The 105,262-nt window shown below is 40.8% G+C and overlaps 4 protein-coding genes across 4 annotated transcripts; 2 read left to right on the forward strand and 2 right to left on the reverse strand.

Annotated features, from left to right (window-relative positions):
• Positions 1 to 5,373: 5,373 nt before the first annotated feature.
• On the reverse strand, positions 5,374 to 12,307 carry Tex52 (testis expressed 52). The gene is made up of 3 exons (XM_047550135.1): positions 12,200 to 12,307; positions 9,824 to 10,374; positions 5,374 to 5,668 (listed from the first exon to the last, which is right to left on the reverse strand). Exons 1-3 carry the CDS (start codon positions 12,272 to 12,274, stop codon positions 5,374 to 5,376), a joined length of 921 nt encoding a protein of 306 aa, XP_047406091.1. The 5' UTR covers positions 12,275 to 12,307.
• A 108-nt stretch (positions 12,308 to 12,415) lies between these two features.
• Positions 12,416 to 33,887, reverse strand: Foxm1 (forkhead box M1). Its single transcript, XM_047549688.1, is given in 18 exon segments — positions 12,416 to 14,060; positions 14,063 to 14,095; positions 14,098 to 14,631; positions 14,634 to 14,925; positions 18,797 to 18,972; positions 19,149 to 19,218; positions 19,840 to 19,884; positions 20,584 to 20,712; positions 24,599 to 24,663; positions 24,666 to 24,752; positions 24,755 to 24,788; positions 26,496 to 26,647; positions 27,370 to 27,480; positions 27,483 to 27,712; positions 27,714 to 27,777; positions 27,780 to 27,913; positions 30,679 to 31,195; positions 33,869 to 33,887. Coding segments are annotated over 18 exon segments (2,976 nt in total). The 3' UTR covers positions 12,416 to 13,776.
• Positions 33,888 to 35,948: 2,061 nt separating this feature from the next.
• Rhno1 (RAD9-HUS1-RAD1 interacting nuclear orphan 1) lies at positions 35,949 to 39,253 on the forward strand. Its single transcript, XM_047550372.1, is given in 4 exon segments — positions 35,949 to 35,975; positions 35,978 to 36,115; positions 37,722 to 37,958; positions 37,960 to 39,253. Coding segments are annotated over 4 exon segments (720 nt in total). The 3' UTR covers positions 38,278 to 39,253.
• Positions 39,254 to 40,408: 1,155 nt separating this feature from the next.
• On the forward strand, positions 40,409 to 94,552 carry Tulp3 (TUB like protein 3). The gene is made up of 11 exons (XM_047549012.1): positions 40,409 to 40,532; positions 69,363 to 69,414; positions 79,362 to 79,521; positions 80,397 to 80,573; positions 84,739 to 84,866; positions 85,275 to 85,472; positions 87,332 to 87,444; positions 87,760 to 87,874; positions 90,822 to 90,920; positions 91,332 to 91,503; positions 92,163 to 94,552. The coding sequence occupies exons 1-11, from the start codon at positions 40,492 to 40,494 to the stop codon at positions 92,294 to 92,296; spliced, it is 1,389 nt and encodes a 462-aa protein (XP_047404968.1). The 5' UTR covers positions 40,409 to 40,491; the 3' UTR covers positions 92,297 to 94,552.
• The last annotated feature ends 10,710 nt before the right edge of the window (positions 94,553 to 105,262 follow it).

The following is a 105,262-nucleotide window of genomic DNA, read 5'->3' on the forward strand; positions in this document are numbered from 1 at the left end:
TTTTAGATGGGATTTCACTATATTGCCCAGGTTGGAACTGAACACCTGGGCTCAAGTGATACTTCTGTCTCAGACTCCTAAGTAGCTGGGACTATAGATGTGTGCCTATAATCCCTGCTATGTTTCCCAATCTAGATTCTGCAAGTACCCTCAGAAAATATGGCAAAATTGCCCAAATCTTTCCAAATATTCTGGACTTCCAGGCTCTAGTAAAATTCCTGCCTCACCTTTCCTCTGGCTTCAGTGCTTCTCTTCCTCACTCTTCAGTTTATCTACTTTCTTTCCTACCTCCATTCCCCTTCATTTTTTCCTTCCTCCTTGCCTAAGCTTTGGGCCTTCCCTAGGCACCCATGGACATGACCACCTCCCTTTTCTAGTTATACCTGAGCTAAAGAAATCACTGTTTGCTGACCAGGAATTAAGCCATGATAGCTGATGTCAGTGCTAATGAACATTCAGTGAAAATGCTGGTGGTTTAAGGGAAACCATACATCCAAACCCCTACCTTGGAATTTGAACACTAGAAACATGCAGAACATGATGTAGGCATTTGTAAGGCTCTGTCCCAGGGCCTGAAGAGGAGGTGTTGGCTCAGGGACTGACGAAATGTGCAACTGTATGAATAGCCACAAAACCCACTACCTATCGTGATAAATAGGTGGCAGTAATTACTACTACTGTGTACTGAAAAGAGTAAACACATGTGGCTCCATGGAGAGCACAACTAAGGAGAGATCTCAGTGGGTCAAAGAGAAGAATGAAGACCAAGGGCTCTGAGCAAGGGAATCAGCTATGAGTAGAAATAGGCTAGAGGTTGCTGGGAACGTGGGAGCTGAGTTGGTGGCAGCTTAAAGGAGAGGATCCTAGTTCTGATCTATCATTTCAGGAAGCAGCTGGGTTCTTTGTTTGTTTGTTTGTTTGTATGTTTGTTTTGCAGTGCTGGAGCTCTAACCAGGGGCCTTGCACATGCTAGGCAAGTACTCTTAACACTGAGCTACATCCCTAGCCCTGCTTTGGGACTTTTTGAGGCAAGGCTCTTGGATGGGACAGCTCTGCCAGACAGTGTGATGAAAGACTGTCAACTTGGTTTGCCCTGAACGACTCCCTAGGGGCTCCCTGTTCTCATAGTTTTCAGCACTCACTGGCTCTGAGCATTCCTCAGATCCCCAACTACTCAGGAGCCTGAACTTGCCTCAGTAACCTAGCTTATAAGACCTCTAGCAGAGGTTTTGGAAGGAGAGGTGTTGACCCAGAAGTGACTCTGAAAGCTTCCTAGGCTGGGATTAATCAGAGACTGGGAAGCTGGTGGCATTCAGCAGGACACAGGGTGTTCCAGGGAGTTTCATGCCAGCAGTGTGCAGGGAGGCTAGTGTCCATCCCTCCAACCCTGCTTCCCTTCAGATCTACCTTCCAGGTGTGGTGACAGAGTAAGTTCTTAAGGCAGACCCAATTACAGGGACCACCTTCCCCACCCTGCCAGACTTCCAAGAACTCTATGTCCATTAGCGTGTAGAAGCAGGAGTTAGGGGTGTTCATGGTTGCTAACCAGGTAGGTGGCAGGCTGAGCTAGGGATTGCCTCATTAGAGTCACCAGGCCCAGGAGGATGGATGGTTGCTATTGTCCCCCAGAACTCCATGACCCATTGGAGCTTAGGAACTTCAGGAGTCTTGCTTCTGCATCCCTAGCTGACAATGGATGAGAAGGCCCCAGCAATGCTCTAGTCCTTGCACGAGCAGGGAAGAGGCTGCTCCAGATTGCAGAGTGGGAAGGTAGTGGGGTGGGTTGAAGTTCCAATTGAATCTAGAACCTCTGGAGTTTTTTGGGGTTTGCCAAGGTAAGGATCTAAAGCACTTCCTTTTTATTCTCCCCTAGCTTAAGGTCAGAGAGTGTCTTGCTCTAAAATATTCAAATGGCCTCCTTCTTCCTCCCACCCTGCCCCACCGAAATCTTCATGTTAGCCCTTTAAGTACCACAAGGGCCTCTCATGGAGAAGGTGGCAAGTAGCCTGAGGAGTAAGCAAGCACCCTTGGAGTCCTAGCTTCCAACAGGGCACCTCCTATTCTACCACCAAGGAGGGCTGGCACTGCCTGGCTTTGGGGTCTGGAGCAGGTTACTTCATGATGGGCTTGGGTTTGCCCATCTAAAAATCTGAGGGCATTAGGAGCTAGGGGTAGAACTCAGGGAAAGAGTACTTGCCTAGCATGTGTGAGGCCTTGAGTTCAATCCCCAATACTGCTTAATAAATAAATACATAAATAAATTAATTTACTTTTAAAATAAAAATAAAAGCTAAAGGCATTAGACTTGTTTCCAATGGTCTGCCCAGCTCTGACATTTTGAATCCTATGTAAAGGGAACTATTATTTCTAATCCAGAATAGGGAGGATGGGTCCATTCTCAGAGTCCTGGTACTCCCCTGGACTGCCCAGGAAATTCTTCACCTCTTGGTTCTGTACCCTGACCCCTGCACCACTGCCACTTCACACACACCATGGGGAGAAGTGACAAGGAGAAAGATTATATAATGGAATTATAGATTTGGAGCTAGAAGTGGGAAATTCTACACAAGTCATAATTATTTTAATTTAGATGAAATTTACACGACATAAAATTTATCATTTTAAATTATACAATTCAATAGTATTTAGTGCATCCACTGCCTCCATCTCATTTCAAAATATTTTCAATGCCCCACTCTTCCAGACCTGGTAACCACCAATTAACCTCCCAGCTTTGTGGATCTGCCTATTCTACATATTACACATAAATGCAATCTATAATGTATTAGTTTATTTTTCATTGCCTAATAAAATACCTGAGACTGGGTACTTATAAAGAAAAAAAAGGTTTATTAAGCTCACAGTTTTGGAAGTTAAAGAACACAGTGCTTATATCTGTTCTGTGCTGGTGAAGGCCCCCATGAACTGTGTCACACAGTAGATGGCATCATGGTGACAGCATATGTAAAAGGGAGAGATTATATGGCAAACAATGGAGAAGGGCAAGGGCAAGTCTTGCTCTTGTTTTGATACTGGGAATTGAACCCAGGGGCACTTAACCACTGAGTCACATCCCCAGCCCTTTTTTATTTTGTATTTTGAGACAAGGTCTCACTAAGTTGCTTAGGGCCTCACTGAGTTGCTGAGGCTGGCTTTGAACTTGCAATCCTCCTGTGTCAGCCTCCTGAGCCGCTGGGATTATAAGCATGTGCCACCGTGCCTGGCTAAGTCTTGGTCTTTTCTAACAACTTATTCTCTCAAGAACAACTGACCTATAATGTGAGACCAGCACTAATTCCTTCCCAGGGGCAGTGCCCCCAGTGACCTAACAACCTCTCATTAGGCCCCTCCTCTTAAAGTTTCCACCACGTCTCACAATGCCACATTGGGAACCAGGTTTCCAACAAATGAACCATATCTAAACCACGACATGCAATATGTGGCCTTCTGTGTCTGACTTCCTTCACTTAGCATATTTTCAAGATTTATCCATATTATGTCAGTACTTTATTACTTTTTCAAAATTTTGATTATGTTAAAATATACATATTATAAAATTTACCATCCTAACTATTCTTTGTGGTGCTGGGGATCAAACCCAGGGCCTTGCACATGCAAGGCAAGCAATCTACCGACTGAGCTATCTTCCCAGCCCCCATCCTAACTATTCTTGAGTGTACAAATCAGGGATTTAAGAAGATTCAAAATGTTTTGATGACATCACCACTATTTCCAGAACTTTTTCATCTTCATCTCCAACAGAAACTCTTTTCTCATTAAACAGTAATTCCCTGTCCTCTTACTCCAAGGCCCTGGTGGCCTCTTTTCTATTTTCTACCTCTATGAATTTGCCTAGTCTAAGGATTTCATAGATGGAATCATATAATATGTGGCCTTCTGTGTCTGGCTTCTTTCATTCATTTAGGCATTTTCAAGTTTCATCCACATCCATCAGTACTCCACTCTCTTTTTATGAGTGAATACTATTCTGCTTACTATTTTTATCATATGAACAATGAATCAATAGCTTCATTTATAGAAGGCTGATGATGTGCCACTTTTCAAGTACTTCACTTATATCACTTTATTCCACTTTCTTATAGTTCAGTGGCTCCCATTGTGCAGTTAAAAAAAATTTAAAAAAAAACCCTGGAATTCAGAGAGTAACAGTGACTTTCCCAAAGGTCACAGAGATGGTTAGTGGTCAAGTCACTGCTAGAACCCTATGATACCAGGCACCTGTGGGGCTTGAGAAAAGTGAAGACAGGGAGACCAGTGGACAGGAGGCAAAAAAAAGCCCAGCTGGGACAGACCACCCTTTTGGGGATGTAATGCTGGCAGGAGGAGATGAGATAGGGCCACCACATCTGACTTCTCCCCTTCCAGCCCTTGTACCCATCACCTTTTCCACCAGGCCCTTTACAGGTCCTCTGGCCACCTCTACCCTGACCAGAGCCAGCAACTTTCTGGCTCTTACCCTTTGCCTGCCTCCACTTCAGGCTTTCTTTTACTCCCCATAGCAGAAGCTGAGGCCTCTGGAGTTAGTAGCAGCACACACCTGAGGTCCTCTGGTGATGCTCTAGTTAACTGCTCTGACTTTCATCTTGACCCTCTACTTCATTCTACTCCTATTCTGCTGAGACCTGGCTAACCTTCCTTTGAACTGACTCTCTTGTCCTTCAGTATCAGCCTGGACCTGACCTCTGTTCCCCCAAATCCTACAGGGGGGACCTGCACCCAAGCACAGTGTGTATGGTCTTTGTCCAGATCTCATCAGATGGTCCAGGGAGGGGAGGGAGGGAGGTTATTTTTGCCTAAGGAAGTCTGTTCTCTGACCATTTCCAGCCTCATTCCAAGTGGGTTATGAGAGTTGATGTGACTTTTTACCCACATTTCTTTTTTTTTTTTTTTTTTTTTTTTTTTGCGGTACTGGGGATCGAACTCAGGGCCTTGTGCTTGTAAGGCAAGCACCCTACCAGCTGAGCTATCTCCCCAGCCCTTACCCACATTTCTTACAGACCCTCTTGCCCCAGTGTAACACACATACACAAACACACGTTCATCTTCTTTCTCCCCACTCCTTGTTCTGCTCCTCCCTGTTCTCACTGTTCTCCCCACCCTCCCCACCACAGTCCTCTCATCTGCTATGAGAGTCTCCAAGAAAGATGTTGAACAATTTAGTTTCTGTAGAGTCTCTAGGAGCCTGGAATACAGAGGGAGCTTGAGGTTGGGAGGATGGCGAAGAGGCTGTTCTACAGAAGCCCGAGTCCTTCAGTCAACCCAAATCTTCCTGCTGTGGGAGCACTGGTTTAGAAAACTGGAGTTTGGGAAGGCTTCCGACCCACCATGGTGCCCACCCATCTGGAGTCACTTCTAGATGTACCCAGGTCTTCTCTTCCTCTTCTTTCCTGAGGTTTTGCCAGGTTGTGCCTTGGACAGAAGGTGGAGGGGCAAGGCAATGCGGTCCTTTATCAGGGTTTGGTAATCCTTTATGAGGTCCTTGCTCAGGGGCATGCTGGGCAGCAAGGCCAGCTTTAGCACCTTCTCCTGGTAATGAGGCAGAGGGTTTGGGCAGGGCCAGCCTCTGGCGAGAGCAGTGGGAAGTGGGTTGGGCAGGAGCTGGAGGCCTCGAGGCTCAAGCCTCCCACCTGCAGATACATACCGGGCTCTGTTGAGAAAGGGGAGTGGAGACAACAGAGAGGTCAAGGGAGAGCTCCGGGCCTGGTGGGGAGGGTGACACTGCCTTCCACAAGCTATGTGGGGATCAGACTATAGGAATCCCTTCCATCTCTTCCTTGGATATTGCACTTTGCCAAATGGCTTGCACCCTAGGTGTGCATTTTTTCATTAAACTGGTGACATCATGTCTAACTAGTAAATCTTTCATCCTTATGACATAGCGTACATGATATTTTTATGCAGATTCTTTGAGGGGCAGTAACTGGGGATTGAACCCAGGGCATTCTACCACTGAGCATAATCCCCAGCCCTTTTTATTTATTTTAAAAAGGTTCTCACTATGTTATCCAAACTGGCCTTGAACTTCCTATCCTCCTGCATCCACCTCCCGAGTTACTGGTCATTATGCAGATTCTTATCTCAGTTCTGTCTTTCAAGTCTCACCTTCTCCACAAAGCAGTGTCTGTGGGGAGACCACTGAACTTTGCGCAAGTGGGTGGCTTCTCTTCTTTGTTGGCCTGTAGTATTAAATTGAACAGTAGGAAATTGACTTTAAAAAAAACACACACACACAGTTGAATAGTGGCATATTTTTGGTTTCAACTTGCTTTGCACTTAGTTCAGCAGATATTCCCCATTTGCTGTTGATGGTTTATTCAGGGGTCTCAGCCATGACTACACATTAGAATCACCCTGGGGAAATTTTAAACAAACCACAGGCCTACGAGTGTGGTTCAGTGGTAGAGCATTTTCTTAGCATGTATGAGGCCCTGGGTTGGATCCCTGGCCACTAAAATAATAATAAATTTTAATAAATGAATAAAAAGATAAGAAAAACACCATGCATAGGCTGTCATTTAAACAAGAATCTCTAGGATGAGGCTCAAACCTTGGCATTGTTTTTAAAGAGCCCCAGATCATTCTAATGTGCTGCCAGGGTTGAGAACTATTAGGTTCCTAAATAAATGTTCGATTTCCCCCAGAAGATCACCACATCTTAAAGCTTAGATCTTGTCTTAAATGTCTGATGTCTTCTGGATCCCTGATGTTCATAATGCTGTTGATGATTGATCTAATCCAGAGACATTTTTTTTTTTTTTTTTTTTTTTTTTTTTGGTGCTGGGGATCAAACTCAGGGCTTTGAGCATGGCTAAAGCATGAGCTCTACCATTGAGGTACACCCACCAGGACCCAGACTAATGTTTCTAAAAATATTTTTAGTTATAGATAGATACAATGCCTTTATTTATTTATTTATTTATTTTTATGTGGTGACAAGGATGGAACCCAGTGCCTCACATATGCTATACAAGTGCTCTATCACCAAGCCACAACCTCAGTTTGCAGACTAATTTTTAACAAAATTTTAAACCCTTCTCTTACAGAGCTGCTCAGAAGAGACAACCAGTCTCTCATTACTCTTTCTTGTTCCCACCTACTGAACTTGTTCAAATCCTTCAAGGTCTAGCTCAAATACTACCCTCTCTACAAACTATGAAATCTTATCTGAGAGGCTGGGAAGGTAATTCATTGGTAGAGCATGTGCTTAGCATGCAGAAGGTCCTGGATTCAATCTCTAACACTGCAAAAACAAAAACTTTGAGAACCATTCTTTCATTCTAGGCGACGGAGGCTGGGCCCACAGTAGTATCCTACTCTCAAGGAAATGCCAAACCAATAGTAATTCCACTTGTTGTGCCCCTTTTATAGGGCACTGTGCCATTTAATCCTCTAAAAACCCAGAAAAGTACCAGATACATCTCTGATAGATACCTGAAAAAAGTAAGGTTCAAAATGTTTAAGAAAGTTAAAAATCACCAGTCATGGTAGCACACATCTGAAATCCCAAAACTCAGGAGGCTGGTTTGAAACCAGCCTGGGCATCTTAGCCAGACCCTGTCTCAAAAATAAAAGAGGGAACTGGGGATATAGCTCAGTTGGTAGAGTGCTTGCCTTGCGAGCACAAGGCCTTGGGTTCAAATCCCCAGCACCACAAAATAAAAAATAAAATAAAAAAATAAAATAAAATATAAAATAAAATAGGGCTGGGGTGCAGCTCAGTGGTAGAGCATCCCTAGGCTAAATACCCAATCCTGAAAAAGATAAAGAAAAGAAAAAAGTTAAAACTGTATGTCAGGTTTGTGATCTGTGTGAACTTGAGCAAAAGACTTGACTTCTTCATCTAAGATGCCCATCTGTAAAATGGGGTTAATAATCCTGAGGGTCCCAGGGGATTGAGTATTACAGTTAAATGATTAAATTTGACAGTGAAATCTTTTTGAGGAGGGCACCAAATCTTATTCCCCTTTGGATGCCCAGTGTCAGCATACATTAGCAACAAGTACTCTAAAGGAGAGCAATCTTTGGTGTAATAATTTTTGTGATGCTGGGGTTGGATTCTAGGGCTTTGCACATGTAGGCAAGCACTCTACCACTGAGCCACAGCTCAGGAATTTTTTAAAATTATTTTTTAATTTTTACAGACTGCATTTTGATTCATCATACACAAATGGGGTACAACTTCTCATTTCTTTTTTTTTTTTTTTTTTTTTTTTTTTTGTGGTACTGGGGATCGAACTCAGGGCCTTGTGCTTGCGAGGCAAGCACTCTACCAGCTGAGCTATCTCCCCAGCCCACAACTTTTCATTTCTATGGTTGTACACAATGTAGATTCACAACATTCATTTAATCATATGTATACATAGGGTAATACTGTCTGTCTCATTCCACTATCTTTCCTTCCCCCATCCCCTCCTGCCCCATTTTCCTCTACACCATCCAAAGTTCCTTCACTCTTCTCTCTGCCCCCCCCCCCTCGTTATGTATCATCAAGGAGTTTTTTTTTTTTATACTGAGGATTGAACCCAGGGGCACTTAAGCACTGAGTTACATCCCCAGCCTTTTTATTTTTTTATTTTGAGACAAGGCCTCCCTAAGTTGCTGAGACCGACTTTGAACTTGTAATTCTCCTGCCTCAGCTTCCTGAGTAGCTAGTATAACAGGCCTGCACCACCATGCCTGGCCAGTTATGGGGTTCTTGAACAGTTTCTTTCAATTCCAGTCTCTGCTCAGACCACTCCACCAGGACTGGAGGAGTCCAGCCCCTCTTCTTTAACCTTCCGGAGGTTTTCCACCCTTCCAGGATTAGCCCTGGTTTAACCCTGGTTTCCTCTTTAAGTCTTTGGTGGTGGGGACTTCAGTTCACAGCAGTCCGTCCCTTTTCTGAATTTCTGTGATAACATCTCATTTTGGCTTCCTTCCTCCCTTCCTTCCTTCCTCTCTCCCTCCCACTCTTCCTCCTTCCCTTCCTTCCTTCCTTCTTTCCTTCCTGTTCTGGGGGTTAAGCCCAGGATGACCTTGCTAGGCAAGTGCTCAATCATTGACCTACATCCCCAGCCCCTGTGGTTCAGTTCTTTTACATATTAACTGGCCCATTTCATTCTGACTCAGTGACCCCCACTCTTTCAACAACAAAATTGAGTCTGGAGAAATTAAGTAACTTGCCAAAGTGATGCTCTCTGGACTCAGTTCCAAGCCTTCTGACCATGGCTTTCATTTCAGATCTTTTCATTAATAATGGACTTCCTGGAGCTGAATAGTCCCTCGCCTTAGGCATGTAATGAGTTTTGTGTGTTATTTTTCCTATTAAAAATGAATAATAATGAACTTCCTTTTAATACCTACTCTCTGTCTCACACTTTGGGCACTTCATAGGCTTGGCCTGGGTTTTCTTTTCTTTCTTTCTTTTTTTTTTTTTTACTTGTTTTTGGTAGCTATCTTTTCATAAGCTCCTTGAGGGCAGAATCTTGTCAGTGTTGCAGGTGTTAATCATAGCAGCACCCTCCAATTTTTAGTTAAATAATTAAGTGTCTCCAATGTTGTTCTTCCCTCTCTCCACCCTGTCCTTCCAGCTACATTCAGAAAACAGACTATGGCTGGGGGTGTAGCTCGGTGGTGGAGCGCTTGTCCAGCATGTGCTAAGGTCCCAGGTTCCATCCCCAGCACCACAAAAAAGGAAAAAAGAGATGACCATAGATGGGCAGGTTGGAGTACCAATTTAGATACCAGAAACAGGAATGGGAGAGAGGGAAGGGTCATCTGAACACAGGATGAGCAAGCTACATGAGGAAGGGGAGCATCTTACTTTTTGAAGTTTGCAGGAGGCATGATGTTGCCATGAGCATCCAGCGGAGGCGCTCTTACTTCACTCCTCAGCTTGAGTTTCTGCACCTCCTTCAGTTCCTTCACTGTCTTTGAAATCACCTGGCTCTTCCTATTCATGTCCAAGAAGATGGGGGTAGAGTGGATGAAGGCCAGGAAATTGTTTTTCCCAATCCAGGAGGGAGGAGGGATCGGGGGGTCTGCTGGGGGACAGAGGTGGGCATTGGAGTGGGTCAGCCAACGCCAGGCATTGCTGTCATAGGGCCTGTCAGGGCGTGAGGGAAAGGTGGCAGGCAAACGCCCCACATCCAGCCATGTGTGAAAGCCCCAGGTGTGCTGGGCTGTATCCTTCCAAGGGTGAATTAGCCGGTGGTGCACCTTGGACTTCATTTCTGAGCAGGGCGGCAATCTCAGGGCCAGCTGGTGGTAGGCTTGCCGGGTGAAGCCAGGCAAATCCCAGGACTCACTGGGGAGAAGGAACTCACGCTGAACCCACGTTTGGTGGGTCGGGAGGAATTCATTGGCATGGACCATCTAGGGAGAGACAAAAGGAAGCCTGGGACTGACTATGCAGGCAGAGGTGAAGGGATGGGGGGCAGCGCACTCTACTCTCATCCTCAGGCACAAAATGCCAACCTCCTGTAGCCCAGGACTCTCATCAGGACACAATGGCCAGGCAGGGAATCATCTCTTGGTTCCTGTCCTGCCCTTCAGAAGTTATTGTATTATTCTTTGTATTATTTTCATGGATTGCTCAAATTTTGGGTTTGATTTCCTACCTTCTCTTCATCAATGTTGCCCCCTCTCTCTTTTGATGCCCCTACTCCTGCCTAGGGACTGGTGCCCCTAAGAATGCACATCAGCTGAAGGGATTATGAGGGAAAATGGCCCATAGCAGTCATTCAGAAGCCCTTCTTCCCTTGATTCTGGTCCTGGTGACACTCCAGTCAACAGGTTCAGTTGGTTTTCCATTTCAGATTCATTTTACTATCTTTTCTCTGTTACTCATACTGTCCCCTCACTTATTAAAAATGCAAGTATAAAAATTATCTAGAATCTCAGTTCCTCCCCTTTTCTGTGCCCTGCCTCCCATAAGTATTTAAAAAAAAATTTTTAGTTGTAGATGGACACAATTCCTTTATTTTATTTATTTTTATGTGATGCTGAGGATCAAACCTAGTGCCTCACACATGCTAGGCAAGTGTGCTACCACTGAGCCGCAACTGCAGCCCACCAAATAAGTATTGACACTGTGCTCCATACTTAAGTACATCTCATTCAACCCTCACACTATGTGAGCAAGTATTGTTATTGTCTGCTATGGTTTGGAAGTGTCCCTCAAAAGTCCATGTGTTAAAGCCTTTGGCACCATTGGGAGATGGTGGAACCTTTAGGAGGTGAGGCTTAGTGGAAGGAGTTAGGTGTCTGGAGGTGTGCCCTTGAAGGGGATAGTGGGATCCCTGCCCCTTCTGCTCTCTTTGCTTCTGGACTGCCATGAGGTGACAACTCCACTGTGAGCTCTCACCATGATGTACTGTGCTGCCATAGGACCAAAGCAACAGGGCAAAGCAACCACAGACTAAAGCCTCTGAAACCATAAGCCAAAAATCAATCTTTCCTAAATAAAGTTGTCTTTACTAACACAGTTCCTATCTCAAAAGATGCAAAAAGCAAGACCAATGAGGTTAAGGAACTCATTCAAGATGCTGGGATTTGAGCTGTGTTAATCTTCAGCAAATTGTGCTGTGTGAAATGCCTACATAGCAAAGTGCCCAGTATGACCTGGTCAGGACGAAAAAATGTGTCTCTGTGAAAATGCTTCTCCCTTTTATCTACCCATAAGGCTTTTCTGATTCCTAAAATCTATCCTTTCTTGGGTCTGATTCTCTTAAGTCATTTCTATAAGACCACCAGTATGTGGGTCTAGGGGATACATATGGTACAGGTTGAGTGTCATTAATCCAAAAATCCAAAATCCTCAAAATCTGAATCTTTTGAGTATTGATATGTCACAATGGAGAATTCCATACCTGACTAAATGATCATTTGCAGTGAAAATGCAGGCATACTAAACATTGCATAAAATTACCTTTGGACTATTGTTAAAGTATATATTAAATGTGATTTTGGGTTTAGACTTGGGTCCTCTTCCCACAACATCTAGCATATATTCCCATATTAAAAAAAAATTTCAAATCTGAAACACTTCTGGTCCCAAGCATTAGATATGGGATACTCATCCTGTTCTAAGCTAAGTAGGCATCTTCTCTGTTCTGAACTCTGTTAAGAGCTCTGTGCCCACAGTGTCATAGGACTAAGGGGAACACAGGGGAACATTTGCCACAGCCCCTCCCGCTACCTTTAGGAAAGGCTCTCTGACGCGAGATGAATTGCTCATCCTTTCTCTGAGTGATCTTTGTGAGTTACTGGCCATTCTTCTAGGCTTCAGAGCCAGGAGGGGCAGCTTTGTGGGGAAGCCCTTTCTGGCACCATTGTTTGTTGCTGGGGTTGCTATGGTGATGTTTCCTAGCTGGTGACAGAGAGGAGGCTTTTACCTGTCACTGGAGGCTCTTCAGTCCCTGGGGCCCCTGCCTCCCTTTCAGGTGAGATAGGCAGTGAGCGGGAAGGACTCTCTTGACAGTTCTGGCTGCAAAAAACGGTGACAGGAACGGTTTCTGGAAGGGACTTGCTAGGAAGTTTCAGGTCTCAGGTCAGGATAAGGTGTTAAGAAGGCACTAGCAGTAGGGTCCATTTTAACCTAATGCTCTGGGGAGGGGTGCCTGCCATTCTTACTGAGAGCTGACAAAACCCTAAGTTAGCCAGTAGGCACAGAGGCCCAAAGAACAAGGTCTAAGATGACAGGGAAGAAGGAAAATTGGCAATCTCTGTGTCAGAAAGGATATATGCTCCAGCAGAGTGTGGCAGGGAGGGGATTCTGCAAAAGCCCCATGCATTCTCCCAGCACTCCCAGAGAACTGCAGGCCTTGCTTCTCCCCATTACCACTGCATCCATCATCACCCCCTTTCTTTTCCAACCCTTCCAGATACTGAGACCACAGAGACCAGCAGCTCCACCCTGGATTTTATTTGGTAGGTAGTTACAGTAGTGTTATTGAGCTGGCTCATGTACATGCAGTCAGCTGGGGCCCAGGGTGGCTCTCTGCAAAGCTGAGGTGCAAGCTAAGGAAGCCAGGCAGGTCAGGGGTCCTTTCTACCTTCTTAAGCCTCCGCCTGAGTTCTCATCAATGCTAGTCTCCCTGGCATGATTAGGGACATTATCAGAGAAATATCTAATGGGGCACATCTGGCACATTCTCTTTGCTTTAGACACATCTATCCACCCACCCCAAAATTCAACTCTTGACCAGATATGAGACCTTTGTAACTGGGATTTCTTGCAAGAAAGCTGACCTGGAAAAGTGGGGAGGTGGAAAGGAGCAATAAGAGGGACCCTGGCAAGCAGACTGGGTGCCTACAGTGAAGAACCCCAGAGCTAGGTACCTTGGGTCAGGAAGAAACCCGCACTGCAGTCCTGCCCTTCTCCAGGAACCAAAAGCAAGGAACAGAGGCAACAGCAACCCCTTGTCACCGTGCCCACCTTCTGGCAGTCTCTAGATAATGATCTAAGGTAATAAGCTTACATTTATAATTAGAGGATAATTTGGAGAATTTACACTATTTACAAGGGCCACCCTACAAGGAGCAGGGAAGGTGAGAGACTCCTGGGCACAGAATAGAAACAGTTTGGGGAAGTCCTAACTCCTTATCACCATTGCTTTTGTCATTCCCACCCTTCAGGTCCTTGTAGGGAGAGTAGAGGAATCAGATTCTCTCAAGGAGCATAAGGTGGCACAAAGACCAGTTACCCTACTGCTTGCAAAGGACCCAGCAGCAGTTAAGGTGTGACTACTGCCTTGCATAATCAGGCTGGGGGAGCTATGAGGAGCAGCATGGTCCCTGCCTGCTGTCCTCAGAGGGCTTGGGGTACACTGAGCCTTGGGACTGCCCAGCCACATGAATGCCTGGAATAGTGAACAGCTTGAACAGTAAGGCAAGGTCAAGTCCAGTCTCTACCGTTAGTTCAGGAATGAACTGAGACCAGTTGATGTTGTCAGGGCCCAGTGGGTCCTCCTCCAGGCCAGGAAAGCTGATATCCAGCAGGATCTTGCTTAGGCTGTCATTCATTGTATCCAGAACCAGACCTTCAGTCAGAGAACGGTGGCTGAAAGGCTGGGAACCTGTAGCTCTGGGGAACTGGCTTGGGAATTTCTGGATCAGAGGGGGAAGAGCTGTTAAAGGGGTCAGAGGCAAGGTCAAAGGGTTCTGAATGAGGAGCTCTCGGGGGTGAGTCAAAGAGGGGAATGCTTTTCAGTGGTGTGGTGCTCAGATCCATCAGCCCCAGGGAGTCAGGCAGGGAGCCGAAGGCGCCCTGGGGGGTTCGTACTGGGCTGAAATCAAGACCTTCTGCTTTGGCTGGGGGTGTGAGCCTCCAGGATTCAGGGGTTCTGGGGAGGATAGATTTGCTTGGGGTAGAGGAGATGGGCAGAGTCTCCTTAATGGGGGTCTTGAAAGGTCCTCCTTCCTGCTGGAGACAACCAAGGTGGGAGACAGGGTCTGTCAGGAGAGGGGCCTCAGTAGCTCGTTGGGATGTGCTGGGGCCCTCTGAGAAGACCAGCTCGGGCTCATCCAGACAGGGAGGCTGCAGGTGCTGTTTCCTTCGAGACCGGCTCATCTCTCTTTTCTCCCTTCGTTTAATCACGAGCATTTCTGAGACACATCGGGCTGGGGACTAAGCCCACTGTAGGACTTCTTGGGCCTTGGGGTGGGAGAGCAGGAAGAATCCTCCCAGGAGTGAGACAGTTCCTCTTTGAATGATGGGCATGGGGAGGGCCACTCTTCCAAGGGAGGGCTCTCCACTTTAATGGGTCTTGCTAAATGTGGCATGTCCTCTGTAGGTTGGATTTCCTCCTCCTTGATGGACTGAACTGGAAGCAAAGGCAACAGCCCTTCTGCAAGCAGGGGTTTCTCCTCCTTCACTGGTCCCGCAGTGGGAAGAGGGGCTATGCCCTCATCAGCTAGTAGCAGCTGAAAGGGAAGCAGAGGCAAGGTAAAAGGGGTCACATTCAACCCACTGCTACCAGGCTGGGATACAGAACCATAACCAAAGTAACATACTAGTGCCGATTACCTTGTCTTATTATTATTTTAAATTTTCTTTTCTTTTTTTTTTTTTTTTTCTTTTTCTTTCTGGTGCTGGGGATACAACCCAGGGCCTCATGCATGCTAGGAAAATGCTCTACCATTCAAGTATGCCATCAGCTCTCTTGTCTTTTTAAAATCTTAAAATCTTTTAAGTATGAGACTATAATATATGATGAAGGTAGTAGTTCAATTCTGGGGAAAAAATATGCATATATTGGGATTAGGGGTATAGCTTAGTGATAGAGCACATGCTCAGTAATAGAGGCCCTGAATTCAATTCCTAACACCAAACAGGGAAAAAAGAAAAAGAAATAAATAAATAAAGGTAAGACTAACTAAGGTGGTACTGGCAATAATTAGTATCCATTGCAGAGAAAATAAATTGAATACCTATCTTATACTGTGTACAAAGACTTTTTTGTGGTGTTGGGGATCAAACCCATTTATACAAAGATTTAAACATAAAAATTAAAATCTGAAAACCATACAAATCCTGAAAGAGAATCTAGGAGACTACATGCACAATCTGAGGGTGGGGTGACCTGCTTAACCAGACTGGAAGCCCAGAAGCTGTAAAAGAGAAGAGAAACATATTTGATTATGTACAAGCTTACAATTTAACTGTGGCCAGAGATACCATACACAAAACTAGGAACCAAGCAAGAGAAGCAGATAAATATCTTTAGTACCATAGGCAGATGTTAATATTTTAGTAACAGAGCTCTCACAAATAAGACCCCCCCAAAAATGGGCAATGTCCAAAAATAAACAATTCACTGAAGACAATTCCAAGTGACCAAACATAATGAGAAGGTGCTCAATCTTATGAATCAACAAGAAAATACAACATTACACTGGCCAATCTTGATAACTTTTGTATTTTTTTTTTTTGGTGGTGGTGGTGGTGGATCAAACCCAGGGCCTTGCTCATGCTAGGTAAGCACTCTACCACTGAGCTCTATGCCCAGCCCCTAGATTGGCAAATACTAAAAAAACTAATAAACCAGTGGCTGGCAACGATATAGCTCTTATCATATATTGAGGGTTGAAATATGAATTATCACAGTTTTTTGGAATGCAGTCAAGCAATATTTAGTAAAAATTTAAAATACCTTCTCACTCAGAAATTTCACATCTGGGACTTTATCCCATAGACATAAAAGCACTAGTAAGAAGGATTGCTGCAAAGATATTTATCACATTATTATTAATAGGGCAAAAACTCAGAAACGAAATGTTTCTGTAAAAATGGAACAATTCAAATATTTGTGAATATTATGTGGACATTAAAAAGCAATGAATTAGAACTATACCAGGTAACAGAGCTTCCAGTCTTTTTTTTTGTGTGGGATTGAACCCACACCCTTGTGCACAGTAGGCAAGTGCTTTATCACTGAGCCACATCCTCAGATCCCCATTTCCTTTTATCCTCTTGTATTTTGAGACAGTCTTGCTAAATTGCCCACAATAGCCTTGACCTTGCAATCCTCCTGCCTCAGCCTCCTCTGAGTACCTGGGATTATAAGCATGTACCACCATGTCTGCTACATCTGTCTTTTCAAATTTCTTTCTTCTTTTTTTTTTTTTTTTTGTTTTTTTTTAGTTGTTGATAGACCTTTATTTAATTTATTTATATGCTGAGGATTGAACGCAGTGCCTCACATATGCTAGGCAAACACTCTACTACTGAGCTACAACCCTGGCCCTATATCTGTCTTTTTTTTTTTTTTTTTTTTTTTTTTTTGGTGCTGGGGATCGAACCCAGGGCCTTGTGCTTGCAAGGCAAGCACTCTACCAACTGAGCTACCTCCCCAGCCCCTTACATCTGTCTTTTTCTAACCCAATAAGACCTCATGGAAGCCAGGCACAGTGGCACCTGTAATCCCAATTACTTGGGAGGCTGAGGCAGGAGGATTACAAGTTCAAGTCTAACCTTGTCAACTCAGCAGGACCTTATCTCAAAATAAGAAACAGAAAGGGTTGGGGATGTAGTTCAGTGATAGAGGGCCCCTGGACTTATATTCAGTCCCCAAGATGGGGGAAAAGACAGATGTAGAAAAATGTGTGTAACATGATCACATTTTCAATGTTCTGCAAGTTGTTAGTATATATATAAAATGGATAGCAGTGCAAACATATGTGTGTAGGGCTGGGAATGTAGCTTAGTGGTTGAGTGCTTGTCTGGCATTTGTGAGGCCCTGGGTACTAACCCCAGTACTGCAATGACATACTATGCCATACTAAGAGCATGGGTAAAATATGGAAGACCATGTACTAAACTGTGGGTCTTTTTTAATTTGGTTATTGTTTTTTGATACTGGGGATTGAACCTGTGCCCCAGGGATGCTTTGCTGCTGAGCTACATCTCTAGCTCTCTTTTATTTTGGGTTAGGGGTCTCACTAAGTTGGTTAGGGCCTCACTAAGTTGTGATTGTTCTACTTCACCCTCCCAAGTTGCTGATTATAGGCATGTGCCACCATGTCTGGCAGCCCTTTTTATTTTTTGAGACAGGGTCTCAATAAGTTGCCAAGGCTGGCCACAAACTTGTAATCCTGCTGCCTTGGTCTCATTGGGATAAGAGGTGTGCACCACCTGTATATATATTTTCATACTGTAGATAGAACCCAAGGGCATTCAATCACTGAGTCCTTTTTACATTCTATTTAGAGACATATCCCAGTCCTTTTTACATTCTATTTAGAGACAGGGTCTTGCTAAGTTGTTGAGATTGGCTTTGAACTCACAATCCTCCTGCCTCAGCCTCCTGAGCTGCTGAGATTAAAGGATTGTGCCACCATGCCTAGCTAAAAATATATTTAAATTAAAAAATGAGAGTAAACCCAAGTCTCTCTAAACTCCAGAGTCTATGCCATTTCCATCTCATTCAAGAGGGTTGAGGAAAGTCCCTTACTCTGGTTACATCAGTCGCCACTTACACAACTCTCTCCATGGAGTTAAATCCAGACTTGATGGTCCAGACTTGATGGTCTTACCTTACCCTTCTCACCTTCCCCCAAAGCTAGAACAGAGAAGCTGGATCAGGTGTGATCCCCTACACCCACCCAAGGGACACTGGACCATGTCCCTTTTTAATTTTCATGCCTGGGGTTGCTATTGACATCTAATGAGGAAAACAAAGGATGCATGTAGTGGTACCCTTTACCCCCTCAAGGAATTATGTAGCCCTAATTTTCCATACCTCAACAAACAGGTTGAGAAACCCTTGGTGAGGGTAACCCATTCACGCTACTACTACCATGTACAAACTGGCATTTCCTGCCTCCCAAGTAGCATAGTTTCTTCACACTGTTGGCTTACCCAGATCCACTTCTTTCTAAGATTTGCCTCCCTTCTGTATTTTTCCTTAACTGCCTCAGTCCATCTGTCATAATCACCTTTGTCTTCTTTTAAACTCATCAGGCAGCAAAGGTCTTTTGATATCACTCACCTCACAATCCAAATTCCTTGTTAGCTCTTATAATGTTATTCAGTTTTTCTGTGTTTTTATATGCCTTGACTACTCAACTAGATTTAGAATCTTGTTTTTTTTTTATTTTTTATTTTTTTTTTTTTTGCGGTGCTGGGGATCGAACTCAGGTCCTTGTGCTTGCAAGGCAAGCACTCTACCAACTGAGCTATCTCCCCAGCCCTAGATTTAGAATCTTAAGGAACACTTAGATCAAAGTGCTTCAAAAAGCTACTCATGTCTATGAGTGACGAGTCTCTCTTTACAGAAAAGCAGAGGGCACTCACCTTGGGGGCAATGCGGACTCGTTTGCTATGACGGGCAAGTTCTGAGCTCATGAGTGAAGCTGCCAGGGGCAATGGCACCTTCACTGAGGGCTGCAGCACCAGTGACTGGTTCACTGGGAACTGGATGGGCACCAGATATGAGCTGACCCGTGGTAGTAGAGGCTTCATCTTCCGCCCTAGGAGGAAACAGGAGTATTCAGGAAGAGGAGGGCAAGGGGTTCACCCCTTCTCAGTACCAGGAGTTTTGCTCTCCTTCTCTGGGTTCCTGTGAGATGGAAACAGAATCCTGGAGTCTGATTCCCTAAAGATATGCCCCTAGAACAAGGCTTCAGGCCCGCTCTCCCATACTCACGTGCACCCAGTGGGAGTTCAGTTTTGATGGTTACATTCCGGCGGAGCTCAGGATTGGGTCGCTTCTGCTGCTGCTTGTGGCAGATGGGGAAAGAAAGAAACCTGGGTTAATAAGGTAAAGGGGGACAGCAGAACCCCACCAGCTGTGCTGGTGCACTTGACCTGACCAACACTTGAGCTAACCGACAGCCCAGAAAGTAAAAGCCAATCTGAGGGAGGGATGCAGGTGAGCATAATCTCTGAAGCTTTGTTTAGGGCACAGGTGGATGGCATATGGACATACGACGGCAGAATGGACAGTCCTACCACGTCACCCATGGGTCCTCACCACCCCCAGAGGATACTAGAGAATGTAGCTATCTTAGTGGCAAAGAAGTCAGGCAGAGAGAACTGTCACTTGCAAGGCCTATACCAGGCACTTGTCTTTGCAGTGGCATGTTCTCCTGCTGTGTCCTGCTCTGCTCTGCTCAGTGCACCTTTTTGAAGCCCATGGGAGGGGAAGGAGGAATGGCCACAGCAGCTTCATGTTCCTCACTCCCAGAATCCTTTGGGTGCTAGGTGTTCAGGGCTGGCAGTCACACAGCCATAGAATCCCATCCCAATGTCACAGCTTGTTCTTTGCCCACTAAAGCCATGCTGAGCAGTGAAAGGAAAACAAGGCCAAGCCCCGAGCCAGAGGAAAAGAATCTTACTGATTCCAAGTGCTCGGGCGATTGTGGAGACCCTGGGTCCAGTGGCTGGTGGCGGCCAAGCATTGTGGGAGAGAAATGAGATGAAGTTACCACCAATGTGGTCAATCTGACCAGACTGGGGAAAAAAAAAACCCTATTCTTGATGGATGCCGAGGGACACCCTAAACAACTGTCCCTCCCAGAATGGTTATAGCTACCCAAGTCTTATGGGCAATCAGGTCCCCAAACATTAGTATTTTTCTGAAAAGATGTTCTGATGGCTCAGCTTCCAGTCTCTAATCTAAAGAAGGATGTTTTTAGAGCAAGGCTTCCCAGAATTTCTCTGTAAGAACTGCCTGAGATGCCTGTGAAATATACAAGTTTCTGGGTACATTCCAGATCCATTGAACTAGGAGCTCCAAGAAAGGCTCTGAATTTTTCAACAATGCGGCCCAGAGAGCTGTACTATAACAAGTGTCCCAGGCAAATCTTATTCACAGGGGAATTAGGGAAGCATTGCTCTGGGAAGTCCTCTATTTTGGATCAGAACAGCTTCTCTATGTCCCAGTCTGGCACTAAAGTACATCATTTGGAATTTGTCAACTCTACTTATTTCAGCAAGTTTTATGGAAGTTGCTAATTGGCTAGTTGGTTCCTGACTCTCCCCTGACCAAATAAGAGCATCAGAAGGAGAGTTTGTCCCTATTGGGATGTCTACTATGATCTCCAATGCTGGCCCTATTTAGAAGAAACCAGGATACTCACCTTAAACACCTGGTCCAATGTCAAGTAGCGATTGGCACTGGGGTGAATGGTCCAAAAGGAGACCTTGCCATTGGCAGATGTCTCCCGAACAAACATGTCATGGAGGGAAAGATTGTGGCGAATAGAATTCTGAAATGAGAGGAAGGCAGCCAGTTATCAGCTAATTTATCTTCAAAAACATCACCTTTGAAGTCAATGGGAGTCTTTCCCAGTATGCTCAGCAAAGGTTTTGTCCAGGCTCCTTGTAACCTTGCCCGTTAACAACTCTCTTCCTGACACTGCACACTTAATGATCTCAGTCATATGTCCTTTTGTTCCATGGGGATAAAGACTGGTGCCACTCATTAGGATAGTGATAAAGAAAAGACCTGGCTTGCCTCCTGGCCCATAGCCTTGGGCCAGAAGCTTCCCCATCTCTTCCTGTTCTCTATCATGGCACAGAATCAGGGTGAAAAGGAGAACCCTTTGCAGGAACTTCACATCTACAAATTCTGCCACTATATCTGTGTGGGGAGAGGGAGACAGACTGAGCCAGGCAGCAAAAGTTTGTTTTTCAGAGCTAAATACAAAGTCAGATCCTTTGGTACTAGGAAAAGTGAGCAGACTGCCTTTCACACAGTCCATGGAAAAAGATTCAAAGATATTAGAGTATGAAAGAAAAAATAACTTTTCAAGCTGGTCATGGTGGTACATGCCTGTAATCCCAATGACTTGGAAGTCTTAGGCAGGAGAATTGCAAGTTCGAGGCCAGTCTCATTAACTTAGTGAGACCCTGTCTCAACATAAAAAATAAAAAGGACTGGGGATGTGGCTCAGTGGTTAAGCACCCCTTAGTTCAATCCCTAGTACCAAAACCAAGAAAAAACTTTTCAGATACTGGGAAACTGGTTTTGGGACTCAGGGACACATCAATATGGGGATCAAATATGATCTAACCTTTGTTGTCTATGGCCAGGGCTTCTTATGTGATGCTGTGTAGGCAAGGTTTCACAATTAGGACAGGCTACACTGGGGCCAAATGCAGAATCAGCAAACAGGCAGCCATCTACTGGTTCTAGTAGAAGTACCATAATCCTTTATGGCAAATCCTCCCCCCACCATTTTTTTTTAATTGTGGTACTGGGGATTGAACCCAGGGCCTGGTGCATGCTAGGTAAGTTCTCTACTTCTGAGTATATCCCCAACCCAACAAGTCCTATTTTTTTTTTTTTTTTTTTTTTTTTTGTGCTGGGGATCGAACCCAGGGCCCTGTGCTGTAAGGCAAGCACTTTACCAACTGAGCTATCTCCCCAGCCCAACAAACCATATTTCAACCCAAAAGACAGAAAAGTTTTCAGTGAAATATAAAAAAGGAGCTGGGCACAGTGGCACACTCCTGTAATCTCACTAACTTGGGAGGCTGAGGCAGGAGGACCGCCAAGTTTGAGGCCAGCCTCAGAAACTTAGTAAGATCCTGTCTCAAAATAAAAAATAAAAAGGTCTAGGAGTGGGACCGAGGTTGTGGCTCAGTGGTGGAGCACTTGCCTACCATATGTGAGGTACTGGGTTCAGCACCGCATATGAATAAATGAATAAATAAAGGTCTATCAACATCTAGAAAATATTAAAAAAAAAAAAAAAGGGCTGGGGGTATAGCTTAGTGGTAAAGTACCCTTGGGTTCAATGCGTACTACTAAATAAAGCACATTTTATATATATATATATATATATATATATATATATATACACTATACACACACGCACATGTATGTGTGTTTGTATGTGTATACAAAGAAAGACCTAGAGGAGCTAGGGTATAGTTCTGAGGAAGAGCACTTGCCTAGCATGTGTGAGGCCCTAGATTCAATCCTGAGCACTGAAAAAAAAAAAAAAAAAAAAATTGCTGGGCGTGGTGCAAGCCTGTAATCCCAGGGCCTTGAGAGGCTGAGGCAGGAGATTATGAATTCAAAGAAGGCCTTGGCAAAAGCGAGGTGCTAAGCAACTCAGTAAGACCCTGTCTCTAAATAAAATACAAAATAGGGCTGGGGATGTGGCTCAGGGGTCGAGTGCCCCTGAGTTCAATCCCCAGTACCACCCCTACCTCAAAAAACAAAAAGAAAAGAAAAAAAGTGACACTGTGAGGTCGCAATTAATAGCAAGGACAGGTAAGAAGGAGAAAGGAAGAAAATAGGAATTTAAGTTGATGTGAGAGTGTAAGAGTTCTGTGAGGGAAAATGAAACAAAACAGGCACAGACCATCCTTGTCTTAGAATTGAGTACCTCTCTAAAAATTCAATTTGTAACTCTGAACCCTCGAACTAGAAATGTGAGCCTTTCCATGCTACCCAGGGAGGGGTCCATATGGCGTTGTTCTTGATTCCTGTTGTTAACTTAAAGGGAAACTGTCACAATGTCCAAAGCCCTTGATGTCCTGCAAATGAAGGAAGAGGATGTCCTCAAATTCCTTGCAGCAGGAACCCACATAGATGGCACCACCTTGATTTCCAGATGGAACAATATATCTACAAAAGGAAAAGTGATGGCATATACATCATAAATCTGGAGAACCTAGGAGAAGCTTCTGCTGACAGCTCATGCCATTGTTGCCATCGAAAACCCTGCTGATGCCAGTGTCATATCCTCTAGGAATACTGGCCAGCGGGCTGTGCTGAAGCTTGCTGCTGTCACCGGAGTCACTCCTATTGCTGGTCGCTTCGCTCCTGGAACCTTCACTAACCAGATCCAGGCAGCCTTCCAGGAGCCGTGTCTTCTGGTGGTTACTGATCCCCGGGCTGACCACCAGCCTCTTACAGAAGCATCTTATGTCAATCTGCCCACCATTGCTCTGTGTAACACACACTCTCTTCTATACTATGTGGACATTGCCATGCCATTTCATGCAACAATAAGGCAGTTCATTCTGTGGGTCTGATGTGATGGATGCTGGCCCGAGAAGATCTGCGCACGCGTGGCACAATTTCCCGTGAACACCCGTGGAAGGTCATGCCTGATCTCTACTTCTACAGAGATCCTGAAGAGATTGAAAAGGAAGAGCAGGCTGCTGCTGAAAAAGCTGTGACCAAGGAGGAATTTCAGGGTGAATGGACTGCTCCAGCTCCTGAGTTCACTGCTACTTAACCTGAGGTTGCAGACTGGTCTGAAGGTGTGCAGGTGCCTCTGTGCCTATCCAGCAGTTCCCTGCTGAAGACTGCAGTGCCCAGCCGGCCACTGAAGACTGGTCTGCAGCTCCCACTGCTCACCCTACTGAGTGGGTAGGAACAACCACTGAGTGGTCTTGAGCTGTTCTGCAGACACTTATTAAGCAAAATGGAAATAAGTTACGGAAAATAAACACCAGTTTATAAAAAAAAAAAAAAAAGATGTGATATTACAGGATGTGAATCTTGGGGTCATGAGTCTCAGTTTTGTGATTTTCTTTTTCATTAAGATCTTTTCATAAAATGACTTAGCCACTCCAGCAGTAGGTACCTAGTAGTACTGTTCAGTGTGGCACAAAGATAGGCTTGGGTACTACACTGAAGTCTCTCTATAAACCTTATGTGGTAGGGCTGGGGTTGTGGCTCAGTGGTAGAACACTTGCCTAGCATGTGTGAGGCACTGGGTTTGATCCTCAGCATCACATAAAAATAAATAAAATAAAAGTCTGTAAACAACTAAAAAAAAAAAAAAAAAAAAAACCTTATGTGGAAACGGAGGAAGTGTTTACAGGATTCTTGTTGATAGCTTTTATTTTGAGACAGGGTCTCACTAAGCTGTTGAGGCTAGTCTTGAACTTGCAATCCTCTGGCCTCAACCTCCTGAGTTGCTGGGATTAAAGGCATGTATGTCTGTGCCTGGCATTGATGATTTTGCTTAGATTTAGTGGGATCCAGTTACAATCAAAAGACACATATGTTTGTAGTTCTAGCATCCTTTGTACTTAACCTCTGACCCAGAGGGCCAAATACAAGTGCAACACAACACCAGAAACAAACTGTCTGGTGACCTTGACTTTGGTGGTTATAGGATATGTTACCTTCCAGCCTGGCTTGGCAATGTGCTTAAAATAGGGGAAGTGGTCCTCGATCCACGTATAGATTCTTTCAAGGTCATGCGCTTCCTCTCAGTGCTGTTGATGGCGAATTGTATCATGGCCATGTAAGAGTACGGTGGCCGCTGAGACACAGATCCTGCCAGGATGTTGATGTTCCTGAGGGCTCCTCCATCTGAGATATGAGGAGTCAAAAGGAGAGAGAAGAGGGAATGACACAGAAGTTCATGAGATTACTCCAACTCAAGTCTCTTGAGAACATCCTCTAGAGGAACCTTTTTCCCATAGAAATATCCTAGAAACAAACTCATTTGAGAGTGCTGTTCCATAGTGGTATAAAATTTTAGGATTAGGAACTTAGATTACCTTAGGATATCCTAAGTTAGGATCTTAGATGACCTAGCCTAGATTGTAAAATAAGAAAGAACTCTCTGTCATTATTCATTTTGTTAAGATATTGTTCAATATTAAGAGGAAGTCCATTCCCTCCTAGTTGAAATTTTTAGAGCTGGGTTTATAGACTATGATTCTCAAAGCAATGATTTTTATTGTACTAATCCATGACCATTTTCAGACTTGTAGGTCAAGAAACCTAGAGCTTAGTCCCCTTACTGTTCTGATGTGCTGTGAATAAACCCATCTTGTTTCAATGTTTGTACGTGAAAAACATTCTCATGAGCATGGGACAGATAAATGTCTTAAAGCATACATTTGGCTAAACCTTAGGCAAAGATCTGATCGTTTGCATTTAAAATATTAAGATAGAACTTTATAAAGTGCAACTGAATATTTAAGTATATGATTCAATTAATATTTGCTAATGTATCTATTCATGTAAATTTTCACTTTTTTTTTGGGTGGGGGCAGGAGTTTACTGAGGATTGAACTCAGGGGCACTTGACCACTGAGCCACATCCCCAGTCCTATTTTGTATTTTATTTAGAGACAGGATCTCACTGAGTTGCTTAGCTCCTCACTTTTGCTGAGCCTGGCTTTGAATTTGTGATCCTCCTGTCTCAACTTCCTGAGCTACTGGGACTACAGGTGTACGCTACCTTGCCCGGCTCAAATTTTTACTTTTAATGAATGAATGAATGATTACAGGGTATATACTACAGAATCTAAATGTGTGATATTGGCAACTATGAACAAATAAAAACAACTCAGACTACAACGATTGACCAAATCAATTTTCACTGCTGGAAAAGTATTTAAAATTCACACCTAAAGCACTTTATTTTCTATTAATATTACAGAATATCTTCTAATAAAAACTATCTTGGTAAAGATGCCATATTCAAACCAGGCATGGTGGCACAGATAGTAATCTTGGTGACTCAAGAGGCTGAGGCTCCAGGAGAATGGCAAGCTTGAAGCCAACCTCAGCAACTTAGTGGACCCTTTCGGGGGTGGGGAGTGTGTGGGGGGGAGCAGGGATATAATTCAGTGGTAAACTGCCCCTGGGTGCAATCTCCAGTACAAAAAAAACAAAAAACAACACAAAAAACCACCAAAAAACAAAAAATGCCATATTCAATTATATAGTTGTGATGCCTCCTTAAAGTTCAAGTAGTTTCCCAAGGTAAGACCTATTAATCATTTCCTGCATACCTACTAAGCATCTACTAATGGCAGAATACTAAAACTCAGTGCTCAGAGGGAACATAGAGTGAGCCAAGGAGCCTGCCCTCAAGGAAATTTCACAGATGGGGGAGATCATCATCTCAGGAAGAAAAGTAGCTCAAAAGTTATACAGAATAGCACTGAGTGGTTATACCAGAACTTGGAAATTTTGCTCTAGCAAGACACTTGATCCTTTTCCCTTATAAGAAATTCCCTGCATTGGTTCTGACTTTCCTAATGAATGACAGAAAGGTTTTACCTTAACCTGACGCTGCTCCAGGTGACAATTCTCTTTTTCCTCCATCTCTTGCTTGATGCTACAGGAGCCCAGTCCATCAGAACTCATCTTTCCAAGCCACTGGATGTTGGTTAAGCTGTTGTCCAGAGTGCAGCCTGCTGTCTCACCACCAGCTAAAGGGGAAACAATCCAAGACCTCACTTAGCTGCCTAATCAGATACCCAATAAGCCCATCAATATTGGTAGTTAGGGATTGCCCCTCTAAGATTTCTACCCTTAGGACAAGGGAACACATGGTCAATCTACCATAGCTCTAAGTTACTGTACTCCCCCAAAATTCAGGAGCACAGTTCAAATTGCATTTCAATATGAGTCACACTAAACCTTCCTCAACTGTGGCAACCTTACAAATGAGTTACTTAATATCTACACAAAAAAGTCACTTTTTCTTCCTCAGGCATTAGTTTGCTCCTTTATTTTTTTTAATACATTTATTTTGTTTTATGTAGTTTTTTTTTTTTTTAATGTGGTCCCAGTGCCTCACATGTGCTAGGCAAGCACCCTGCCACTAAAGCCACAATCCTAATCCCAGTGTGCTTCTTTAAAATGAAGAAAGATTAATTCCTTACAGGCTCAATGGAAAGAATAAACCAAAATAATAAACAAATCCTCTTCCAAAATTGAGAAGGCAATAAAAGTGCTAAATTACAATTATAACTCTCTTGACAGTACCCAGAGAATCTGTACCAAGGTTTCAGGATGAAAAAATACAAGACTTTCCCTGGGTTCAGCCTAGATGCCTATCTGTTGAGGGCATCAACATGGCTGACTACAGAACTTGCCACCAGAGAGGATAGGCCAGGCTCCTCATTCCTTTGCCTTGCAGGCCACATACCACAGCTCTCCAGTCTCTGCCCCACAGTGGGTCCAGGTGGTCTGAGAACATTTGCATCCCTAGTTGCAGGCTTTGGTCCCAAAGTCTCTGTAATTACTTCTGTCCTCTGGAATCATTGCTGGTCTGGGACTGAAGCTGGGGTCCTAAAGGATGAGTTGAGGCTCCTCCACAGCTGATAAGGATGAATTTGTTGGGCCCACTGCTGCCACTCTCCTTTCCTTTGGCGGTCAACGCTGTGATGATGCTTTGGATATCAGCATTGTTGGGGATGGCCACCACTTGTGTGTTGGGCATGGTAGGGTGATTAATAATCTTGATCCCAGTTGGAAACTTGCAAGAGTGGACTCTGCACCTCTTTGGAGGCCTGTGCTTGACTAGGCTTCTCTTGGGCAGGAGGTCTCTTAGGTGCTCCTCTGGTGTTTCACGTGGGGCATCTTGAACAGGAAGGGGCAGCCTTCGTCTTTTGAGAATCAGTGGCCGCCGGGGCTGGTTTTCATTATGAATCTGTGCTTTCACCTCTCCATGAGAATCACAAGAATGGACCCTGCAAAGCATAAGGAACAGTAGAACATCAGAGATTGTTAGGCTGAAAAGGGGTTCTCTTACAGAAAGGTATTCCTCTGTGCATACTGGCCAAGAACATAAGCCTAAAGGCCCAGGTGACTACTTCCTGGGCCATTATAAAAACCTCAGACAATAAGGGAGTTAAACCCTAGAGGTCAAAGAAAGCTACAACTATAGCAAGCAATTCAAGGTGCCAGGGAGAGGGACTGAACTGGAGATAGTCAAAGGGCTCCTTCTGGAAGCTTAAGAATGACTACAAGAATGAGTGAGACAGCTATAAAACTATTATTGCAACTATAATACACACAGATTATGTGTAAGTGATTGTAGGGATGGGAATGGAAAATGCTGAAATAGGAAAACATGATAATTAGTAGCCCTCACACAACTCTGATCTAATAGTCCATTCTTAGATAAAGCCTTTGTACAAATGTGTGTATGTATGTATTTGTATGCATAGATACACACGAACACATATATATTTACTTATTTATTGTTCTAGAAATTTAACCCAGGAAAGCTCTATCCTGAGCGACATCCCCAGCCCTTTTTATTTTTCTTTTCAACAGAGTCTCACTAAGTAGCCTTGGCTGGCTTCAATCTTGTGGTCCTTCCACTTCAGACTCCTGAGTAGCTGGAATTATAGGCATACACTGCCCCCAGAAAATCCTTTATATATTTATGTCACTTTACTTTGTAAATGATAATAATCAGTGCCTACAGAATCAGGAGAGAATGGCAGATTGTACTATTGCACTATTGCTACACCACTGGAGAAATCATCACCCAGTACACAAAACCTCAAATAAAAGAGAAACTCTCTATGCAAGGCCCATGGTAAAGTACTATAGATTGTGCACTGCAAAACTCTTTGGGGTACAATTTACTTCACAGGATTCCTAGGTTAATATTTTGTTTTTTGTTTTTTTGGTAGTGATGGGGATGGAAACCCAAGGTCTCATATATGCTAAGCAAGTACTCTACCACTGATCCCCAACCCTCTTGCATTAATTAAAAAAAAAAAAAATTGGTACTGGGGATTGAATCCTGGGCACTTACCACTGAACCTTCTTATATTGAGACAAGGTCTCAGTAAGTTGCTTACAGCCTTGATAAATTGCTGAGACTGGCCTCAACTTGTGATCCTCTTGCCTCAGTCTCCTGTGTTGCTGGGATTACAGGCGTTTGCCACCATGCTCAGTTCTTGCATTAATTTTTTTTTTTTTTTGTACGAGCGATTGAACCAGGTGCACTTAACCATTGAGCCACATGCTGAGGCTGGCTTTGAACTTGCTATGCTCCTGCTTTAGCCTCCCAAGCCCCTGGGATTACAGGCATGCACCATTATTCCCAGCACTTGTGTTAATTTTATAAATACTGTTGTAGGTGGACACAATACCTTTATTTTTATGTGGTGCTGAGGATTGAACCAGGGCCTCACACATGCTAGGTGAGTGTGCTCAAACCACTGAGCCACAACCCCAGCCTATGCATTAATTTTTAAAAAGTGTATTTTTTCACAATTTGCAGACGACTTGTATAGTGACATTGCAGTACTTGCATATTCTTTTTTTCCCTCCCTCAGTAATGGGGATTGACCCCAGGGGCTCTTTACCACTGAACTACACCCCAGACCTTTTATTTTGAGACAGGGTCTAAATTGTCCAAGTTGAACTTGGAATCCTCCTGCCTTAGCCTCCTGAGTTGCTGGGATTACAGGTGTGTGCCACCATGCCCAGTGCTTATGCATATTTAACTTTATAAGCATGCTACTTTACTACTTAATTTCTCTTCCAGAAGCAAGACTATATCTCTTGACTTCCAGATTGTGCTATCACTAATATGGTTTTGAAATTAAAAAAAAAAAAACCTTATCTTAAAAAGTGGGGGTGTTCTGATTTTTATAGATGTGTGAAATATTCTACATCAAGTACAATCCTATCATTATATTTTTGAGGCCCTTTGAGAGACAGAGGAATTGGCTGTCTCTTTTTAGGGCACCTAACTCCCTAAGAATGCACTATTTTTGACATTTACCATCTGTTTCGAGTTCTCAGGCCTTCCCCCCACCCTGTCGTCTCCCTTCCCTCTACGTTTCAGTTTTCTCTACCTTCAAATCTCAATTTTAATTCTGTCTCATATCCCTCCAGGCTCACCTACCTCAAACAGTAGACACCGTTCCCTTTTTTCCACAGTCTTAATTTTCTCTGCAACTCCTTTAACTTGCCTCTTCCTAGTAATGCCAACACTTTCTAGGGTGACTCCTTTGATCCATTCCCCATCCTGAGCAGGAAACCTTGCTACACTCGCAAGAATCAAAAGGGTCCTGCAAAAGCAGAAGGTGGAGGCAGTGTTGCCTAATGGTGAGAATGCCCGGGAGCAGAGGAGATTGTGTGCGGGATGGCCTTTGACTCAATGCATAACTAGCTCAGTGTTCAACCCAGCTCCAATCCCCTACTTAGAGAGTAGACCACCCCAGCTCTCCTGGGGCCGTGGGTTGGGTGCAGAAGTCAAACTTTCAGGGAAACCCAAGGGGTGCTTGGAGAAAGAAGAGAGATGGCCAACGCCGGAAGTTGGATGCAGAAAAAAAAAAAATTTGCACTCTCGCCCAGACCTCCTTCCTGGGTGGCCCCAATCCCCCCTCGCGTCCCGCGTCCTGGGGTCCGACGCCATGAACTCGGCTCCCGAGCCCTTCTCCCCGCTCCGCCGGGACAGGGCCGGACTCCATGCCTGCGCCCCGCTTACCTCCAGATCCCAGCGCCGCCGCCTGTGGCTTCTCCAACCTGGGGCCGGGCCAGGGCCCGGACACGGACTCGCGCCAGGCCGGCCGGGTCCCCGGCGGTGCGGGAGGGGTGGGAGCCCCGGGGGAGCCCGGGAGGGGAGGGGGTCCCGGGCCGGGGCCGGGGGTGGGGTCCGGCACCGGAGCTTTCAGTTTGTTCCGCTGTTTGAAATTGGCGCCGGCGGAGCGTTGCGGTCACGTGACGGAGCGTCGCCAATCGGCGCCGGCGTGTCTCCGCGTTCCGGCTCGAACGCTGTGCGCTGTGAGGAGCGGCGGCCGTGGCCCCGCCGGGCGGGTAAGGCGGCTGGCGGCTCGTGGGGGTGGGCGACTGACGGGGCTGGCAGCCGGGGGTCCCCGCGGCCGGGGAGGGCGAGCCGAGGGCAGTGTGGGTATGCGGGGGCACGGTGGGACCCGGGTTTAGCGCCCTTCGCCTGCTCGGCGCCCCGCACGCGCGTTCGCCTGGTCCCGCCAGGCGACGCTGCCCTGGCTCCCCTCAGGCTTTCCTCACAGTCTTTAAAGGTCTGCGTTAGTCTATTTCCGTCCGGTGGAGATCTCACTCAGTTTACCTCAGTTAGATGGTCAGGTTCCGCCGACCGAGGGCGGCCTGATCTCGTTCAGGTGTCCATCTTAAACCCACGCGCGCGCACCTCGGAGCCTGGCTCAGCTCTGCGTCTTCGCGCCTTCTCCGCCTCTCTCTCTTTTCCCTCTCCAGAAGCCGAGCCTTTAGTTGGACTAGTGCTTTACCTATTCAAATTTCGTCGAGCGGCTACTGTGCGCTAGGCACTTCTAGACCCGGAAAATACAACCGCAGACTACGTTCTTTCCTTCCCCCGAGCTTCCTCATAGGGCAGACATTTTCCAAGAACCAAATAAACACATAATTACAGCTGTAAGTGACAAAGTAGAGGTCAGTGGTACTTCTGTTATTTTATTTCTCTTTTCCGTACTGGGGATTGAACCCGGGACCCTTTACCACTTGAGCAACATCCCCAGCCCTATTATTTTACTTTATTTTAAATTTTGAGACGGGTTCATGAAGTTGTTGAGGCTGGCCCCGAACTTGAATCTTTGGCCTCAGCCCCCGGAGTGGCTGGGATTACAGGCCATACTCTGACTCCACTCCCTTTTCTTTCCCCTTTTTTTTGGGGGGTGGGGGTGGGGGGTGGGGTGGGTAGGACGTGGGAGACCTGGTCTCCTATTTGTCCAGGCTGGTCTTGAACTCCTGGCCTCAAGTGATTGTCCTGCCTAATATTTATGATGAGATCTTGCCTTAGGACAGGGAAGGCTTTTCTAATGAACTGAAGCTTCCAGTAAAATCGAGTGCCTTCTACAAAGAAGAGAGGAAAAACCTCTATGTAATTGTGTGCACTAGCTGCCTGTCTGTAGGAGGTATGGTGAGTACAGGGATAAGTGAAGCTGAGGGGATTGAGCTAAAACACCTGAATGGGTGTGGTGTGAGTCAAGAGAAGGCAGAGCCTTAGCCATGCTGAGGTATTTTGTCCTTATTCAAGCATTAAAGGAAGCCAATCAAAATCTAAGCAGAAGTGACTCACAGATTTGCATTTTTTTAAAGTTCCTCTGCAGGGCGAGCCTGAAAGGATTAGGGAAGACTATTTAGGCTATTGCAGCACTCCTGGTGATAATTGTTGGAACATAAAGGATAATAGAGAGAAGCCCTTCACACCCTCCAGTGCTGAGGATCAACCCGTTCCTTCCATAGACTGAGCAAGCTCTCTGCCACTGTGCTACATCCCCAGCTTGAGAAAGGAGTATTATTGAAGACATGTTGAAGATGTAAAATTGCCAGGACTTGATGTAGGGTTGGGTGGGAGGGAGGGGAAGGAAAATGTCAAGGTTCTTGGTGGCATAACTAGATGATGTTATTCTCTTTCCAACCTAGGACCCTGGGAAATAATCACTTTGGCCACGGGTGCTGGGGAAATGATATGAGTTCAATTTTCTTTTTTTCTGTTTTCCATTCATTCATTCATTTTTTGCAGTGCTGGGGGTTGAAACCCAGGGCCTTAGCATGCTAGGCATGCATTCAGTTTTAAACATGTTGAGTTTAAGGTGTCAGAAATATTTAGTTGCTCTCTGGTAGACAGTGGGATATATGGGTCCTGAACTTAGAAAAGTCTAAGCTGAATATAAATATGGAAGTCAGGGGCTGGAATTGTAGCTCAGTGGTAGAGCGATTGACTAGCATGTATGAGGCACTGGGTTTGAATCTCAGCACACCATATAAACAAATAAAGATCCATTGACAACTAAAAAAAAATTTTTTTAAAAATGTGGAAGTCATCTACATCTAGGCAGTTATTGAAATGTAAGCAGAAGAGATTGCCAGCAAAGTATATAGAATGAAAACAGCTCCAAAGCACAACTAGAGGGGAAGGCCTTAGATAACAGTATGACCTCTTATTAGACCACAGACCACAAGGAAAGAGGACAGATGCAGACAGATGTTAAGTAGGTTTGTATGTTTGATTTCTGGAAAATGAAAGTACTTTTGAGGTGTTCTGTATTTTTTGTCCAGTAGGAAATAAGGTCATTTGTTGAGAGAAAAGGGTATTCTTAAATTTTAAGAAAGGGAAACATTTTAAAATAATCCTATGGAAAATGAGTTTATCAAAAAAACATAATAGGATTGCTGAGCAGTGTAGTATCCATTTGATGTTGTGGTGACTTTCAGCAAGTCATGAATTTTAACATTTCTTATTGAAGCCATTGCTACCATTGTCATCTCTCCATTGGACTCCTTCTAACTCAGTTTTTCCTTGCAAATTGCCTAGGGTTGTCTTTTCAAGTACAAATTAGAGTTGGGTACGGTGACATATGCTTATAATCCAAGTGAGTTGAGAGGCTGAAGTAGGAGGATTGCATGTTCAAGGCCAGCCTCAACAACTTGGTGAGACCATCTCAAAACAAAAATGAAAAGGATTGGGGATTAGCCCAGTGGTAGAACATCCCCAGTACTGGGGTTGGGAGGTAGAGGGGCAGGGAGTGTAAATCAGATTGTGTCACTTCTTGATCCAGAACCTCTTAGTGACCTCCCATCACACCAAGAATAGTTTAAGTGCAGAGTCCTTAACCTTGTGTGTAAAGCTCTGTGTCATGTGAACTGTTTTCTGCCTTTCTAACCATCTCATCTCCTACCATTATGTAGTTCAGCCATGCTGACCTAGTTTCTTGAACATGTTAGAGTCCTACCTTGGGATCTTTGTACTGACTCTTCTCTCAACCTGGAATTTTGCTCCTATCTTTCCTTTGCCTGTTATTCTCCTTTCTTCACTCAGGTCAGGCAGGCCTTCCCTGACAAACCTGTCTACAAAAGCAGTCATTGAAACCCCTTGTGTTTGATTTTTCTTCATACCTTTGATCACTTCTCAACTAGAATGTAAGTGCTTTGAGATCCTTTTTGTTGTGGTGGTGGGCTGGGGATTGAAACCAGGGCCTTGTGCTTGCAAGGTAAGCACTCTACCAACTGAGCTATATCCCAGCTCATACTTTTTTTCTCTTCACATCTATCTCCCACTGCCTTGTCACTTAAGTCACAGTGTGTTATTTTTTGTTGTTGATCAAATGAATGAATCACACTGTATAGTAGAACCATTCTGCCCTATCGTATGGCTTTCCCAGCATGCTTAGCTGCAACTCCCATTCCATTCACTACCTACTGTATCACACTTGTCTCTCCTCCATTCCACAGGAGAAACTCTTAGTAAAGTCATCTGGTGACTAGATCCATTGGACACATATGCAGACTTTATCTGCTGACCTGCCTTTGTGTCAGCCTCCCCTGGTCCACTGACAAAGCCTGGTTCAGGCCCCCATCATTTCTCACTTAGATGACACAGTAACCTTCTAACAGTTCTCCCTTCTTCCAGGGTACTTGTTCCCCTTTTGTACTGTTGTTAGGATCATCTGTGTAAAAACACAAGTAAATTTTTAAAAATTAGGGATGTTTATAGAACAATTTGAAAATTTGAACACTGCCTGGTTATTTTACAATATTAAGGAATTTGTGTATATTTGATTTATTTATGGGAATGATATAATGACTATATTTTCTTCAACATAGTGTAGGGTGGGGGTAATGGGTCAGAGCATGGCTGGGTAAGGATTGATCATGGATTGATGTTGGTTAGAGCTGAGTGATGAGTACGTGGGGCCCATTATATTATTCAGTCTACTTTTGTTTATGTTTGAAATTATCTGCAATGAAAAAAATAGAAAAGCCAAATATGATCATATTCCTTCTGCTTGAAAATATTCAACTACTCAGGCTCAAATCCAAATCATATGGTCTCACCTGGTTTTTCTACCTCACCCTGACAACATGTCATTTCTTACCTCAGTTCTCACCCTCATCTTTTATACTGTGAATTCACAAGGTAGGCTTTGTATATACTGTTCCTCAGGCTGGACGACACTCCCTGCCTTTTTGCTTCTTTGAGCCCTTCCCATAGGTCAGGTGTATCCATGTCCAGAAGTCTCCCATGAAGCAAATGGAAACATTATATTGAAATATATTGTACTGTATTGTGTTGAAAATGTCTGTTCTCTGCTAGACTTTCAGTTCCTTTTCTGTTTTACAGTGCTAGGGATAGAACCCAAGTCTTCATGCATGCTTAGCAAGCACTCTCACTGAGCTACTCTCCCTGTCCAACTCTGAGCTCTTTGAAGACAGGAACCTCTCTGTACTGCTACAAGTGTTTGGCATTTAATAAGTGATTATTGATAAATGGTTATTCATTTATTATGTTCCCAGCATCCAGTATGACAGTTAACAGAACTCAATAAATGTTTACTGAATAAGTCTTGTTGGATGTGAATACTGTGTTTTTGCTTGGTGGTCTAGGTATTAATATTAGAAGTTGTGCTTCCTGGGTGTAGTGGTGCCAGTCTATAATCCCAGCCACTTGGGAGACTGAGACAGGAGGATTGCAAGTTCAAAGCCAGTTCAGCAACTTAGTGAGGATCAAAGCAGTTTAACAAGAGTTTGTCTTAAAATTAAAAAAAAAAAGGCTGAGCCTCCCACAATCTTGAGGTCAGGATGGTAGTTTATGGTAGAATTGACTGTCAGGGTATCAGAAAGAGCTGGGGAATCATCTGAATTATTTTCTCACAGCTTTTGTTTCTTCTTTACAGGCATGGGTTGTAATTGGAGCCTGTTTCCACAAACCAAGGGCAACCAGCACCATGAGGTTACTAACTGCCCTTCATTTACCTATTTATGCCTCCCAAAAAAAGACACTGCCAAGGTCCCACAAAACTCCGCTGCTATTCCACCAGCAACCACTGGAGGGCCCCAAACATCACTATGGAGCTCCACAGAGGCCCATCACGCACACTGGACAGGTGCCCAGCAAGCCTATTAACCGTAGCACCATCACTTCTTGGGTAGGAGATTCTTACTTCAATTTCTGTTAGGCTTTTTAGAATGCCAACTCTTAATTGCTGGGTGTGTTGGCGCACACCTGTAATCCCAGTGACTGGGTAAGCTGAGGCAGGAGGATTGCAAGTTAGAGGCTAGTCTCAAACTTAGCAAGGCCCTAATCTTTTAGATCTTGTCTCAAAATAAAAAGGGCTGGGGATGTTGCTCAGTGATTAAGCGCCTCTGGTTCAGTCCCAAGTACCAAAAAAAGAAGAAAAGAGGGAAAAAAAAAAAAAAAGAAAGAATGTCAACTCTTCTTGAACCAGGGCTTCCAAGGAATAAATTCCATGGAAATAGGGACATGGAAGCAATGTATGCTTTCTGGCTGTGGTCAGCCATCTTCCCTGGTATATATTCTTTTCTCCAGTCAGACCTGGGTATGGAATTAGAGCCTTACTATCACATTCCTCTGCAAACATTTGGTGTTAAAGTTTCTTTACCCAATAACTGGGTAAGAAAGCCAGACCATTGGCAAACAAATAAAAAATGAGATTGTTCTCTGAACCTTGTGTGAAAGTAGAGTAGCTAGGTACCCTGTCCACTGTTTAATGGATTGAACCTTGACAAAAAGTCCACAAAATGGCACATACCATATTTGCCTGTTTAAAATCCCTGAGTGAGACTGGGAATGTAATTCTGTGGCAGAGTGCTTGCCTTGCATTCATAAGGTCCTGGGTTCAATCCCCAGCACAAAAGAGGAGTTGAGGGGGAGATCCAGGAAGAGAATATAGCTACTTTATAACAAAAGTAGTGTAGTAAAAGGGCCAAGAGCATATGCTCTGCTTAACAGTGTTTAATAAACATTAAACATAACTTGATCGGGATAGCTCGGAAGAACTGTCACTTCCTTTGTTATTATGGGAGAAAATTACAGTTTAAAATTCTGTGGATGAGAATGGGAATGAACATTTATGGAGTAATCATGGTGTCCCAGGTCCTCTATACATGATCTCATGCCCTATTCTTGCAATCTGCCATTTATTTACTGATGTCCTTCTTTGTGTCAGGTACTCTGCAAGGTGTTGGAAAATCAATGGTGAAATCAGATTAGTGGTCCTTGTCTCATGATATTTTTTTTTGTTATTTTCATTTTTTTTTTAACTATGTATTGAACCCATACCTTGAGCATGCTAAGTATGTGCTCTACCAGTGAGCTACATCCCCAGTCCTACCCTCACGAAGTTTAAAGATAGTTAAACATTTGTAGCTGTATGATGTGATGAAGTGAAAGAAGCATTGTCCTCTCTCTTACATCTGAGGAAATTGAAAGCCAAAGAGATTGAATAACTTGACCAAAGCTCCTGTCTTTTTCTAATGTTGTTTTGTTGTTGTTGTTATAATATATTTTTTGTGGTGCTGGGATTGAACCCAGGGCCTCATGCATGCTAGGTATAGCACTCTTATCACTGAGCCATACCCCTAGCCCCTTTTTCTATTGACAACTGTTTTAGTTTTGTGTCCATCAATATAGTGGGACCCCATTTAGGGTTCTGCTCTTTGGATATCATTTTATTGCCTAGTTGGTTCACCTCACCTCTTTTTTTTTTTTTTTTTTTTTTTTTGGATCCTTAGGTAACACCTCAGTTTGATACAACTGTAGAAAGTTGTTTCCCAGCCCACCGGAAACATCATCACCAAGACCAGGCAAGACATTCAAGCCGAAAATCTACCTGCAAGTTTCCGTGTCTAACATTTGAGAGTCCGCAGATATCTTCCAGTTCAGAGACACTGGGGATCCCCGAAGTAACAGGGTGCCCCAATCAATCAGAAAAGGACATTTCTAGAAAGCCCTTAATTCCAGTGCTCAGTCCCCCAAAGCTGTGGGGAACTGTCAGTACATGCACTTCACAGCTTTCCTTATCTGTTTATTCCACCTGATATTCAGACCCCAGAGTCATCTTCTTTGAAGGAGGACTCCATTTCCTCAGATCAGAGGGAAAACAGCCTTGAAAGCTGTATCCTTCACACTAGTACTCCTACCAGCCCAGAACCTGGACCTATTCTGGTTAAAGACACCCCTGAGGAGAAGTATGGGATAAAGGTCACGTGGAGGAGACGAAGACACCTGTTGGCTTACCTCAGAGAAAGAGGGAAGCTGAGCAGAAGCCAGTTCCTTGTGAAAAGCTGACTGTATTTGTTGGACATCATTCTCTCTCATCAGCAGTCTCAAAAATTGCTAATTTTTGTAACATTGATAAAGTCATTTTTCTGACTCTAAGAGACTTTCTTGAAAGAATAAAATAAAAATAGTACCAACAGGAAAACATTTTAACTAGAGCCCTAGAGTTGCAAGGGAATTCAGTTGCCAGATTGGCTTTTAATATTTCATAAATAGGGGGCTAGAGTTGTAGCTCAGTGGTACTGTGCTTGCCTGGCATGTGTGAGCCACTAGGTTCGATTCTCAGCACCTCATAAATAGATAAAATAAAGGTCCATCAACAACTAAAATATGTACATATTGAAAAAATATTTCATAAACAGTTAAATTTAATGACATGAACTGTTCATATTTTTCTTGTTTAATTTTTTAAAATATCTTGCAGTAACTTTAAAATGTATGTAAACAAAGGGCTACAGAAAGTTCTTAGAAAATTTTGCTTCTGTTAGTATTGTAGCAATATTGCCTATCCACAAAAAGTCATTTCCTTTAACTATTATCATTAATCCTTTAATTGTCTCATTTAAACTAATTAATTCCACTATTACTCAATGTGGGGATTTTTTTTTTTTTCATGCTAGGTTAGCACTACCACCTAGCTACTACAACCCCAGCCCTTCCCACAATTTTGAGTACTAACTCTGAGGCTCAGCGGCAGCTTCCTCTAAGACCTAATGGATGCAAAAAATCAAGGCAAACTCATCAGACTTTTTATGATTGACTGCCACCTTTCCAACTTTGGCTTATCCGAAAAGGCAAGATGAAATGGAGCAAGCCCTATTTTAAGGAATACAGTGGGATGAGGGATCACAGACTAGTCACTTATGTTTGCTTCTGTTTTGAATTTTTGTTTCCAACTGAAGAAATTTGTAAATATTAAATAGGGTGGGGAAAATGGTTTCTTATACTAAGGATTTAAACTGTAAATAAATATGGAACATTTTTCAAAGAATACTGCTTATGGTAATTAATGCAGAAGGACTGCCCAGTCAACAAGATGTATCAGACATCATTTTACCCATACAAATGCAATTTCATTCAACCCCATCATTTAGCATTTAATATCCTATTCTGTCAGGTTATGCTTATTTTATAGATGGGAATTTAAAGCACAGAAAATGAACCACAGGGGTTAGGAAGTGATTCAGTTGTAGAGCACTTGCCTGGCAAGCTGATGTCCTAGGATTCATCCCCCACTTGGGGGAATGAGAACGGTTAAAATGGACCATGTTCAGCGTCATACGGTGAGTGGAAGCTGACCCAGTGAGTGCAATGCTCTGTTCTAGCTTATACTGTTTTATGTCTTAAGTTAACTTCTGAATTCAAAACCAACGTGAAAACTTTGACCTCAAAATGCTAGTCTATGTGTAGTAACTTTTGTCAGGAAATTCTGTAGGGGCTATATGCTATGTATATGCTGGTAACGAGAAAGGAATGATGGGTTGGGTACGTGATTTATTTGAAACGAGAGTATAAGTTTACCAAGTTTAGATAGTGGCTCTCATGGGATAAGAATGTTTGAAGAAGGTCCACAGGCAATAGAGAGGTAGATGGATTCTCCGGTGTGCTTTCAGAGCAGGTTTGGGGTTTATCAAGAAGCTTGGATGGAGGCTGAAGGAGTGTTTGCAGTTGAGGACACAAGCGTGGTTCCAGGAAATGCTCTGGTATCAAGGAAAGGACCCGGCTGCGAAAAAGCTGGCGGTAGAGGTCTTGTAAATGGAGAACCACAGACTCCTGTAAGCACTCTGGGTGGTCTCGGTACACTGCAGGGGTGCGGGAAGCTGCTGTGTGTGGCGGATTGGGGGGGTGGGCTTCCCCTATCGAATCGCTTCTTGGCGAGCTGGAGCCCAGGCAACTGAGATCACTGCCTTCTGCCCTCTACCGCTGCTCGCTGCCCGCTACCCCGCGGGGTTCTTCAGGGACTGAGCCCAGGCGAGTCATCTCCGCCCTGGCGCAGGCGCCTCTAACTCCCGCGCTCCTCCCGCCCCCTAGAAACCCTCCCGCATCGCCGGCTGGCGTCAGTAGCCAATGAGAGAGGAGCGGTGGGTCCACGGGCCAATAGGCGGCGGCGACAGTGCGGGGTGTGGTTGCCAGGGGCGGGGTCCGGCTGCCGGCCAGACTTGCCACCCTAGCATCGGCGGTCCAGGGGTCTGGTGGTTAAGTGCCACTTGCTGAGCGGCCGGCATGGAGGCGTCGCGCTATGGACTCGGACCCCGGGGGGACAGGTAAGAAAGGGATGGCGGCTGGGATCCTATTGTACGGGGCGGAGGGTTGAAGCGAGAAGGTGGAGGGCTTGTCCCGGAGCTCTGCGGGCAGCGGGCGGGGGCTCGCGTCGGATCCCGAGGGACTGTGGCGAGGCTGGAGGCGAGCCCCCTCTCCCCAGTCCCAGGAGGACCACCCGCTGTGTAAAGGCGAAGACGGGAAGCAGCGGCTCTGCGGTCTGCGCTGTGAGCAGACTTCTGTTCAGTTCCCCGCTTGCGAACTCCTGGAGTTTTCATTACAAGCTCGCCTTGCCCACTCTGGGCCTCAGATTTCCCTTACTGGAGATTAATTAGCACTGCTCGGCAAGCACTGCCCAGTAGTGTCATAACTGAGATTGGTTGGACAAAGTCTTTCGGGGAGTCGAAGCGAAACGTTGTGGCTGATATTTAGTAATTTGCTCTAATGCCATTGCTTATGGCAAGTAGTGCTGAATTCTGGAACGGAGTCTGAGGGCTGAGAATGCAAAGTTCTTTACCTTTTCTCTGTTTTCCAGTAGTTGTCTCTCATTCAGGACCCTCTTATTTTCGAATGTTCTGTACCCCTTGTTTGTGCCCCTCTTTCTCTGCCGTGTCCCCTCTTTCTGCCTCCACCAGAAGAGCAGCCTAGGAAAGAAACGATCTAAAATCTCAACCTGTCTATTTTCTTGTTAGCTGGATTCGTGGAAAGTTAATGAAGAGCCGTGTGAAATTATTGACTCAAAACTTTGGCATAGTCTGAGTAGAAGACAACTGTTTTCTTGACTCTATTCCATTACCATGGCAAATTCAAATTTGGCGTGTAAGGGTTTAGTCTCATCTAGTGTATAAAAAATTTTAAACCATAAAGTTCCACAGGAGAGTTGGAGTATAGAAAAACCCATTTTCCTCTTTCATCAAGTTCTGTTTACATGATAGCTACACTCATGAAATTTCTTCACTGTGCTTTTTTTCCCCGCAAGTTGAGAAAAATAAATTGATACTTGCTAAGTTTAAGTATGGAAGTGTAGGAAAGGTGAAGTTGGTACTCATTTTCTCTGGCTGAATGCAGATGATACTTGTTTAGCTGTGGGAACTTAATTTTTAATCGAATTAATTTAAATCGGTAATTTTCATGGACACCAGATGTTTGATACGACTCTTGATTTTGGGGGGGGGAGGAATTGACGTTGATATTGTGGCCAGGAGGCAATTTTTAAAATATTTATTGGACCAGAAGCTTAAAGATATCATTGTAAAGGTTTTTTTCCCTCCCTTTTTTCTTACCAAAGAAATTTTTTAAATTGACATCAAAGGGAAATGTGAATCACTGAATGTTTCTCTTGCCCTACAGTATTGTTACCTAGGTAAAGTTAATGCTTTTTTTTTTTCTTTTTTGATACCAGGGTTTGAACCCAGGAGCCCTTTACTACTGAGCTACATCCTCAACCCTTTTTATTTTTTATTTTGAGACAGGGTCTTGCTAAATTACTGAGGCTGGCTTTGAACTTTCCATCTTACCAAGCCACTGGAATAACAGGCCTGTGCCATTGCTCCTGGCATTTCTATCAGTATTTAGCTCATTTGTTGCTAAGAAGGAATGGATGTCTTTTGGGGTTTTGACTTCTGTTTATGTATTTAATACTTGTTTTTTATATATTTATTTATTTATTTATTTAAGTTTTTTTGTTTAGTTTTGTTTTGGTACTGGGGATTGAACCCAGGGTGCTTTACCACTGGGCTACATTTGAACCCTTTTTTTTTTTTTTTTTTTTAAGTGCCAGGGATTGAACCCAGAAGTGTTTAAACACTGAGCTACATCCCCAGCCCTTTTAAAAATATTTAGAGAGAGGGTCTCACTGAGTTGCTAAGTGCCTCGATAAATTGCTCGAGGCTGACTTTGAACTCACAATCCTCCTACCTCAGCCTCCTGAGCCACTGAGATTACAGACCTACCACCCTGTCAACCCTTTTTATTTTTTATTTTGGGACAGTATTGCTAAGTTGTTGAGGCTGGCCTCCAACTTGCAGTTCTACTAACTCAGTCTCCTGAGTCACTGGAATTACAGGTGTACACCACCACACCTGGTTATTTAATGTTTTCAATTAAATATATTGATAGGGATTTTAATGTTAATACCTTTCACTGGGAGGAAAATTGACTTTTAAGTTTACTGTGATTTTTTTTTTCATTTGAATTATGTGACTGTTTTACTACAAGGCGGATTTTTTTTTAAAAAAGTAGAAAGTTAATGAACAAACTTCAAATATTTTTTCTTATATCTGAAATATATAGTGAAAGTTGGAGATGAAATTTGAAACTACACTCAGGCCCTGTGTTGAGGCCAGACATTTTATAAACTGATTCCCTAGAGATGATAGGGATTGTCTAGTGTTGGGACTTAAGCTCTCTCTCCCCTTTGTAAGTGATACAGAATTGAAGATGTGGTTCTCTGTGTGTTGTGACCTTGTGACCCAGAATGGTCTAAGAAAGTCCTGGTCTGTGATTTATCTATGTGCCATGGCTTCTCTTTAGAAATATGAATAGTAGTTCTGATTTGAAGTTGTGCCAGTCTTGTTACTAATAAAATGTAACATGCATGTATTTCTTCAATTGTGAAGGCCACATAAAGCTCTAGAAAGGAAGAATAGTCCTATTAACAACTTTCTTCCAAGGTCTTTTCTGTTCCAGGCAGGCTGATTCAGACATCTTTTGCAATGGTTTTAATTTCTGGCTTCTCTTATTCTTTCCAATGGAAATTCTGCAGTTTTCCTGGCATTGGTACCCACTGAAAGAAAAAGTTAATGCTTGTTCATACCAAAAGGGAAAGAATGCTTGAGTTGCTCAGAGGAACTAAAGCTGCCTTGCTTCAGAGTATTTTAGAGTTTGGGATCTGAATAATTCCCTTAGTTCCCCTGCTGAAGAGTAACTCTGTGGTGGAATGAAGTCTTCTTTCAAACTATAATTTCCCATAGGCTGTTACTGCTTTCTTTCCTCCAAATCAGTTCACCAGGAATAACTCCTTGTACTACTAAACACTAAATATCTTCTGTCTAGTCAGACATCCTCGCTGTTGATAATAATGAATGCTACAAAAATTTCCTGGCTTGCTTAAGCTTGAATCTACTTATTCCTGAGAGAAGGCACATGTCCACACATTAATCCATGTGTTGTCTTTAATATTACTTTTTGGGGGGTGGTGCTGGGAATTCAACCCAGGACTTTGCACATACTAAGCTCCCACTCAACTTTTGAGCCACACTTCTTCCCTCTTTATTAACTCACTTTTTAGGAGTTGTTTTTTTTTTTTTTTTTTGAGGGGCCGGTACTGAGATTTTGAACCCAGGACCTCATGCATGCCAAGCAAATGCTGTACCTGTGAGCCACATTCCCAGCCTAGTAGGAGACTTGGTAACGAAGATGTCATGTCTGTCCCTTTGCCTTAGAATCTCCTCTGGCAACATTAAAAATTACTATTATGCCAGTCAACAGTTCTGAACTGGGGATTGGAATACTTTTATTCTTTCTAAGATGGGACCTGATGTTTTGCTGCAAACAAAAACAAAGCATTATGGTGAGGGGGAGCCCTTGGAAGCTTTCACTGGCTTTCTATCTTGTCAGCTTTTTACCATCCAGCAGTGTGATTTTGAGCAGGTTATCTACTTCTTAGGCCTGAATTTTCTCTTCTGGAAATGAGAGCTTTTTTGAATTCCTTCAGTAATTTATAATAAACTGATACAATAACAAATACATATATTTAAACTGTACATAGTCCAAATTCAAAAGATACAACATGAAATTCAGTAAAAACTAACTCTTCTCATTACCTCCATGTCACCTATTATTGGTAGATTTCTTAGGGTTCCACAAAGATAAATACTTTTTTTTTTTTTTTTTTTTTTTTTTTGATGAGGGGAGGTGCCCAGAATTGGACCCAGGGCCTTGCTGAACTAAGCACGTAGGGCCTTGCTGAACTAAGCACGTATGTTACCACTGAGCTACACCACAGCCAAATGATCTCAATATTCCTTTCCCAAGGAATTCAAATTTGGTTATTTTGACTTTTTTAGAAAAGAATATATCATCTAAACTCTGATATCTACTTTCATCATTTTTAGAGTATGAATTATAGTTGCAAGTTTGGTTTCTTTACTGTGACAGTGTATAGAGAATAAAACTATAATGTAAAATTAAGAATTATTTTTCAGACAGCCTTCTGAAAAATTAAATTACTGCTTTTTAGCCTTGCAGGAAGAAACTTCATTGAATCTAAAATTTGCCTTTGATTTAGGTTTTGGAATGAAGGAGCTTTAACAGAGGATTGATTTATTTGCGTATTGTAACAGTGTATTTTGTTGCAGTAATTTGATATGTCTGAAAAGCTTCAGGCAAAATTAGGGAGGAATGTTTGGTTGAAGTTCTTAAACATTAAACTGGTTGGGTTGTTTTTTGGGGGTGGGATGGGGCTGGGGAGTGGTACTGGGATGTGTTCTACCACTGAACTGTATCTCCAACCCTTCTTTTTTTTTTTTTTTTTTTTTTTGAGACAGGGTCTTGCTAAATTGCTGAGGCTAGCCTCCAATCCTTCTGCTTCAGCCTTCTGCAGTCACTGGGATTATAGATGTGTATTAAAATGCATTTTTAGAAAGGGAAAAGCCTGACAAGAAAAAATGATCAATACTAATATTGTGTGTCCTTTGTAGACTTCATGGTATAGTCACATATTTGATTTCCTTTGAACTTCATAATTCTGAAGAAAACAGAGCAGGAGCCATTAATTTTATAGATGTGAAAATTAAGGCTCAGAAAAGTGGTGATAGTGGGTTGTGGTGGCGCAGGCCCATAGACCCAGATGCTTGGGCTCAGCCTGTGCAACATAGGAAGACCCTGTCTCAAAAACAAGGCAAAAATAGAGCATGGTGGTACATGACTGTAATCCCAGCAGCTCAGGAGGCTGACGCAGGAGGATTGCAAGTTCAAACCCAGACTCAGCAACTTTGAGGCCCTAAGCAATTTAGGGAGACACTATCTCCACATAGAAAATAAAAAGGACTGGGGATGTGACTCAGTAATTAAGCACCCCTAAGTTCAATCAATCCCTGTATCAAAAAAGTAAAAATTTTAAAAATTTAAAAAGGAAAGAAAAAAAGAAAGGTTGTAATATGTCTACGATTACAGAGGAAATAATGGCTGGCTCAGTGACACATACCTGTTCTCAGCCATTTGGAAGACCAGGGAAGGAAGATCTCAATTTCGAGACCAACCTCAGCAATTTAGCAAGACCCTGACTAAAAATAAAAATAAAAAGAGCTGGGGACATAGTTCAGTAGTAGAAGGATCCCTGAATTAAAATCTCAGTACCACCCTGCCACCACCAAAAAGGAAGAAATGATGTAGTCAAAACTAAAATCCGGCTGAGCGCCATGGCACACACTTTAATACTAATGACTTGGGAACTAAGGCAGGAAGGTCACAAGTTCCAGGCCATTCTGAGCAACTTAGAGAGACCCCATCTTAGTAATAAAATAAAAAGGACTGAGGACTTAGCTTAGTTGTAGAGTGCTTGCTCAGCATGCTTGATGGGGTCCTGGATTCAGTCACAAGTACTGGAAAAAAAAAAAAAAGGGTAAAATCCAGTATTTTCACTTGTAGTGTCCTGTCTTATGATGTATTATCAGAATCTCTACTTCAGCTATTCTGAATGTCATGTGTGTATATATAAATGATAACTACTGATTACATTTTAATCATTTTTAGAGCAAGCCGTTGAAGAAATTAGACATTTGGACAGTGTATAAATTAGTACTGATTTATCCAAAGAAAAGAAATATTTATTTAGTTTGCTCGTGTTTGTTTGTTTGTTTGCCATGCTGGGGATGGAACCCTAGCTAACTAGCAGGCGTTTGTACCACTGGGTTATGCCCTCAGCCCCCAAAAGTATTTCTTAGGTATCATCAGGCAAAAGATTGTACTTTCATCTTTATACAAATAAATAAATAATGTTCCTGAAGAGAGAAAATGTAACTCCTGAAAAAGAGAGAAACAGACAAAAGTAGAAGAGACTTAGGTTCAGAGTACTATCTATTTTTGAATCTACCAGGAATGAATGCATTCTGGTTCAAGTCATACATTTTAAGTAACCTTTCTGTTTGGCTCACTCAAAGGAATTCTTTTTGCATTTGCTATGTGGGTCATGCGAAATCTAAAGAGGTTCGCTTTAAAATAATTTTCCTTCTTGTGCTCTTTGGAGCTCTATGAATGCTCAAATCAGGTGCCAGCTTTTTTGTCTTCTCACTGCCTCCCTCTTCCCTGGCATTTTCTCTGCTTTCTATGTATCTACTAAATGGGCCTCTTAGGAATGGATTTTAATTCCCTGGCTTCAATTAAGTTAACTCCAGATTGCGGCAGTTTTTTCAAGTAGAAGACAGCTAAGTCTAGAATACTAACATTTCTCCTTGGTTGAGGAAAGATAGATTTCAAAGGAGTCTCTTCTGGCAGTTCTCATTTGATTCCAGGAGCAATGTTTTGTTCTAGCCAGATGTGTCTCAGCAAATGTGAAAATATGGCCTTCTATTATTGACATTTAGGACTTGGACAAGGTGAACTTATTTGTCAGTGACTTAAAAAAATACTTTACTTGTTGATCACCTGTATATCTTCTTCTGCAAAGTGTCTGCCCATTTCCTTAGCCCATTTATTGATTGGGTTCTTTGTATTTTGGGTGTAAAGGTTTTTAAGTTCTTTATAAACTTTAGAGATGAGTGCTCTGTCTGAAGTGTGTGTGGAAAAGATTTTCTCCTACTCTGTAGGCTCTCTTTTCACATTATTGATTATTTCCTGTGCTGTGCTGAGAAGAAACTTTTTAGTTTGAATCTATCCCATTTATTGATTGTTGCTTTTATTTCTTGCGCTATGGGGGTCTTGTTAAGGAAGTCTGGTCCTAATCCAACGTGATAGAGATTCGGGCCTATTTTTTCTTATATTGGTGAAGGGTCTCGGGCCTAATTCCTAGATCCTTGATCCATTTTGAGTTGAGTTTTGTACAGGGTGAGAGATAGGGGTTTAATTTCATTTTACTGCATATGGATTTCCAGTTTTGCCAGCACCATTTGTTGAAGAGGCTATCTTTTCTCCATTGTAAGTTTTTGGCACCTTTGTCTAGTATGAGATAACTGTACTTACGTGGGTATGTCTCCATGTCTTCTATCTTGTACCATTGCCCTACAATGGTCTATTTTGTGCCAATACCATGCCATTTTTGTTACTATTGTTCTGTACTAGAGTTTAAGGTCTGGTATTGTGATATCTCCTGCATCACTCTTCCTGCCCAGGATTGCTTTGGCTATTCTGGGTCTTTTGTTCTTCCAGATGAATTTCATGATTGCTTTCTCTATTTCTATGAGAAGTGTCATTGTGATTTAAATTGGAATTGTGTTAAATCTGTATAGAGCCTTTGGAAGTATGACCATTTTGATAATATTAATTCTGCCTATTCAAGAACATGGGAGATCCTTCCATCTTCTAAGGTCTTCTTCAATTTCTTTCTTTAATGTTCTGTAGTTTTCATTGAAGTTATCTTTCGCCTCTTTGATTAGCTATTGCTGCAATTACCTGAAATGATCGTTAGTTTGAACACAAAATCCGATGACCTTTTTCTCCTTTGGTGCTGAGGATGGAACCCAGGGCCTTGTGCAGGCTAGGCACTAAGCTATACCCCCATCTCTGCAAAGGCCTCTTTGGCTTAGAAATTTTGCTATCTAAAAACAGCAAATGAACTGGCATTTTGAATGAAAAGATTTTGACAAATTTATTGAAATACATAGTGATGAATTCCTGACTCTGTGCTGACCATTGCAGTGAGCACATATTGTCGGTGGTGCAGTTTAGCACAGTGAGGTGGAAAAGAGTAAGATTTGTGAGCCCTTCTGGCTCTTTTCATGATCAGCTGTGTGACCTTGGGCAAACTGCTTCATCCTATGCTTAATACCTCATGTATAAAATGGGATTATAGAACCACTTTGTAGGTTTTCGTTGTTGCAGCATGAATTGAACCCAGGGGCTAACCACTGAGCTACATCCCCAGCCCCTTTTTTTGTTTATTTTGAGACAGGGTCTCACTAAATTGCTAGGGTCTCACAAAATTGCAGAGACTGGCTTTGAACTTGGAATCCTCGTGCCTCAGCCTCCTGAGTTGCTGGGATTATAGGTATGTACCACCACACCCTGCTATACAGAAGGTTTTGAAGGGTGATAAGTGAAATCATCATAGTATTGCCAATGAAGATAAGATTAAGATCATACATTTCTTTGTAATGTTAAAAGGATAATGTAGAGCTGGGTGCAGTGGTACATGCCTGTAACTTTAGTTACCCAGCAGAATGAAGCAGGGAAATCCCAAATTTGAGGCCAGTCTGGGCAACTTAGTGAGACCCTGTCTAAAGTTTAAAAAGAAATTTTAAAAGGGATGGGGATGTAGCTGGTGGGCAAGTACTTGACCACCATGTGTAAGGTCCTGGGTTCAATCCCAGCACCACAAATAAATAAATAGTAATGTAGAGTAAAATTTTATGTAATAGCAGTAGTTACTATTTGTCGAGTGCTTGCTATGGACAAGTCATATTTAATCCTTACCATAACCTTATATTTAGTCCTCACAATAACCAGGTGAATTAGCGTCATTGACTTTACTTTTGTCAGCGAGGAAACTTGAGTCTCCCCATGTTTGTTGTTTTGAAAACTGCTCTGACCACACAGCTGTGTTTCTCTTAATAGGGAATGCAACCCCTTAGTTTGAACTAATGCATACTAAGCCAGGGATCAGCAGATCTTTTCTGAAAAAGGCCAGATAGTAAATATTTAGGTTTTGTGGGCCTCGCAGGCTCAGCCCCAGTTATTCAGCTTTGCTACTCTAGCACAAAGCAGCTGTAGATAAAACCTAAGTAAGATTGAATTATTTATAAACATTGAATTGTGAATTTCATATAATTTTTATACCTCCAAATATTGTTTGTATGAGTTTTTAAAAATTATTTATATTTCTGTTTTTAGTTGTTGATGGACCTTTGTTTTATTCATTTATTTATATGTGGTGCTGAGAATCGAACCCAGTGCCTCAACACATGCTAGGCAAGGGCTCTATTACTGAGCCGTAATCCTAACCCTTGAGGGTTTTTTTAATCTTTTAAAAATGTGAAACTATTATTAGCTCATAGGCAATATAAAAAGAGGCAGAATGGCTCTTTGGCCCATAGTTGTAGTTTGCAGCCTCTTTGCTAAATCACAAGAATATTTCTGTATGGAAGGTCAGTTATTCATATTAAGAGGGTAGTAGGGGTTGTTTTTATATTAAATGGAACCAGTTGCTTTATGGTTCCATTTATTGTTCCATTTATATGGTTCCAAAATTTATTTTTTTATATTTTGGTACTGAGGATTGAACCGAAGGGTGCTTAACCACTGAACCACATCCCCAACCCATTTTATTTTGGTACTCGGGATTGAACTCAGGAGCACTTGACCACTGAGCCACATCCCCAGCCCTATTTTGTATTTTGTTTGGAGATAGGGTCTCACTGAGTTGCTTAGGCACCTCGCTGTTGCTGAGGCCGACTTTGAAGTCCTTATCTTCCTGCCTCAGCGTCCAGAGTTGCTGGGATTACGGGCATGTGCCACTGTGCTCAGCTCATTTTATTTTTTATTTTAAAAAATAGTTGTACTGAATTGCTGAGGCTGGTCTTGAACTTGCCATCTTCCTGCCTGCCTTTACCTCTGGAGTTGCTGGATTATAGATGTCTACCACCACACCCAACCCAAAATTTAATTTATAAAACAAAACATGGATTTTAAAGATATGGGGCAAGGTATACCTCAGTGGTAGAGCTGCCCTGGGTTTTATCCCTAGCACCCACCACTCCTGCCACAAAAAAAGATACAATGTTCTGCTTGGGTCAGGGCAACCTCTGGCCTGTGTCATGTTCTGGAATCTGTTTACTGCTCCCATTTTCAGGGCTTCTCTGCTCAGCACTGCCTTTTACCCCTCCTACTCTGACCCCTAATGAGGCTAGAGGAGCACCAGAAGCAACAAACCATCAGTCCAGCTGGAATTATTCAAAATGTACAACCACCAGGCTCAAAAGTGAGGTCTGATCCATTTAGCAGGAAGGGAGAAGGCTATCCCTGGACTTGCATGCTGAAGCAGGAGGATCACAAGTTTGAGGCCAGTCTCAGTAGTTTAGCAAGGTCCAGTCTTAAAAAATAAAAGGGGCTGGGGATGTAGCTCAGTGGTAATTTGCTCCTGGATTCAATCCCCAGTACCAAAAAAAGAAAAAGAAAAAAGTAAACATCTTTAAAAATCACCTCACTATAGAAGGATGGCTGTGGAAGAAAACTAATGCCATCAATAAGAGGACTTTTAATAATAGACTGGATTAATTGAGTTTTTGAACTTTTTTTGGGGGGTACTAGGGAACTTGGGGGCACTCAACCACTGAACCTATTTTGTATTTTATTTAGAGACAGTTGCTTAGCACCTCACCTTTGCTGAGGCTGGCTTTGAACTCGAGATCCTCCTGCCTCAGCATCCTGAGCTGCTGGGATTACAGGTGTGCACCTGGTTGAACTATTTGATTAATCTTTGTGTATACCGTGAAATAGGGGTCCAGATTAATTCTTTTGCATGTGGCTATCCAGTTGTCCTAGCACTATTTAATTGAAAAGATTATTCTTAACCTACATTTTAAACTAAAGTGTCATTGAACATCTTTATAATTTAGTACCAATACCTCTTTATACTTTAGTACCTTCATATTTCTTTTTAATGTCCACAAAGTATTATTTTTTTATAAATGTATCTTATTGTGTACCTGTTGAAAGACATTGAAATTATGATTTCTCCCCCTATGGAAAATAATGAAGTAATAACATCCTTGTTACGTATGTCTTTTGTGTATTTGGGGTGTGCAGAGTTTAAATTTTGGTAGATGTTGCTAAATATCCCTTTCAAAAGGTTATTTAAACTTTTTCTTGAGTATTTTATGAATGCCCATTTTAAAGTGGAGCACTTACCATCCATTCTTGTTACTCAGTCTATTGCATGTGCATAGTGAGTACACAGTAGATACTCAAATATTGGAAGGCAGTAAATTAGGCGGTAAAAGTGAAGGGCCATTTGCAATATGGATCAAAGTCAATCTAAGCTGATCAGCAGAAAAGATCCCAAATGGACACTAAAGTCTTGGCAAGATAAAAAAATTAAAGTCAATTAATTCAGAATTCAACAACTTACAGCCAATTTACGAGTGAAAACAAGTACCAAGGTAACCAAGATGATGTAACTGATTTTTTTTATTTTTTATTTTGGGTAGGGATTGAACTCAGGGGCGCTCACCACTGATTCATATCCCCAGCCCTATTTTGTATTTTATTCAGAGACAGGGTCTCATTGAGTCACTTAGTGCTTTGTTTTTGCTGAGGCTGGCTTAAACTCAGTCCTCCTGCCTCAGCCTTCTGAGCTGCTGGGATTACAGGTGTGCCCCACTGTGACTGGCACTAACATTCTTGTGTTCTTTTTTAAATTTTATTTTATTGGTCATTCTTGTGTTCTTGGTGGATGAAACCAAACATATTTTTGAGACCAAGATTTTGACCTGGCAATTATGATAGAGAATTGCCACAAAAACTTTATCGGAAGTCTATAAGGGCTGGGGTTGTGGGTCAGTGGTGGAGTACTTGCCTACTGTGTGTGGGGCCCTGGGCTAAATCCTCAGCACCACAGAAAAATAAAGGTATTGTGTCCACCTTTTTTTTTTTTTTTTTAAAGTCTATAATAAAAGAAATTTTGATTGATAGTTGCTGAGTTCAGGATTCTAGTTAGCAAAATATAGTTGCATTTATAATGGCAAGATATACCACCTTGGAGATACAAAGGTTAATCAGCATTTGGCTCTTGGATTGTGACTTGATAAAAGAATTAACATTATTATCAGTGCAAATTTAATAGTGTGTTTTAAAATCACTCTTGCCAGTTTTTCTGACAAAGTATCATAATCCTAGGATAACCTATCTTGGCCAACAAAACAATTGTTCTATAGCTGATACTGTAGTAGGGTTTGAAAACATTGTCCCAGTTATGCCTTTAACTGAGGAAAGAAGCCAAAGAACAGAACAGAAGCCTCTGTCATCTCAATAACTGACTTCGTTGCACCTCTAGAAATGCACTTTACTAAGGGTAGACTATGTAATGTGCGTAGCTAATAGAATAGATACTATTATAGTAAATCTAAAAAGGGTTCATCTCAGGTTTAAAACTGTAAAGTTTTCTTTTTCCTTTTAAAGAAAAATATTTTTTGATCCTTCACACACAAATAACAATGATTTTAAGTTTGCAGCATTTCTTATTGAAATTGTTACTAATAATTAGGCAGTGTAGTCAGGGAATCCTTCTTGATTGGGAATTTGAAAACTTTGATAAACTTTATGACATTGCTACTCTCATTTTATCATTCTTATTATTTTCCACAGTCCTATAGGTTAAAAATGAGGATAATATTGTCTAATTTTTACCTACTTTGCAAAGTCAAAGCAGGAATGTAAAGTTTAAGTAGGAGGAATTTTCTTTCTTGTAATTTTTTTTTTTTTTATGGTACTAGGTATTGAACCCCTGGTGCTTAATCACTGAGCCACATCCCCAGTCCTTTTTATTTTTTATATTGAGACAGGGTCTCCCTAAATTGCTTAGGGCCTCACTAAGTTGCTGAGGATGGCTTTGAACTCAAGATCCTCCTGCCTCAGTCTCAGAGCCACCATGCCAGGCCTTTTTTTTTTTTTTTTTTTTTTTTTAAACAGCTGCATGGTGTTACACTGTCTGGATAATCTATACTTTAACCAGTCCTCTATTAATCAATATTAGAGTCATTGTCTTTTGGTATTATAAACAGTGTTTTTGTTTTTGTTTTTTTGCGGTGCGGGGATTGAACCCACGGCCTTGTGCTTGACAGGCAAGCACTCTATGAACTGAGCTATATCCCCAGCCCCTCAAAGTCATATTTTTAAGAAAGTTAATAAGGATAATAAAAATAGTAATTCTGTGGTGTTGCCTAAAGAAAGATTTCTCTGTGTTTGTTTGGATTCTTTGGTGATGAAAATTTTTATATTTCTTTTCAAGGTATTTATATTTCAGAAATATTAAGAAGAACAACTATGAGATAATTATACAATTGGGATTTGTATTTTTACTTATTTATTTAAATTTTTTTTATTACTAATTTGTTTTATGTGGTGCTGAGGATCGAACCCAGTGCCTCACCCATGTGAGGCAAGTGCTCTACCACTGAGCTACAGTCCCAGTCCCTAAAAATTTTAAATTAATTAAACTAAATATTTTTTTGTAGTGCTGGAGATAGAATCCAGGACCTCATGATGCTAAGGCAAGCACTCTACCATTGAACTGCATCCCCAACCCCAGGGATTTTTACTTTTTGGAAATAAGAAAATAATGAAACTCTGGGAGCTATGGGAAGATTGGAGTGAAAGAGATTGACAATGTTTATGATAATTTATGGAAACTTCAAGGTCAGTTTCCCTCCCTCCTTGATAAACTATACCAACATAGGTCACATAGTTTATTTGTAGCTGCTTGAATTTATTAGATGCTTATTATTATTTTAAAATTAGTACATCACTTTATTTGGCACATATTTTCTTTTAATTTTTATTAATGGTAGGACTATTAACATAAGCTATTTTGAGCACTGACTGCATCTTTTAACTCTTGTATAGCACATAGGTAAGATAGGGATTCAGAAAATTTTAGTAAAAATCTAATGAGTGCTTTCGGTTTTGCCAACTACTGTTCTAAGCATCTTATATTTATTAGCTTGTTTCAGTTTGTTGTGGTGGTGGTGATGGTGCTAGAAATGGAATGCGGAGCCTGAAGCATGCTAGACAAGCTCTCTACCACTGAACCACATGCCCAGCTCTTTGTTTAAATCTTATGTTTCCATATGAAGACAGTATTATTATCCTCATGTTATGTGTGAGGAACTGAGGCAGGCAAGTTACTGTTATGTAATTTGTCCAAACTTACCTTACTTAGTAGAGGAGCCATGATCAGAAAAGTCAGATCAGAAAACTCCAAAGCCTGTGTTTGTATTTATTCTTTATATAGTTGATTGACTTTCCATTTACTCTTATATGTTCTATGAGATCATTATTATCATCCCTGTTATTAAGGAATGAAAATGCACAAAAGTGAAATTGCTTGCCCATGTTATCTGCACACCCTTTTGGATGCATTCACGAAGGCCTGAAGTTTGTGCTGTTGACAAAAGGTCCTGCAGAGAATAAAAACAGCCTGATTTTCCTGGACTTTAGATAGCATGGCTATTCAGCAGTGAAGGGTTTTGCTATGGTTAAGATGGCAAATTATATGTTTAAGTAGGTTGTTTTTGTCTTCCCTGCTAAAGTTTATCTGTCAATTTGGTGACTTTTTTTTTAACAGTAAGAAAACAATTCACAAGGAAGCTTTTATTTTTTAAAAATAGAGTTGAGGCAGCAGGAAGCAAGCATGGTTATTTATTCACTGTGCTCTATAGAGAGAAGTTGTTTGTGTTTGTGTTTCTATGTCAGCTCCAGAAGAAACCTTCTAGTAGTGGTAAGCATTATGTTCCACTTCAGTTGTTGACTTTTCATGGACTTGAAAATTCCAGCTGCAGAATTCTCCTTATATGCAGACTTGAAATGCTGTTTCTCACTGACATTTTGTTGTATAATTTCCCATAGGGGGTATGAAATTTGGAATGACATAGGTAGTTGAAAGAATTATCAAAGGGATCCCTAAGAACAAAGACAAGAGAATGTAATTGGTTCTCTTCATTGGGTGCTGGGGATAGAACCCTGGGCCTTATGCTTACAAGGCAAGCACTCTACCGATTGAGCTATCTCCCCAGCTGCCTCTTCCCACTGTTAGCAATGTTCTGAATTCCTCTAGGGCTATGTGTAGGTTGGGGCTTGTCATAGCAGCAGGTGAGAGTGCTTCCCCTTTCCCTTTCCATTTACTTTTCTGGTCACTTGGATTCATCTACAGACCTTTATCAGTTTACCCAGAGTCAAATTTATAAATGTTTGTCATAAACATAAATTATTTTTTCTGATACTGGAGATTAAACCCCACTGAGCTACACCCTTAACCCTTTTTAAGTAATTAATTAGTTAATTTGGTACCAGGGATTGAACCAGGAATGCTTAATCACTTAATCACTGAGCCACATCCCAATCCCCGCCCCCTTTTTTTTTTTTTTTTTTTGAGATGGGGCTTGCCAAGTTGCTTAGGGCCTCACTAGCTGAGATTGGCTTTGAACTTGAGATCCTCCTGCCTCAGCTTCCTGAGACACTGGGATTACAAGTGTGCACCACCATGCCTAGCTTTATTTTTTTAATTTTGAGACGGTCTCTCACTGAATTGTTTAGGGCCTTGACAAGGTGTTGAGGCTGACCTCAAACATGTGATCTTCCTGTCAGCCTCCTGAGTTGCTGGAATTATAGGCATGTACTACCTGACATGAGCATAAATAAACTGTTATATATTTATGGAATAGAATACTACTTAGCAATAAAAAACAAACTGCTAATATATACAACAAGAAAATGAACAAACCCATAAGTTTCCTGTCCTTTGTAATCCATTTCTTCTCACCACACTCACCTCAGACATTTATTGATTTGCTTTTTGTCAGTATTGATTTGTTTGCATCTCCTAAAATTTTATATAAATGTTCCAATCCTACATGTTCTTTATTTGTTTGGCTGCTGCCGCCTCTTTTATTTTTTATTTTTTTCCCAGTACTGGGAACAAACTCAGGGCCTTGTGCATGCTAAATGTAGTTTTTTTCCTTTCTGTGGCAAATGAGAGTCCTGCATAGAATTTGTTTATCCATTCATCTGCTGGTGGTCCTTTGAGGTGTTTTCAGTTTGGAGCTATTACAAATAAACTTACTATGTACTTTTGTGTATAGGTTTTTTTGTGGCCATATTCTTTCATATCTTAAATTTGAAGTGGGATAGTTGAAAAAAAATAGTAAGTAAATATTTGCCTCTTCACAATAATTGCCAAACTGTTTTTCCAAAGTGATTGTACATTTACGTAAAATGCTGCTTGACCAGCAGTGTGCGTTCAAGTTGCTCTACATCCTCACCAACACTTAGTATGGTCAAGTTTTTTAAATTTAACCATTCTAGTAGATATGTAATGATATCTCATTGTGATTTTAATATGCATTTTCCTAAAGACTAACAATGTTGAGTATCTGACCTTGTGCTTACTGACCATTTGTATAACTTCTTCTGTGCCCAGTTTTTAATTGGGTCGTTTATCTTAGTAAATTAATACAAATTCTTTAGATTCTAAATATAATTCCTTTATTGGATATATGTTTTCCAAAAACAGATGCACTTTTACATTCAGTGGGACTCCATCATGCTGTATCAAACACTTCGTCTACCAAACATAATAACTTTGCCTGGTGTGTTGGTCAGCTTTTCCTTTGTTGTGTACAAAATACCTGACAAGAACTACTTAGAGGAGGAAACATTTATTTTGGACTCACAATTTAGAGACTCAATCTTTAGTCAGCTGACACAATTGCTCTGGGTTTATGATGAGGCAGAACACCACATAGGAAGGCCATGTTGGAGGAAAACTGCCTCATGGCAGCCAGGAAGCAGAGAAGGACAGGAGAGAAAAAACATGCTCATGTGCACACAAGCATGCTAGGGACAAAATATAATCCCCAAGGGCACACCCTAGTGACCTATTTCTTCTAGCCACCCTCTACTTGTCTACGGTTACCACCCAGTAGTTCAAATTAAAATGATTAATCCATCAAATCTATTGAATGAATTAATCCACTGATTAGGATACAACTCTCATAATCTAATCATTTTACCTCTGAACTTTGCTGCATTGTCTATTGTGTTTCCAACACATGAACTTTTAGGGAACACTTCACAACCAAGCCATAACATCTAACCTATATGACTGTGCTCGGAACACTTACATTAGCTATTAACCATAGTTAATGTAAAATAGACACAGGTCTATTTTATAATAAATTACTGAATATTTCATGTAATTCATTGAATATTATGCTTTTGAAAATGAAAGAATTGTAAGTACAAATTCAAATATTGAAGCGTGACTTCTACTGAATGTGTATTGCTTTTACACCATCACAGGTTGAAAAATCACTGAGTAGAACCATCCTAAGTTGCAGACCATCTGTATTTTCTTCCAGTTTGTAACTTGCTTTTTAATTTTCATAACTATATCTTTTCAGAACAAAGTTTTAAAATTTTTGATGGAGGCCAATTTGTTGATTTTTAAGTACGTGAATTTTAAGTAAGTCGTAATCAAACTTATAGTTCCTCCTAGAGTGTTAAATCTTTAAGCATGAATAAACGACTCGATATAAGTGGAAAATTTGCATGATATTGTTTTTTGTAGCTATTATCTTAACCTTCTTTTTCCCCTTCATCTTTCCTGTAATATATCTTACAAATAATTCTTTGTCACACATAGTACATTTTATCCGATATGTTGAATTGAATCACCTTTGTGTGTGTGTGTGTGAGTGTGAGTGATACTGGGTTGGAACCCAGGGCCTCAAACATGCTAGGCAAGAGCTCTACCACAATGCTATACTCCCAGCCCCCAAATTTTCATTAATTGTATTTCTTTTAACTTTGTGCAAGGAGCTTATTACTAAAGATTAGCAGTTATGAAATCCTTCAACCAAAATGAATACAGCTATCTCTTAGTTGTCTTTATCAGTACTACTGACATTTTTTTGCATTTAGTAAAGTAGGGCAAACCATTCCTTCTTTTTGTTTTTTTCTTATCTGTTACTAAGTGCTGAGACTGCAAAGTATCATTCCTGATGTTAGGAAGCAGATGCAGTTGTAAAGGAAGTGTTCTCTCAAATTACTCTTAGGAAAGCCCTGGTTTCTCTCGCATACACTTCAATTTTGCAAGTCCTGTCCTGCAGCTTTCCTGGCAAGGGTAATGTTTACTCCCTCTAGGACCACAGAAGAAGCCTGTTTAGCCTCCTGCGTCTCTGGCTCTGCAGATGTCAGTGAAGTGCTGAGTACAGCATCCTTATTTTCTGAAGAGGTAGGCTTAAGAAATGCTCCTGATTGCTTAGCCACAAAGAATTTTGTGTGACTGACAACTCAAAAATTTACTCATTTCGAAGACTGAGAGAGCTTGACAGGAATGTTGAGTATGTAACATAATCAAAGAATCTACTGGGTCTTTAATACATTGTTAAATGCTCTGAATCATTTGGCAGCACTGTCTTTGGGGTATGGCACTAGACAGCAGTTATAATGAGTAATATTTTACAGTAGGCTCCAAGTTTCTCTGTTATTTGACTTTGGGCAGGTTTCTTTATTGTTCCTACCATCTCCATTTCCTAGAAATACAGTGGTGTAATTTAAGTGCTAGATAAAAGGGTGGAAAGATTCATAAGTGTACTCAGTTCATTACTGTGAAACAAACATTTAGCAAAATATTTTAAAAATATTTTTAGTTGTAGATGGATACAATACCTGGATTTTATTTGTTTATTTTATGTGGTACTGAGGATCGAACCCAGTGCCTCACACATTCTAGGCAAGTGCTGTACTGCTGAGCCACAATCCCAGCCCAAAATGGGTTTTTTTGTTTGTTTTTATTTTGAAAAAGCTTATTTTTCCAATGAGTTGAAAGAAAAGTACAATTGATAACCTATACCTTTTCTCCTGAACTCATTGCTTATATGTATATTTTAGTTACTTCACTTAAAATCTTTATAATTAGACTTATAGAAAAATTGTAAAAGTATGAGAGGCCTTATTTGAATTTTCTTTCTTTTTCCACTAATGTCTCTTTTTTTGTCTGGGATCCAAATCCAAGATCCTATAGTGTGCTGAGTTATCGTGTCTCCTTAGTTCCTCCAATCTGAATCGTTTCCTTTGCTGACCTTGACACTTTTGAAGAGTACTGGCTAGTACATTTTGTAGAATGTTTCCCCGATTTGGGTTTGTCTGAGTTGCCTAATGATTAAATTAAGATTATGACTTTTTTTTTTTTTTTTGCAGTTCCACAGATGTGCTGCGCCCTTCTCAGCACATCATAATAGACACAACATAATGTCACTACATCTTATACTAGACATATTAAGAGTTAAGACTGGGGTTGTAGCTCAGTGATAGAGCACGTGCCTAGCAAGTATGAGGCACTGGGTTCGATCCTCAGCACTACATATAAATAAATAAAATAAAGGTATTGTTTCCAACTACAACTAAAACTATTTTTTAAAAAAAGAGTTAAGGTAGTGTTTCCCAGGTTTCTCCACTATAGCATTACTATTTCCCCCTTTGAGATCACTCTTTTAGAGGAAGTGCTGTGAATGTGTGTTTCCTTCCCAATTTCATCTGTTGCCCCTAATCACCAAGGTGATGGTATTAGAAGCGAGGGCCTTGAGAGAGGACGAGGTCATGAAGATAAGAGTCCTCATTAATGGGATTAGTGCTCTTATGAAAGAAACACCAGAAAATTCCTTTGTCCCTTATACCAAGTGAGGATGCAAAGAGAAGCTCTGTTGAGCAAGGAATAGTTCCTCCCCAGACACTGTTGGCTCCTTGACCTTGAACTTCCCAACTTTAAAAACTGTGAAACATATCTGGGTGCAGTGGTACATTCCTATAATTCCAGGTATTCAGGAGACAGGAGGATCACAAGTTTGAGACCGGCCCAGGCAATTTAGTGAGACTCTGTCTCAAAAAAAAAAAAAAAAAAAAAAAGCTGGGGGGGATATCTCAGTGGTAGAGTGTTTGCTTAGCTTGTGCGAATCCCTGGTTCAGTTCCTAGTGGGGTTGGGGGAACTGTGAGAGAGAAATCGTTATTGTATATAGCCATCCAGTTTATGGTAGTTTGTTACAGCAGTCAGATAGACTCAGACAATACAAATACTGCCTCATCATACTTGTACCTACTAATGTTATCATCCATTGATGGTTTTTGCCTGCAACACTTATTTTGCAGTGTTTGCCTAATGGTGATTTTGTTTCCATCAATCCTTTATTAATTTGATATTTTTCTCTGTAGGGAAGAACTGTTCCTTCCCTCCATTTATTTATTCATACTTAGTATGGATTTGGGGATACTCAGAGAAGTATGGCCCCTCCTTACTACCCTGTTCTCATTCCCTCATTATTTCCATCTCAGTCTTACTCTGAAGGACATTCTAAACAACCACAAAACAATCACATATGGGAGGGACCTTCACATGTACTCTATGCTCTCTCTCTCTCTTTGTTTTTGTTTTTGTTTTTTTTTGGTACTGAGGTTAACGCAAAGGCGCTTAACCACGGAGCTGCATTCCCTACACCCCCAGCCCTTTATATTTTTTATTTTGAGACATGGTCTTCCTAAATTGCTTATAGCCTCACTGAGTTGTTGAGTCTGATCTCAAACTTGCAATCCTCTTGCCTCAACCTCCTGAGTCACTAGGGTTACAGGCATGGGCCACTGCAAACAGCTGTCATACTCTTCTCTAATATACAATCTTAGCCAGCTATCCTCAGTGCACCCATCATAGTTTTTACCATGTGTATATTTTCATCTAGAATTATGTTTGCTTGCCAGAAATCTCTGCAATCTGTTTTAATTTAACCTAGAACACAGCTGGGCACGGTGGCCCACACCTGTAATCCCAGCGATTTAGGATACCGAAGCGAGAGGATCACAAATTCAAGGCTAGCCTGGGCGACTTAGTAAGACCCTGTCTTTAAATAAAAAATAAAAAAGATGGGAATGCAGTGACAGTCTCATTAATTCCTGAGGCTGGCCTCAATCCTCCTGCCTCTCTGCCAGCTGGGTTGCTGGATTACAGGTGTGTACCACCATGGCTGGCATGTTTTTACTTTTATTGACTATTTCTAGAAGTAGAATTGCTAGGTCCCATGATAACTTTATGTTTAATCATTTAAGGAACTATTAGACTATTTTCCAAAATATGTGCATAATTGTATATTCCCACTGGTGTGTGAGGATTCTAATTTCACCCATCTTCACTGATACTTGTTATTATTTCTTTTTTATTATAGCCATTCTACAGGCTGTGGCTTTTTTTATTCTTTTGTATATTTTCCCCTTTGTTTAATAGTATGTTTATGACCCATTCATCTTATTGTGTTAGAGTGAAGTTCATTCATTTTCACTGATGTGTATAATATTCCATTGTATGACTATTTCAAAATTTTTTCCTCATTTTTTATTGGTGTATTATAGTTGTACATAATGGTGGAATTTGTTTTTATATATTCATACATGCAACAATATAAAAATACAATTTTAATTTGGCCAATATCATTTTCCAGTATTTCCTCTTTTTCTCTCTTCCCTATCCCTCCCCCCTGGTCTTTTTCAGTGGGAACCCCTAACCGCCCTACTTTTTTTTATACTAGGGATGGAACCCAGGGCACTTTACCACTGAGCTACATCCTCAGCTCTTTTTATTTTTTATTTTGAGTCATGGTCTCACAAAGTTGCTTAGGACCTTGCTAGTTTGCTGAGTCTGGCCTCAAACTTGCAATCCTTCTGCCTCAGCCTCCCAAGTTGTTGAAATTGTAGTCATTGGCACTGCACCCACCTCCCCACCTCTGCCACCTTTCTTTTCCTTTTTCTTCTCTAACTTCTGCATATGAGAGAAACATATGACCCTTGACCTTCTTGAGTTTGGCTTGTTTCACTTAGCAAAATGGTCTCAAGTTCCATCCACTTTCCTGCAAATGACTTAATTTCATTTTTCTTTATGGCTGAATAAGATTTTATCATGGGGCTGGGGTTGTGGCTCAGTGATAAGAGTGCTTGCCTCGCATGTGTGAGGCACTGAGTTCAATTCACAGCACCACATATAAATAAATGAATAAATAAAGGCCTATCAACATCTAAAGAATATTTTTAAAAGATTTTATCATGTATATATACCACATTTTCTTTATCCATTTATCTGTTGATGAACTCTTAACTAGTACCATGGTTTGGCTATTGTGAATTGTGCTGCTCTAAACATGGCTATGCATGTATTGCTATAATATGCTGACTTTAATTCTTTCAGATAAATACTGATTAGTTGTATACCTGGGTCATATGATGGTTCCCTTCCTAGTCTTCTGAGGAACTTCCATGCTGATTTCCAAAGTGGTTGTACTAATTTACAGTCCCACCAGCAGCGTAAAGTGTTCCTTTTTCCATATCCTCTCCAACACTTTTTATTGTTTGTATTCTTGAGGACAGCTATTCTTGCTGGAGTGAGATGAAATCTCAGGGTAGTTTGGATTTGCATTTCCCTAATTGCTGATGATTTTGAACATTTTTCATATTTTTTTTTTAGACTTTTTTTTTTTTTTTTTTCAGGGCCGAGGACCGAACTCAGGGCCTACGCGTGCAAGGCAAGCGCTCTGCCACTGAGCTAAATCCCCGACCCCCATTTTTCATATTTTTGACCATTTGTATTTCTTCTTTTGAGAAGTATCTGTTTATTTCATTTGCCCACTTATTAATTGGGTTATTCTTTTCATGTTAAGTTTTTGGAGTTCTTTATATATTCTAGATATTAATGCTATGTTAAAAGAGTAGCTAGCAAAGATTTTCTCCTATTCTGTAGGTCTTCACATTCTTAATTGTTACCTTTGCTATGCAACTTTTTAATCTGATGCCATCCCATTTATTAACTCTTGGCATTTTTTCCTGAGCTATTTAAGGGTTCTTTTGAGAGAGTTGTTGCCTGTGCCTACATGTTGGAGTGTTGATCCTGTTTTCTTCTAGGAGTTGTGTAGTTTCTGGTCTAATTCTGAGGTTTTTTGATCCATTTTGAGTTGATTTTTTTTTTTTTAACAGGGTGAGAAATAAGGGTCTAGTCTGATTCTTCTTCATTTCAATAACCAGTTGTTCAACACCATTTGTTTAAAGGACTGTCTTTTCTCCAATGCATGTTTTTGGCACCTTTGTGAAGGATGAGATGCCTGTGTCTGTGTGGGTTTGTCTGTGTCTTTTATTCTTTACCATAGTTCTTTGTGTGTGTGTGTGTGTTAAATATTTTTTTAGTTGTCAATGGATCTTTTATTTTATGTATTTACATGCAGTGCTCAGTATTGAACCTAGTGCCTCACACATGCCAGGCAAGCACTCTACCACTGAGCCACAACTCCAGCCCCTGTGTGTCTGTTTTTATGTCAGTACCTTGTAGTTTCTGTTCCTGTAGCTCTGTAGTGTAATTTGAAGTCAGGTATGTGATGCCTCCAGTGATGCTTTTGTGACTTAGAATTGCTTTGGCTATTCTGAGTTCTTTATTCTTTCAAATGGATTTTAGGACTTTTTTCTAGTTCTGTGAAGGATGTCATTGATATTTTCATGCTGATTTCATTGAATCTGTATATTGCTTTTGGTAGTATAGCCATTTTAAACAATATTAATTCTTTCTGTCTAGCTAAGAACATGGGAGATTTTTCCCTCTTGTGTCTTCTTTAATTTTTCTTCAGGGTATGGTTTTTATTGAAGAGGTCCGTTAGCTCCATAGTTAGATTTATTCCTAGGTTATTTATTTATTTGTTTGTTGAGGAACCTAGGATTAAACCCAGGGGCACTCAACCACTGAGCCACATCCCCAGCCCTTATTTACATTTTATTTAGAGTCAGGGTCTTGCTGAGTTGCTAAGGCTGACTTTGAACTTGCAGTCTTGCTGCCTCAGCCTCCTGCCCCATTAGGATTATAGGTATGCACCTTATGCCCAGTTTATTTATTTATTTTTTGAGGCTATTGTGAATGGGATTGTTTTCCTGTTTTGTTTTTTTTTTTTTTTTTTGTTTGTTTGTTTTTGTTTTGTTTTGAGCAGATTCATTATTGGTGTAAGCTATTGATTTTTACATGTTGATTTTGTAACCTGCTACTTTGCTGGATTATTTATGAGCTCGAGCAGGCTTTTGGTAGAACTTCTTGGATCTTCTAAGTATGTGGTCATATCATATGCAAGCAGTGATAATTTGACTTCTTCCTTTCCTGTTTTTAATCACTTTTATTTTCTTGTCCTAATTGCTCTGTCTAGAATTTGTAGCACTATATTAAATAGGAGTGATGAGAGTGGACATCCTTGTCTTGTCTCACATTTTAGAGAGAATGCTTTCAGTTTGTCCCCATTCACTATGAGTTTGGCTTTGGGTTTTACATACATAGCCTTTATGATATTGAGGTAGGTTCCTTCTATCCCTAGTTTCTTCAGTGTTTTTTTATCATGATTAGGTGCTGAACTTTGTTAAAGGCTTTCTCTGTATTTATTGTGATAACTAAATGATTTTTGGACTATACCAAAAATTTTGGCTATCTGGCTAGTTGGCAGGCTTGATTGATTGATTGATTGATGCATATTGGGGATTGAACCCAGGACCTCACACATGCTAAGCCTGTACTCTACCACTGATCTATGCCCCCAGTCCTATTTACTATTGATAGAACTTGCTTTGTTTTAAATTCATCTTGTGATTTCTCCTCCTGCCCTCCTTACTTTGGTGCTACAGATAGATTCTTTTTTTTTAATTACTATTGTTTATTTTTTTATGTGGTGCTGAGGATTGAACCCAGTGCCTCACACATTCTAGGCAAGTACTCTATCACTGAACTACAACCCCACCCCTAGATTCTTTTTTTTTTTTTTTTTTTAGTACCAGGGATTGAACTCAGGGGCACTGAGCCACATCCCCAGCCCTATTTTGTATTTTATTTAGAGACAGGGTCTCACTGTCTCAAAAGTGAGTTGCTTAGCACCTCACTTTTTCTGAGGCTGTCTTTGAACTCACAATCCTCCTGCCTCAGCCTCCCAAACTCCTGGGTTACAGGTATGTGCCATGTGCCTGGCTAGATTATTTTTCTTTTTAAGTTGTTGATGGACCTTTATTTAGTTTATTTATATGTGGTGCTGAGGATTGAAGCCAGTGCCTCACAAATGGTAGGCAAGCGCTCTTCCTCTGATCCACAACCCCAGCCCTAGATTCTTTTTTAATAGGGAAATTACAGAGCTGGGGATATAACTCAGTTGCTAGAGTGCTTGCCTTGTAAGCACGAGGCCCTGGGTTTAATCCCCAGCACCACCAAAAGAAAAAAGAAAATAGGGAAAAGCACATACATTCCTAAGGCAAGGGAGGGAGTGTTAGACTCCCTTTTAGTGATTCTGCAAAGTATGTTTGTAGAAGTGGATGAATAGGATTATCCTTTAGCAGATTTTATTAAATATTTGCTAGGTGAATAAGAGAATATAGTATAGATGGCTGGTGTAGTGGGTTGATTTGGGAGGCTGAGGCAGGAGGATTGCAAGTTCAAGGCCAGCCTCAGCAACTTAATGAGAACCCATGTCAAAAAATAAAAAGGGCTGGGAAGGTGGCATAGTAGTTAAGCACCCCCGAGTTCCATCTCTGGTACTGAGGGAGGGAGAGAGAGAGAGAGAGAGAGAGAGAGAGAGAGAGAGAATGAGAATGAATGTATAGTACAGCAGGGTTAGGAAAAAAAGTTGATGCTCATAAACCAACATGAGTGGGATAGACCCATTCTTAGAAAATCTCTGTATGCACTGCGCAATGGTAAGTCCTTGTATAGTTCTTCAATTTGGACTTTGATAACTGGAGAATAGTTCAAAGAATGGTGTTGTGTGTGCATTCTCATCTACCACACTTGGATGATGGATCCATTTCTCCAAGATACATGTTTAATAAATAGAAATTGTTCATGAGGAAAAATTCTATCTACATTCCTTCCTTCCAGGGAATTGAACCCCAGGCTTTCTGCATGCCAAGCACATGCTCTGGAGCTGACTTCTACACCCAGCTTAGTGATTCTATTTATTTTATTCTGTAGAAATTCCTTCTGTTTTCTGTTGATTTGGCTTGGTCAGTCTTGCTATTCAATAACTGAATAGCAGTTAAATGAATTGCTAGAAATCGTAGTTCAGATTGAATATAGGTATGTAAAATGTATTTAGGCTAAATTGTAATTTTAATTGAAGTATGGTTTTGTATGTACAGGAGTTATCTAACTGGTACACTTACATAGCATCTATTTATCGTTTCTTCTGTTCAAGCAAAAATGCTTTGATTCTATCCTGCTAATTTAGCCTGTCTATTTAGCTTGCCCAGGCTTGACAGAAGGAATTAAGTGGTGTCTGGATATGGCATTGAAGACACATCTGGTTTCTTCACTATTAGAGCCCTGAGAGAAATGTTTGAGAACTTTAGTTGGATGTTAGCATTTAGCATTGTTGAGGTTTCAGTGTTTGGGAGGTGGGATGGGAGAGGGAGGAGGATTTTTTTTTATACCAGAAGGCACCACAATTTGGTTTAGTATTGAGAACAGAGTGAATTGGAGAAAAAGCAAATTCATAGCAGCAGCTGTTTAAAAATACTAGTCTGAAACTGAATTTTTTTCCCTCCAGGTTACCCTTTCCTGTACAGTGCTCACAATAATTCTTGTCTTTGTCATTCTATATAGACATTTTCAAATTTACACTAACACCTACTGATACTGATAATATGCTAGTACTGTATTAATGAACTTGTGATTTAGGAGCATGTGAATGAGGATAAAAAGTTAAGCAAAAGATAGAAACATATCTAGAAGAAACAGGGGCCACAGGGTCAAGGCCAGAAGTGTAGATCTCTGACATTTTTGTTTGTCCCTCTTTTGAGTTGGGAGAAAGGACATAATTTACTCAGTGCCCAATGTGGTATTGTGTTGTTTTGTTTGCAGCGATGGGGCTCAATCCCAGGGCCTTATGCATGCTAGGCAAGCACTCTACCACTGAGCTACACCCTAGCACTTGTTTTGTGTTTTAAACATAAAAATTATGAGGGAATTAATAGAATTAATAGATTGAATCAGAAAGCAACTTCCCCATCTATTTCTAAGAAGTTATTAAACCTGTTTGCAGATTGTTAGTCAGGAAGAGTCTTGGGATTAGTATGCAAATTCCAAGTTGCTTTGCATTATTAAAATGCATAAAACCTTCTAAAATGTAGGAAGGTAGTGATGATCCATTTAACCATGCAAAATATGTTGGTATATTTGCCCCAAATGCAACAAAAACAGTGCTTCCCTTTGTAGTCATGAAATTTGTCTTAAATGAGACTGCGTATTTCCAGTTTTTCTGACAGTAGACTGCTAGTAAAAATTTATAATCCAAATAATTGAGAACTATGTCTGTCTTGCTTCATACTTCACATTTTTGAAGAATTCTGAGTCATAAGATAGAATTTATTTTAAGATATTTATTTTTTAGTTGTTGATGGACCTTTATTTTATTTATTTATTTATTTTTATGTGGTACTGAGAATCAAACCCAAGTAGGCAAGTGCTCTACCACTGAGTTACAGGCCCAGCCCCACAAGATAGAGCCTTAAAATTAGCAAATTGTCAAAATTGTAGAAAAGACTTCAGAGAACTTAAAATTGTAGCTGGGCATCGTGGTACCTTTCTATATTCAGGAAGCCGAGGGAAGAGGGTTGTTTGAGCCCAGGAGTTTGAGGTCACCTTGGGCAACATAATGAGACCTTGTCTCAAAAAAAATAAAAGTTCTAAAAAGTTTGGTTTATCAAATGAAGACAATATTATTCAGTTTTTGTTGCTTTTTTTTCTTCCATTAAGCAGATCTATTTCACAGTGTTTTTAAATCTTGTCATCCACATTTTTTCAGTCTTCTTTTTACATATTATTACATTAATATGTAATAAATATTATTAATGACAAACTTGAAGAGTAATTAAAAGATTTGTCCAGATCTTAAGGAAATCAGAGAGCTAACAGCTTCAGTCTTAGTTTCCCTCTCTCAGAACTAGCTCTAAAAAAAGAAGTGAAAAATATTTGATTTTTCAGGTATAATTTAGACTCTAGAAGAAAAGGATTAGGGTCTGTTTCTGCTGTTTAATATTAGGTCCTATTCCCCAAATCCCTGTTTCTCTTTGTTCAGTGTGTGAAATAATGCCTAATTCATAGGGACATTTTGAGTAATAAATAAAATAATGCATGTAAAATACTTAGCACTGAGTTTGGAATATAATGAGTACTCAGTATATGGTTTAAAACAAAAAGAAGGGGTTTGGGTGGTAGGTAGCTCAGTGGTAGAGGTCTTGCCTAGCAGGCTCAAGGTCTTAGATTGAATCCTCAGATCCAAAAAGGAGGAGGAGGAAGAGGAGGAGAAGAGAGAAGGAAGGAGATGCAACTCACTGATAGAGCACCTGCCTAGCATGTGTATGTATAAGGCTCAATCCCCAGCACTACCAAAAAAAACAAAAAAACAAAACCAAAAAAAAAAAAAGAGGGAGAAGGAGAAGGAAATCCAGCATGCATGGGGTCTGTACTAACACCTTTTTCTTATCCTCCTCAGGTCCTCTGTGGAATAAGTATGGCATTAAGGATGGCAAGTCCTCTTGCAATCACTGCAGCATCTAGAAACTAATGGGTTTTTTTGGTTCCACGTAGCCAAAGGAGCACATATATAAAAAGATGAATTTAGGGCAGGCACAGTGGTACATGCCTATAATCCCAATGATTTGGGGGCTGTGGCAGAAGGATGTCAAGTTCAAGGTCAGCCTCTGCAACTTAACAAGACTCTGGGTCAAAATAAAAAATAAAATAGGCCGGGGATGTAACTTAGCAGTAGAGTGCCCAGGTTCATAACACATAAATACGTAAGCAGATGAAATTGGTGAGATTTTTAAAAGGATTTTCTCACCTGATTGTTTTCTTTATTTTTTGAAATAGTGCCTTTGAAGATGAGACCATGAAGCTTCGGCAACTGAAACTGGACAATCAGGTAAGCAGAATCTCCTTTTTTGAAATAGGTGGACAGTGATACTATCATGCTGATGGACTTGACTCTGAGGTGTTGACAGAGTCATGGAAAGAAGACTGGAAAGGAGAAGGCTCTGATGGTTACTCATTAAGCAGTGTCTGGGGTAGTTGCTGGACCAGGCTGTATCCTGTGGCAAGACTAAGCTGCTTTTAGGATGTCATCAGTAGCACAGGCCTTGGATTTATAATCATGGGAAATTCCGTCACCTTTCGTAAAGAATTACAATGTTGTATCAGGGTATTTTCTGTTGTTGTAACAAAACAATGGAGGGTGGGTACTTTATGAGAAAACAAATTGATTTAGCTCACAGTTTTGGAGGCTTAAAGTCCAAGAACAGGCAGCCCCATCTGTTTGACCTCTAGTGAGGGCCCCCTTGACTGCATTACAACATGGCAGAGAAATAGGAAGGGAAATGATTTTGTGCAGGAGATGGCAAGGCATGAAGCCAGAGATTCAGGGCCAGGTTTGCCTTCTTTATAACTACTTGCTCTTGGAATGAACTAGGGTCCTGGAAGGTGAACTGCATCAATCCTCCTTTAGAGCAAGTCCCCAAATCACCTAACCACTTTCTTCTAGGCTCCACCTCTTAAAGATTTTATTACCACCCGGGTGACGAGACTGCCATATCTAAACCATAGCAGATGTTATCATTTTCCCTCTCTCCCTCCCTTCTTTTCTTCTCCACTGGGGGTTGAATCTAGATGTGCTTTATCCCTGAACTACACCCCTCAGCCTCCCCCACTTTTTTGAAACGGGGTTTTGCTAAGTTGCCCAGGCTGACCTTGAACTTGGAATCCTCCTGCTTCAACTTCCCAAGTTGTTGGAATTATAGGTGTATGCCGCCATGCCTAGAATCCAGGGCCCAGTCTTATTTTTTTTTTTTTTGAGACAGGTTCTTACTAAATTACCTAGGTGTACCACTATGTCAGGCCCCTTAACGTTATTTCTATGAGTTTGGTTCTGCTATTTTAAAAACCTTTCTGACACTGTAATTTCATTTAACTACAAGAGCTTTTTTTTTGGTCGGGGGTGGGGAGGCAGTACCAGGGATTGAACTCAGGGACACTCAACCACTGAACTACTGAGCCACATCCCTAGCCCTGTTTTGTATTTTATTTAGAGACAGGGTCTACTGAGTTGCTTAGGGCCTTGCTATTGCTGAGACTGGCTTCGAACTCGAAATCTTCCTACTTCTGGGATTACAAGTGTGCACCACTGCACCTGGCTACAAGAGTTTTTTTCCTTATCCTAAAATGTAATCCAAACTTGCTGCTTTGGTCTTACTTTTCTTCATACTGCTGGTCCCACTTTTTGGTTTCACTATTTTTTTTTTTCCTTTGCTAGACAAATCTCTGTGAGAACAACATTCAAAACAACATGTTTTTATTTTTTACTATACTGGGGTTTCAACCCAGGGGTTTATGCATACTAGGCAAGTGCTCTACCACTAAGCTACACACCTAGCCCTTTTATTTTATTTTGAGATAGAGTCTTGCTGAGTTGCACAGGCTGGCCTCAAACTTGTGACCCTCCAACCTTGTGAGTAGCTGAGATTTCAGGCATGGGTCACCACACCCAGCTAAAATTTCATTTTTATTTTTAACTGACACAGTAATTGTACTTAGTTTATGGGGAACAGTGTTACATTTTAATACCAAGTATGTTTTTGATTACCATTATATCAGAATTTCTTAGCATAGAGCTGGGCATATAATAATCTTTTATTAAATATTTGAATAAAGGAAGAAATAAATGGACAGTTTTGTGTTGTTATATGCTATGATCATCATGACTAGGTAGTATCTATAGACAATGTACATTGCTTTTATATTTGCCTTTTCCTGTGAATGGTTCCTAATTCGGGATATTCTGTAGCTTAGGCCTACCAAGATAGTATCATTAATAATCAAGATGTTTAGATTCCATAGCTAAAGTATCTCTAAGGTTTTGTCTTCTTTATGTTGCTGGTGGAATTAGTAATGGGACTTTTAGTTTAATATATTAATGATAACATCATTAAAACTGGGGAGAGATATCTAATTTATAGTGATCATGGAAAAAATTCTGATATATGCATATACACATATATAGTGTTCCTTCAGTATCTGTAGGGGATTGGTTTCAGGATTCCTTGGGATACCAAAACCCATAGATGCTCAAGTGCCTGATATAAAATGGAATAGTATTTGCACATAACCTATGCATATCATTGCCTATATTAAATCATCTCTAGATTACTTATAGTACCTAATTCAATGTAAATGCTATGTAAATAGTTGTTATACTATATTTAGGGAATAGTGACAAGAAAAAAATCTGTCCAAGCTCAGTACAGAGGCATACTTTTTTCCATATATTTTCAACCTAAGGTCATTTGAATCCATAGACATGAAACTTGTGGATACCAAGGACCCACCACACACACACACACACACACACACACACACACACACACTCTTAGTATCCCCCAAAGATCAGAATAATTGTATTGAGACCCCCCTTTATTCTTTATCCATTGCATAACAAACTATTTAGGGAGAAGTGATGACAAAATTCAGATCTTGGACTGGGGGTGTAGCTCTGTGGTAGAACACATACCAAGAATGTGCAAGACCCTAGGTTCCATCCCTAGCACCAAACACATACAAAAAATTTAGATCTTTTTATTTTTATTCATTTTTATTCATTTTGTTCAAGGCATCCTTGATTAATATTAACTGAAATATATGATTCACCTGTCATGTAATGACTAGTTTTTAAATTTTGTATATTGAATTTTTTAAAAGCTGGCTAATATTCTGTGATTTTTCTTCTTTTCAGCAAGAGTGCTACTTATGATATGTAGTGTAAAAGTTGGGACTTTGTAAACTTTTTTATAGCACAAAAGTTTTTTAATTATTTTTTGTATAGGTAATAAAAGCATATGGTAAGAATTCAAATAATACAAAAAAGGAATTTGATGAAAAGACTCCCTCTACTTGGCTCAATTCCTTACCAGAGACTGTCACTGATTTCTCATGTGTCCTCCAGAGATAGTCAAAGAATATAAGGATACTTGTTTGGTGGGGGGGGTGGGTACTGGGGATTGAACCCACTGAGCCACATCCCCAGCCCTTTTTTATATTTTATTAGTGGCAGGTTGTCTCTAAGTTGCTTAGGGTCTCGCTAAGTTGCTGAGGCTGACTTTGAACTTGTGATCCTCCTGCCTCAGCCTCTTGAGCTGCTGGAATTACAGGCTTGCACCCAACGGGCTAAAAAATTTTATAGGAATCTTTTCAAATTAAAAAACAAAACAAAACTCTGGACTTTTTGTCCAATAATGTTAAATAGCATGTATGTGAATGCCATTAGAACCCTGGAATTCTACCATGTGCCTGAGAAGGAGATTGCTCAGCAGGAGTAAGGCACTTCCCCACGGGGTCTGAACATTAAAATGGTGAGTAGTAAGAAAAGCAGCACCATGCTCATGAAGAAAGCATAGGGATGCAAATCAGAAGGCTTTGGCTCCAATTCTAGAGTTCTGGTTCTAGTTCTGTCATTAATTTGCTGTGTGATTTTTTGGGGGACAGGGGTTGTTCTGTGGATTGAACCCAGGGGTACTTTACCACTGAGCCATGTCCCTGGCCCTTTTTATTTTTTATTTTTGAGAAAGTTGCTTAAGATTTGCTAAATTACTGAGACTGGCGTAGAGCTTGTGATCCTCCTGTCACAGCCTCACAAGTCCCTGGGATTATAGGCATTTACCATTGTGCCCAGCTTCTGTGTGACTTAGGACCTCAATTATTTCATCTGTAGAGTGAGGTTGAACTACATAAAATAATAGAATGTTAGAAAGGATCTTAGAGTATTGAGTGTAGAGCTGAGATGGAGGTGTATGGAGGAGGGTTGGTTTGCTACTCAGTTAAGCTCCACAGGTTGGCAGTGTCTTGGTGGGAACCCGATGGTCCAGAGCAGGCCAGCCTGCTCCAGGGAGGCAGTGCACAGCCATCAGTGACAGTGATGCACTCTTGCTAGGAATAACTAAAATTCATCAGTTTTTTGAGGACTGGTTCATACCAGCCAGTCTCATACATGATGAACCTAAATTGAGGGATTCATCTCTAGTGAACTGTGTACCAGAATCAGCTGGTCATCACATTCCCAATAGAGTGCTATTAGAAAGCAGCCTGATACGTTTGAAATCAGAGCAAAGAGAGCTTGTAAAGTGATCTTTATGGTGAATATCATTAAGGTGTGTTGGTATAATCAAATCACTTCTGCAAAAGGGATACACCTGGCAAAGGAATGCGATATATTGTGTCTGAGCAGGACTCTCTGCGTTGGGCAGTACTAAAGACAGATAAAAATAAACCATTTTTACTAGTTTCACTAGAATACTTTCACCATCCAGGTTACAGTATTATAGATTAGACTGCAGTTTGTTTCATATCTATCATGTTTTACTGTTATTATATTATCTTAGAATTTAATGTTTAAAAGCCAGAAGTGGTTGTGTACACCTGTAATCCCAGTATTTGAGGAGGCTGAGGTCTATGGACCACAAATTTGAGACCAGCCTTGGCAAAGCAAAGACCCTCAGTAACTTAGTGAAACCCTGTCTCAAAATAAAAAGGAATGGGGACATAGCTCTATGGTAAAGTGCCCCTGGGTTCAATCCCCCATACCCAAAACAAAAACAAATACTATTAATAATAATTTGATGTTTAAAATTCTTACATTTTCAGATAATTTACACCTGACTTTTTTGTCCCATAAAATTTTATTTGAACATTTTATTTTATGTTATTTTTTTTTATTTTATTTTTTTTTGGTATTGGGGTCAAACCCAGGACCTTGTGCGTGCTAGGCAAGCATTTTACCACTGAGCTACATCCCCAACCCAGCCCAGGTCGAATTTTTTTTTCACAGTATAGAGAATTGAACCCAGGGTTTTACACATGCTAGGCAAGTGGTCTACTGCTGAACTATATCCCCACCCATTGTCCCGTACAAATTTGAGACAGCTATATTGAGATAAAATTTATATACCATAAATATATACCAAGATAAAGTATACAAATTATTTTTAGATCTCATATAAATGGAATCATATAATATTTGGTCTTTTGTGTCTGGCTGCTTGGACTTATAAGACTCATCCATGTTGTAGAATATATTAATGTTTAATTCCTTTTCATTGTTGAATGAATATTCTTTTGTGTAGAGGTACCACATTTTGTTTATTCAGCAATTGTGTATGAGCATTGTTTACACTTTTTGGATCTTATAACTAAGACTTCTCAGAATTCTTCTCAGAATAAAGTTTTTGGTTTGAACATATTCTCATTTCTCTTAGGTCTATATCTAGGAGTGGAATTTCTGGGTCAATTGCTGGTAGCTCTGTTTAACATTTTAAGGAACTGCTAGGTTGTTTTTCAAAATGAAAACCATTTTACATTCCCACCAGCAATGTATAAGATTCCATTTGCTTCACATCCTTACCAATACTTGTTATTGTCTGTCTTTAATTTATAACCATTTTAGTGGGTGTGAAGTGGTAGTTCAGTTCATTTTTCTGATGACTAATAATGTTACCATCTTTTATGTACTTTGTGACCATTTGTATATCCTCTTTTGAGAAAGGTCTGTCCTTTGCTTGAGTGAATTATTGTCTTTTTGTTATTGAGTTGTATAGGTTCTTTATATATTCTGGATCCAAGTTCCTTACAGAAATATGGTTTGCGGACATTTTCTTCCATTCTTTTTTATTTTCTTGACAGTATCATTTTAGCATCAAAGTATTATCTGTATTTTTCTTTGATTACTTGTATTTTTGGAGGCATATCTAAGAAACTGTTGCCTAAGCCAACCTTCCAAAGACTTGTTCCTTTGTTCTCCTCTAAGTGTTTTGTAGTTTTAGTTCTTAGGCTTTGTATGAGTCGTTTTGAGTTAATTTTTTCGCCTTTTGGTGCTGGGAATCAAACCTAGGGTCTTGTGCATGTTAGACAAGCTCTCTACCATTGAGCTACATACCCAGCCCAGAGTTAATTTTTCTGTATGGTGTGAGATAGGGTTCAATTTCATTCTTTTGTTTGTGGATATCCAGTTGTCCTGACACTATTTATTAGAATACTTTCTCATTGAGTTTACTTTTCTTTCATTTTTTCTAGTTTCACTAGAATACCTTATTTTCAGGGCATACAGACACCTCAGTTGACTACATAATGTAAAGGTTTTCCAACTCTTGCTATGGTATATCCAGGCTCATGAGGTAAAGAACATTTATGCCACCTGGTGGGAAATGGGTTGAAGTACAACATAGTCCCTTTGGGTAGGGTTGCCCATCTGTTTGTATATACCCTTCTAAGAGAGGAGGTCAAAAGTGAACTGAATTGATGTTTTAAGAAGTCTAATTTAAAACTTTTAGTCTTGCCTTCCTGTAATATCACTTTGTGTGGGAGGAGGTTAGTTAATTTTTGCCAAACAAATGGACCCCAGACAACCATTCTGATCTTCCTAGTTGTGCTCTGTGCTCAGTCAGTTCCAAGAGCGACATTATGTGACTTCAGCTGATCATCTCTAGAGTGATTTCACCCCTTAGAAAATTGAGAAACAACTCAAGCTGTCATTAGTTTGAGGCTTGCCTGACCATTATTATTTTAATGGATAAAGTCCTATGATGGAAATTTCCCCCATCTAATCTCCTTTATTTCCTCCTTGTTTATTTTGACATTACCCTTCAAAACTTTGCTAACAGAAGAGTAAGGCATATTGCTGGATTCTAGAAAAGATGGATTCTTTGAGTTATTGTTCAATTCCCAATAAAATTGGGAAGCTTGAAGGTGTTTGTTTTAGTTTTGTAACACTTAAAGTCTTGATAGCGAAAATTTCAATTGCATTTAGGACATCAGACACTGAACTTCGGCTCTCTTCCTGTCTTGCTTGTCCTTCCCCTATCTTGATAAGGAGTCCTTTGTGTAGTCTCATTTAAAGCCCTACTGACTTTACAGGGAGGTAAAACAAATGCAGTATGAGTTGGCATGGTTACATTCAAATTCATCATGTCTCTTCTTCCCCACCCAGACTGTGTGAGAGTGATCAGAATGCTAAATCAGGTGGCCGTTTCACCAAGGTGGCAGTATGCCCACTTGTAGATATTATGATTTTCTTCATAGGACAATAGCTGGATATATTCAGTGTTGGAGTGTAGTAGCTATGGCCCTGCAGTTTACAGATTGAGTCCACAGTTGTTTCTTTCCCTTATTCATCTAAATGAGTGATGGGTGTTGATTTTGAGAGGGAAAGGCTATACCAGATACCTCGGTAGGATCTCTGGGGTCAAGAGTCTAGCCTCCCCTTTATAAATCTGAGAGCTTTTGTCAATGAGCCTGGAGGTAACCAAGTCCTTTGGCACAAACTCACACTAGTTAAATTCACAACAGTAAGTTATAAAACCAGAACAGCAGTTCATTAATTGACAATGGGAGCTCTACTATTTCAGTGTGATTCATCTCTGCTGTTCATGATACTCTCCTCCTGGGAGTATGATACCCAAGAAGTTAAATTGAAAATTAGAAGGCTGATTGGAGAGCAAGCAGTCAGGTTATTTCACAAAGCCACTATGAAGCCTTGTGTACTTTCCTGTCCTCACGGAGAGCAGGTTCTCCCAGTAAACAGAATATTCTTGTCTACAGATTCAGTATTACTCTTTCTTGAACAGGCTGGGTAAATGCTAGCTCTTTGGCCTCCCTTTTTCACAGTACATTTTTTCTTTACATGTATTAATGAAATGAACCGGCTGGAGCTTATGTATGTGTTTTTGTTGATCATTTCACAGTTATAAAATGGTATGAGATGTAATAACTGTTGCCACACAAATAAGATGTGACAGTTTCTCCTTTTTTCTACACTGCTTCGTATTTACCATTTCTTCAGGCAAGCTCCTTACACGTTACACAAGACTTCTTAGCTGCTAAAAGAATCTCAACAAGTTCTATAGGGAGGAACTCATTATAGCCTCCTAAGCTTTTAGAGTTCCTGGTACATTAAGGTCCTTCTATTCATGCTAATTCACGAAGTCTCAAAATACTCAAATATAATAATCAAAATATTAAAATACAAAACATCAGTATAACTTGTCCGACATCTATTAATTCCTAATGGTATAGAATGTTATTTTAACTCCCCAGTCTTTTACCTCTACATACAAGTCCTCTATGTATTTGGGATGTATCCATGTGCTTTCCTCAACCCATAGCACAAAAAACCACACTGCTTTCCATTTGTTAGTCTCACTTCTTGGATGGGCTCTTCTTCTTAAAGACTCTTTGCTTTGCTTTTTTTTCCTAGAGTCACTTTTCTCGAGCAATATCAATTAAAAAAAAAAAGTAAACAGATGACTTTTTGCCTAAGAAACAGTAGTAAGAAGGTTATAATGCTTTTGCTTTTTATTCATGGTTTTGTTTTTCTGTTGGGCTTGGTACTTCTCCTATTCTGAGCCATCCCAAATCCATAATAATTTATGTTTATTTTAAGCTCTTATTTACCAAAGTTCACAAATAGCATTTGTGGTTGTAGTACTTTCCATCTTAGTGGGATTTTTTTCTGTGTTGTCTCTCTTGCTGTTTTCTTGCATTTCTTACACCATATTCTTTATCTTTATTTTTATTTTATTGCTGTTGTTTTGGTGATGCTGGGGGTTGATCCCAGGACCTTGCATATGCTAAGCGTGCACTTTATCCTTAAGCTAATTCCTAGCCATCCAAGTCTGTTTGATTTCTAATTTTGTAATATGAACAAAAAGCAAAATGTATTGTTATATGACTGATTAAAACATGAAAATAATTTGGGGTTTAGAGGGTAATAAATTTTTTCTTCCAAATTAAAAGTAAGAAAATTTGGAAAATACATAAAACTAGAAAAAAGAAATAAGCATTCATATACCCTTGTAATAGAGACCTGAATAAGATTCCCTTACCCCTTCTGCCATGTGAGGACACAGTGAGAACACAGCCATCTATGAATCAGGCCCTCACCAGACACCAGTTCTGCTGGTGCTTTGATCTTGGGTTCCTAACCTTCAGAACTGAGAAATAAATTTCTGTTGTTTATATGCAAAAAAAAAAAAGAAAGAAAGAAAGAAAAAAGAAAGAATCATTCATATTCTGGTACCCAAAGAAATCACTGTCACTGCTAGGTACAGAGGTATATCCCAGTTATTCAGGAAGTTAAGGCAGGTAGATCACAAATTCAAGGCCAACCTGGGTGAGACACTGTCTCAAAATAAATAATAGAAAGATCTGGGGATGTAATTCTGTGGTAGAGCATTTTTGAGTGCTCAATCTCGAAACCTCTCCCCCCAAAAAAAAGAAGGGAAGAAAAAAATCATCTTTACTATGTCCTCCATCTTTTCCTCTGTGCATATGTGTATGTTTTGAATTTGTGATTATGCTTTGATAATACTATGATAATGACCATATATATTTAAGTAGATTTGAATCATGGCAGGGCTAGAAATGCATTGTATGATTTAAAATAGATTTTCACAAGTGTTCAATAAATGATAAAAACTGCTCCTTGTTTCTCATGTGGGAAAAATATTATTAGTAGTATTATTTTTGTTTTGGTACCAGGGATTGAACTCAGGGATGCTTAACCACTAAGCCACATCCCCAACCCTTTTTTTACATTTTATTTAGAGATAAGGTCTCTCTCAGTTGATTAGAGCCTCCATAAGTTGCTGAGGCTGACTTTGAACTCATGATCCTCCTGCCTCAGCCTCCTGAGCCGCTGGTATTATAAGTGTGTGCCACTGCGCCTGGCTGGGAAAAAGTTGTTTACAATAGTTTTTATAAAGATCAGTGAAAACAGACTGCAGATATTTGAAGTGGCTAGGTCTCCTGGCTGTTAATATCACATTTTCCCCCCAGAGAGCACTGCTGGAGAAGAAACAGAGAAAGAAGCGCCTGGAGCCACTCATGGTGCAGCCAAACCCAGAGGCCCGGCTACGGCGGTTAAAGCCAAGAGGTAGTGAGGAGCACGCGCCTCTGGTGGAGCCACAGACTCCTCTCAATGATGTCATCCTACATGGTGTGTATTTGGGCAGCATTGTTTCCTGCTGAGGTACAATTTTCACAGACCTAGGAGAAGGCAGGAGGATTCTCAGATGGAGCACAAGGACAATGTTAGCATCGTTACTAGGTACCTTGAATCTTTATAATCACTTTCTGGGTCTTTGATAGAATTTAAAAAAATAGTCCCATCAATGGAAGACACCTTCAAGTTTACACCCATACTCAAACTATTGTTTTTAAAATAGCAAATCAAGTAACTGAGGTACTTATGATTTGGGGTTTTTAAAAAATCTTTTTAAAAATTTGTGGCTTTAGAAATGGAACCCAGAGCCTCAGGTATGCTAGGTAAGTGCTCTACCACTGACTTACATTCCCAACCCAAAGGACCATACAGTTTTGATTGTCACATTATGTCAGAAGTTAACTGTGAAGCCAGGAGTATGTAACTAAAAGGTTATCTAAAGGATTATCTGAGGTGGTGAAGGAGGAGGAAGACTAAGAACTTCTCAGTCATGCCCCTTGAGCAGCGCTTGACAGGATCTGTACTATGGAGGACCTACTTTATTTTCTCGGTCTCTCCTTTTTCCCCTCACAGAGTCAGGGATGGACCGCAGGGCCTTGTACATGCTAGGCAAATGTTCTACCACTGGAGATATACCCCCAGCCTCTTGGTATCATTCTTAAGTTTCTAAAGATCAAGTACATGTTACTTCTGTAAGAGAGCATGTTAACAAAATGAATCCTAGTCTTGGACCAATGTCCTTGCAATATTAGACAAGGAGGAGAGATGAAATGGTTCGCTAGTTCTTAGTTCTGATCACAAATACCAGAACTACCCAGTTAAATACTGGATAACACTTTTCTCTTTTTTCTCTTTTCTTTGGGCTATAGGTATTGATGGTCCAGCTGCTTTCCTGAAGTCAGATGCTCATGATTTAGAAGCCAAACTTCATGTTCTCTCAGTAGGTTCTTCTGCTACAGAAGAAGATACTGAAGGTAGTATTGATGGGGAAAGCACTCTGGATACTGCTTCCAAGCCAGACCTAGAGGAGATTCTCCAAAAACATGGTGAGGTTTGGTAATGATTGTAAAGCAGTTTATATTCTTAATCATTTGTGATCTTTCCTTTACATTCTTTGATTGTTAGTTAACAATCGAGATGATTCAAAATTGCTTGTAATATGGCCTAGGGCTTTGCAGAGGTGATAGTGGTAAGCAACTTTGATATCCGAGTAGTAGTCAACAATAGTAGCATTTATGCTATTGTCTAAGAAAATAAAATAATTAAGTCAAATATAGAATATTAACTAATAGATATGACTCTCATCTCTTTTTTTTTTTTGAGGGGGGGGATGTATGTGTGTGTGGTGCTGAGAATCAAACCCATTGATGCTCACATTACCACAAGCACACTACCATTGAGCTACTTTCCCAGTCCTTGTTCCTTCTTTCAGTGTCTCGCTGAGTTTCCCACACTGGCCTCTAACTTGCATGCAATCCTCTTGCCTCTTGCCTCAGCTTCCCAAGTAGCTGGGATTACAGAGATTATAGGTGTGTGCTACCACACCTGCTCTTTAACAGTTTTTGATGGTTTTTCACTTCCCATCCTTTTCATTTGACAAAGTTGCTTTCAACACCTTTGCCGTGCCTCCATTTATCAGTTCATGATGATCTAGAGCCTACTTTCTACCAGTTGGAGTTCTCATTTCCATAAGTACAGAGGTCCCTGTAGTCTTTTTTGCTCCTTAGAAGAATAATTTTTTATAGGCTGGAGATATAGTTCAGTGGTAGTACTTGTCTAGCATGAGCAATGCCCTGGGTTCTTTCCCCAACACTGCAAAAAAAGAAAAGAGAAGAGAAGCACCAGGAGGTGGTGTTTAAGCTGGGCAAAGAAAGATTCACATCTGCCTGTGCACTGCTGTCAGCTGGGAAGCAGCTGGACACTGATGTTTTGAATGTCTCTGTATGTTAGGCACTTAACCGGCATAATCTTATTTGATATAATGGTTCTTGAGCTGGGAATGTAGCTGAGTGGTTTTTAGTATATTCACAAAGTTCTGCAACCATTGTCACAATCAATTTTAGAACATTTTAATTACCAAAAAGAAACCTTGTACCTATTAGCAGTTGCTTCTCATTTCCCTTTAACTTAACAATTCTGGGCAGCTACCCACTCTATGGATTTGCCTATTCTGGATACTTCCTATAAATAATCCTACAGTATGTGGTCTTTTATGAATAGTTTCTTTCACTTAGCATAATGTTTTAAGGCTTATCCATGTAGTAACACATATCACTACTTCATTCCTTTTTATTTTGAGTAACTTTCCATCGTGTAGATATACGACATTTTATCTGTGTATCACTTGGTGGACATTTGGGATTTTGTCTACTTTTGTCTATTATGATTTATTTATTTATTTAGGGTACAGGGGATTGAACCCAGGGGTGCTTTATCACTGAGCTACATTCCCAGCCCTTTTTTTTTTTTTTTTTGAGACATGGTCTCACTAAGTTGCTTAGGGGCCTCACTTAGATGCTGAGGTTCACTGAGTTGTTTTGAGGTTGTTGACCTCGAACTTGTGATCCTCCTGCCTCTCAACCCCCAGAGTTGCTGGGATTACAGGAATGCACCATTATACCAGGCTCTGTTATGAATAATATTGCTATGAGCTTTAATGTAGAGTAGCCCCTCTTATCCATGGGGAACATATTCCAAGATCCCCTATGGATGCCTGAAACAATATATATGCTGTGTTTTTCCTATTCATACATATCTATGATAAAGTCTAATGTATAAATTAGGCACAGTAAGAGATTAATAGCTACTACTAATAAAATAGAACCAGTGTAACAATGTTATGTAATAAAAGTTATGTGAATGTGGTCTCTGTCTCTCAAAATATGGAATTTTCCCTTTAATGTTTTGGGGCTGTGGTTGCCTGTGGGTAACTCAAACCACAGATAACAGGAAACTATTGTGTAAGTTTTTGTGTGGACATATGTTTCCATTTGAGATTGAGTCTTTAACTAGCCTTTGTTTTATCTGTGGTTGTCCTTGAGTAAGGCTAATACCAGCCTTACTGGTATGCCCTGTGTAAGAATAGATTATAGTTTTCTTTCATCTGAGATGGTTGAATGTGGGCAGGAAGTGGTTTGGAGAAAAAAGCTACACTATTGTTAAATCTGCTTGTAAACCCATGATTTCTGGCTATTTCAATTATTATGTAAGGGGTAACTTCAGTCCATGGACTCCAGAGAAAAGGAAATTTAGTTTAGGTCCTATTGTGCTGCTTTCTCTTAAGGTAATTTTCACTGAGCCTCCTCCTCCCACCTGTAAATCTGAGCACCATACTTTCATCACACATGTTACACTTTGTGTCACACTTTATTCTGCATTTGTATTCCCCTCTAGACTATATGTTCTATAAACAAGCAAGAAACAAAACAAAAAGTAATGCTCTCAGGATCTCCTACTCAAACTCAAGTAAATGTGAGGAAAAAAAATTGAGAAAACCTTTTCATCTCAGTTTTAAATTTTTTTTTAGGCCTGGGAATGTCCCTCAGTGGTGGAATGGCCTGCTTAGCATGTGCAAAGCCCTGGATCTCATCTCCAGCACTGGGGGGAAAAATAAAAAAAAAGAAAGAAAGAAAAAAATATTATAAAAGATGCCACATGAATTTTAGTATTTCAAATATTCCTAACTGGAGTTAGTTGACTAGAGATAAGCAAAATATAGAAAAACAAGTAACTGATACAGAAAACAGTTGATCATTGATTTTTGTATGTGTGTGGTGAAAGATACATTAGTACACCATAACCTGAAATTTACCACTTTAGAGTGTACAGTTGAGTGGCATGAATTACATTTACAATGTTGTGCAACCATCACCACCATCCATCTCCAGAACTTTTTTGTCATCCAAGAATGTCTTCCTCCATACTTACTCAAAATAATTCCCCATTTCTACCTGCTCCCACTTCCTGGCAACCACTGTTCTGCCTACGAATTTGTCTGTTCTGTGTACTTCATGTAAATGAAATCATACAAGATTTGTCTTTTGGTATCTAGCTTATTTCATTTAGCATGATGTCTTTGAGTTTATGCATGTCGTATAATTTATCAGAGTGTCATTCCTTTTAAAACTGAATAATAATTGCATTTTATACATCTACCATAATTTGTTCATTCATTCATCAGTTGATGGACATTTGGATGGTTGCCATCTGTTGAGTATTTGAATAATCCTGCTATGAACATTTTTGTACAAATATGTGTTCAAGTTCTGCTTTCAGTTCTTTTGGGAATGTACCTGGAAATGGAATTGCTGGATTACATAGTAATGCACAAGGGCCTGTTTTTCCACATCCTGGCCAGTGCTTATTTTCCTTTTTTTTTTTTTTAAATAACAGCCTTCTACTGGTGTGAAGTGGTATCTTGTACTTTTGATTTGGATTTCCCTATTACTAGTGATATTGAGCATGTTTTATGTGCTTATTTCCTGTTGTGCATCTTTTTTTGAGGAATGTCTAACTTGACATTTTTTCCTTGACTTCCTTATTTTGTTATTATTGTATGAGTTCTTTTTTATTAGATATTAACCCCTTTTATGAGATGGTTGACTATGTAAATAAATTTTTCCATTAGGTATAATGTTTTCTTTTTTGAATGTCTTTTTTTTAATTTGTTTGTTTGATACTGGAGATGGGTGCTTTACCACTGACTGAGCTACATCCCCAGCCCTTTTTATTTTATATTTTAAGACAGGGTCTCACTAAGTTGCTTGGGCCTCACTGAGTTGAAGTTGGCCTCAAATTTGTGATCCTCCTGCCTTAGCCTCTCTAGTTGCTGGGATTACAGGCATGTGCCACCATGCCCAGCAACATGATGTTTTAAACAGCTAACTTGGGGTGGCATTAGTAGAAAGGGGGAAAAAAAAAGGATGGATGTGAGAATATGAATTGTCAAATTTGGGGTAAAATATCTTGTGTTTTGGGTCAGAATAGTTAAGATCTCTTTCCTTTTTTGCTTTCTGTCTTTGGTGGTGCCAGGAATGGAAGCCAGAGCCTTGCACATGCTAGGCAAGTGCTCTTATACCCAGCTGTACTGAGCTACATCCCCAGCTCAGTTAGGAATGTTTTAAGCAGGAAAATTAAAACTTATCTTTGTTTAAAAGATTTTCTTTTTAAAATCACTGTTGGCAGTTGTTGACAATATTGCTTTTCTGCCAGGCATCTCAAGTAGTTTGAACTTTGATGAGGAAGAGACGGATGGTGAGGAAGAAGAAGGAAAAAAATTAAGTTCCCAATCACCAGAAACCGAGAGACCCAGTTCTTCGTCCAGCCAGAAATCAGCCACAGTATGTAGTTTTCCCAAACACATCTATGGTTTCTAAATAGGATTACTGAATGAGTATTTCTTCAAAAGATAGAAACTCAAATTTAGATTTAGAATTTATGACTTTATTCTATCTTGGTTTAGTCATTGTAACACCACATTCCAATTTTTTTAAAATTTTGATTGATTGTACACAAATAGAGTATAACTATCATTTCTCGTGGTTATATACAAATTCATCCCATTTTTTATTAAGCATCTTTATTACTCTGAATATTCACATCTTTGATTATTCAGTTTCTCGTGTTTTATCAGAGTACTAAAGATATAGGGAGAAGTCAGTACTTTTTTTTGTTCATGAAGTGTTTCTTGCAGAGAATCTGAGGTTTTTCTGACCTAGCCTATTGCTCATGTATGGCCATCCTTTCAGAATCCAGGAGCTTCCTGTACTGCATCCCAGCAGGTTGATAACCAGCTGGGAGAAGTGGAGAATTTGGAAGATTTTGCATATAGTCCTGCCCCTCGAGGTATCACAGTGAAGTGTCGGATAACCAGGGATAAAAAAGGAATGGATCGGGGTCTCTTTCCCACCTACTTTATGCACTTGGAAAAAGATGAGAACCGGAAGGTATGGGAATTGATTCCTAAGATGACTTTTTTTTCCTCTTTTTCTCTGGTGCTTGGGGTGGACTCCAGGGTTTGTTAGGCAAGCTCTACCACTGAGCCCCTGAGAAGACTCTTACAGGAATAGATTGTTGGTGAGCCTCATGACAGGGAGATAACGCTGATATCAAGTTGGTTGGAAGTAGACAGTGGATTGTGTGTATTAATCCCCAGATGCTGTTTTTTCATTGTCTTTAAAGAACTCATAGCTCTTTCCACCTTCCCCACCCCTGCCTGGCCCCAGAAAAAAGACTTATCCATATGTAGGATAAATAGGAGAATTTTTTTTTCTTGTTCTGGGAATTGAACCTAGGGTTTTACACATGCCAAACAAGCACTCTAACAGAGTCACACAGCCCTAGAGAATGTTTTAATGTAATTATTTTCACCCCTCCCCCATTATTTATTTTTGGTTGCTACTGTTTAATCTTCAATTTTTCTTTTTATCACGGTATAACATGACATGGAAAGAAGGAGAACAACTTTTAGGGAATAGGAGGAATTGGAAATATGAAAGGAGAAGCAAGTTAAATGTCTTGTTTCTCAGCTTAGATAGTCTATTTTATGTTTGAGGCAAATTTTGAGGGTGGCGGGTACTGAGGATTGAACCCAGGAGCTCTTTACCATTAAGCTACATCCCCCAGGTTTTTTGTTTGTTTGTTTGTTTGTTTGGTTTGGTTTGGTTTGGGGTTTTTTTGTGTTTTTTTTTTTTTTTTTTTTTGAGATAGGTCTTACAAAGTTGCTGAGGTTAGCCTGGAAATTGCCATCCTCCTGCCTCAACCTCCCAAGTAAACTAGGATTATGGGCATGCATACCATGCCCAGCCAGTTTGAGCAATTTAGTACTTGCTAATAAGCAGAGCATTTTGGACTAATACCAGATATAAGTGGATGATTTTAAGTGCTTAGAAATAAGGTAATGATGGTAGGTATCATTGTTATTATAACCACTACTTATTGAGGGTTAACAACATACCAGGCATGCACTAAATGTTTATGAATGTTATCACCTACAATCACTGAAGCCACAGGGACTTAAAACCACAACAAAATACAAATAGAAGTTTTCAAAAACAGTTACAGTGAAGACCAGGAAGGTATTCAGGATTCTTTCTCTCTTAAAGATTAAAAGACTTACTTATGGCATTAGATGACAATTCTTTTAGAAGTTACTGGAAGTTTTAAGAATATAGGTGTAAAGAATTATATGAAAAGTCAAATTAGTGAGTTCAGAAAAAATGATGGTTTTGGTTAGATTTATTTTGGTGCTGGGGACTCAACCCAGGGTCCCATGCATGCTAGGCAAGCACTCTACCACTATGCCACACTCCCAGATCCCCTGGTGTTGAATTCTGAAAAACATTAAGGGTTTAGAAAAAGGGAAAAACAGTGCTGGGGGTGTAGCTCAGTGGTAGAGCACTTGCCTAGTATGCATGAAGCCCTGGATTCAACCTCCAGTACCAGTTTAAAGGTAACATGTGACCAAAGTTCATTTTTTTCTCCTTAAAATCTAAATAAAGAGAAAGCAGTTTCTCATTAAGAAAGAAAGAGAGGGGCTGGGGTTGTGGCTCAGTGGTAGCATGCTTGCCTAGCATGCATGAGGCCCTGGGTTCAATCCTCAGCACTACATAAATATAAAATAAAAGGTATTGTGTCCACCTACAATTAAAAATATATATATTTAAAAAAAAAAAAAGAAAGAAAAGACCCAAAGATTGATTGCTTGGCACATGATAGATACTTGCAAAACATTTACTGAATTAATAGGTAGAATCATGGGGGTCTACTTGATTTCATTTTTGATTGATGCATTTTCTTTTTCCAGATATTTCTTCTTGCAGGTAGAAAGCGGAAGAAAAGCAAAACATCCAACTATCTGATTTCTACTGATGCAACAGATTTATCTCGTGAAGGGGAAAGTTACATTGGCAAACTCAGGTGAGAGAAGCCTTATATCACTATCCTATTCATCTGATAGCTTTATTCCTATGGATTCAGAACAGTCCATACCTTTTTTAGTTTTTACAATCAGCATATATGGATGTGGTAATCAAAACCAAAAACAATAACAACAGCATTAAAAGAAAATCTTAAGTCCCTTTCTTGTCTAATGAAAGATCTTAGAAAATGTGATTATAAGTACTTAAGCATTTGGAGAATAGGCAGACAGGCCTCTCTTCTACTACTCAACCTCCCCTGTCCTAATTATAAAAAAATACAGATCCTCGTGGTGTCTTTTTCTCCTGACACTAGATCCAACCTCATGGGGACCAAGTTCACAGTGTATGACCATGGAGTCAGCCCAGTCAGGGCCCAGGGTCTAGTGGAAAAGGCTCACACCCGGCAGGAGCTGGCCGCCATCTGCTACGTAAGTGCAGCCCTTCCAGTGTCCCCCTTTCTCCTTTCGCCTCTGCATGTGCTGCCAGTGCCAAAGCCAGACTTCCCTCCAGGCATGTTTCTATTTCTCTGATCGCTCTTTCTGCACTGGTATCATTTTCTTCACATATTCATGTTTTAATTGTTTATGAATTGTGAAATTATGTGGGTATCGTTTTTCATTTTTGTGCTGTTACTTGCCTCATCTGTTCTTCTCTTTTCCTAATGCCACTTACTTCAGACCTTCCTTATCTCTTCTCTATTGACCAGAAGTTACAATAAAGTAAAACTATCTCTTTTCTTTTATTCTTTCCTCCATTCTTCCCTTTTCTTTTTTTCTTTCTCCTTTTCTTTCTTTCTTCCTCCCTCCCTTCCTTTCCTCTTTCCCTTTCTGAACTTATTTCCTTTCTTCCTAGGCTATCCTTGAATTTCCGGGCTCAAGGGATCCTGTTGCCTCAGCCTCCCAAGTGTCTGGGATTATATGCCAAGGCTTCCTATTTTTGATTCTCTGTCTCTTTGTTTAACTACAACAAAGTAATAAAATCATTTTTGGTGTTCTCAACATTGTTAACATTTTAGCAGGGAGGGGTTGGTATTGGGGATTGAACACACAGTCACTTATCCACTGAGCTCCATCCCCAACCCTTTGTATTTTTTTAATTTTGAGACAGGGTTTCGCTAAGTTGCCAAGTCTGCCCTTGGACTTGTGATCCACCTGCCTCAGCTCCCCAAGTGTCTGGGGTTAGGAGTATGCCTCTGTACCCAGCCATTGTCAATGTCTTTGTCCCTAAGTAAGTCATGTGTTAGAAGAGAACATGGTCTCTTTTTCCTTTCTGCTTTCAAATTCTGTTTTATTTTATTTTATTTTTTATATTATTATTTTTTTATTATTTTATTGTAAACAAATGGGATACATGTTGTTTCTCTGTTTGTACATGGTGTGAAGGCATACCATTTGTGTAATCATAAATTTACAGAGTAATGCTGTTTGATTCATTTAGTTATTTTTTTCCCTTCCCCCCAACCCTCCCACCCCTCTTTTCCCTCTATACAGTCCTTCCTTCCTCCATTCTTGCCCCCCTCCCTAACCCTAACTCTAACCCTAACACTAACCCCTCCCACCCTCCATTATGTGTCATCATCCACTTATTAGCGATATCATTCGTCCTTTGGTTTTTTGAGATTGGCTTATCTCACTTAGCATGATATTCTCCAGTTTCATCCATTTGCCTGCAAATGCCATAATTTTATCATTCTTTATGGCAGAGTAATATTCCATTGTATATATATACCACAGTTTCTTTATCCATTCATCAATTGAAGGACATCTAGGTTGGTTCCACAATCTGGCTATTGTGAACTGAGCAGCTATGAACATTGATGTGGCTGTATCTCCGTAATATGCTGATTTTAAGTCCTTTGGGCATAGGCCAAGGAGTGGGATATCTGGGTCAAATGGTGGTTCCATTCCAAGTTTTCTAAGGAGTCTCCACACTGCTTTCCAGAGTGGCTGCACTAATTTGCAACCCCACCAGCAATGTATGAGTGTACCTTTCTCCCCACATCCTCACCAACACCTGTTGTTGCTTGTATTCTTGATAATTGCCATTCTAATTGGGGTGAGATGGAATCTTAGGGTGGTTTTGATTTGCATTTCTCTTATTACTAGAGATGTTGAACATTTTTCCATATGTTTGTTGATTGCTTGTAGATCTTCTTCTGTGAAGTGTCTATTCATTTCCTTAGCCCATTTGTCGATTGGATTATTTGCATTCTTGGTGTAGAGTTTTTTGAGTTCTTTATAGATTCTGGAGATTAGTGCTCTATCTGAAGTATGAATGGCAAAGATTTTCTCCCACTCTGTAGGCTCTTTCTTTGCATTGCTGATAGTTTCCTTTGCTGAGAGAAAGCTTTTTAGTTTGAATCTATCCCAGGTATTGATTCTTGCTTTTATTTCTTGTGCTATGGGAGTCCTGTTGAGGAAGTCTGGTCCTAAGCCGACATGTTGAAGCTCTGGACCTACTTTTTCTTCTATAAGATGCACTGTCTCTGGTCTGATTCCGAGGTCCTTAATCCATTTTGAGTTTAGTTTCGTGCATGGTGAGAGATATGGGTTTAGTTTCATTCTGTTGCATATGGATTTCCAAATCTCTCAGCACCATTTGTTGAAGAAGCTATCTTTTCTCCATTGCATATTTTTGGCCCCTTTGTCTAGTATGAGAAAATTGTATTTATTTGGGTTTGTGTCCGTGTCCTCTATTCTGTACCATTGATCCACCTTTCTATTTTGGTACCAATACCATGCTGTTTTTGTTACTATTGCTTTGTAGTAGAGTTGAAGATCGGGTATTGCGATACCCCCTGCTTCACTCTTTCTACTGAGGATTGCTTTAGATATTCTGGGTTTTTTATTCTTCCAGATGAATTTCATAATTGCTTGCTCTATTTCTGTAAGGTACCTCATTGGGATTTTAATTGGAATTGCATTGAATCTGTATAGCACTTTGGTAGTATGGCCATTTTGACAATATTAATTCTTCCTATCCAAGAACATGGGAGATCTTTCCATCTTCTGAGGTTTTCTTTAATTTCTTTCTTTAGTGTTCTGTAGTTCTCACTGTAGAGGTCTTTCACCTCTTGTGAGATTGATTCCCAAGTATTTTATTTTTTTCGATGCTATTGTGAATGGGGTAGTTTTCCTGATTTCTCTTTCTGAAGATTCATCACTTATGTATAAAAATGCCTTAGATATATGTGCATTGATCTTATATCCCGCTACTTTACTGAATTCACTTATGAGATCTAAAAGTTTTCTGGTGGAATTTCCTGGTTCCTCTAAGTATATAATCATATCATCAGCAAACAGGGATAGTTTGAGTTCTTCTTTTCCTATTTGTATCCCTTTAATTCAAATTCTGTTTTATTTTCCCATATTCCAGGAAACAAATGTACTTGGGTTTAAAGGCCCTAGGAAAATGTCTGTGATTATTCCAGGGATGAACATGAATCATGAGCGAATCCCATTTCGGCCACGAAATGTAAGTGAGAACAAGCTTAATTGGCAAAGGACTTTAAAAGAAAATAGTATAATACAGCAGAGATCAATACAAAGAAAGTATTGATTCTTCCAGATCCAAGTTGGAGTATGGCTCATACTCTTCTTTAGGAGAGCCACTGCCCAAATCCTCAGAATAAGTGCACTTCTAGAGATATTGGTGAAGTCATTGATTTGAGATCATTTCTTCTGCAAAGAGAAATACTGGATCATATAAAATAAATAATTAATAACAACAACAGCCTGACTTAATGTTTGAATTTAACTTTTCTTCTAATTACCCTTTCTGAAATTGAGAAAATATTTACCTACCTCTGCCTTCTACCTTACAGAATCTAAAATAAATGTGTTATCATGCTTCTCAATACAAAGTAACGATTTTACCTTCCACCAGGATCATGAGAGCTTGCTTTCAAAATGGCAAAACAAAACCATGGAAAACTTAATCGAACTGCACAACAAGGCCCCAGTCTGGAATGACGACACTCAGTCCTATGTGCTCAACTTTCATGGCCGGGTCACTCAGGCATCTGTAAAGAACTTCCAGATAGTCCATGAAAATGACCGTAAGCCACAGGAAGGGCTGGGTGGGAATGGGGAAGGGGATCTGATGAGACAGAAATGATCGCTTCCTATAACTAATAGGAAGTTATATTCAGTAGAGAATTATTTGGGAAAGAAATTATTTCTTTGGAAAGACAAAACTACAGTTTTAGAGGAAAACTTTCCAATTGCTGTTGAAACCAGGTGTGGCAGCCCACACCTGTTAAACTTAGTGAACGAGAAGGCTGAGGCAGGAGGATTGCAAGTTTTGAGGCCAGCCTCACCAACTTGGCAAGATCCTGTCTCAAAATTTAAAAGGGCTGGGGATGCAATCCTGGGTTTAATCCCTAGTACCAAACAAAACAAAATAAAACTTTTCCATCCTCTATAAATTTCCTATTTTAGCATTTCTTTTTCTTTGTTTTTGTTTTGTTTGTTTGTTTTTTCATGCTGGAGACTGAATTCAGGGCATCAGTGCATGCTAATCACATGGTCTATCACTGAGCTACACCCAGCCCATCCCTACTTTGTTTCAGTTTCCTAATTTAAAAAGAACTGGTGATAAACTGACCTGGAGTTTTGTTTGTTTGCTTTTTGTTCTTTCCCCCTATATCTTAAATATTAGATTTTTCCCTAGTACAATCACATTATGTTGTAACCTCCAGTTTCTTTCTGTTTCTAGCTGACTACATAGTCATGCAGTTTGGACGTGTGGCAGATGATGTGTTCACACTGGACTACAACTACCCGCTGTGTGCACTTCAGGCCTTTGCAATTGGGCTTTCTAGCTTTGACAGCAAGCTAGCGTGCGAGTAAAAGAAAAAGCAAGAGAGAACTGGGTTCTCCTGCTACAAAGCTTTTAGGAGCAGGAAGTCGCCACCTTGACCTTGCAGAACATGAAGAGCAAGAGTATGCCCCTTTTGGAATGAATCCTGTGTGCGTGTGTGTGTGTGTGTGTCTATATGCATATATGTATATATATACATGAATGTACACACACACACACACACACACACACACACACACATATGCTGTCTCTGGGCTCCAGAGACTTGGTCAAGGATCACAGCTTAGCTTATCTTGGGTGAGAGATAGTTTAAAGCACAGAAGGTTCTTCTCAGGAGCACATTAGTGATTCCTGAAGTTATTGCCCAACAGATTCTATACCTCAAGAATGAGATTCCTATGATTGGAGATTTGCAGCAGAATGATTAAATATTTGGGTCTTTTTTTTTTTTTTTTTGAAGGCCTTTTTAGAGAGTGATGGTTCCCTAAATTGCCTTTAGTCTCCAGGGCAAGAGCCTACAAACTTTTTCTTCAAATGGCCTAATAGTCTCTCTCACAGCTACTCAAATCTGCATTTGCAGTGCAAAAGTAGCCATAGATATTTCATGCACAAACAAGTGTGGCTGTGTTCCAATAAAACTTTATTTACAAAAACAGGCGGCAGGCCAGATTTGGCCTGTGGGTTCTGGTTTGCTGACCCCTGCTTCAGGTATATGCATATACTCTGTGGACTTGAGTATCTTCCAGAAGGGGCCTGTGATCATGAAATCATGAGTAGATAATGGCACCCAGGGAACAACAATCCTATGGATTGTATCTGAAGGCGTACTTATGCTATACCCATTGTTATATAGCTTTTACTTTGTTTTGGTGACAGTGGTTCTAGATTGTCATCTACCATTGGGACCAAGAAAACCCAAAGACAGTGATCATTTTGAGTCCATACGGGTGACTGTATTCTGCTTTCCCACCCACAGGAGAAGGTAGTGCCTGCACTTTACCCACCTGGAAGAAAAACTTATGTGCACCAGGAAACCCACATAGAAGTGTTTTCTCTTTATCAGAGAGAGTGTGGGATTTGCTTCTTGGGACCAGCTTCTTTTTCCATGGAATGGGAAGGTTCTGACATCACCGTTCCCCTCTTCTCTCTCTTCCCTCAGAGTAGGTGGGTAGGCAGCAATCTCAAGTGGCTGTGACCAGATTTGTGATCAACGATGTGAAAATTTTCTCTAATTGCCTTTGTTTCAGTTTAGGCTGAAAGCATACACTCCAGAGGGGACTTAGTCTAGTGAAGACTGAGGGTCATTTGATAGTTGCCTTTGTTCTCAACCCAGTTGTGCCTCCCACAGCTATGACACTGTGGAGCCACTAGTGTGGAGGGCCACACACACCTGCAGACATTGGAAGAGACAAGGGAACATGTGTGCAAGAACTATATCAGTGTCATTGTCAAGAAAGGTGGCAGGAGAGGCTTGGTGAGTACAGCTAGCTGTCTCGAGCTCTGCAGACCTTACTGGGAGGAGCTTTGGGCTCTTCTTGATGTCCACATTACTGCTCCCTAAAGCCTGGTCCATCAGTGCAGGTGTACTGCTCCTGTCACTTTTCCTTCAGATTCTAAGATTTCTGCTAAGTGTTGCAGATTATGAGCACCTCCCAGCAAATTATGATTCTTACACAAATTCAAGGGCACCACAGTGTATCTGAACGTGAGAATGCAAAAACTTTGTGAGTTCTACACTGAGCATCATTCGAGTCCCAAGCCTTTGGGCACTGAGCTGTTTGCCAGCATGGGGCAAAGAATCTGGCCGTGGCTCTGTGATATTTTTCTCCCTTTGTCCCTGCTTCCTGTTGCTCCTTTCTCCACATCAAATAGCCACATAAAGGCAAGAGATCCAGGAGATGAGAAGATCCTGTGCTTATCCCCCACTGGCAAGTCTGCCCGCTTGTTTTGACATGACTGGTTTCCACCTCAGGCATGCTTCCCATCAAGTGCCTCATTTATAAAAGTGCCCGAAAGCCTGTCATACCTCTGCCACCACTGTGCTGATGTACCATCTAACAAGCCACCCTGGTCAAAATAGAAAGCTGTCCACTAATTTCCAGTCCTAGGATAACAGTGTCTGGGAATGGAGGACCTATGGTGGGGTGGCTGGATCTGATCCTGCCTCTTCCTACTCCCTGGCTCAGAAAGCTACGGACCCCAGTTTCAAGTACTTTCTGCTTGAGCGTGCAGGTGATTGGTTTTACATAAATCATATTTATACCTTTTTATGCTACAAAAATAAATGATAATTTATATAAAAATATGAGTGTCACCTTCCTTGCAGTCTCATCCCTCACAGTTCCTACTGTCAGGTTCTGTAGTGATAATTTTCATCATGTCAACACTGAAGTAATCAGGCTTAATGCCAACTTTGGTCCTGGGGTAGAGTAGGAGTCTGCAGAACAAGCAATCTATTTTGGAGGCTACCAAGGCACATCATCCACGTGATACCAGAGCTTTTTGGACAGATGGCAGGACCTAGAGCTGAGCTGACGGGCCACAGGGGGCAGCCTTCATATCACCAGGACAGCCACACTGCTGAGCCTCCAGAGTATCTTTTGTAGGTGTTGCAGCCAAACAAGTGAAGTATCTAATGGTAAAAGACTCCACCCCACCTCTAAGAGTTCACATTTTAAGTGCTACCTTATATTGACAAGTTAAAATGAAAGCATGTGTTCATAAATCTTTACTAGGCTTTCCTGCGCAAAGCAGTGTCATGGTGATAATAAGATGCAGAAAGAAGGAGGAGCGTGAAATAGGCTCAAATGAGTGCTGGAGCCTACGCTCAATTCCCCTTTTTAAAAATTTTATTTAGAAACAAGGTCTGGCTGAGTTGCTGAGGCTGAATTTGAACTTGCTATCCTTCTGTCTCAGCCTCTTGAGCTGCTGGGATTACAGGCATGCACCACGGTTCCTGGCTGGGCATTCAATTCTGACAGCTTGATTTTTCTCTTTCACACCATTCTCTGTGGCTAAAGTACATGTGGGCCAAACATTCTTTTCTTTTTTTAAAATTTGTTCTATTTAGATACACATGACAGTAGAGTGTATTTTGACATACATACAAGGAGTATAAAATTGTAATTAGGATTCCATTCTTGTGGCTGAACATGCTGTGGAGTTTCACTGGTTGTGTATTCATATGTGAACATAGGAAAATGTCCAAGTCATTCTACTGTATTTCCTATTCTCATTCCCCTCCCTTCCCTTCATTTCCCTTTATCTAATCCACTGAACTTCTTTTTCTATCATCATTTTTGTTTGTTGTTCTTAGTTATACATGGCAGTAGAATGTACTTTGACACATACATACATGGAGTATAACTTCCCGTTCTTGGGTTGTACATGTGAAGTTTCACTGGTCATGTGTTCATATATGAATATAGAAAAATTATATCCAATTCATTCTACTGTCTTTCCCATTCCCATCCCACCCCCCAATCCACTGAATTTCTATTCTTCCCTCCACCCATAACATTCTTCATGACATTTTTATACAGTTTTTAGTGGTCAGAGATTTTTTTGCTTTGTGTTTAAGTGCTGGGAATTGAACTCAAAGCTTAGTGATTGATGCCCCAGGCAAGCGCTCTACCACTGAGCTACAAGCCCAGTCTGACCCCCCCCCCAATACTGAGGATTGAACACAGGGACACTTTGCCACTGAGCCACATCCCCATCCCTTTTTTATTTTGAGACAGGGTCTCATTGAAGTTGCTGAGGCTGGTCTCAAACTTGCAATCCTCCTGCCTCAGTTTCCTGAGTTACTGAGATTACTGGCATGTGTTACCATGCCCAGCTGATTTTTTAAAAAATAAATGTCCTTTTTATTTTACCAAATATAATTTGTGAATTGAGTTGGCATTTGTCAGTTCAGGTATAGTAACTACATAATTCTGAGGATACAGACACCTTGCTCCATGAAGAAACACTGGGACACTGGGAGCTGCCCTTTCCTTCAGCCTCCAGCTCCTCTGGGTAGAACAACTCTTGCCCATGTCCTCACTCCACATGCCTACTTTCTGCCCAGCCAGGGGTTGGCCAGGAACTAGTCAGCTTCTGTCCCAACTCCCTAGACATGTTTCCTGGCCTTGTACACACTGGTGCCTGTTGCCTTCTCTACTACTCTGTCTCCCTGTCATCATGGCCCGTGTATCTCTTTTCTTTCTTAGTTCTGGGGATTAAACCCACGGACACTCTACCTCTGAGCTACATCCCCAGGCCTTTTATTTTATTTTGAACCAGGGGGGTCTCTAAGTGACTGAGGGTGGCCTTGAACTCGCAATCATCCAACTTCAGCCTGAGTAACTGGGATTACAGGTGAGCACCACCATACCTGACCAGTGTGTATTTAAAAAGGTCTCACAGTCTTGAGTTGGGGCTGTAGCTCAGTGGCAGAGTCCTTCCATAGCATGTGTGAGGCCCTGGATTTAATCCCCAGTACTGCAAAAAAGAAAAAGGGTGTGTGTGTGGGGGGGGAGTCCTGTCTTGCTGAGTGCAGTGGCTGAGGCAGAATTATGTTTGGGGCCAACCTCTTAGCAAAACCCAGACTCAAAATAAAGTCTGGGACATACCTCAGTGGTAGAAGTCCCTGAGTTCAATCCCCAGTGAAGACTCACAGACATAATCAATATATCAACCAATAGATTTTCCCCCACCCCCAAAAATCTGGGCTGCCACATAATAATTTGCTGTTGGTGCTCTGTAAGGACTACAGACTTCAGATGGTTTTATGGCACCACCTGGTGACCAAATCTGCACATTACAAATCCATTAAAATAAACTAACAGCACTGATGTAATCCAGGTGAGGTCACAAAGGAATCAGAGTGGCTCCTGAACCATTTTGTGTTTACTAAGCACCCTAGTGTTACAGCATAACTCTCATAAAGGCCTGAGAACTCTAGTAACTTGTTTATTTTTTATTTTTTTGGCAGAGATTGAACCCAGGGCCTTGCACTTGGCTTTAGAGTTTTCAGTCCACAATCAGGGGAATCCATTGCTTTAAGGCCTCTGGTGAGGGTACTGATGGCAGTAGTGGGCAACCGTGGGGGAGCAAAACTGTCCTCATGGCCAGGAAGCAAAAGATAAGACAGGAAGGGCCACAGTCACAGAACCCTTTGAGGGCACACCCCCAATGACCTACCATCTCTCACTAGGCCCCACCTCCTAAAGGCTATGACTTCCCAATAGCACCAAGTAGAGGGCCAAGTTCTTAACACCTGGACCTTTGGGGGACATTCAACATTCAAACGATATCAGGAAGTGGGGGTGGGAGTTTTTCTGACCTATCACCACCTTTTATGACACATCTCTAGTTTAATGAAGTGGTTCTCAAGCCTCAGGTCTCTCACATCTAGTTAAGCACTGTCTAATCATAACCCTGTTATGATTCTTGATTTTTTTGTTTTTTTTGGTACAGGAGATTGAACCCAGGGGTGCTTAATACCGAGCCACATCCCCAGTTATTTTTTACATTTTATTTAGAGATAGGGTCTCGCTGAGTTGCTGAGGCTGGCTTTGAACTAGTGATCTTCCTGCCTCAGCCTCTAGAGCTAGTGGGATCACAAGCTTGCACCACCATGCCCAGCTGATTCTCAAGAATAATTATTTCAAGAATAATTGTCTGGTAGTTCTTTCTTCTGTAGCTTGGGAGCAGAAAGGCTAGGAAGGAAGAATAGTCTAAAGAAAAAGGATGATAGGCAGAGGAGGGTGAGGAATTAGATCAACATGAGGCCCTGGGTTCAATCTCCAGTACTGCCAGAAATGAAAAATGGTTTAAAAAATTGGGTCCAAGTTTAAATTTTAAGGTACTACTTAATGCATGCTTGCGACAAACTATATCAGTATAAGATAGAAATATGGGGCTGGGATTATGGCTCAGTGGTAGAGTGCTCACCTAGCATGTGTGAGGCACTGGGTTTAATCCTCAGCACCACATAAAAATAAATAAATAAAAGTTATTGTGTCCATCTACAACTAAAAAAAAAGTTTTAAAAAGATAGAAATATGGCTTAAGTACTTCAGCAGTGCCTCACACATGCTAGGCAAGCACCCTACCATTGAGCCACACCCTCTACCCCAGTCTATACTTTTATATTGGTTTATAAACTACTAAATCAGCACGGTGCATACCGGTGATTCCAGCAGCTCCAGAAGCTGAGGCAAGAGGATTGCAAGTTTCAGGCCAGCCTCAGTAATTTAGTGAGCCCTAAGCAACTTAGCAAGACCCTCCCTGCCTCAGAATAAAAATGTAAAAATGGCTGGGGATGTGGCTCAGTAGTTAAGCACCTCTGGGTTCAATACCGGGTCCCCAAAAAGAAGAAAGAAAGGAAAGAAACTCTGACAGTTTCTTAAAGCAGTAAACAGCCAGGTGCAGTGGTGCATTCCTGTAATCCCAATGATTTGGGAGGATCAGTTCAAGAGTAGCCTGGGCAACTTAGACTCGATCTCAAAATAAAAATCAAAAAGGGCTACAGATGTAGCCCAGATGCAACATCATAGAAAAATAAAGAAAAAGATAAAAAAGGGCTGGAAATGTAGCTCAGTGGTACCAGAAAAAACTGCAAAAGAAAAAAACGTCAATGAAGAAATGAAGTATGTAGTGGAGATGGAATTTAAACATAAGTTGTTTGATCCCCATTGATGTCATAATACACATATTAATACTCATCTTCAGAATATTGTCCCCAACAGATTTACAGATGAGAATATTAGTTGGGGGTACTGGGCTTGTGGCTCAGAGCACTTGCCTAGCGCATGTGAGGCACTGGGTTCCATCCTTAGCATATAAAAAATAAATAAATAAAATAAAGGTTAAAAAAAAAAAAGACAGAACTTGAGTCGGGTAGGTTGGAGCAAACTTTTCCTGCTTTTGATTTCTTTCAAGAAGATTCTGGATACCTGATCTTGAAGAGTCATGGGTACCTTAGAGACGACCACCATTTGAGACTTGGGTGCAGACTTAAACCTCTGGGTGCAAGAAACCACTTTGTGTCAGTCTAGAAAGCTAATACATTAGTTAGCTCAGGCTATAGTAACAGAATTTACAGACTGGGGGACTTAAACAACAGAATTTGGGTTTTTTTGGGGGGGGGCAGTAATAGGGATTGAAACCACAGATGTTTTACCAATGAGCTATATCCCCAACCCTTCCTATTTTTTATTTTGAGACAATCTCACTAAGTTGCTTAGGGCCTCACTAAATTGCTGAAGTTGGCCTCCAACTTGTGATCCTCCTACCTCAGCCTCCTGAGTTGCTGGAATTATGGTGTGTGCTGCCATGCTCAGCTCAGAAATTTATTTCTTACAGTTCTGGAGGCTGGAAGTTCAGGATTAAGGTGGTGGCAAGTTTGGTTTATTTGAGACCTCTCTTCTTGACCTGTAGACAGCCCTCTCTCCTGTGTTCTCACACAGCCATCCCCTGGTCTGTGTATGTCTACCTTCTTATAAGAACAACACTCAGATTAAACTAGGGCCCAATGACCTCAAGTTAATTTAGTCACCTCTGTCAATACATTATTTCAAATTACAGTCATATTCTGAGGTACTGGGAGTTAGTACTTCACCATATGAATTTAGGTGGTGGGACACAATTCAGTCCATGTTCAGTCTATCATACATGCTATTCCCTAGATAGTACACTGAGAGTACACTTCTTTTTTCTTTTTATTTTGTAGCATTGGGGATGGAATCCAGGACCTCTGGCATGCTAGGCAAGTGCTATACTATTGAGCTCCACTTCAGTCCTCTACTTCTCTTTGATAAAGAGATAATAGAACTAATATTATGCTAATCAAATTTTTGACTACTTTTATTCTACAGATATAAAGGCATGGCATGTGTGAGGCACCCAGCTCTGGGTTTCATCACCAGCAACACACACACACACACACACACACACACACACACACTCATACAAAGTTCATTTTATTCTTCAGAACACAAGATGAAATTCAGTTGGTATGGAGTGAAGAGTCTACTTAAGGAAAAAGGGTAAATGGAGAGGTTTAAAAGGAAAAAGAAGCCAGGTGCAGTGGCCCGTGCCTGTAAATCCCAGTTCAGGAGGCTGAGGTAGGAAGATCTCAAGTTCAAAACCAGCCTCAGCAATTTAGTGAGGCCCTAAGCAAGTCAAGGAGACCCTGTCTCAAAATAAAACATAAAAAGGACTGGGGATGTGGCTCAGTGGTTAAGCATCCCTGGGTTCAATCCCCAGTACCAAAAAAAAAAAAAAAAAAAGGAACGGAAGCTGGGCAGTGGTGCAGACTATAATTCCCAGCAATTTGGGAGGCTAAGGCAGGATTGCAAGTTCAAGGCCAGCCTCAGCAACTTAGTGAGACTCTCTCAAAATAAAAAATAAAAAATGGCTAGGTTGTAGCTCAGTGGTAGAGCTCCCCCAGTTTCAACCTCCAGGACTGTGCAAAAGAGGGGAAAAGAACCTGAGTCATAGTTGACCAGGAGAGCATGAATGAGTCATCCACAAAGTACTTTTGGAGGAGGGGAGGGAGCAGCTTTGGGAAATCTCAAAAACAGTATGTTTGCCTTTTACCTAAAGGCTGGAAAACATTGCTCATTAGGCTATTATATCCACTTGCCAGCTTTTGTTTGTCTGTTTTGGGGACATAGTTAGATTTATTGGAAAAAAAAATTTTGTCAGCTTTATAAATTCAGGAATAGTTGGAATAAATACTTTGGACAGTGAAAGAATGAATGAAAAGTTTAGAAGATTTGAATGTTGGTGTTTCCTCAAAGATCATTGAGTAGTTCTAACTCCATATATAACTTCTCTCCACCCCAGCTTTATTAAGGCATAATTGGCAGATAAAAATTATATATAATCACAATATATAATGTGAAGTTTTGATATATGTATGTTTGGTATTGTTATTTATTTATTTATTTATTTTGGTATCAGGGATTGAACCCAAGGGTACTTAATCACTGAGCCACATCCCAATCCTTTTTGAGTCATGGTTGTTATGATTTGGGTGTGAGGTGTCCCCCATAATCTCATGTGGGAGACAATGCAAGAAGATTCAGAGGAGAAATGATTGGGTTGTAGGAGTCTTAACTGATTCAGTGATTTAACCCTTTTACGGATAACTGAGTGTGGTAATTGAAGTGGTAGGTTGTGGCTGAAGGAGGTTGGAACTGAGGCATGGCTTTGGGGTATATATTTTCTATCCAGACAGAGGAGACTCTCACTCTCTGCTTCCTGAAGATGTGAGCTGCTTCCCTCTGCCTCACTCTTCCGCCATAGTGTTCAGCCTCAGAATGGAGCCTGCCTTCAATGGACTAAGACCTCTGAAACCATGAGTCCCTAAATAAACTTTCCCTCCTCTATAATTGTGCTGGTTAGATCCTTTTAGTCACAGCAGCAAAAAAGCTGACTAAAACAGTCATGGTCTACCTAAGTTGCTTAGGTTCTCGCTGAATTGTTAAGGTTGGCATCCAACTTGTGATCCTCCTGCCTTGGCGAGCCACTGGGATTGCAGGCACTTGGACTTATTTCATTTTTAAAAGATATGGAGTATGGGGAGAGGGGAGTGAAGAAATAACGGAAAGTTAGATATGTAGTTGTAATCTCATTTTCTTCCTGATTTATAAAAGAAGTATAAATACGGCAAGATGGCTGGCCTTGTAGTCCCAGCTACTCGGGAGGCTAAGGCAGAAGGACTGCTTGAGCCCAGGAGTTGGAGGCCAGCCTGGGCAGCACAGTGAGATCCTATCTCAAAAAAATACATAGGACTAGAGATGTGGCTCATTGATAGAGTGTTTGCCTACGATTTTAAGATCTTTCCCAGCACTGCAAAATGAATGAACGAATGAATACAAACACATATAAAAGTACTAGTTATACAAACTAAATAAGAAAATACAGAAATCTCCTTAGTCTTCAAACTTCCAGAGGTAACAATTCTAAAATACTTTAAAAATTTCCATATAAATACTGTCTTTAGACTCTGTTTTCCCACTTATCATGCATGCCTGGTTTATTTTAAAAATCATCTTGTTGAGGCTGGGGCTATAGCAGGTGCTCAGCACGTGGGAGGCCCTGGGTTAGATCTCCAACATCAAAAAATAGCTATCTAAATAAATATAATATAATATAATATAGTATAGTATAATATGATCTTATTATTAATAGCTGCAGACTTCTATGACATAGATGTGGTTGAATTTGTTCTACAAAGTATCATGTGGGTAATTTGTTTGACCATGACCCATGAGAGTTAGAAAAACAAAGTTTATGACTGAATGGAAATAATACCAAACAACATATGGTAACAATAATTAATATGATTTTTAACTTTGACTTCAGCCTCTAGTCAACACTAATACCCTCCCCACATCAAAACCAGCTCTGACCACATCCCTGCCCTCCTCCTGCACCACCCCTCAGCGAGCTTGCATGAGGATCCATTTGTAGAACTAAAGTGGTCTGGATCCTCAGGAAGTGAGGAAAGTTGTGGATTACATGATGCAATCGGCATCTCTTCCAGCTTGATGCAAACAGATGCAATATTTCCATCAGTAAATTCATTCCTGGGGATCAGTGAATGAGGGAGTGATGCCTTAAAAAGAGGGAGTACCCTGGGAAGGGCAGGTTCTATGTGTAAAATCACTGTCAGTCTTTAATCCTTCAGAATGTGTGTATCTGATCACTTTTCTTTACCCAGAGGATCCTCAACTGCTTCAGGAGTGAAATTCCCAAAGGCCCAGAGCTCTCTAGAGTAAGGAAAGACTATGAACCAGGAATCCAAAATCCTAAAGACACACCTTTCCAGCTTTGATCACGGTCAACCTTGGTCTTGGATAGTTAAAATTTGGAGGAAAGAAAGAAAACAGTCTGAACTTCAAGTTGCCTCTGAATGGTCCGTGCTGAATGTGACCCCAAGGGTGGCTCTCCTGTTTCCCCTCTGCACTGTCCTGCCTTCCTCTCAACCTGGCTGGGACTCACCTTCAACCTCACTCTTATCCCCTGTTGTTTGAATTTCTTAGGTCAGTAATGACACCATCAGTTGTTCCCTTGTTAAAGTTTAGCCCATTTTTATTTTCTCTCTCACCTTTACAGCCAAACCCTAGTCAACAATTCCAATTGATTTTGCCTCTGGACTGCTTCAGATCCTTAACTAACTTGCTGAGGTTGGACTCAAACTTGCAATCTTCAGGACAACTGCTTGAGTTTAGGATACCCTCAGTCTCCAAACCACCCCCAAGACTGTTGCCGGGGTCTCTCTGATGGTGTCACTGAATATGTCACAGCTGTGTCTAAGTGGCTTTTTGTTGTTGTTGTTGGGGTACTGGGGATTGAACCGAGGGGCACTCTACCGCAAGTTATATCTCCAGTCCTTTTTATTTTTTTATTTTGAGACAGGGTCTCACTAAGTTGCTTAGGCTGGCCTTGAACTTGTGATCCTCCTGCCTCAGCCTCCGGAGTTGCTGGGATTACAGGCATTTGCCACTGTTCCTGGCTCTTCATGGTTTTTATGATGGCCAAAACCCTAGCATGGCACACAAAAATATCTTCCCAACCTGGCTCCCACTCTAACTGCACTCTTCACATCTCATTCTTCTGCTGCACCAGATCACACGCCTTTCCTTAACAGCCTGCACATATAGGTTACCTACCTTTGTCCATGTTGCTTCACAGGACTTGAGCAGGGTTTCCAGTCTCAATTTGGCTTTATCCTTCAAGAGATGAATCAAGTGACACCCTGTAACTTGGGGTTCATTGTTCCTTTCCTTGAGTTACCATTAAACTTTGCATGATCACTATCTTCTCACCTAGACTCTGAACTTTTTGAGGGCAGGGGCCTATTCCTGCACTTAACTTGGTGTCAAAGTCAATAGTCACTCAACACAGGATTATTGAATTAAGTAGAGCTTTTAGTTTGTACTTCATGTGGTGCTGATATATGGCCTTATGCTGTAGTCTTTTCATGTGTATGAGGTGTGACCAAGCCTTGATATGACTCATTGTTTAACAAGCATACCACAATTTATATATCCAAATGACAGCTGCTTCCTTCAGTCTTCTTTACCCTGTAAGATTGGAGACTTAGTCCAGCTGCATTGTTGTTGTTCAAAACATTTTTGGAACACCTCTTGAATACCACTCTGGCATTTAATAGTACATTCTTTTCAGCATCTTCCATGGTAGCAATTCTGTTTTCATTTATTCAATATTTATTATGCACTTCTCAGCTGGGTGTGATGGTGAATGCCTGTATTCCCAGGGGCTTGGGAGGTTGAGGCAGGAGGATTGCAGGTTCTAAATTTTTAAAAAATTAAAAAGGGCTGGGGATGTGGTTCAGTGGTTACCTGCCCTTGATTTCAATCTCTGGTACCAAAAAAAAAAAAAAAAAGAAAAAAAAAATTAATTCACTGCTCTAACCTAGGGCACCACCATGTTGGTTCTGGGTCAAAGATAATATAAATCAGGCCCAGTGTGGTGGCACATGCCTGTAATTCCAGAGTCTCAGGAGGCTGAGGCAGGAGGATACAAGTTTCAGGCAAGCCTCATCAAGTTAGTAAGTCCCTAAGTAACTTCATGAGACTTTGTCTCAAAATAAAAAGTAAAAAAGTTTGGCGATGTAGGTCAGTGGTAAAGTGCCCCTGGGTTCAATCCCCAGTTAAAACAAAACAAAACAAAGATAAATCAGACATACATTTACTGTCTTCAAGGGGTTTCTGTTTGGCAAGAGAGAAGAGATCTGGACAATATCTGCGATACAAGGTTAAGTGATAATGCTCTACATGTTGGATTTGATTTATGGAAAAAAGTCAAGTCCTCTGGTTTCAAGTCTCCCGAAGCCTTTAAGTCAATTTGTTCTGAAGATTTCCAAACAGGAACCCACGTGTTTCCAGTATCCCTCTTCCCCTAAATTCACTTGACATGGTTGAGACCCAAGCACCCACTAAACACGCTCTTCTGTACCTTTAGTGTTCCCAGCT

Source organism: Sciurus carolinensis, chromosome 4 (assembly GCF_902686445.1).
Source record: "Sciurus carolinensis chromosome 4, mSciCar1.2, whole genome shotgun sequence".
Classification (NCBI taxonomy): Eukaryota; Metazoa; Chordata; class Mammalia; order Rodentia; family Sciuridae; genus Sciurus; species Sciurus carolinensis.

Excerpts from the sequence above, each read along its gene's own strand:
- Tex52 (XM_047550135.1), bottom strand. The coding sequence starts at position 12,274 with ATGGCCAGTAACTCACAAAGATCACTCAGAGAAAGGATGAGCAATTCA. Across the intron at positions 10,375-12,199 it reads TCAGAGAGCCTTTCCTAAAG|ATGGTCCATGCCAATGAATT; the intron begins GTAGCGGGAGGG and ends GTCTCTCCCTAG. Across the intron at positions 5,669-9,823 it reads CCTCCTGCAAACTTCAAAAA|AGCCCGGTATGTATCTGCAG; the intron begins GTAAGATGCTCC and ends CTTTCTCAACAG.
- Tulp3 (XM_047549012.1), top strand. The coding sequence starts at position 40,492 with ATGGAGGCGTCGCGCTATGGACTCGGACCCCGGGGGGACAG. Across the intron at positions 40,533-69,362 it reads CTCGGACCCCGGGGGGACAG|TGCCTTTGAAGATGAGACCA; the intron begins GTAAGAAAGGGA and ends TTTTTGAAATAG. Across the intron at positions 87,875-90,821 it reads AGCTGGCCGCCATCTGCTAC|GAAACAAATGTACTTGGGTT; the intron begins GTAAGTGCAGCC and ends CCCATATTCCAG.